General features: G+C 46.4%; 1 protein-coding gene across 4 annotated transcripts; it reads left to right on the plus strand.

Annotated features, from left to right (window-relative positions):
- The first annotated feature begins 8,926 nt into the window (after nucleotides 1–8,926).
- ADCK1 (aarF domain containing kinase 1) lies at nucleotides 8,927–92,628 on the plus strand. 4 transcript variants are annotated; one of them, XM_061997865.1, is made up of 11 exons: nucleotides 8,927–8,967; nucleotides 11,881–12,018; nucleotides 16,346–16,429; nucleotides 41,861–42,064; nucleotides 66,530–66,688; nucleotides 70,434–70,592; nucleotides 73,686–73,802; nucleotides 86,037–86,186; nucleotides 86,406–86,603; nucleotides 90,022–90,215; nucleotides 91,629–92,628. In XM_061997865.1, the coding sequence occupies exons 2-11, from the start codon at nucleotides 11,893–11,895 to the stop codon at nucleotides 91,798–91,800; spliced, it is 1,563 nt and encodes a 520-aa protein (XP_061853849.1). In that variant the 5' UTR covers nucleotides 8,927–8,967; nucleotides 11,881–11,892; the 3' UTR covers nucleotides 91,801–92,628. The 4 variants fall into 4 exon arrangements, with proteins under 4 accessions (XP_061853849.1, XP_061853851.1, XP_061853848.1 ...); XM_061997867.1 differs by lacking the exon at nucleotides 66,530–66,688; XM_061997864.1 differs by lacking the exons at nucleotides 8,927–8,967; nucleotides 11,881–12,018 and adding an exon at nucleotides 31,983–32,209 and having other exon boundaries at nucleotides 16,363–16,429.
- The last annotated feature ends 50,751 nt before the right edge of the window (nucleotides 92,629–143,379 follow it).

Genomic DNA, 143,379 nt, shown 5'->3' on the forward strand with positions numbered 1-143,379 from the left:
TCTCCTTCCTTGGAGGTCTTCAAGACCCGCCTGGACATGTTCCTATGCGACCTGGTTTAAGTGGACTTCTGCAGTGGGGTTGGACTAGATGATCTCTAAATGTCTCTTCCAACCCTACTATTCTATGATTTTATGAGTCTATGATTCTAAAATAAAACCTTCTGTATTAAATGAGACTTGTACTGTATGTTGAATGGACATTCATCTCATAGAATCATAGAATCATTTTGGTTGGAAAAGACCTTGAAGATCAAGACAAACCACTAACCTCACACTGCCAAGCCCATCACTGAACTAAACTAAACCATATCCCTCAGCACCTCATCTATGCATCTTTTCAATATCTTCAGGGATGGTGACTCCACCACCTCAAGGCAAGAGATGTGCTCTTTAGAGTACAGTTGACATGTGGAATCAGGAAAAATGCTTCTGAAGGAGTTATAATAGATGGGAACTGGGTGGAGGTTTACATGAGTAGGCTGCTATTGGTGTTAAGTGTAAGTATATGGTAACATATTTAAATATTAATTAGTAACTGCTATCGTTATGTTAACATCTGGTGAATCAAAGGGAGAATGTGCTAGGTAAGGTTCATCTAGAAGAGAAACAGAAGCTGGCCAGGGAAGAACAGGGTGGAATGATTAAGAAATTTTTTAAAAATCATACTGTAAGAGGCAGGAAGACCATGGCAGATGAAATATGTTGTCTGTCTTGCACTCTTCTAATCATTCTGTCTGTCTTTTAATCTGCAGGGCAGACTATACCTGAAGACTAAATTCATCTGCCACAATTTCTAGGGGCAAAGAGATTTGGAGGAAGGTAAGGACAATCTTCTTTCAGTCTTCTGAAGCTCTTGCCATCTCCAGTGACTTGGCTTTGCGCTGTGGTGACAGCAGCTTTGTCATCACCTCTGTGAATGACAAATACTTCTCCTTGTCTCTGAGACAGCTGGCCTCTTATGAGCACTTCAGACAAAGCTAAAGATACAAGACTTTGACATATATCATTTATCAATAATTTTTCTGAGCAATACTCATCTGTCATCTCTTCTACCTATTTCTGTCAGTCATTTAGCAACAGAATTGCTGTTGTCACATTTGTCACTATTGCCTCCTGGTTCATGAGCCTTCTCTCACCGTTGGAAGTTACCAAGGTCTCTGTCTCCAGCTGCTACACTTGTCTCAGCTGAAAAATTATCTTTTCTCCCTCCTCATTTTGACATTTCTACTTCTTCCTTTGCTGCTATGCAGTATTTAATGCTATATGGTAAATACAAACTTTGTGGGCTATTTCACAACACAGTTTGTGTGACAGTCACAATACCAAATTGTAGCTTAGAAGGTAAAATTGTCGGTGAGCTATCTGCTATAGGTCCTGCACTAGGGAGATGCCCCTTTGTTTTAATCTGTCCCATGGCTTGTTCTGGGAACTGTGCAGTCACGTGCTGTTTGCAGACAGTGAGCTGTTTGTGCTTGTAGGTGTTTATACCTGTCAGGCTATAAGCAACAGCAGTTCTTTTTAATACTTTATTTTCTTCCCTTTGAACCTCTTTCTGGGGTTTAACTTTGATGTCTGAGTTGGCTAATTTTGAGTTTGTGAATATGTAAGGCTCCTAGCACTGGACAGAGTGGACCATATGTTAGGAAGAGACTGTACAAGCTTATTCAATACCATATGGCTCTGTAAATATATCACAGTCTTTCTTTTATGCATATGCTGCTAATCCAGCTGTGAATAACTTCTTGTCCCTGCTCTGTGTTACCTATCACAAATTAAACCTAGAAAATGCTTATGTATGTGGTTTAACTGGTAAAAAATGTCTACTGGGATTTTTAAAAAAATGGTTTTTGAGAATAAATAAATGCAGTTATGAAACAAGTCAATTTTGTTAAATAGTCAGACGAATGTCACCCAGTATATTGTGAATATACAACCAATGGAGATTAAAGCTGAACACCATCTATGACTTCAGACTGAGAAAAGTATCTCTGGGGACAGCTTTCAGCTGAATTTGACCTGTGGGAGAGCATAGCCACCAGTAAATTGACAAATGCCACTCTCAGCTCATGTAAACAGACATGCATAACAGCTGAGACATGTTATTACTCTAAGCTACAGCTCAGTCAGGTTTTGTGACTGAGGGCATCACAAACTCTTATCCATCCCAAGCTGTCCTGAGGCATCCCACACCACAGTGGTCACTTAAAAACTCAGTTTTCAACTCAAAATCTGAGTGAAGTTTGAAAAGTTTTATTCTTTTTAAACATTTACAAAATGAACTATTCAAGCTTTGGTGTAAAGCAATTTTTGTTGGCCTAGTCTGAATGTGAATACGTTTTTGAAAGTGGGAAAATTCTTAAAGCCAGATTGTGTTTAATTTCTGATTTTTTTTTTTTTTTTGCCACAGAGAACAGTGTTTTGGTTTGGGTTGTTTTTTTTTTTTTAACCCCAATCTTCTAGAGAAAACAATTTATTTTTTATGTTAGGTTTGCCACCAGACCAAAGAAATAAATTATTCACATAGTTATTCTTGAATCTGATCTGATACACCTCCCATTGCTTCTGTTTACTGCTTCTCATGGTGTTTTGATGAAAGAATTAGCACTGTGTATCACCTGAAGATGTATGCTACCTGGGTAGAGAACTGGCTGTCATTTCAAAAAGCAAAGGAATTGTCAGCAGTGGATCAACATTGTGTAGGGGTATTTCTGAGGAAGTTACAGAGGAACGGACACTTGGACTTTTACTGGTCAGCATTTTCATCACTTTGCAATCAATACAAAATTGCTATTCATAAAATGTGTAGGTTGTAAAATGAACAGCACAATATTCAGTAATACTGAGAAGAGAGTTATATAGGGTAAGTTACAATACTTGGTAAGTAGAATCCATTTAAACGAGATGTGTTTTAATATCACGTTGTGCAAACTACTGTATCTGCAAGAAATGAGGGGTTAAGTACAGACTGTCCTGTGAAACAGTGATGCTGGAAAGGATCCATGAGGGTTATGAGAGAGAAGCAGCTTAGTGTGAATTTCTTGTGCTGTGAAGTAACAAATAGCCTTGTGTAGCCCATGGATGTAGAGGTAGGGACAGGGTGAACTCTAGAGAGACTCTGTGTTGCTCTGGTGCTCAAGTTTCTGGAGCAATGCTGGAAGATAGAAGAAGGTTAGAAGACTACAAAGATAACACAAGACTAGTATTAAATGGAAGTGTAGGGGAAAGTAACAAACTTGTTTTGTTGTTGTTTTAAGGGATAAATATTATATTGCTAGATTAGAATGAGGTGAACTCATATGTCCTTATTGTCAATCACATTGCAAGGAGAAATTATCTGAGTGAGGAAATTGAAACATTTAGTATGTTTTGCCCATTACAAAAAGATTGAGAAGAGATTTGACCATCCTGTACAAGTTAGGAATTCAAGATCTGAAGGTACTCTTTAATCTCATAGAGGAAGGCTAAACAAGAGCCAATCACTGAAAGTGGAAATTAGGAAAGTTCAAATGAGAAATTAGGCAGAAATATTTTAACAATGAGAGTGATTAGCTTTTGGAATACTGTGAGAGGTGCTCATTTTTCAACCCCTTGTTATCTTCAAAACAATAGTGAAGTCTCTTGGCAAGAGACGATTTCATTATTAGAAGATCTCCTTCAAGCAAGCCTGAGCAACCAGAGCCCATACAAGGATAGCCAGGTGAAATTTTATGTCCCACAAGATACACAGCATCAGACAAGAAAAGTTCATATTCTCTTCTGAAATGATCATCTCTGTACATCTTCATGTATCTCATAGTTCTAGACTTTTTCTGAACTGGACCTTGTGGTGGTTCAAACACGCCACCTCTGACAGAGCTTTGATGAACAGGAACATTACACAAGGAATGATTCTGAGATGCTTAAACACTATTTCCCCAATACATCTCTGTCTCTAAGAAAGAAGGAATAATTCATTTGTGTTTTTACCATGAAATTTTTGCCTAACATTTCTGGAGAGTAATGCCATCAGGTTTCCACATGCACCTCTCTTCACTAAATCATTATGCCAGAATGACCCTCTGTACGGTAAGGAGTTGAGGCTCTGCAGAGGACTTGATCCTTGGCATGGCTGCCAGCAGGGACATTTTTAAAATAAATAAATACAACTGGTTTTGAGAAGTATTTGTGATGCCTTCCAAGGAGTCTTTCAGAGTGGATTTAGGCTGTTAAATCCTCTGCACCTTTTTCATCTACTTCAGCACTTTTTACATTTGCAAATGGAGAATTAAATGGTTCATGAAATACCTTGTGACAAATGAAGATGACAATACAAAGTAATGGAATAAGCTCTTGTTAATATCAGTTATCTATATGCCTAACAGTTGCTGCACATTGTGGTGTAAAAATTATCAAAACAAACGACACTTCTTAACTCCAGGGATAAATTATGCTGCAGGTAAGATGCTAAACAGTGAAAAATAAGAGACTCACCTAAATGAAAAGGTTCAGCCATATCATCAACCTCTGCACTCCACATTCCATTAGGGGTTACAGGCAGCATTCAGAAGGAATAATTATAGCTGGGGGGAAAAGATTGGAAGATCTATTAGTGGTTTGTAAAAATCTTTACATTCTTCAAGCCATTCCCATATTCTCTGCAATGAGAAGGAAGACTGGTTTAATTTCTATTATTTGTTGTACTTTGTAGAAAAGTAAACTTCCTCAGATGGGCAAAATTGATCTCACATACTTCTGTGACACCTTCCAGACTCCACAGTGTTTTGCAGACATTTTGGAAACATTCCATTCCCAGCTGATAAACATCTTATTTTCCCACAGGACATGGTGGGCCACTGACACTTCCCAAGGACCTGCAAGAAGTGCAGTATCCTTTAGACACCAACAGCTTTAGCAAACAAAGTAAAAGGGAATTTAATTTTTTGTTCCCAAAAGAAATTGTAAGACAGAGGTGTGGAGGTGGCATGCAACTGTCTAAGCCGATATTGGTCAATGAGGTTGAGAAAAGGCCTTGAAGGAATAGCTCAGCTAAAGCACAGTTCTCCAAGTATAGCACATCACTTTCTGTTTTAGTGTTCAGATTTTGGTCACCACTGACTTTGAAGAACTGAATAGCCTGGGGCAATGGGTATGTTTCTTTTGAGAGGTTTCTTATCCGAATATTCTCTCTGTACAGTATGATTGGTAAGAAGATGCTATTCTAAAATTGGATGCCTCCCAGAGTCTGATCTGAGCTTTCCATTGCTGGTATCAAGGCAAAACCTGCCAATCCACATTTAAAGTTGGACCAAGAACATGAATGGGATTGACCTATCAGGATAAGTGGGGATGTATGTTAAGCTATCTTCTGGAATTAGCTCTAGGTAGGTTGTTTTGCTTCATCTTCCATGATGATTTGCACACCTGTCAACCCTTATACAGAGGTATTTATAGTGTTTATTCTGGGGAGCAGGGCAAACACAGAAAATATTTCAGAAGTATAGATCTGCAGCAGAGATCTCATCAGCCAGATCTTCAGATGGAATGAATTGACATTGCTACAGTGACTTTTAGAGCTGAACTTGTCTATAGCTGTAGATGATGGATCTGCCTCAATACTTCTGTTGCTGATCATCCAGAAAGTGTCAGGACGGATCAGAAGAGTGAAGAAGGACCTGATAGGTAAAGCTGTTCTTCCCACTGCACTGGTAGCAATTTCTTCCTATACCTCTTCATGTCTCCTTTTAAAGCTAATTCTCAGAAATCACAGGATTTCTGGGACTGTTCTGATCTCTTTTCCTGTGCCTTTTCCCACACATGAGGAATGTCTGGTGTAAGTGAGGCTTTCCAGATATCTTGCCATGTTTTTCATCAAAGCAAATCTATCAGCAAATGGCTGATCCTGACCTTCTGTCCTCTGTTCAGGCAGTCTGGCTGCTCTTCCCTTTCTAGTACTTGGGACAGAGTCTTTGGGTTTGTTTCTGCATTTCATGAGATTCACACCTGGGATGCAAATGTATTCAAGAAGAATGAAAAGGAAACAGTTTTTAGTTTTCGTTTTTCACAGCAATTTGGGGTAATCTGAGATTTAATTTATTCACCAGCTGAAAGGGAAATCAAGCTAGTCTTTCTTTTGAGCCAAGCTCTTTCTTGCATACCCCTTTGCAGGCACACACAAAAGAGCTCTGATCACTCTAACTAGGTGCTTGTTCTAATTATAGAAAGATTTAGCCGTGGTTACATAATTGCCCATTGCACACTGGCACACAGCATTGTTGTACTACAAAAGCCTCTTTTTGTTCCCCCTTCTCTGCAGCAGGCCCCACATCAGCTTGTTTAACTGGGAGCTGCAAGGAACAGAATTAATCTGAAGCAACCTCCCATAGCTTTTCCTGGAGAGGCCAGCAAAAATCAGATACTGACCTGCTCCCTTTGCTGGGAGCTTTGCCAACACGTGTGATGTAGCAGTTACAACAGGGGATTGATAGCCTGGGCTGCAGTCTTAAGCATCCTGGGTAGAAGCAGTGAGCTGTGATCAGGAATCAGTGACTGTGTTAAGGTTACAGTCTCTATTTTGAATATTTATATGCAGTAGCACAGTAGCTTTAAGTGGATACCCTGCTATTATGCACAATACCAGCCTGAGCCATGGACCCCATGAATTTGCAAACACAAAATTCTATAGCCAAATTTCCACAGGTTTTAGAAGATGAAGGAGTAGTAGATCTTCCCATATTTCTAAGCTGATTTTATTCTGTGATTCAGAGTGGTTACTTCATGTTCAGCCTGCACTCATTCTCTCTCATTTTCTCAATAGTACATCATGTGCACAGAGATTCACAGAATCATTATGGTTGGAAAAGACCTTTAAGGTCATTTAGTCCAACCATGAATCAACATCAACATTTCCCTGTCTTTTATTTTCTTTCTCTTTTACTATTACCCTGCAAATGATAAAGCTTCCTTCCAACAAATAGTCTTTCCTACAAAATTTGTAATGTCTCAGTGCCTCACATCAGTTCAAAAGCTCATGTCAGAATTTGCAGAGATAATATTTATCAAGCAGTCCACATTGGGCAGGCATTCACATTGATGTCTGCAGCAGGGGACAAGAAGGGAAAACAAAGTGAAGCCAGATGGAAGCAAAAGAGGTATTCAACAAATATTCCCAGTATTATATTGCTCTTTTAGGAAAATCTTTAATATACCATTGTCCTACAGCTGGGGAGAAGGTCGACAGTTTACAGCACTTTCCACGGGGGCTTGGATGATAAACCTGTTCATCCTGGGAGAGAGGCTGGTCAGCAGGACTTTTACCCGAGCACAACGTCCTGGCTTATTACTTCTGGAAGCTGAATCCTTTTGCTTCAGGGTTTTCTAGATCGTATTTTCCCCCCTTTCTCTACCTTTTTCGGTGAAACTGTGTCCCTGCAAATATTAATGGAAATGCAGCGTGGTGACGTTTTCCTGGATTTGTTTTAGCGTTTGCAGAATCCTGTGGGAAACTAACTCTCAGAGAATTATTAAGATCCTTTTGCCCTCATTCTGGTTTCTGGTCTCTGGCATGCTTTCAAAGTACTAAGGATTAATTGTTACAGTTCTGTCCTTCACTCGTCCCAAATACGTCAAAATTTCCATCGTGGGTTCCCAGGTATTAACGAATTACAGGTTCTCTCTGTTAGAAAGATATTGGCTTGAAACAACCTTGAGTTTCCTTCTTTTCACAATGGGAGAAAAGTTCAGTCAAAAGTGCTAACTTTTGAGTGGGTGACTATCAAGCTAGGTATTTGCTCCAGGGAATATGAGTCCCTCTATGATGATTCAGCAACATTTTTTCATTCTCTGCTTTTCTTGCTCTCTTTTATTGTAATCTTTATTGCAAGAAGAATTTGGTGAGAGATTGGTTTTCCATTGAACCTTGAATACAATGCAATTTATTACAATTTTCATTTCTTATAGTAAGAAGCTAATGGTTAGCTGCAGAGAAAGCTTTTTTTAAAAAAATCTGCAATTATTTTCCATGTTGCCAGCAGCTCTTTCAGTCTTGATGAACACGGTTGTTTTACTGGGTCATTCTCTTGGATGGTGAGCAGCAGTTTCTGAGATATTTATGATACACACCTCTTTGTCCTTTGGAATTATATCCCTTAAATATAAGCTGGTATTAAGCAGCCATGTGTGCACTTCACCCGATGATAAAAACTATGTATAGCTGCATAGTTTATGCTATCAATTTACACTGCTTGAGGATCTGACCACATGATGGACAATACTGTTTTGTGTTCAGCAGGAGCAGGACAACTGTTAGAGGCTCTCTGATGAGAGCACTCCCTCAGCACTGGGAGCAGAGATGACCTTGCCAGTGCTACACCTGAGTAGGTGACAGTGCTCACACCTAGCCACACCCACGAAATAAAACGTCCATAGTGTCCTCAAACCCACACCCTCACTAAAGAGCAGTTGTGATTTCCAGTCGATAGAAAGCATCAATGCCCCTCCAGCACCTCTCATCGATGTGGAAAAGGAGTACTCTGGTTTACCTATGTTGGGTATTTGTACTGCCTCATGTAATTTCTGATAGATGCATATATGCATACCAGCCTTCTTCCTGTTGCAGGGCTTTCAGTGGGAAAACATTGAAAAACAGTTGAAATAGAAAAGTCTGAGGGTTTTTTTAACAGCACAAGAAGACGGCTTTTCTGGGCAGCAAAGGCAGGTCGGGAGCCCCACTACTGAGGCCGATTGTGCTACCCCGCCGTGCACTGAACGGGAGGGTGCTGCGCGCGCCTCTCGCGCTTGGGGAGCTGTAGCGGCCCGGGAACCGCTGGTGCCCCCGCAGCTGTGCCCTCGCCCTTGCAGTCCCGCCGCGCCAAGCGGCCGCCGCCGGAGACTACGGTTCCCAGCATGCCGCGCGGGGCAGGGCCGTACCATGTGCGAAGGGGCGGGGGGAGCAGGTGGCGGGAGCTGAAGCGCCGCCGTGCCCGCGAGGCGGTAAGTGCCGGCTCCGTGCGCCGGCAGAGGGGTCGGTGCGGTGCCGGTTGCTGCGGAGGGTCCGGCGGCGAAAGACGCCGACCTTTGGTGCCCCCTCACCGCGGCCTCGGGCGCCTCGACCCGTTCGTCTCCTCCGCGCCCCGGCTGGTGCCGGCGGGCAGGGGTCCGGGCCCAGGCGGCCGTTGCCCGCGGCGGGCGCAGGCCCCGGCGGAGCCGGGGTTGTTTTTGAAGGCGGGAGCGGCAGAGGTCGCGGGCGCTGCTCCGGGAGTCACGGCACGGCACCCATGAAGGAGAAGCAAAGGCAGCCGGAGCCGGCACCTTGCGCCCTTCACGGGCAGACGTCGGGCCTCGCTGCCGTAGCGGCCGGCGGTGGTTCGGGAGCCGGATCCGCCTCGTCGGGGCTTTGCGACGGCCTTGGGAGCGCGGTCCCCGGGCGGGTGGCGGTGGCGAGCCTCGGGGATGGCAGCCCCGGGACGCCAGCACAAATCGGTACCTCCCGCCTGTCCCGGCTTCCCCGAGGGCGATCAGGAGAGGCGTGGTGCCCGCCCGCAAGGAGCGGGACCTTTCGCGTGTGAAGTCGCGTGAAAGTCAAAGAAGCCGTCTCGCCTCGGCAGAGGAGGAGCTGCAGGCGATTCATCATTGCAGACCTTAATAACGAGAGGCGCTGACATCTAGACACGTAATTCACAGCTGACAGGGTCTTTAAGGTACCCCGAGGGGTGTCGCAGTGGCTCATTTACATGGAAAAGGCTCCTCGACACCTTATGAAAACTGTGAAACGCAATTGATTTCTGACATTTGCATTTCTGTAACATATTGGAGGGGGTTTAATTCTTCCCTTTTTATAGGTGCAACACATTAAGCATGAAAGCAGGAACTTTGTGTGCAAGAGCTCAGCTGCTCTGTCTGTTTATTTGCTGCCTACAGTTCCCATCTTCTTTTTTTGTGAGGTACAGCTGGCAGGTATGGCAATAGATGTGATGTCACAAACTGTTGATTATAGCTTCAGGTAGGAATACGATAAGAGAACAGATGGACTTGCATCTTGCTTTCAAGCAAATGTACTTTTAGTAATAAAGCGAAGGAAAAAATGAGGGAGAAGCATATTTTCTATGTTTAAAAAATGTCATTGTTGGCACCTTTCACTTTTCAATAAATGAAATTTTACAAAAACGTTCAAGGAGCAGAAATAGTTTAATTAAAACACCTTGCAGAAAATACCTTTTGAAGGTGACAGTGGATACAGGAGATTTCTATCCAAAAGGGATCAGTTCTTTGGGGAAAAGCCCCCAAATTTCTAGAATTTCAGGGAGGCAAGAGGAGGAGTGTAACTGTTTAGTTTGTTTTTTTTTTAATTTTAAATATGTGTTCATTTGGCCGAAGTCAAGAGGTCAGATTTGTTTTCTCTGGAGTTTGATAGTAGTTTCAGAGAAGTCCTGGTCAGCCAACTGCTCCTTTTGACAGGAGAAGGAGCAGGAGTGCTGCAGGCAGCTCTGACAGTCACTGACAGAATATGTTTCAGCCTTTCTGCCTCAAAGGCTTGTAAGGAAATGAAATAATAAAGTTTAGCTGACATTCATGTACAGACATCCCTTGTGTTGTATTAGCCTGTTTCGCTGATTGTGTTCTTGAGGGCTGTTTTTGAAAGGCTTGACCTGTGTCACCGTGTATGTTTTTTGGTTACAAGGCTTCCGAGAGAAAAGGCATGACTCAGACTGACCCTGTTAAAAGTTCACAGTGAGAAGTAGGAAAGTTTCCCAATGAAGTCTAAAAGTGGGAGGATTAGTAGACTAACTTAGTGGGGTAGAAGCCTCCATGTTGTCAAGAGTACTCTTGAGAGCTTGCAGAGTCGGTGAACCATAGCTCTTGATATGTGGTGTAAGAAGAACGGTCAGTCATATTTTCTATCCAATACCAGCCAAAGGGAAAGAAAAGAAAAATATACCTCATTCATATTTTTTTTTCACAGATCTGAATGCTCTAAAGTGACATAAAGAATTGTAATATGTATATTTCATGTAATTAATGACATGTTTAACTCTGTAAGCAATGAGTGCAGCACTCCAAAGTGCTTAGTGTGGGAAGTGCGTTGGTTCCCCACCCTTGTCTCTCAGACAAAAAGTGAGTGAGAAGTTTCTCACCCCAGGCCTGTGCTGGGCTTGTGACAGAGCCAGGATTAGGCTGTTGATTCCTGCAGATAACTGTTCTGCCAGTGCAGTCCCTGCCTGGCACTTGGACAGACTGGTCATGATGAGAAAACAAATCTCACGTTGTCACTCTGACGAGGTCCCCCATGGCCTGTGTTGTATGCGACTGTCTGCCACTGGCTGCTGGAGTCACATGCAACCTCCAGGCACGCATTGCCTCTTCCCCACCACTCAACAGCAGGGAGGCACTTTCACAACTAGTCTGACAGTTCCCAACAAGTTTTGGGCAGTTGCAAGAGCTCATTTTAAACTCTGCTTTTTTATATCTTCTACCATCCCTTTGCAGTCTGCCTGTGCTGTGATAGCTTAAAAACATGCAAAGAGGCAGCCTATTGCTCTGATGAGAATTGACCTTTTGGTGAGCTCTGCGCCCTCCCTTCTCTCTACCCACCTGTTGGGTTTCCTTGTAAAGCCTTTGGGACCGTGAACAAACGTTTTGTTGCGGGCTCGCAAGATCTAGTCATGAATTACTTTTGCCTTTGTGGCTTGTAGACACTGTTGAGTTAGAACTAACAGTGGAGCCAGAGCAGACCAGCTTACTTTTGTTCCTTGCTTGATTACTTGAGCTCTTGTCTGGGGACAGTGCTAGCAATGCATCATTAGCAAAAGAGCAATTAAAACTTGGATTGTCAGATCCCTTGGGCTGTAAGCGTCAGGTCACTGCATCCTTTTCGGATGTTACAGCTGCTGTTTTGTGTCTTGGCAGAGTTCATCAATCATGGCACGAAGGGCCTTGAAACTTGCCTCATTGGCAGCAGCCGCTTCTGGTGTCTATCTGTATGGAAACAAATTCCTGGATCCCAATGACTTTGGAGTTGTTCGTGTGGGCCGAGCCATTGCCACAGTAAGTTTCACCCTAGCAATGTGCAGGAAGATTTCTAGGTGGGCAAGGGAACTGGAATTCACAAGAACTTGGGATTTCCTGCATTTCCTCTCTGCATTTCCAGTTAGCAGCTGGCTGCAGGAGCCAGAACATCAATAGGGAGCTCTTCAAGTTGTTCACACTGTGAGCAGAAAAGAGGTGAAAGCATATAAGGAATAGAGGTATTGTTTGCAGTTCTTGGAAAGAAAGAAATAGAGAAACTGGGCTGAAGAGAACTGACTCTGCTTCTGTGGGGACCTTCAAGGCAAGGGCTTACTTTGGGCCTTTATCAGCCACTCTTCAAGGTCAATCACCCAGGTATGGTGTCCTGCTGCCTTTAATACTGACCTAGTGCAAACCATTTTTTCTTCATAACCATTTTTTCGCATTGGAACATTTTTTGTTTTAAGAATTATGGGTTTTGTATTGATCTGCTACAGTAGCCATTGCCCTGGTAGCCTTTAGGGAGAGGAAGGCAGATGTTTTGAGGATCATTCTCAAAACAAGGGTAAAAGTGATGATGAGAGATGGTGTACTTCTGAGATTGGACTGGTTTCCATATTTGTAAAGGAAATGCTATATCAGCCTGTTGATGCTGCTATTTCACCCTTGTGTTAATCACTGCTCCTGAAAACCTGAGAAGGGAGACTGCCAGTCAAACAGGCTGCTGCCTTATCCTTGGGGATATTCGCTGATGAATCCATGAGCAGCCAGGAACAAGGAGAGCAGAGACTCTGGAGGGGGTATTAGTCTCCCCATACCTCACTTGCATTATACATCTGCCACTTCAGGCCACAATCTCCATCATTTACAGACCCCCAGTGGTAAGCAGCTGTCTGTCTGCATATTCTATGACTTTTAAGCACTTCATTAATGAGTTTTACAAGGAGTCAGCTCCTGAGGGCAGATGCAATATGAAACAAGCTCTGTGGGTTGCCTCAGGTGCCGTGCCGTTTATATGAGCAAGCTGCACCATGAACTGTTGTGAAAAATGAATGTTTGTTTTGAAAGGGTGAGGGCAGAAATACAAACTAATCTTTCCTTCTTACTTAATAAGTATGAGACTTCATGCTTGGTCCGTGACAATAAGGCAGTGCTTCCTGGTGGTAAGGAGCAGCTCTCTCCCTTTTACTGCACAGCAGAGTGAGGCACAGGGAAGGAACACAGCTGATTGTGGCTGGAGGTAAAAATGCTATTTAGGCTATTTGGACTCCACAGTCTGCCCTTGAGTTCTGCCTGCTTGACCAATATTTCTCAGTCTTTCTTGAAGCCAATGTTTTTGTGGCTATCTTCCGTATAAGACAGAAGTCAGTGGGAAGTGTGCAGTGATGATGCTGTGCAGCTCACTTGTGCTTGGAGGGACAGTGAGAGGTGACTTTTCTGATGAACAGGAAGTAGGGTAAAGGAGATTTTCTTTGCTTTAGATGCTGGTGAACCTGAAGATGTGCTTGACTTTCACATCCTCTGCCTTTAGGGAAATCCTAAGTCATGGGCTGTAAAGCACCTTACCCTGCTTCAGAGGATTCTGCACCCATATAACTGCAGGCAGTGACCCCTAAAACCAAGCTTCCAATGCTCAGTGTTCTGTAGGTGATGGCAGCATGTGTTTATATCATTGTGTCTGTATACCTTTCAAACAGTCATTTTCTATCTCTTTGAATTCTGTGTTCCCTTTGACATATAGGAATGTGTATGGTTAGGTTGCTTCCAAGAGATTCTTTATCTCTTGGAAGAGAATCCAGGAGATTGCTGCATTAATGACCTCTTCATTCCAACCTTGGGGTCTGCTCCTTGTTGGAAAGTCAGAGGTCAGTTCTGCCGTCTGAGCACTGGCAGCCCAAACTGCCGTCATTCCTTAGCTACAGACTGGGTGAAGACAAAAGAGCAATTAAACATTTTAATTTCTAAGAAGCTTACCTGCTTGGGCTTGCTCTTTTTGTAAATGAGAGCTGAAATTCTGTAGAGAGCAAGCAACTTTGGATATTAGTGGTATCTACTTGGACCTAAAGCATCTGTCCTTCAATTTAGCTTTGTCCAGGCTTCTTACCTGGACACCTGATTCAATCATTGAACCAAAGCCAGGCAAAACCAGCTTGTTATTAAGAGGCTGGAATTCTTAAGACCAGTCAATTCTTAAGAGCAGATACAAAAGCTTCAGACAAGTTATGGTGTGGCAAACAAAACAAAAGCCTGGAGAAAAAAACAAATGGAGGTCAAGAAACCTGACCTAGAACTACAGGACTCAAGACAGATTTCATTTGAGTTGCATTAGAAAGATTTGAGTTTGCTTGTATTTCAAGCATCCTGGTTCAGTAGTCCTTTGCAGACTTTGCTAAGAAACTTGATGAAGTGCACTAGCAGAAAAGTCTTCTTGAGCATCAGTTTAGGGAACTGGCTCTTGCTTTTGTGTGGGTAGATGACTATTCAGAGGGAACATTGTGCTGTGACTTGGTAAGATCTGAGGATAGTTTTAGGAGAGGTGGAAGAGTGTAAGGTGTTGGGAATTCGTTGATTACAAAGTGGAAGCCCATGTCTCAACATTTAACACTGGACTGGATACAAGATCAGTTAAAGAAGTATTCTGGCATTTGCAAGAAGAGCAACAGGTTAATCTTGTAGGTCTTTTTATGTCTCTGAGATTCAGTCTTATACTATAACTGAAATGACAGCACTAGTCTTGGACGAGAGTGAAGTCAGTGTTGTGGACAGCATCATGTTTCAGACAATTTCTGTGTTCTGGTAAAATTAGAAACCTGGCAGAGCAGTTGTGCATTTGCCATATTTCTTTGAGGATATCCCAGTTGTTTTGGGTATGTAGAAGGAACATTTTGTGCAGTAGCTGGAATACATCTCAGGCACTAGCAGGGATCTGGCAATGTCAGAGTTGCCTATCAGGATCATCATAATACTAATTTAGTGTTTAAGATTACGATATAATTAGCAACCGCTTAATTAATTCCCTCTTCCTCTGTAATACAGGCCAATCTGTTAGCTGCTTCTTTTCAAGTTGGAGGTGATAATTACCCTCGTGGACCAGAGATAAAATAAGAACCAACTCAAGCCTTCATGCAAGGCTGATTTGAACCTCCCTCCCCTTCAAAGTTGTTCTTTGGGGTTGAGAAAATGCTTTGAAACTTTTATTCTGAATGGATGTCTGTGTAGCTGTGCAACTCCTGAGTTCACCAGGGGTGAGAGAGCCTGAAAAGCCAGAAAAAACCCCCATTGTGCGCAGTTTCCAATTCAGAAAATGGGAAATGTGTGAAACCTAACCTGCATGAGGAAGGAGAGTGTCTGTTTGTAACTGATTCCCAGTTTGGTCCCCTCTTGGATACATCTCTGAGCTTTTGACTATTTCCCTATTGTCAGTTTCAGCAGCTTTGTCTGCAACCACTTTGATTCCCTTGCCTCTCTGGCTTTCACAATGTTTGCAGTGAAAGGTGGGGCTAGGATCTGCCCCTTCAGTAGGGATCTGAGTTATGCAACTGGTTCTTTGTGGCAAAGATCTTGAAGTTCAAATGACAGATTAGTGGATAGCCTCATCTAGAAGTACATTCCCTTCTCTCCTTCCAAGTAAACTTAATAAACGTGACCTATATGTTTCTGTTCCATTTGGTGGTGGACTGTGGAAAGTGAGGCATAGGATAAAATTGTGAAATACCCAGGTCTTGTTTTCAGATATCATTAAGGCACTTAGGAATCTAATTCCATTGTCTGTGGCTATATCTGACTAACAAGCCTTAGCTGGATCCTCATATTGATGTTTTGTAAATGTATAACCCTTTATGCAGTTGAGTATCCTCAAAAGTACTGCTGCTTGTGCTCATCAGTGAGCTTACCTTCAGTCCCTCTGCTGTCTGCTGAGCCATCTACCCAGATGGTGCTTAGTGTGCACTAGAGTGGTTAAAGAGGTTGGAAGTGTGGGATAGGGCACAAACAGGGTCTGCATGACCTCTGTTCCTAGCAGCAGATATTATTGTGGAAGCCCCAGATGGCTGGCTGAGAATGGAAGTCCACTGTGCAAGGTGCTGCACAGATATTGTGAAAATTCTTTGAGCTTCTCAAATAGAAGATAGTACATGAGTGCCAAATGTCACTAATTTTTAATGGCTACATGAGAGTGATTTCCTTGCACTGCTTTCTACAAATGTTCATTGAAATTGAAATAATTTAATTGCTTACAAGTTTGTTATCATAAACTCCACTGTAGAGGCTAAACTTTAGAGCCTAAGCTGCATACATTGACCTAAAGAAAAGTTCCTTTCTTTTGATAACTGCAGAGCTTGCTGAACATTTTGGGTTTCATTTGCAGACGGCAGTTATCACCTATGACTACCTCACTTCTCTGCGGAGCGTCCCATATGGATCAGAAGAGTATGACCTCCTCAAGTCACAGGTAGGTGATAGCACTGGACTGTGTTCCTTGGAAGCTGCAAGGCACAGTTGCGTTGCCAAAGCCATTGCTGTAAAGCAAACCATCAAGCTGTCAGCTTCATAATTCAGTATGCTTTCTATCAAATTATTAACAGCAAACTGTGCTGCATAGTAGATAAGATTCTTGCAGGACCTGCATTGCCGAATGGGGAAGGTCCTCTGTCAAGAGTATAGAATCATAGAATTGTTTCAGCTGGAAGAGACTTTTAAGATCAAGTCCAGCCTTTGTCCCAGCACTATCAACCACTAGACCATTTCCCTAAGTGCAACATCCACCTGTCTCTTAAACACCTCCAGGGAGAGTGACTCCAGCACCTCCCTGGGCAGCCCGTTCCAATGCCTGACAACATTTTCCATAAAGATATTCCTCCTCCTATCTTCCTAGCGTCTCCTGGTGCAACTTGGGGCCATTTCCTCTTGTTCTATTGCTTGTCACTAGGGCACAGACCAACCCACACCTGCCTTGCTACAACTTTCTTTCAGGTACTTGTAGAGAGTGATAAAGTCTCCCCTGAGCCTTCTTTTCTCCAGGCTGAACAGCTCCTGATCCCTCAGCCACCCCTCATATGAGATGTGCTCCAAATCCTTTACTAGCTTGGTAGCCCATCTCTGGATCCTCTCCAGCACCTCAATGTCCTTCTTGTAGAGAGGGGCCCAAAACTAGACACAGTATTGGAGGTGCAGCCTCACCAAAGTCAAGTACAGGGGAATGATCACCTCCCTGCTCCCGCTGACAACATTGTTCCTGATACAGGCCAGGAAGCCATTGGCCTTGGCATAGAGTAGCCACAAGCAACCAGTGCTTGCTCATGTCCATTGGAGATCCAGGTGGTTGGTGTGTGGGATGAGATGCATTTGGGCTCTGTGACTGATTCTCTGCTGCCCAGACCGGTTGTGTGGAGGTCAGCTGCTGAGAGGAGCCTGGCAGTGATTCCTTACCCTGCTTGTTGGTTGGTAATGGCCATAACATGAAAGCTGAGGAATTTAAGTAAAAGGAGTGTGTTGAAGGGGTAATAATAGAGATGAATCAGGATTGCAGATCTCTGAAGAAATAAGAATTGTGCAAAGAAATGTACATCTCATTGCAAAACACATTGTTTTGTTTTGATAAGAGTAATTAACATGAATAAAAATCCATTTCTAGTGATAAGGAAGATAAATGCCCCTATTTTGCTCCTCTCAGTCTTGTGCTGGACCTTTCATTCCAGCCTAGAGTCCTACAATACATTGAGCTATGAGTGACGCTGAGTTTCAGTTGAATGCATGTGGTGTATGTACCTAGAGTCTCTTTGCTATCCAGCTCAAAGCTTCTTGTGCCCAGTTAGGCCAGTCTACACATTATGTTTGAAGTATGGTCTTCAACCTCCTTCTTCTTCTTAGTGCATGCAGGATTTAGGCTACTGGTGTGATTGTAATGCATGGGGTGGTGCTCTCCAGGGATTCCCGAACTGGAGGGACTCTAAAGCTGGAAAGAGTGGTGCTCCAGGTAGAAATCAGTGGCATTGGACTCCAGCATGCTTTAGTATTCCTTTGGCAGAAAATCCACATCATCAATATGGTCTTGGAGTATTCAGGATAGTTTGCAGAGTGAATTCCTTGGGCTTGTTCTCATCCTCTCCTGTCTAAAGAAGCTAAGGTGTTCTGCTGTAGCTCCCCATCCCAGGTGAGTGGCTCTAATGTCCTGTCATAAACTGGAGATATATTGGAGTCTGGAGTTTAACTTTCCATCTGCCCATGTCTCTGCCATGTGCCTTTGAAACCTGGTTTGCAGAAGGGGTGCTTATAGCTTTCTTGAATGACACTCAAGTTACGGAGTTATCAGTGCTGTGGACAGACTGTCATTTGGCAGCAGTTTGCAGCAGCCCTTGCAAATTCCTGACCTTTTGCCATGTCTCTCCATGGCTTCATTAACCTCTGTCATGCAGGTTTTGATGGTTTGTCAATTCATACCCCGAAAGGGCCCCATTTGCTGGCACTGCACAGAGCTTGTGCTCTCCCTGCTTGGCAGCCAAGCCTGTCTGAGTCAGCCTCTGCGTGTGGCAGAGCCAGTGGCAAGCACAGTATGGCAGTGTGACACGAGGACTCTGGCATGGCCAGCACTAGCCTTTGGGTACATGAAGGGGAATGAGCTTGGAGACAGGAGGTATAGCATTAGTTAGTAAAACAAGGAGGCCTGTCCCGCTGTTGGCAAGTGTTACTGAGGGCCACCGCTGAGCCTGACAGTGAGTCTACTTGTGGATTCCTCAGCAACATCCCTGTAGAACTTGTGCTGGTAGAGGATCCGTGTGGTGTGGAAGAATTTTTTGGGCCGGGGTAATTGCATGCCAAACCCTTTATCTCAGTGCAACTCTAAGTGGATGGCAAACAAGCCTCTACCATCTTGCAGCTCTTTTAACACTTTGTTAGAGCTGTTTTTATTGGTTTGGAATGTTTTTATTGGCTCAGAATGACTTGTAAGAAGTTGCCTAGTTGGAATTGGTACTAATGATTAGTCACTGGATAGGACCAAGAGGATGCAAATGTCCCTCCCAATTATATGTTGTGGGTGAAGGATACTTAACTTCTGCTAGCCTCTGTCGTGGATAGATCCCTGGTTCTCAGCCAGTTGTGCTCTGTTTGCTTTCTGTCCTTTTAGTGATGCCAGCTTAACCTCCCCTTTGTATGCTGAGAATTTGGAGATTTTTTTTGAAGCATGTGTATGAATTGTTTACCAATTTCCAGCCTCACTTTTGATTCTGTGCCTAGAAGAGAGATTCTATGAGGCAGGGATTTGGTCACGCTGGGATTGCAGGTAGTACCAGCAGGTCTGGGTGCAGCTGCTATGACCCTGTCTCTGGTGAGGGGGTGCAGCTGCATGTGTGTCTGGGACAGGCTTGCAGCTGGGAGTGCAAAACCACTTTCTCTGCATCTCCTCATGGTGCTCAGCACACTGGTGGGTGCTACTGCAGTGCAAATAACGCTTAACTTGCTCTCCATGGATTCCCAGTTAGCCATTAAACCAGAGTCTCTAAATTACCTATGGCCTCAGAAGAGAGATGGAAAGCCTCAGTAGCAGCACCAGTCCCTGAGCCTGTTTGGGCCAAACACGGACATAGTCATTAGTAAACAATTAAATGCAAAGCAGATTAAGAAGGAAGTGGGTTCACCTGGGGCTTTTAGCCAGGTTCCTACTTAGCTCCAAAGAATTCTCTTCCATCTTGCTCTGTTTTTCTGTCTCTTGTGGACCACTTCTGATGACAGACCCTCAGTCCTCAGCACCTTTTTATGGCCAGCAGATTGGGGGTGTTTTACTTTCTATGAGGAAGGAAGCAGTAGCTGAGAATTCACTGTGTGTCCCTGGGGTTGGTTTGTTTCTCTCTGGTTCTCTTGTCATCCAGGAGATGTGAGAATCCACTTTCCTGATGGCACTCACAGCCCTTCACCAGCAGCCAAGAGAAAAAAAGTCTTATATTTTCCATTGCTGCCCCTGCCTATAGCAGGGATAAACCTGCTTAAGTGGTCAGGCTTCGTGTCTGTCCTGGTGGTTCCTTCATCTCACCACTGGTAACTTGATCTTCTTCCTGAGTTGAAGATTCTCTCTTGGGTTGTCTGCCCTCTTCCTGCATATGATGCCAATGTACTGATGTCAAGGCCTGTGGTAGCCATGGTTAGCTCCAAGACATGGGATGTCTGTAGGCCTAGTGTCAGGAGCATTAAGGGAGATGTAAGCTTTCTTCACTTTTATTTAATTTTATGAAATGATTCTGGGTCATCATTGCACTTATGAGCTTTGGCATTTCTTCCTGTTTCTGCCACTGCTTGAGAGCAGAGAGCAGCCTCCTTGGTACCGTTTCCTTACCTATTGCTTTCTCAACAAACCATTTTATTCTCTAGAGGGCTGCATTTCTCTGACATTTTTCTACCACACTGAGTGTTTTCCTCCTTAAGTGTTTGTCTCCTCAGTTTCAAGTCAACCTGCCCTGTGACATTTCCAGTGTGCCTTTCATTGTAGCACCTGGATGTCTTGGTTGACACTTATTGCTGGCATCAATTTCTGTTGATCCTGCTATCAGTTATGAGGTATCTCACAATGTGCAGTTTGTTTAAAGGCTGGCATCAGTGGGATTCAGTGTTGTTGTTAGTGTAGTAAGAGGATTGTAATGGATCACTCATCTTGCAGATTTTGGCTCAAGTAGCCACAGGTGAAAATCTTGAGCAGAGCATTTTTCTGTTGTTTCCCTCTGTAAGAGGAAAAGTTTACTGCTCTAAATGTGGATACAGATATATATATATATATATATTATATTTAATGGAAAGAAAATAGCAAGGAAAGAAAATATCTGTGGTCAAGGTGTCTTTAGAGACAGTAGGAATCCATTCTTGAGTTAACTTTGGCTACAGAATTGCTTTGTCAGGGAAAAGCCATTTGGGGAGGTTAATTAACTTTCCTCCTTTAGAAAGCAGAATGAGGATGTTCTCCTCACTCAAACTCTGTTCTGTATGAAACTCCTGGTTACTGGTCTGTCCGTATTTGGGGAAATATTTGAAAGGTGTAACCTGTGCCATCATTATTCAGAATACAACTTCTTGTTCCCTGGAGGCTATTCCTGGCATTTGTTGTGTTTGCTTCTCATGGTGTGGTGGGTGTTTTCAAAGTGAGCTGTGTCTCACAGTGAAGTTGCCCAACTGAAGGATCCTGGAAGGGAAATGGGTGGGTGTACGTGTGCCTGTGTTTTTCAAAAATAACCTCCAGTTTCTAGATAGTTGAGACCAATGAAATAGCCTGTGTCTTTGGACTTCCCTCATGATTCAGCAACACTATGTGCCTTAAATAATAGGAAGTGATGTCCTGAAATAGTTTCTTCATGATGGAGGTGGACTGTATATGCAGAGAGAAATCCACAGGAGCTCTCCATGGCATTCCTTCAAAAAGGCAACTATAAATGGGGCCTGTAGGCTGTTCAACACTACAGCCAGTGCATGCTGTGGTGCCTCACTTTCTGTGTGCTTCAGCCGGCTGTGAAGGGGTGAGATGAAGCAAATGAACTTCCCTACGAGCCATGGAATAGCCATTAGATGGCAGTGACTTTCTGTCACCAAGCTAAATAGGAACCCAGTAATAGAGAGGTGAGGAGCTTCATAGCCTATCCAGAGTCCCTAAGCTGATCATGTTTGGCTGCCCTATTATGTGCTCCCCGGGATATCTTTTAATCTAAAAGACATAGTTGATGCTAATGCAGTCTAAAAAAGCTACTAGCAGGGCCAGCTGGTGGCTTGATGACTCTACATTTGAACACTGCTGTCTAGCAAACTCCCTGCCAATGCATAAAGCATGAGAGCTTTGCACTGAAAACACATAACAAGCTGTAAAATAAATCTTATAATTATAAGACACTTCCTCTTTCTGCTTTCTAGAGTGGCATCAGTTGAACATTATGGCCACAGCATCTCTAGGTTTTAATTTTGTAGCATTAAGAAGATCCATTCTTGAGGGGATGAAACAAGATGTTCTTCATCTCTCTGCAGTGATTTGTTCAGAGAAATCGGCCATCTTACTGTGACTTTTTTTGGAGGAGGAAGGAGGAGAGAAGTGAAGGGTAAGAGGCAGTACCTCCTTTATTGCACTCTTGTTCCTGGCTGTGCACCCTTGTCCCTGAAGTACTTCACTCCAGGAGCATGAGTGTGAGGTGTCAAGCACACCACTTACCTACATGGTCTCTTGGACTTCCCCAGGAGGAGTGGGACTGTGTGCCTTGGGAGCATTTAGCCTTCTGTCCTCCAGGTGGGGCTCTGCCTTTTCATTTGAATCCCTGAAGACCTCATTACTTTAGTTCCTTTGAGCAGCTGAAGAGGTATATAATAACCAGAGGAATATCTGAGGAACATCTCAACCGGTGCAGTGAGGAAACCATTAGGAAGTCCTTGAAGGATGTAGGCTGCAAGGAACCTGAACCATGAGCACTATAAAATGAACAAATGGAAAGCAAGGAAATAATCTTACTTTATTTAGTGTTTGGACTATGTCTTGAGTCCCAATGAATACTCATTAGTGCAAAGTCAAGAGAAATGGCAAAAGATGGTATCTGCTCAGTAGAGCTCGTGGTTGAGGTTTATTTGCCTAGATTTTCACTCAAAGTGTGAGCAGCACAAATAGATATGAACACAGAATTTCTCAGAGGGTTGAAGGTCAGTGTAAAGAGAGAGGGAAACAAAGAGTGGAAATTGCTTAGGGATGGCACTCTAAGTAATTTAAGGCTAGTCCCAGTGACTTTGGATTGGGCCCTACCTAGGGATTCTTTCTTACTGAAAGACTGTGTAGCCTCAAACTACTGGCTGGTTTATTTGGCTTGGTTGTTGGAGGCCATCTGTGAAATCAGTAGAGCTGACAGGCAGCCACTGCTTTATTTATTTTAAGAATAGTAAGACAGTTGACTTGAGAATTGAAATAGTCTTATCTGAGATTAGGTAAAATAGATATCTAAAAGATGTGTTTGGAGATGGATACACATCAGTACTTGCTTCTCAAATGTTTTGTTTGTCTTTTGAATTCTTAACAAGACCTATAGTTTGGATTCTGTTGCCTTTTCTAAGGTTACTGCAGTCAGTTTGATGGACTCCAAATTAGGAGTATAAAGATATAAGAGTGAAAAGATTAGCATGGTGTATAGAGGATATTTCATGTCTCAGGCCAGGTTGGAATTTCAGAGCAGGCTTGAATACTGTAGATTTGCTCTGCTAAACCACCAGCCTTATCACATTCACCCCAAAGTGTATCTGATAAAAGAATGTGCTGGAGGGTCGCATGCAGTTATCTTACCTGTTGAGCTAGTGTCTTCATTTAGTCTGTTAAGTTAGCGTTGAGGGAATTGCTGTGGCGGATGATGTCTTGGCAGACACTTCTTTGGACTTCCTGGCAATGCTGAAAGCATCCAGAGGGTTCCAGGAAAGGCCTTTACCTAAGTAGGGGCCATCATGTTTGTATACTTGAGGGAAAGGTGTCTGTGAAAGGAACTCTGCTGTGTTCTTCCATCTGGTGCCCCAGGACCAGGCAGGACTCTGCCAGGCTGAGAAAGCTCTGGGGACTAGGAAATAAGGAAGCTATATTTCTCTGGAGTTGGAACAGTTTCTGGTTTAGTGTAGGAACAGAAATGTACAGTTAAAATGTAAATGTAAAATGCCAACTTGTGAAGTTAAATGCGAGGTTTGGAAGCTACCCTTTATTTTATTTACCAGGGTCTTCAGGTGCTGTGCCTAGAAATCTGCTGATGTAAGCATGTGCCTGCATTTGTGTACATCTGGCCAGACACATCTGTCAGCTTGTAGATGTAGGTCTGTGTGTTCAGGTGTGAGTGCTTTTGTTGAAGTAGCCACTTCAAAGACAGAGTCAAAGGTTCAAAGATGGCCTTGGAAGAGTCAATCCAAGTGGTCATCATGTTTACTGCTAGCCAAGTTAAGCCTGCTTTTGGTTCCATAGAACTAGTTTGGGGGTTTTTTTGGTTTTTTTTTTTCCTCTTTTCTTCTTTTTCCTTGTCTCCTTTTTGACTTCAGAGGCCTGACTCTGTGTCTGCAAATTCTGCTGATGGTGCACCATTTAGAGCAGCTTGCTGCTCCTTCCTCTGCAGCAGCATCATCTTGGCAGGTCTGACACCAGTAACAACTTGTTTTTGTCAGTGTACTGAGCTGATGTGACTTGGAAGGAGCCCACAGGGAGCAGATAAACATAGTGACAAAGGTCATCTTTATACAGCCTCTACTCTGTTCTTAGCTCCACTTGAAAATTGCATCTATATGTGAGCCTGCACATGTACACACATGCACAGTGCTTTTTGAAGTGACTCCAGCAAAATCTGGACTCGTTTGCTGTCTTGCTAGTTTTGCTGAATTTGGAGGTAAATGCCCTGAAAATGTCACTAGCAGAATAGCTTTTAAAAAAACCCAAAACCCCAGCTCCTAAAATGTTTTTCTGGCCCTGCCATGTGGGTTTGAGAATGTGCTCTTGGAGTTGCCTGAGATCTCTGTAACTGGGTGGCTTGTTTGTTATTGTAGGGTTGCTCTGCACAGGAGTTGATTTTTACAGGATTGCTGAAGGACAGCAGGCTTTCCACTCCTGTTTGTTTATCATAGGACTGTTTTGTGAAGTAGGGAAGATACACTTTCTTCCCTCGGGCCCTCTCCTTTGTGTTCACAGTCAGGCAGCACAGCTGGGTATTTCTAGAGCCCAGCAGGAGCTATTTCATCTCTGCAGTGCTGTGGTATCGCCTGTTCTATCTCTTCTCTTACTTTCCAGGACAATTTCCCTCCTTCTTATTATAAGCTGAAGCTTTGCTGTGGCAGTCTGAATTGGGAGTTATTTGCTGCCAGTGTTATACAGTGTGGTGATCCCTGACTAGGGGTTGAAATTATGGCTCCTGAGCAACAGGGAGTAAGAAACAGTGAGGCTGTTAGGTGAAACCATGCTTTCCTTGCTCTGAGTTGGTGGGCTGTATGCTTGAAGACAAAAGGTGTCTGCAACCTGATGCATGTGAGAGGCTCCCAAGAGCTATACAACCTCCTGCCTCTCTGACTGTCAGGGTTAGAGCCACTGCAACTTTCCTCGGCCTCCACTAACCTCAAAGGCCACAGGCTAGGGACTGAGTCTGTAGCAAGAGTGAGAGTGATGTTTGATTCTTTTAAACCTGTATTTTAATTTGAGAGTAGCAAGTGCTTGGTAATGTGATTGAGGTCTGAGCAAAGTGCAGACAGAAGCAGCTTCATGCATGCACCTCTCTTGGTATATCTCCATCTGAGTGTATGCAGCTTCCCACACCAGCCCTGTGCCACTGACTGCTCTGTTCACTTGTACTGCCATCCTGAACTAGGCCTGACTTAGCTTCCTGCTTCCCCCTGATTCTCCTGCAGCCTGCCCCAGCTCTGCCCTTACCTCTTCTCCCTGATGCCTAGGCCCTGGCTGCCACCACCCTGGCTCTCACTATCCTGCCAGCAGATTGAATACAGGTTTGGCCCACCTGCCTTTGCAATCACTAGTAACTGATGTGGCAAATCTTTGCCACAATCTCGATTTTATGAGAGAATTGAGATCCAGATGCTGGGTGGATTCATTGCCACCCTCTGGCAGGACAGCTCTCCCAGGCTGTGGCATTGCACATTGTCCTGGTTTAGGCCCATCAGGGAACAAAAGACCTGAGGATTAGCCTCAAGTACCAAAGAGCTGAGGATTGCCCAAGGGCAGGGAGAGCTTAATTCAGGACAAAACAGACCAGGCTACTCGGCTTGGGGAAGAAAACAGAAAACAATTTAATACAACACCAACTAAAGCATAACCATAAAACCCCAAAACATAACCAAAATGAAACAACACAGTGGTACAACCATGAAGAGTCTGAACAGCCCTTTAAGAACACCTTCTCCCCGTTCCTTCCCTCTTCCTGGGCTCAGAGCCCTGATCCCGCTGTTCTTATTTCCTCCCCCCTTGAACGGCCCAGGGCGGCAGGGAGTGGGGGTTTCAGTCAGTCTTTTGCTGATGGCTTCTGCCATTTGCCTCTCCTCAGGACAGTTGGGCTCCGCACCAGTCCTCCCTGCAAGTCCGTGGGGTAACTCACACACACGGCAGCCCTGCACGGGCTGCTCCGACGCGCACTTATCTCAACAGCTTCAGCTCCTCTGTGCCTCTCGTGCGGGGCTGCTCTGCGGCACACAGGCTCTCCAACACGGCCTGGGCCATGGCCGTCTCCCCACACAGTCCCTCGCCCATCCAGGCTCACTCACACGGAGCTGCTGGTGGCTCTCAGTCCTGCCATGGCCCTCCATGGGTTGCAGGGGTACAGCCTGCGTTCTCACCATGGGTTGCAGAGGGGTCTCTGGTCTAGTGCTCCTCCTTCCTTCCTCCTTCTCTCACTGTGAGGTCTACATGGTTGCCTCCATTTTGTATCACTCTTACACCTCCTGCCAGCACTTCAAATTCCCATGATGGCAGAGGTGCCAGATTGGCCCAGCCGGGCTGGAGGTGGGTCCACAAACTCTTTACCAGGTCTTCACTGCAACCCCCTCCCCCTGTTACCAAGTGAGAACAGCTCCTTGCTAAAACATGACACACATGAGTGTCACTGGCAGCTGAGCCAGCAAGTTCACTTCTCAGTCCTCTTCTGGAGTAGGATTTCCAGCTCTGACAGAGCTTGGTCATCACCTGGAGAGATGAACTCCACGCTGTGCGTGTCTTGTCTTCATTCCTGGAAATGTCATTCCTGGAAATCTCACTCCAGAAGCAGTCAGATGTCAGGTTCCATAACATGCTGAAATCCAGTAAGCCCACAGTGCAAGGAACTCTACCACTTACAAACGGCCTAGAAACCCATGATACTTTATCACTAGTGTGGAGAGACTGATGCAGGCCTGAGATTTTTATTTGGAGGATACTGAATTTAAGTTAAGCAACAACAAAGAAGTCAAGCTCTGTCCTTTGCACAGTCATTGAAATGGTGGGAAGTGTGTGCAGCTAATGAAGGAAAGTTCCTTTAAACAGTGTTCACTGGTTATAATTATTGGACTTATGTGTAGTAAATTAAAGAAGCAGCAATGTATAGGTAAGATGTGACAGATGCACATCCTTCCACCTGCATTGCTCAACAAATTTCATCCCTAGAGGGGAAATGAATTCTCAGTTGCAGCATGCCTAGTAATTAACTGCACTGTAATTCTGATGTGCAGTGCTGTCACCCACCATTGGGTGGGAGTGGAAAAGGCACTGCATTTTGTTGATGATTGAACATTTGTTTTCCTCATCATTTTGACACCAGAGGTAATTGTCATTACTGAAATACTCTCTTGCTACCATTACAAAGCAACTGTTAGGGATGAATTAATTATCAGGAATCGCATTATGACAGATTAATAGGCCAACAAAGGAGATTTCTTTTTCTTCTTCTTTCAGGCAACTGAATAGTAAAATCTAACAGCTCCTGGATAACTGCTAGAAACACATGCTTCTCTGTAAGCCAACACATATTTTGTTGGAGATGGGGCATTTGCAAAGCTAGGGTTGCAATACAGAGCAATTTTCCAAGCTTGCTTTTATTGGACTTTGGGTTTCCCAATATCATATGCCAAGATGAGCTTGAATCTGGGCATTGCCATATGGAGGGGAGGTCTTCATAGTTGGTATTGGACCAATGTCTTCTGTCTGGGTCATGGTTGAGCAGCATCATGAAGGTTTGGAATTGAGGAATGCTGGACTTGTGGATTTGATGAAATTTAGAACAAGACATAAAATCATTATCTGGGCTGCTTTATTGCCATTAAGGGTTCTCTGTGTCCAGGAGGTCAAATACGATGTGCTGCTTGAGTTCCAAGTGGCCAATGATGCTTTGTCTGCCTGTGTCCTTGTGGCACTTGCAGACTACTTGCCCCAAATTACTCTTATAGGGTCTTCTGGGGACGGTTGTGATGTGTCCCATAGATGGTTGCCTTCCTGTAGTGAAGGTGATTGAGGCACCCTGCCTTTCTGCAACTGAAGTGTCCTTTCAGAGTCCAAGGAAGGAGGAGTTCAGAATATCTGGACTGCTCATGGCTATGTTTGGAAGCTCACCCAATTTATATGTAGTCAGGACAGCAATTCATGTAGACAATTAGTACTTTCAAAGAGGCAGTTAAATACATATCTCATAGTTGACTGGCACTATGGGATGCTAGTGAATCCCAGGTGCTGATGAACACATGAATAAAAAGGACCCTATTTTAGAATTTAGGATAGGCAGAATGTACATTTAAATCTCCTGGAGGAGGCCTGTTCGTGTCCTCAGCTTTGCCTTCTTTAATGTCTCATTCAAGTCATCAGGCAATAGTGACTGAGCAAAGGATCTTTCTAGTATGGAGTACCCACTTACAGCCTCGAGTCAAGTGTTTGTACATTCAGCTCTCTGGCCCTGCCCAGGAAAGGAAAAAGTCTTCAGTGGTAATCAACACACAGCATCTCTTTGTGCCTTGATTTCCTTAATGAGGGAACAGTCTCTGGTAAGATCACGACCATGTTTATCCTATTTTCAGTCTTCTCTTGCCTATTGATGTCAGCACTCAGTTTCACTGTGACTTCATTCCTCTTCATCGAATTTCTGTGTCTCTCCATGGAGCATGTAAATGCTCTATTATTAAATATTTGAGGCTAGAAGTCATGAAGAACATACTTTTGGATTACTGGTTTCATTGCTTTGCTTCATGTCTGTCTTGTGTAGTGCTAATTGTCTATTTTTTCTGGTACACAAATTTTATCTTTGTGACTGTTCACAGTGGTTGTATTTTGCCAGCAAGGTCTGATTCTTTGGAGAATCTTTGTCAGTGCTATTTTTCTGTCAGGTTTTGCAGTGATTGTCTTTGTGATAGGCTTTTTGCCTTGAGTTTACTGTTACCTCCTAGCCAAGGTTAGAAATTAACTGTCTTTGACTAGCCTGTTGATGGAGATTTCCATTTGCCTATTATCTCCACTGCAGAGCCATCTTTGTTTCTTCTTGTGCAATGTTAGTATCTTATACCACATTCTTCCCCTTTTGACAAAGGAGCCTTGACTTTTGCTTTTGCTTTTGTAAGACTGAGACTGAAACCTAGATGGTGTGTGGTTTCTTTTTTTTTTAAAGTGACAAGTGCTGCCCAATTTGCTGTTTTCTCTACTGGGTAGTGATGGACCAGGCTTCCCTTACCCTGCCCCTTTTGATAATTGCACAGGTGATCTGTGGTAATCAGTATCTTTTAAATCTAGAAAAAATCCAGCCTAGATTTCCACTTGATAAAACTCATTTCTTGCTGTTTTTAGTTGCTTCTCTGGAAGTATGAGGATGGGGAATAAGGAGATAATCTTTCTCAGGCAATTGTGTAGAAATCTATTTTATAATGTCCTAGGCTGGCCCACTCTTAAATATTAACCAGTCACTTTGATCCTGGATGGGATAGGTAACCTTGAGGTGGAGGCTTTCCTCTCCTTCTCTTCTTGGCTTTGTGCCCAGCTCCCCATACACTGGTAATGTTTCTTGTTACACCCAGTTCCTCGTAAATAAAATAATGGCTGACAGTGATTCTGCAGGTGAAGGGACACTCTGTTTTCTTGAAATTAGAATGAGACAAGACATCCAACAGCTTTACTGACTGTTTTACTCTAGGTTCTTATAATGTGTTTGACATTTACAAATGCAGCATCCCTGCCTTGTGGATGCTCATTCATCTCTTAGATGAGAGGGAAAACTCAACAACTGGCAGTGGAAAGGGCAAAATGTTGAGTATGTAATTGTAAATAAAGATGATCTCAGTTTTATTCCCTTCACAACCTTGGTGAGCCACAGTCAAGTGCTGGGGAGACATGTACAATATTGTTCAGTGTGATACCAGCTGCAATAAAGACAATTGCCTCTGATTCTGTTGGGGGTAATTCCTTCTACTTATCATGGGAGCCAAAGTAATCTACTCTGGATAATGAATAACCTGCATGCTGCCTCACCTGGGCTCTCCTTTTCATCTCAGTTTTGTGCCATGTCAAATACTCATATGTTCTACTTTATTAAACTGCTATCTCATGCTATTTTAAAGTGGCACTCTCAAAGCCAATATAGGTTCTGACTGTTGCTTGTATTCTAGCGGCTGTAAGGATTCAGCAGACCAAATGCTACCTTCACTGACACCTACATAAGCCCATTTTTTCCAAATTCTTCCACTGGCATCTGCACAAACCTATTGTTTTGAGAGAGAAAGCACAGGAGTGGCTATAAGAAGGGATCTGAGCTTCTAATTGCAGTTTAACATGTCTATTGATTGTGTATGAATCAGAAGAGACACAAGTTTAGGCTCCCATAGTGGTGACATTGCTGGGAATCTAATAGACACTGGTTGCCTTTCTTCATGTGAAGCTGAGTAGTGTTAACTGGATGAAAAATTTGGAGTCATTATATATATATTTCACTGAAGTCAGCACAGACACTTTTAAAAGTAGAACTACACTTTGCCATTGCTAATGACTTACCAGCAACGCAGCCCCTCTCTCTGTTGGATGTGGTGCTGTGACAGTCACTGCAGGTTTGGGGAATTGACAGCCTAATCCCATGGTTGTTATCTTTTCCAACTTCCTCAGCAATCCCATTTAATCAATTCTAGGTATTTAATGTGTTACTGTCTCCTCTTCTGGCATCCTTTTCCTATGTGAAGGAGTGTGTAGTTTAAAGGTCAGAATTTCTCAGATTAAAGGAGAGAGGAATCTACCTCTGTCAGTTTGGTAAGGGGCTTTATTCAGATCTCTAGAGAGACTGCAATAGAAAATCTTCTTTCTGGGTTCTGAGACCAAGCTGAATGCTGGTGCCTATCTGCATGGCTGTAAGAGGGGGTGCCTACTTGCTCTGCTCCCCTGGCTATTGCAGTGACCTGCCAGGAGAGAAGTTGTATATGCGCAAGCAGGAGAAGCTGCTGTTGTATGGTTTAATCGCCTGACTTTGACTCAGATAGGTCCTGACTGGAGGTCAGCTGTGACGTGCAGCTGGTAGGGTGGGATTCGACTGTTGGGAAGAGAAAAATATCAGCCCAGATTCTTCAGTGTTGACAAAGTGGATGTGATGATTTTTCCCCTCCAGCTGCAATGGCTGTCTCTGCGCTTTCTTCTTCCCTGCACACCCACACTAGGAGAGCAGACTGTGCTAAGCTACCCTGTCTTGACCCTCAGCTGCTGAACTACGGGAGACTTGGTGGAGCTTTCTCCATCTTTCCTTTGGTGCTCGGGGCACTCATCCTGATAAACCTCACCTTTCAATGTGTCTTCTGTCTGTTGGTGCTTCCTGTGGAGTCTGTGGCTTTTCCAGGTCCATTTTATTGCAGAATGGTGTGTAGGGACTAAGGGACAAGGCTGTCAGATGTCCATCCTCATTCCTGGTGCTAGGATCCTTCACTTTGCTTTGAATGCCAGGAATATTCAACATTGAACAGATACTCTCTTGATACTCATTTAATCTCATCTTTCACCTCTTCACTAACCCTTGTGACACGCTGTGTATTTCCCTCCTTGTTTACAGCATCTGACCTCTTGAGCAGTTGTAAAATGTTACAAGGTCAGCCTTTCTGGCACCATCTGATTTTACTATTGAGGACAAATCATTAAACTCTTTTTTTACCATACTGGTTCATCTGTCTTGCAGTGGCTTCTGATGTACTTCTCCATGTTGGTTTTGCTCTGTCTGGGACTCCAGACCTTTTATTTAAGTGAAGAGATATCTCTACACTACTCTCCCCAATGTGAAACTTCTCTGTGCATAGCCATAACACACATCTTGATCAATCTTGTTCCTTATAGCAACTTGAAAACAGCAAATAAAACAAGGCATAATAGGACTGATGGCTTGGAGGCCCCCCACTACAGGTTAAACACAGGGCCATAGATGATGTTGTCTTTACAGCCCTTAGCTAGTTTTCACTGCCATCCCACCTGGTCTGATTCAAGCTGTAGTGAATTAATTTTGATAGCAAGATTTTGAGATGCTGTGTCAAGTTTATTATCCTTTCACCTGCCTATGCAACAGGAACTGTAGGCACCATGATCAATGGATCAAGACACATGCCTGATTCTACTGCAGCTTCTGTAAATGTCTCTATGCCACCTGCAGCTGTGCTGTTGAATTACTTCCTATCCTCCATGAGTGCTCTGCAACAAAGCACAGGACAGATCTCTTCGTATACCAAGCCTATAAGGACAACAAGTCACCGAAGGCACTTTTGGGAACCTGCTGACTTTGCAAGTATTACACATGTATGTATACACAGGCCTGGTCCTTCCTTCTCATGCAAATCTGATCTTTTCTTATCCTCATCTGCAAGTACCGTTCATATAAGTGTACGTGCCCCAAAATAGAGCTTGTGTGTAGGGCTTGTTGTACAGTCACAGGTTAAAACAGCTTCAAGAGCAGAACCTTGTTCACTGGAGGTGATGTGTGTAGGTGTAAAGGACTCAGCTGACCCTAAGATTCCTGTATTCAAGTTTGATCAGGAACTGTTAGTGGGAGAGAATAGACAGGTAATGCTACAGCCATAGAAATGCTTCATCCCACTAATTTTAGCATGTTATTTTCCTGTCTCTGACCATCCCTTCCCTGTGCTCCTGGTTCTTCCTGTTCAGGAGACTTAGAGAGAATAGTGCATTATATCACAGAGGTGTCTAGAGGGGAAACAGCTGCTCCCTTCTGATTTTTCTCCTGAACTGCCCCACAGATAACTAATTGCAGCTCAGTTGCTTCTATTAGCTATTTACCTAAAATTGAGCTGGCTAATGAAAATGTTTCTAATTAATATGAGGCAGATTAAAACTCATTACAGCAAGGTCGTCAGTAATGAGAGATAATCAGAGCACAAATGACCGAGCTTGGAGCAAAATGAAGATGGAACAGGAGCAGGCGATCGGTGCTGGCTGTGCACCCAGCAGCCAGCAAGAGCAGGGTTCAGCAAGGTGACTGCTGGTGCTCTGAGCTGCAGCCCAGCTACACCATGTCCTCCTTTCTGGAGCAGCTTGGGAAGGGACTATCTGAAGAGATGTACCTCAGCCCAATGTAAATGTTTCCTGAACGAAGTAGCATCTCAAACTAGCTAGGCCACTCCTTGGTCACCTGTACAAATTGTTAGGAAGCATGCTGTGAATCAGAGTATTAGTGGGATGAGTGTGTGTGTATCTATAGTGTATCTATAGTGTAGGCTACTGTCTGTGTGTGCTTGTATGTGGAAGTTCAGGGTCTCAGCAGCTCTTAGAGCGGGGACTTGCCTGTTTGTTCAGTATGAAATGGGCTGACCTAGGTTTGGAAAAGCACCTGGTGAAGTCCAGTGCAGTTTAGCACAAATCCTGAAACATACTTGCTTTAGTTTCACCTCCCTTCAACATTAGTGATACAAGGCCCCAGCACCAACACCAGATTTCAGCTGTCTGATGCATGCTTGCTGTGTATTTCCTCACATTTATAGAGAGTCCACTGGCCATCCGGTTGTTGTGTGACTCCTTGTTCCCATGTTTGTGACACTGAGAAGCTATAAAATTGCCACTTTAGTCTAGGGGATCGGCTCATCCTTTATCCTTTACAAGCTACAAAACTCTCATTTTACTTCCCAGCTGTTCCACTGGCAACCAACTCTTGTGCCAGAATTTCTGAAGGATCTTGATCTGTGCTTGGACAATTTTGGCTATGAAACTCAAAACTGGGAATTGAGGGGATTCCTTTTTAGCCAGGGTTTGTGCTGAGGGGAACTAACTAAAAAGTATAGGTTTGAAAAAGTAACAATGCACCTGCTTAAATGGGAACATATGGAGTCCTGTACTCTCGTATGGGCAGGCAGAGACCCACAGGTAAATCTTCAGGAGCGCTATACATAACTTACACAAATAATAAATTATGAAGAGAGTGGGGTACATTGCACCAGAAGTTAATGCAATTCCAGATATGTGGATTTGTCTGTGATCAGCAGTGTGTATGATCAGTTGCTATTGGTATATGGAAGCATTTGAATGGGAATTATCTGGTGTACCTAGGAAGGAGCTTTTACAAAAGGTAGACAGGAAAGATAGTACAACAAGAAGGCAGTAACAATTCCATTTACAGTTGTGTGTCTCACTGCAGCATCCCAGCTGTCAGTCAGTTTGATTACCAGGCTGACAGTGTTAGTGAAGGCTATAGTAGTTTATATTAACTGTGTGCTTACTCAGATTTATTGAAAGAGGAGGTAACAGCCTCTTAGACCCAACTACACTGTCATGGCATTGGGTTCTAGGTTTTCTACTGCTGTTTTTAAAGTACACAAGTACCCTTCTTCACCTCACCAGTAGCTGTATTCTCCCTAAAGATCTTCAGAGACCTTTTGGCATGGCACTTGATTTCAGTCTCCCGCTGTGTTAAATTGAGGTAGACATCATTTCGTTGCTCTCCAGTTTGTGCTGTCCTGGGTCATCTAAAACTGTTCTGTAGCTTTACCAGTAATATTGACATAGCCCTGTCATTGTCAGGGATGGAAGAGAAAAGGACTTTCTTATCTTCTCTGACGTGTCTTTTCTCCATCCCCATCTTACTGTGTTTTGGGGATACCCACTACAGAGGTGTGATGACATCCACTCTTCCCTCTGTATGGAGTCCAAGGTACAGCCTGACTCTTCCAGTCCAGTCTTCTGGTGCTGCAGGCACTCACGGAAGAGCTATCTCATGCAGGGTGGTTGACAGCATATATGTCTGGGATGCTCCCACACAGTGTGCCACAAGATATTTCCCAGCATCAAATAGGCTTAATATGAAAGACCATAAGCAGCAGTTCTGCTGTGCCAAGGGAAGAAAGCAAGATTCCATTACCAATGTCCCAAGTCCTTGCAATGTCAGGCAATTTAGTAAATACAGAAGGTTCTTGGAAGCAGGCAGAACATCAGCAGAAGGGGCGACGGATTTAACCAGAATGTGGGAGCTGGATACACTGAGTATTCTTTAAAGATTTTAATGCTGGGATCATCAGTGCACCCTGTTTGCATTCTGTCTCTCACTGTGGCCAATCAATACGGTAATTTTTTGTCTTAGCAACTTGAGGAAGAGTATTTAAAGGCCTTTAGACATTTTATTACACGTAATGTTCTTATGAGTCTATAAAATGGGGGCTAGTGATCCTGAGTTTTGTAAAGGGCTTTGTAAAAATATATTTAGAGATGAAAAGCTCCATATAAAATCAGATATGGTTGTTTTATCATAAATGTCTGAAGCCTTTCTGAATTCCATTAAGCTCTTGGCTTCTCTATCCTCTGACAGTGAGTGCCACTGGTTAATGCTGTACTGTGCAAAATGGGATGTAAAAAAAATCTTTAAAAAGGTTATTCCTTTGTGGAATGCCCTATTATTTGCTGTTTTGTGAGAGCTGGAAATAGGAATGAGAGACTTTAATTTTATTGTTTCATATACCTCTTATTCATCAACTCTCTCTAATCTAAACTGTCCCTTAACATTTCAGATCTCGTTTTTTATAGACTCTTTTCAAGTCCATGATAATTTTCCCTGATCCTTATTCTGTCCTCTTCTTTTTTTTTTGTACTTCTTTTTGTGATGGGATGTCCGGAACATGAGGTGAGCTTATGCTTTCAATTTATACAGTGGCATTCTGGTATTTTAAATGTTTTTCTCTTTTCCTTTCTTAACACGATCAAAACAGCTTGTTTGGGTTTTCCTGGCCCACACTGTGCATTGAAGGGTTGCCTTCACTGAGCCATCCACAACAATATGATACAAGTGTTGGATGGTTACAGTTGATTTAGAGCCCATCACCATGTGTGGACAGGATAAATTACACCTTCCAATATATGTAACCTTGCAGCCATCTGTGCTGAGGGTGATCTGCCAGTCTATTGATTGTTCACCTGTCTTTGGTAGGGACTTGACAAGGCTTATTTTTCCACAGTGGTGAGTAATTTCTGTTGCATCTCATGGTATTTTTGTCACTGCACCGTTCTTTCCTTTGCTAAATCACTAGCAGGGAAACAAAACCTTAGTATAAGAATGAGTGTAGTGGGACACACTGTTGTCTGGTTTTGACAGTGATGTGGGTCAACCCATTTATCTTAGAGAGCTCCTTCAGCCTTGTGGTTGCTACCTGGACCTGATTCCCTTTTTATCACATTTCTTAGTTTTTCTTATAGAATCATAGAATTGTTTTAGGTGGAAGAGACCTTTAAGATCATTGAGTCCAGCCTGTGTCTCAGCCCTATCAACTACTAGACCATTTCCCTAAGTGCAACATCCAACTGTCTCTTAAACACCTCCAGGGATGGTGACTCCAGCACCTCCCTGGGCAGCCCATTCTAGTCCCTGACAACCCTTGCAGTAAAGAAATTCCTCCTCATATCCAGTGTGAACCTGCCCCGGTGCAACTTGAGGTTGTTTCTTCTTGTTCTATTGCTTAATACTACAACTTCCTTTCAGGTACTTGTAGAGTGATAGGGTCTCCCCTGAGCCTTTTTTTCTCCAGGCTAAACAGCCCCAGATGACTCAGCTGTTCCTCATATGAGGCATGTTCCAAATCCTTTCCTAGCTTGGTAGCCCATCTCTGGATCCTCTCCAGCACCTCAATGTCCTTCTTGCAGAGAGGAGCCCAAATCAAGACACAGTATTCGAGGTGCAGCCCCACCAGCACCAAGCACAGGGGAATGATCACCTCCCTGCTCCGGCTGACAACACTGTTCTGATACAGGCCAGGATGCCATTGGCCTTCTTGGCCACCTGGGCACACTGCTGGCTCCTGTTCAGCTGCTGTCAACCAACACTCCCAGGTCCCTCTCTGCTTGGCAGCTTTCCATCCTCTCCTCCCCAAGCCTGTAGCACTGCTGGGGGTTCTTGTGGCCCAAGTGCAGGATCCGGCATTTGCCCTTATTGAAACTCATGGAACTGACTGTGGCCCAGCCATCCAGCCTGTCTAGATCTCTCTGTAAAGCTTCCCTACCCTCAAGCAGATGAACACTCCTACGCAACTTGATGTTGTGTGCATTCCTCTGCTAGTTCAGCCTCAGTGGAAGCTGCAACATTTTCAGGGTTTCTGCAGTATCACCTTGTCTAAAAGAGCTCAGAGCAGGTTGAAATGAATCTGTGGTTAAAAACATCACTAATTGTTGTAGCCTTGTCCTAACTAGAGAGTCCCTCACTGCTGCTGTTTGTAGTGCTGGGATTGGTGTTGCAGAGAGTAAGTTATGAGCTTTTAGTTATGGGATAAAATGAGCAGGTGATGTTCTTGTATCTTCTCCAATAATTACTCATTTTTCACTCTTTGTGAGGGAATTTATTGAAAGCCACTTAAGAGTCCCAATAAATATCTTTCTTTTTCTCTTCTATTGACCATTGCATTAACATGCTCCGAGTATTTTAGTGGAGTGGTGAAGAATGATTTTTTTTCCTCTCAAAGATCCCTGTTGGCTTTTTTCAGTCATATCACATTTAGCTACATGATTTTTAGTACTCTCTATAATTTATTGTCTCGACTAATTTAGTTGATACAGAATAAAAGCTTGCAGGACTATAATTTGCTTTTCTTGAAAGCAGGACAACATTTGTTTCTTTCTAGTCCTCTGGAAGCTGATGGTTTTAGTGTGTGTGATCCTCTTTTGATTATGATTAGTAGCATCTAAGCTGGTTTTTGAATCAATCTGTAATTTGTATATGATTGACATTTTCAAGGTATTTTCTAGAGACATCTTTCTTGAAATACTGTCCTGGAGAGTGTATCTCCATGGTAAGCAGTGATGGGCAGGCTTCTGGTCAGCACCTTGCCCCATGCTGCAAGGAACTATCTACAGCATGGAGAAGGCACCTCATTTCCCTTGCTCAGGTTGGGAGTACTGGGATGCAAGCGAGCAACATGTGGTGTGTAGCTGTTTCCTGCTCACTGCTACAAAAGTGTTCTGTGGTGTGGAGGTGAGAGGAGGAGCAGCCCTTCTAGCCCTGTCTTCTAAGCGAAATCCAGCCTGATGTGCTTTGTCTGTGAGTGCACTGTTTGTGGAGGGTGCAGTCATCGCCAGGAATTTCTGGCGACTTGTTTGTTATATCTTTGACTAATTGCATTTCAAATTTCTTCTCTGCATTCCTAATCCTCATTTCATGTTTTGCTAGCTATGAGTATGTCCTTTGAGTCTGGAATGACTTTTCTGGAGGATTTTTCATATGAGGAGTGGCTTCTTCCAATGCCTTGCTGTCTTTAGTGGCCTTTGTGAGCCCTTTTTTCACCAGGTCTGTCACCAGATACCAGATACTCAAGTTTTCATCAGTGTATTTTGACTTTCATATTTATTTTCTTCTAAATTAATTCTTTTATTCTTAAGACTAGATTATCATCTGCCAGTTTGTGACACCTGCACATCTGATGCTCTGAAGAGCAGTTCTTTGCCAAAGTCTCTATGAGTAAAGTGTCCTTCAAAAGCATCAAAATGCTGTGAGAAGCCTGGTCTGCTTGTATGTTAAGGCTAAAATAAGAAATGTGGCTTTGCAGCACTGCTTGTTGAGTGTGAGCTTCATCCCAGAGGTGCCTCTTCTCTATACCTGATAGTTGTTACTTTCAGTATGGTCCATATGGAACAATTTTAATAATCAATGTTAATCCCAGACCACAGGAGTCTGACAGCCATGCTGTGAGCCAATGGAGAATTTGTCCTCCTGAAACTCATGGAAGGGGTTTCAGATGGAAAATGATGCTGAGGTGGACTGAGGGAAGAACCATATACATGATCAGACAGCATTTATGATCTGAAGTGCTTCTCGAGGGAGGCTTATTCTTGGTAATCCTCAGTACATGAAATGTTTCCTTTCTCTGCAGTGTGCTCCCAGGCATGATGCATACAAGCAGGTCCATGTCTAACTAGCTGTTGTTCCCAGCTCTTTTTCCTGATAAAGAAGAGTCTTCAAAGTATTGCTTGTGCAACAAAGAGCAATATTTTGTGAGATTTCTCATAGAAAAGCTCTGAGCCATTCAGGGCGTTTCCATTTACGCTGCAGTTTCTTCAAGGTAGGACAGAAATGTGAGTCAACAGTATCAGACACAGTAGTGGGAATGTGGTACTCTTACTTTGCCTATGATTAGTAGAAGGCCATCTTACCAGAGAAACAAGTGTTGCATCTGGACAGTGACCTAGCTTGAGAAGATCTTGAGGGAATTAATAGATAGCATTTGGAACATTTTTCTGATTAAAAATCCTGACCTAATTGATAATTGATGTATTGGAAGCTGCATCCACAGTCCTGCTTCATTCTCTCTGTACTTCTGTCTCTAATGCAGACTGCAGTTTTGTAAAATGTAGGGGTACTGCTAGATTTCATTCTTCTGAGACAAGTTGTGTGGTCATTTTCTGCATTCCTTGGTGCAGCCAGCGCAGCCCTCTCTTAGGAGTTTTAGCCAAGTCAGTTGCAAGAATACAGTAGAGGATGCTGTGCACTGGGGTTTTGTTCCTGGAGCCCTCTGTAGTGATGCTGTTGTCTCTTGGCCAGGACTGCTGTGTCCATGAGGCCAACCAGATTCTCTACAGGGTGGATAAATTTGGGGAAGCCACAATCTCCTCTCTTCTGGTGCTAGAGGAGAGAGAGGCTATTTGTGCCTCTTTCTCAGCAGTGGCTGACACGAAGGTACACCCTGCATCTATGTGTGTCTACAACCAGTTTCATTTTCAGCTACGTAAGTTTTCCATCCTGTCTTTTCTGTCTCCCTTGGTGATTTGTGTGGGGTGGGTAGGTGCATTTGAGACAGCCCCTCTACCCTGAGCATTGGAGACAGCCCCTCTACCCTGAGCCCCTCTACCCTGGGGCTAGTACAGCCCCAGGGTTACTGCTACTCTGCCTGGTGTCATTTGATGGCCTCTGCTGTGCCTCTGGGAGGTCACAGGGCCCTAGGTTGGCCTGTGCTCGGTGCTGGGGCTTTTAGACCACATTTGCAAGGAGCCTTGCCACTGTTTTCCACCAGTGCCCTGGGCTGTGGCTGCTCAATGCCTGGGGGAGGGCAGCTGGCTACTGCTGGCCTTCCCCTCGGCTGCTGCCAGTTGGGTTCCACTACAGCTGCTGGGGCAGTGGCCAGACAGCCATCAGCAGAGCTGCATGAAAGCTGTTTCCCTGTAATGGGCTGCACTCCTGGTGCTGTGACAAACTACCCAGCTGCTCTGGCTCCCTCCCTCCCACTGACTTGCTCTTTCATCCCATTGCCCCCTCCCTGCTTTTCTTGCTCTCATTCTCTTTCACAGCTTCCTTTCCTTGTCCTCTTTTGGCCTGCTTTTGCCCTTGCTACACACAAGGGAGGAGAGCAAAGAAGCAGCCAGGGTAGAGGCTTGCTTGTTAGAGCAGGAGATTTAAAGCTGGTGTGTAAAATACAGCACAATAATGTGGGCTTCAGGAATGCTTGTGGATGTTATTTTCTGGCTATATATTTGCAAATACTTTTGAGCAGTCATGATGCTGGGGGAAGCTCACTCACCTACTGCGAGTTACGCTTGCCCAAACGCGCCTGCCTGCCTAGGAAAGTGGCTGTGGGCCTCTGTTTTTGCATGTGTGCTTCAAGCTGTCAGGTCTCACATGCTGAGTGTGAGACTTGCACATTAGACTTTCTCCTCACGCTCCCCTAGGCCTATGTTTCATGCACTTGCAGCTCAGCACCCAGTCTGTGCCCTGATGTGAGACATTCGCCCTGTCACATGATGTGACACAGCTCTGCTTTGCACAGAGGGCAAAGATAGCCACAAAATGAGGTGTGTGTGGTGTTCATGCATGTTTGTGTTAGTCTTTTCTGTCCTGTCCTTTGAAGCTTTTAGGGGAGTCCCTCACCATAAGATCCTGGGCAGATGAAGTCTGCAGACACAAGATTTGACCTTCAGTGACTTCTCACACAGAAGCCAGAGGAATTAGGAACCTCCACGCAGATAGATGTCAGGCACTAACAGGAGATGGGCACAGAGTTATTTTTTGTCATTGATTTGCTCAGCTTTATTAATGTATGAGGGTAAACTGATCTGAAGTTTATTAAAGAATATTGAGTATAGCTGTGTCCTTGGCAAGAGACTTTTCTATTGAGAGTAATAAAGGCAGAATAAATCATTGTCACTGAAGGATGTGGTGGCTGCTCAGTTGTTGAGAGGCAGAATGAACCTCTGGAGCAGAAATCCAGACCAGGCAAGTGACTGGTGGTGGATTTTGTAATTTGATATCTCTGTTTTGGCCAACGTGAGCAAAGCTGGCAAGTAGTTCATAGTTTCTAAAACTGCAGTCAGTGGAGACTTTGTTGATAAAGTAAGCAGTAAGACCAAGACCTGGCTGGACTGGAGGGATGTAATTTCCCCTTGTAATGCGTCAGAATGAGCTGAGGACGATAAAGAACTATCCACATACTGTCCTTCTCACTGCTAAATAGACATCCATAGTTTTGATTTTTAATAGATACTTGTTGTAAGTTCCTGGAAGTTGCTGGGAGGGTATCTGTGGTTCTCAGTTTAATTCATTGCACTCACGCTAAGAGTCAAACACACATGGTTGTGGTTCCTGACTTTTGTCTTTTGACAGGGGATTTCCAAACTGCGTGTCATAGCGGTGGATGACAGTGACAAAGCAATGCTGCACTATAGCCAGATATCTTATTCTGTGCAAGGATGTAGCCCTGGACAGAGACAAAAAGTAACATGCTGTCACTGATCATGGTGTCTGTGCAAACAAATGGCTAATTCCCTTGTACTTTGGAGCATCTTGCCCTGGTCTGCTTCAGTCCCTCTAAATTAAGCCAGAATCGTCATATTTAGCTGACACATTAGATGATGATGCTCAAAATTAAGAAAGAAAATTCCTAGTCTGTTTAAATACTGGACAAATAAAAGGTAGCTGTGTGGGTGTGTGCATGTAACAGAGAGCAAAAGGGTTGGGCTGATGTGTTGGTCTCTCCACAGGTGCACCTGCGCTCAGCCGAACGCCTGCGGGAGCTGTGCTGCGCCAACCGAGGCACCTTCATCAAGGTGGGACAGCACCTGGGAGCTCTCGACTACCTGCTGCCTGAGGAGTACACCCGCACCCTCAAAGTGCTGCACAGCCAGGCCCCACAGAGCACCAGGCAGGAGATCGAGCAAGTTATTCGTGAAGATCTGGGCAAAGAGGTAGGGGCAGCCATAGCCTGTGTTGGCTTCTCAGGCCTCAGCAAACCCTGGGAAGCCAAAGGAGCAAGGAGCAAGGAGGTCCTTCGTGATTCTCATCTGCAAGAGATAGCAAGGGGAGATACCTCCTCTTTTCCCCTAGGAGGGTGCCATGTGAATTTTCCCTGCCCGCTGATGGGCATAATTGGCAAGCTTAGGAAAGGAGAAGATAACAGAAGATTGAGGATCCGAAGGCTGCCAAGTGGAAATGGCAGGACTCAGCAAAGTAGCACACCCCAGATGCTGTGCCAAGACTGACAGGGTTGCTGGAGGTCAGGATGAAGGGCCATCATCCACACTGAGGGGGTGGGAGCTGCAGGTATTGATGTTCAGGACAAAGATATATTAGCAGAGCTCTGTGAGGGACGACTGCTCTTCCCTGGCTGCACTAGACCAATTCCAGCTAGTGCTGACAGCCCTTTACTTTCTCGAGCCCCTAATTAACCCTCAAAGAAAATAATAGCATAAATCACTCTTGGTGCTTGCAGTCAGGTAACGCAGTAGCCCAGGAGTCTCTGTCACCATTAACTCTCAGCAGCCCACATCACTGAGGTCAGAGGTAGGTGCCTGTGTTCATTAGATATAAGGGAAGTAACGGCAGTATTTAGACACGATGTTTTGCTGCTTTGGATCTTGTCCCTTAGAAGAAGAAATCCTTTCACACTCCAGCCCAGATTGGAAAGAGGCATTTCAGGGATCACAACTGACATGATGAAGGAGACACAACGTGCAAAGGCAGTGGTAAAGAAGGTGAATGTGAGGGGGGCGAAGGCAGGAGGTTGAAGAAGGGAAGCAGTGTTGTTGCTTGTTTATGGAGGTTTGTGGGGCAGTTTTTGGGTTGTTCTAGGCTGTCTGGCTGTGTGGTAGGGAGATATGAGGGGAATATGAGATGGTAAGTGAAGTATTTGCACCTAGTGTGTATATTATGGGTAAATTTGGATTGAGTGGGTCTGCTTCTGTGTAGTTTAAGGATCTAGGTAGCAACTGGGCAGGAATAGCAATTAATATTTCCCAGCAGTTTAATGTCAGGGTTATTGTCAGCCCCTGACTTACAGGATGCTCCCTCTCTCAGCACTGCATGCTTATAGTATGGCTGGTACCAGCTGTGTTTCATAGCTCAGTGGATAGATGGAGCAGGGCAGGCTGGCTGCTCCCTGCAGACCCCTGCTGCTCCATGGGCCTCTATCTGGCAGTCTCCCCTCCGGAGAAGCCATGGAAAGCCATCTCGAGGTTAGACCCTGTTAAATTACTACAGCAGCCACCTCTGCCTCAGCTTTTGTGGTGTCTCAGAGGCTGAGGCAGATGCTCGGAGGTGGGTCCTTTTCTTTTCTCTCAAGTGCACGTTCAGCTGCCACTGATACACCCTGGTTTTTTTCGGCTTTTTGGAAGCTAGATGAACTCTCCATGCCTCATTGATTCCCAGTGAGGCAGCTCGAATCCAGTCTCCACAGCAGCCTTCCCTCTTAGCATTCACTTCACCCACATGGGCAGTGCTGGGCAATATTTAATTTTAAAGAGACAGAGAGAGGAAGGCAAAAAAAAAGGTAGAAATGGGAAGAAAGGGATAGAGAGGAAATGCTAATGAGAGAAAAGGAGCAATAATAAAAGAGAGTAATTAAGAGCATGACATACATAAAAATAAAGGAGATGCGGAAACTGGGCAGTATTAAAAGACAAGGTAAATGCCCATGTCTGTTAGTTACAAGGTACCAAATCAGGATATTTAAAAGCGAAAAGGATTTGAGGAACCTAATACTTCAAAGTTGTCTTTGCTGGAGTCCAGAGGATTTAATAGGGTTAATTCAGGAGCAAATTTCATTCCAGTGTAGCCTACATCCTCGGAATGTTTTAAATACAATATAGAAATATAGATGGGAGAAGGTGGAGTGTCAAGGCAGAGGAGAGTGCAAAGAGGAATCCTAAAACCTCCCCCCTTGGGGCCAGCCTCACATCTGGGAACTTGCAGATTAATTCAAGTAGAAGAGAAAATGACAGTGAAGTAGCCTTCCCAGGGCCCCTAGGGCAAACCCTACAGCTCTCAAATTCAGTAGTAAGACTTACAGTTCCCCTGTCAGGTGAAAGAGCAGGCTCCTCAGATGAATCTCGAGTGTAGGCAAGAAGTAATTACATGCAGTTTGGATGAGTGCAGAACAAATGGGAGAAACAGAAACTGGAAATACAGAGATACCTAGGGAGGAGTGTGACAAGCTGACAATTAGGCAAGAGCTTGCAAAAGGGCATGAAGATTAAAAAAAAGGCATTTTTGTGTAGAGAAGCATTGTATCTAGTCAATTAGAAATAGTCCATCTTCTAATGTGACTTACTCCTAAGAGTCTTATCAGAGGCTTAGGTGTTTGACAAATTGAATGGTTTTGTGGGAATACTGGTGAAAATGTAGACCATGCCCAATGGGACTTATCTTTGAACAAAACAGATGGCTCATGATGTGGGATTACAGAAGTTCATCACAGCTCTTTTGTCACCATGTAGACTTGTATGAAATCCTATTGATGTGGGATCTCCCATTCTAGGCTAGCATCATGGCTGAAGACTGGGAGCTGCAGAACCCAGAGCATCTCTGAGTTTGAGCAAGCCAGATCCCCTGACAGCTCTTTGGTGTCTGTCAGAATGGCTTCCTGTAGGATTTTCTGTATGTGATTTCCATGGACAAGGTGTTCAGAGGAGCTAATTACTGATTACCAAGACTGAGCGGACTATTGTGAAACTCCCCTTTCAAAAGTACATCTGCTTCTCTCTGCTCTGATCAAGGCCATTCCAGAGCATCTCTCCTCATATGACTGAGTGGCTGCAAAATGACTCGGTAGCTTTTGCAACCCTGCTCTTCCAAATTTCCTTGATGCCTTTCTTGTGTCTGTCTCCAGTACTGTTCAGTGCAGTCCCTAATAGGGCTTTGTGGGTTTCACTTCTCTGCTGCTGTGCAATGATAATGGTCCCTGCTCCTGTATCTGCTCTGAGGTTTTATGGTTGGGAGTTAGGGCAAGGATAAAGTCAGCATCCCCAGGAGGCCAATGTGGTCCCAGGTAGAGTCTATCCCAGCTGGTGGGGTGCCTGTGCACTGATTATCCAAGTGTTTTGTGTTCAGGGCTGGCCTCGTCTGCCGTGGGAGTGTGGGTCTCTCTTTCCTTCTTGCCTCTTGACTTACCCTCACATCTCTGGCCTCTTGTTACCAGTTGTCAAAGCTGCCACAGAGATGAGTTGACATTGCTGAAGCTGGGCAATCTCAAATGCTTCTAAGTGAGGGATCTCAAGAAATCCTGACCCCAGGTATCCAAATCTGTGTATGTGCTTACACTGCTAGTGGTGAGTTTGCTGTGCTCCAGAAGGGCTGAGAGGCAAAACAGGCTCCATAGGCAGAATACACTGGTGACTGAATGTGTTTGTTCAAAGCTGAGGGAAAGGGGCTGGGGAGAGCCCAGAGGTCAAGGCTTGTCTCTGCTGAAGCCAAATCATATAAAGGGCTTAAATAGACAGTCATTTGGATGTCAGTCTGGCTCTGCTTTGTGGGAGTGCAGGTAATGGGAAGTAGTTTCTAATTGCTTGATTAGCCAGCACCTCCAAGGAGACCATCCTTTTCATCCACAGTTAATTGCGGCTTTTACCTGTTGTTCAAGGACTGTTTTGCCATTTGCAAGAAGCCTCCTGCAGCCATGCAGTAATGGAGCTTGCTGATTGAGCAGGGCAGGGTATGTCAACGATTTGTGATTTGTAAGCAAAGCACGTGTGGTGGAGGAACCTCTTGTGCTGCGGTTTGTGAAGCAGGACACATTTTCACAGTGGTGTTGGGAGGACCCAGCCTTAGCTTAAAGGGCTTTGCTCTATTCGGATTCCTGCTGTTGTACATGGCATGGCACCAGTGCTGTATGGTAAGAAGCAGGTACTTCTTGCCTGAGAAGTCACTGTCCCTGCAGCAAAACTGTGGCTGAGAAGGACACTGCCCTTTGTCACTCTACTTGAAATTGCTCCCAAGGTTCCCAAAGTGTTTTCTAGCTTGGGTACATGAGTTACTCATCCAGTGTTGAAATGGACCTATATACAACTGGGAATGTGATCACTGCAGTGGTGTGCAGCAATGCCCTGTGTCCATTTGACAAGGAAGGACAAAAATTGTATGCCTGTATGTACCTCTCATCGGAAAGATTTAGGATGAGACCATGGCAAGGTGCTAATCCCTACATGTCCTGGTTTAGGCCCATCAGGGAACAAAGGCCGCGATTAGCCTCGAGTACCGAAGAGGCTGAGGATTGCTCGAGGGCAGGGAGAGCTTAATTGCCGCTTAAGGTTCAGGACAAAACAGACCAGGCCACTCGGTTTGGGGAAGAAAACAGAAAATAATTTAATGCAACACCAACTAAAACATACCCCCAAAAACCCAAAACATAACCAAAATGAAACAACACAGAGTAATACAACAATGAAGAGTCCAACCAGCCTTTTTAAGAACACCTTCTTGCCACACCTCCCCTCTTCCCGGGCTCAGAGCCCTGATCCCGGGGTTTTTACCTTGCCCCCCCTGAACGGTTCGGGGGGGCAGGCAGTGGGGGTTTCAGTCTGTTCCCGATAGTTTCTGCCGTTTGTCCCTCCTCAGGACGGGTGAACTCCACGCCAGTCCTCCCTGCAAGTCCGTGGGGTAACTCACACTCATGGCAGCCCTGCACGGGCTGCTCCGATGCGCACTTATCCCAAAGGCTGCAGCTCCTCTCTGCCTCTCGTGTGGGGCTGCTCTGCGGCGTGCAGGCTCCAGCACGGCCTGCGCCATGGCCGTCTCCCCACACAGTCCCTCGCCCGTCCGGGCTCACTCACATGGAGCTGCTGGTAACTCTCAGTCCTGACATGGATCTCCATAGGTTGCAGGGGCACAGCTTGTATTCTCACCACGGCTTGCAGAGGAGTCTCTGGTCTATTGCTTCTCCTTCCTTCCTCCTTTGGCTGAAGGGTCCACATGGCCGCCTCCATCTTGTATCACTCTTACACCTCCTGCCTCGCATTCCAAATTCCCGTCCCCTAAATAGTGATGGCAGAGGCGCCAGATTGGCCCAGCCGGGCCGGAGGTGGATGTGAACCCAGGAGCCGGGGGAGAGTCCGCAAACTCTTTACCGGGTCTTCACTGCAACCCGCTCCCCGTTACTAAGCCAAAAGCTGCTCCTTGCTAAACCAGAACACTACAGCAAGAGACTTCTCTACCCTTGAACTGTTGGAGTATGAGAAAGGACAGTGGGAATAGAAGAGACTGCTCTTTTTACTCCTGTTTCTATACACATTCTTGGTACGGCATGACAGACTTTTCTGTGCCACGGACAGGGACAAGAACAAGCAGAGTCTCTTCTTGAGCCGTTGATTAGCATTTTAAACTCTGGTGAGACATACGCTTACTTCTGCCTACTTTGCAGAACTATCAAAGCAGTGCTTAGCCCTGTGGGAGAGAAGCTAGGCCTTCAATAGGCTGTTGAGTATTACCTTGCATGTCCTACAGCATCCAAGTTGTTCCTAGGGGAATATGAGACAGTTTCTGTAGCTGCCTCCATATGTTGCCCTAGAGAACATTCATTTACCTTGCTGGATCACAAGGTCTTCAGGTCACGATGCCGTAGATGCTGTTATGGCCTCAGAAACCCTCTTCTCAGGTTGGTAGTATTGTCTAACCCATCCAGAGTGCCAGGACATGTGCCTGCTTCCTCTGGTGTTGCAGTCTCATGGTTGAGTGTTCTGCCCAAAAGTACTGATGTGTGGCCCAGTCACTGCGTGGTTGCTCTTGTGGTTGCTTGAGGCTATGGGACTGACACTGAATGGCTCTGCTGAACACCCGTATCTCCTGTAGCTTGTGACCCTGGTTTGTCCTTAAGTACCCCACTCCAGCAATGTTGTGCTGCTCTGTGAAGTTTGCCCTTGTGTACATCACTAACAGACACAGAGAAACTAGATTTAGGTCAGCGAGAGCCTCTTCTGCTTGCTGTGGGTGTATGTCCATCTCAGGAAATTTCTTCATCCTGCATGACTCTACTGTTGTGGTTTAGGCCCAGTAGGAATCAAAAAACCATGGGCAGCCGCTCACTCACTCCTCTTCCTCCCGTCCCAACAGGGAAGACAAAAGTAACTGAGAGCCTCATGGAACCCCCTAAGGACAGGAAGGGCAAAGCAGACAAGATACTGGACTTGGGGAAGAAAACAAAAAAAACCCAATTTAATCCACCACCAACCAAAAGCATGATTAACAGAAAATGCCACTGAACGGGATGATGATGAAAACTATGACCAACCCTTTTAGACCAACTTCTCCCCACCCCTCCCCTCTTCCCAGGCTCAGAGCCCTGACCCCTGTGTCTTTATCTCCTCCCCATCAAACGGCTCAGGGGACAGGGAATGGAGGTTTCAGTGAGTCCTTTCCTGATGGTTCCTGCTGCGTGTCTCTCCTCAGGGCAGAGGGCTTCTCGCTGGCCCTCCCTGCTCCAGCACAGGGTCCCTCACAGACATGGCAGCCCTGCACAGGCCGCTCTGACGTGCATTCATCCCGAGGGCTGCAGCTTCTCTCCCTTCCTGTGTGTGTCTCTGTGGCCCGCAGGCTCCAGCATGGCCTGCACCATGGCTGCCTCCTCACATAGCCTCCTGCACATTCATCTCCTTGGAACAGGGTCCTCAGCAATCATGTCCCTGGCATAGGATCCTGGCACCCTGGTCACCCCCTGGCACGAGGTCCTTCCAGAGCTGCTGGTGACTGTCAGTCCTACCGTTGCTGTCCATGGGTCACTGGGGGACAGCTGCTCACTTGCTGCAGGCTGCAGGGGGGTGTCGAGTCTGGTCCTCCTCCTCCCTTCTTTGCTGACTGTTGGGTCTGTGTGGTTGCCTCCATCTTCTCCCACCCTTCCATCTCCTCCTACACACCACAGATTTTCCTTCTTTCTGTAATGATGGCAGAGGTGCCAGATTGACCTGGCTGGGCTGGATGTGGAGTCAGAGCCAGGGGAAGTTTTGAGAACTGCTTACTGGGACCAGCACTGCAGCCCCCTCTTTCTTCCTGTTACCAAGCAAAAAACAGCTCTAAACAAACCCATCAACACATCTATGCACCCTCCATTACCCAGCAGAGTGGAGGTTGGGCTGTGGTGGCTGTTACTCTGACAGTGTGAGGGGCTGAGAAGTGGGTTGGGAGCATTTGCCCTTCTTCCACCCCTCTGAGCCTCTCTCAGTAGGCCCGTCAGGGCTTCCAAGCAGCTGTCAATAAAAAACACATTTATATTAAAACTGTAATGAGGAATAAAAAAACTTCACATTTTTTTCAATAACTTGAGATATAAAAAGGAGATTTTTATCAATTATGAAAAGGATTTGGGCCATAAAAAGGTAATTTAAAGAGTCTGAGATGGATGGTGAATAACATTAATGTCACCCAGAACAAATGGGCCTGCATTACTCAACTGAAAGGCAGGAGCTGCAGCCTCTGCTGTGCTTCCCCCACCCTATCTCTGGTAAGAGGCTTCAGTTTCTGGCAGATCTCCATGGGGCTGCCTCCGCATCAAGCCCTCCTGCGGGCGGTAGCTGCCCAGAACCATTGCTCTACTGCCAAGGGCACGTAGGGAAGGCGGAGAGCTTTGTGTGGCTCAGGTGATCCACCTGGCTTTGCTCCTTGTGTCCCTGATTGCACCATTTGCAAGGTCCAGTGTTACTGACCCTTAGTGTCATGCCAAGGACAACCTGGTGTCCTTATTGCCAGGTGAGCTTTGCGTACTCTCCCTTTCCATGGAATTTCTCTCTGCTTGTAGCTCCTGGGAGAGAATCTGAATGAGTCCTGCTCATGGCAGCCTCTTCCTGTTAGCTCTAAGCCCCATTGCCTAAGAGAGGGAAGGTTTTGTGGGTAGATTAGAGGATAATCTCATTTGGCTGCCTTCAAGATAATAAGATTTAAAATACAGGAGGTCAGAGAGTGGATTTTCAGAAGGATGTCTTGTAGGGCCTTCTGTAAGGAAATGAAAGATTTTAGATCAGAAAATGCAATGGGGAATGGCGTGGTAAGGAGTAGCTCTGATCTGTATGCATAGTTATGTTTTTTTCCTTTAGTTTACAAATTCTTTAGGTGTCTGGGGGTTAGTGTATGACATAACTGCACAGAATCTGTTTGCTCACAGTGCCTTGTGTGCAGATGGTAAGGTCACAGAATCATAAAATGGTAGGGTTGGAAGGGACCTTTAGAGATTATCTAGTCCAACCTCCCTGCAGAAACAGGTTCACCTAGATCAGGTCACACAGGAATATGTCCAGGCAGGTCTTGAAAACCTCCAAGGAAGGGGACTCCACACCCTCCCTGGGCAGCCTGTGCCAGGGCTCCCTCAGCTGAACAGTGAAAGATCTCCTCGGTACGATTTTCTCAGAGTTTTGATGACACCTGAAGTGTTGCTCTGATGTAAATAAATCTTGTCTGGCAACGCACACCACAGCTGTGTCGGGCTGTGTTCACTGTCCACATTGTGCAGAGGTGGTAGATGTGCTGCACAGCAATGCTCCAGCCTTTGGCACAAACACCTGTCAACACAATGGTAACCTTTGCAGTTCCAATCACTGTAAATTTCTATCTGTAACTGGGATTAATAGTCCTTCTTGTATATGAACACTTTCTTTTTTCAAATGGGGTGTGTGTCTCATTTGCTCAGCAATCTCTGTGCGTTTATGGCACAGCAGGATCTAGGCAGGGAGGGACTGGCTTCGGTTTCAAAGCCTGCTGCTGAAATATTGTTACTTGGTGCAGACTGGCTTTAGTATGCCTGGTTTTTCTCTGAGGGAGCAAGGAATTCTGTCATCTGCCTGCCTACTGATCATATAATATCCTACCTGATTCTGCATCTGCTGTTTCCTCTCAGAATTGTATGTCTGCCCAATTACTTAGCTCTCGACCCATCCGGAACATGGGAACATGGTGCAGTGAGTCTGGCAGTTTTTGCCAATAGGTTTTTTTTAGATGAGATAAATGAAATAAGAAGTTATAGGGCCCAACCTTCGCATATCTGCATTTTTCCCAACACACAGAATAGACACGTGGCATTTTAATGAGTTTTTAAGATGTACAGTAATCTCTGCCTTATGGCACTTCTGGGATCTGAGAGTCAGCTCCTGATTCCACGGAAGGATGCTGAGCGATAGAAAGCACTTGAGTCCTGCTTGCAGGTTTTCCTTCCTGTGAAAAAGCTGCTATGTATGAGAACATTGGAAATCCTCCTTGTTGAAAGCCTTGTAGTCAACATGCTTTTGTGTTTTCAGAACTGAAGCAAAAATTGGGATCTAAGGGAGCTTAAAGGTCATTCCACCATTAGCAAGCAAAGCGTGTCAGCCCCTAGTAGCCAGGCCAGCCTGTGGGAAAGCTTTCTCATGTTAACTTTGGAAATGAATTTATGTTTATGAACATTAAACACATTTTGCACTTATTTTTTGCAAGCTCTGCAGTGCTTTGGTTTTACAGGATGCATCTTTCAGAGCCAAACCCGTGAAGCTCTCTGTAGCAACTGATGCAATAACTCACATGACCTAATGCTTGTGCCAGGAGAGCTCAGCTGAAGCAGACCCACGAGTTTCTCCCTTACAAAGCTCACATAACCACTCCATCTCAAATTGGCAAGTTCTTGAAAGAGGCTGTTCAGCACCAACCCTTCCAAATTTCAAATGATTAGTAGAAAATATACATTAATTGGCTCATTTCAGATAATGAATGCATCTGAGATGGTATCAGTTGTGAGTGGAGAACAAAGCTAATTTTGCCAAACACCTTATTGGATGTAACTGATTGGTTCAGGTCTATTAACTGTTATTCCCATTTATCAAGAAAGTCTGGAAGGAGGATAGAGCAATTAAAATTACCAGGGCTTGTTAAGATGGGTTTTACTAAATAAGTCTCTCTGTGCAACTTCTGCTGCCTTGTCCTTTGTGAAATGGTAGGTTCTTTGACCTGGCTGCCAAGAAAATCTCGAAGCCCACACCTCCTGCCCCAGGCTATCTTTTGTCCTTTGGATCATAACCTAACCTCTTCCTTTTATTTTTCTCTTTTTGTTTGAAAGAGCTGTGGGACCCGTTCTTAATGGGACATCCTGTCAAAGGTCTTTGCCAATGCCTTGAAGTCATCTGTACTAGCTCAGAAATTACAGGTTGGCTGTTCCAAGCTAAACATTTGAGACAATGGGCATTTCTCAGTGAGCAGGACAGAAGAGAAGGGTATGGACTGTACTGGTTCTGTGGGCCTTGTCTCTCTGTTAACTACACAACCATAGCACACTGATGACAGCGTGTTGGGTTGAACATCTCCAGTGACTTAATATCCTGTGCCTGATGAAGGACGAGGTGCAGCCTGACCACAGGCAGGCTCTGGAGTACTCTCTCCTGTCTTTGATCTCCACAGGGCATGTCTGGAGTGCATCATAATCCTTGGCCATTGTTTGGTAGGGTGGCTCCCTGGGTTATGATGAGGGTAGAATGAGATGGATAGAATCCACCAAGCTGCTTTATGTCGTCCACAGGAGCCCAATGATTTTGAATTATAGGGAAATGATTTAGATATCTGTGTTTAGAGGCTCCTTGTCCCATTTCAGAGGCTGCCTCTGTTGCTCCATCTATTTTTGAGCTGCATTAGCCCTAGGAAGGGAAGTAAGGCAATTGAACTCTGCCTCCAAGATTGCTGGATTGCTTAGAAATGCATATGAATTAACCAAAATTACCCCACTACCTTTGTTTCCTTAGCTCACTTTTCTCCTTGTAACAGCCTCTAGCAGCACACCCTGGGGGTGCCAGGGGAGAGTTTATGTCCAAGGTGGAAGACAAACAAGCTGTTTCTCCCTGCTCCTCGGCCTGGCAGCCCTTGCCTTCGCAACGCTTGTCACCCTGCAGTGGCAGCAGCAGTGCTGGGCCTGTAAGTGTAGTTGATTTATGTTAACTGTTGAAACGATAATGTTTAATCTGTAAAGTGCTAATCTATTTTTTATGTTGATTATGAATAGGCCAGCTGTGCCTACTTTCCTATTCATAGAGTTTAGTGAACAAGCCCATTTCACAGGCTGGGTTTGGAGGGTGATTTACATGAGAGCAGATACTGCTTTAAGAAGAGTAAATTAGCTAAGTTCCAGCTCTGAACCAGGGACCTGGCAGCCCAACAAGCAGATCTGGGAGAACTGGAAAAAGCATGGGAGGAAGAGAAAGAAGAGACAGATAATAAGTAAACTGTAGAAGGAGCAGATGGATTAGAGTAGACACATGTCAAGTAGGGGAAATACGGTCAGGAGAAGAGCGGAGAGGTTGATATTCAGAGGAGAGGTTGATAAGAAGGAAGCAGGAGATGATGTGGTTGGTTTCACATAGGACTTTCCTCTCTGGATCAGTGCAGAGAGCTCTGGGTTTGACTGCTCATTAGAGGATGCACAGAATCCCTTCCCCAGCATGGTGCCAGTGATGCTGTTGGCATCATTGCCAACATGGTTGTGGATTTGCTGTGCAGTTATCTCTCTCAAATGACTTTTCTGTACATTTTTTCTGAGAGCAGGCTGCAGAAGATTCAAACTCCAGGGTCCCGTCCAGATCTTTTTGTAAGTTATTCTACCTCAACTTCTCTTCCATCCCTGCATCTTGTTCTTTCTTCTAATGTATTGATCTCTTTATATCATTTTCGTGATATGAATTCAATGCAGGCAGAGTTGACAGGCTACATGTACTTCCATGTCCACCTCAGATCCTGTCTTCTACTTCCCTGTCCTATTATTCTAGGGCAATGCTGTGCTTCAATAAAACTTTATCACACTTACATCACTGTAATTAGGACCAAAGCCTGAGGAAGGAATGTGGCTGGGCAGAGTCTGTCTGGGTCTGGGCTTTGATCTCTGCATGTTTTCACTGCACTGTGCCTCTGTCCACCCTGGTGACAGGCTGATGGATTGTAGAGTGCTACTTTTGACATATATGCTCTTTGTCTCAGGCCTAGAAGCACTTTTCCTTGATCCCTTTCTGCGGAGACACATAATGCACTGCAAGTAATTCTCATGGGAGTATGCCTCTGTTTTAGGAGCTGGAGTAGAAGGGTCTGTCAGTGGAGCATATAGTCACATGTATGCAGTGTTGTTCTGCCAGATGTGTACCCTGCAACACAGTCCTCCACACCCTGCACACCCTGCCTCTGCACTTACACAAAGACACCTCTCCTGACCCTGTTCTTTACTTGACTCTCTGGATGGAGGATTTTGCCTTCTGTTCACCACACAAGCTGTGTGCACAAATGCACTGCCCCATGCCGCCTTCTTAACTCTCTGCACAAGCCCTGACACAGCTTTGCTTGCTAATCAGTTACTTGGAGCCCACCTCTTCCAAACATATACCCCCAGAAATCTCCTCACAACTCTGTATAGTCACAGAAACATGCCCATAGACATTCCTTCCCCTGCCACCCCTTCTCATTTACTTCTTAAAGCCCCCAGGCATTCAAAGCTGAATCAGAGGCATTTGAGATGAGGCACGGGTGATGTGTGTTCCCGACAGTCCCTATATATCCACAGGCTCTGGCAGCTGGTATTTCTCACAGGACTGCTGCTGTTGTGCAGGCTCACTGCTGACAGGGCCCTTGGGACATCTTTGCAAGTCCTTGGCAGAGCCTCCCTTTGCCTGACTTTGACTAAATGGAGCCTGTTTGTTGTGGGTCTGTTGACCCTTTCCTACTTAGGTTTCAGCAAATGCATGGCAGAAATGTGTTTATGCTTGGAGCCAAAATGGTCTTGGAAATTAATTTCCTTCTAGGTACTTCCTTAAATCTTACCTTCTTACTTAATGTGTCAAATGTCCCTGTCTCTGTGGTATTTCTTCTTCTCCCTCACATTTCAGGAGAGGTTTCATCTTGATATAAGAAACAATTTTTTTACATTGAGTACTATCAATCACAGAAACAATCTCCCCATGGATGTGGTAGAGCCCCCATTGCTGGAGATTTTCAAGATATGACAATGTCTTCTAGGCTCTCTTTCCCATGACAAGTTAGACCAGATTATCTTTTAAAGTTCATTCCAACCTGGGCTTTTTTCTGTGATGATTCTTTCCAAATGTGCTGTCTTTGCAGCAAGCTGCTGGCATCTGTAGAGGTGACAGGTCATTTGAGATTATCTCTACAAAAATTCAGTCAAGGGGTTCTGGATATATTGAGGACTCCCACATATGTGTGTATTTCAAGAGATATGATAACTTTTGGGGCAACATGGGAAGAACAGTTGGATTGTTGTCACCTGTCACTTGTGAGAATTAATACCTAATGTCTAGCACTAGATTCAGACATGGTCTGGAAATGAGACTTGAAGGGAGGTCAATGCTGGTGACAAGGCTGGGGCTGCAGATATGCTTGGCAAAAAGTTGGTGACATTGGCTATCCTACTGAGAAATGAGACAGGAGGGGTGGTTTGAGTGAGAAGATTAGGAATTAGGCTTTAGTGTTGCTGAATATGAACAGAAAGATGACTATCTGAAAGATGTCTGAGACACAGTCTGAAATTATAGTTTGGTTAGAAGAATGCTGACCTAGAGTACAGAGTAGGACTATGAGTCTCCGGAAAGGAGGTAGGAACTTTATGTGAGCTATTATTGAGATGCAGCAGGGCAGTAGGGCCTGAGCAGAGCTTTGTGGAACATTTGACGAACCTCACAGCCTTCTATGAGTGCATAACCCGCTGGCTAGATGAGAGGAGAGCAGCAGATGTTATCTGCCTTGACTTCAGCAAGGCTTTTGACACTGTCTCCCATAACATCCTTGTCAGAAAGCTCGGGCAGTGTGGCTTGGATGAGTGGACAGTGAGGTGGATCAAAAACTGGCTGAATGACAGAGCCCAGAGGGTGGTGATCAATGGCATAGAGTCGAGTTGGAGGCCTGTGGCCAGTGGAGTTCCACAGGGATCGATTCTGGGGCCAGTCTTGTTCAACATCTTCATCAATGACCTGGATGAGGGGACAGTGTCTACTCTCAGCAAGTTCCCTGATGACACCAAACTGGGAGGACTGGCTGATTCCCCAGAGGCTGTGCTGCCATTCAGCGGGATCTCGACTGGCTTGAGAGTTGGGCAGAGAGGAACCTCATGAGGTTCAACAAGGACAAGTGCAGAGTCCTGCATATGGGAAGGAACAACCCCATGCACCAGGACAGGCTGGGAGTCGAACTACTGAAGAGCAGCTCTGCAGAGAGAGACCTGGGAGTCCTGATTGATAATAAGCTAAATATGAGCCAGCAATGTGCCCTTGTGGCCAGGAAGGCCAATGGCATCCTGGGATGCATCAAGAAGAGTGTGGCCAGCAGGTCAAGGGAGGTTCTTCTCCCCCTCTACTCTGCCCTGGTGAGGCCTCATCTGGAGTCCTGTGTCCAGTTCTGGACTCCTCAGCTCAAGAAGGATAGGGAAGTGCTGGAGAGAGTCCAGCACAGGGCCACCAAGATGATCAGGGGACTGTAACATCTTTCATATGAGGAAAGGCTGCAGGAACTGGGGCTGTTTAGTCTGGAGAAGAGGAGACTGAGGGGTGATCTTATTTATAATATCTAAAGGGTGGGTGTCAGGAGGTTGGGACATCCCTTTTTTTATAGTAGATAGTAACAGGACAAGGGGTAATGGGATGAAGCTGGAACACAAAAAGTTCCACTTAAACATTTAAGAAAAAACTATTTGACTGTTCAGGTGAGGGAGCCCTGGCCCAGGCTGCCCAGAGGGGAGTCTCCTTCCTTGGAGTCTTCAAGACCCACCTGGACATGTTCCTATGTGACCTGATCTAGGTGAACCTGCTTCTGCAGAGGAGTTGGACTAGATGATCTCTAAAGGTCCCTTCCAACCCCTGCCATTCTATGATTCTATGATCTCCAGCAAGCTGGAAGAGGAATAGGGAAACTGCTCAGATATACTAACAGAACAGTTACAAGAGCAGAAAGCTGAGGAAGCAGCTCCCTTTCCATAAGAACATCCAAAGATGTTCCTGCTGCATTAGCATTTTCAGCAATATTGCTTGGGAACTGATGAGCTACAGAGCACACAGTAAACCTCAAAGATCTCAGGAGAAAGGAGCCTCTACTGCTTCTCCTGAACCACAGAATAAGACTCTGTTTGGGCAGATGGGATGCAGAGGGAAGTTTTCTGGCAGTAGAATTGTCTTCTGCCCTACTCTCCCTGCACACTGGTATAGCAAGTGAGAACCTCCTTTATTAACAGAGAGAAGATAAAGAAAGAGAGTACATTCAATTAAGACAAAAAATGGTGGGAACTGGAGCATCTGGGTGCTCGTAAAGGACATGATTCCAGTCTGTCTGAATGATTGACAAGCATGACTCCATCCTCACAGGCAGGACAGATGCAAGTAAAAGTAACATTTTCCAAAAAGACAGAGAAAAGAGTGGATTTAATGGGCATTGTTCACGTGGGAGACAGCTCAAGATGAAAGAGCAAATTAAGTTAAAGGAAAGCACTTGTACATGTGAGATCCTCTTACGTGGGGAACGTGGGGAACGTTGGAACATCTGTTCCATAGCCTGCACTGTTGGATGGAATAAGCAGCTCATTAAGTCAGTACTTTCATCGTGATGGAATGGAAGGAATGCTTCACCTTTACTTTGCTTTGGACTGTGCATTTTGCATAGATGCTTATATCATGCAAAACGGAGTGCACAGTGACACTATTTAGCATGCACATTGAGAGATTATAGTTTTCCACTTTTCCTCTCCACATAAGCTCATGGACTCTGGCTTGACCCTCTGGATTAGGAAATACTTGCTGCTGGATCAGGAAATACTGCTGTTGGAGGCCAGTCACAGACAGCCTGGGTTGTGGAAGTGCTTTAGAAGCTGGAAAGCAACTAGCTGCACAAGATGTTTATTCTGAGGTGGAAAGAATTGGAATGATGAAGAAGCCAGGTCATTATGTGATTAACTGAATCTATAAACAAGAAATGAGCATTTTCCCAATGCCCACATCAGAGTTAGAGGGACTGGTGCTTTGTTGTCACTCAGGAGAATCCTGAGGAAATAATTTATTTCAGTGGTGCTAGGTTCTTCCACCTTCCAGCTTCTCTACAGGGAAGTGAAACTGTGCTTGCAGCTTAAAATTATGATGCAGCTTCTAACAAAAAAATCTTTCCAAAACATTTTGGAAAGAAAGAGCTTCTTGGAGTTTAATTCTGAACGTGGGATTACAGGCATGCAGGAAAGCTGTCTGCATTGTCTGAAATGGAATACTTTAACCAGGAGTAAATGTTCACACTGGTGCATGGTTAGAGCATCCTGTATCTCTGAAAGGTAGTAGGACACCCAATAGCTTAATTGACGAATAACATTTATCTCCTTGTGCCAGTCAGGAGGATGTTCCTGAGCCAGCTTGGTTCCAGTCTGGCCAAGACAATCATTGCTTTTATTGGACTGAATGATGGGGTTTTTCTTTTGGGAGCCATGGGTAAATGTCTCACCTTTCAGGGAGATGGGAGATGAGATCCACCTCACAAGTAGGGTCTCAGGAGAAGTACATCAACTGTGTCTGCTCCTTATTCTAACTGCCTATTGCAGCTGTCACCACTGAGATTGGTTTCGATCCAGGATGAGTAATGTTTTCAGACACTTCTGCCTTGTCTGAAGGATCTGACTTAAGAAAATAAATGAAGCTACCATTTGTGTGTCTGAGCATAGACTATTAAGTAGGAGTCATCAGGGATGGCACTTTTCCTCAAAATATGACTCTGTAACGATTAAAAATGCTGTAACAAGTAGACTGATACTACTGCAGCACAGTTCAGTGGATGAATGAGATGAAAGAAAGGGTGGCTTAATGTAGGCTTTCCCACCGCTTTTCTAGCCAGAAAAGACTACAGAAAGAGGATGGTAGCAGAGAAGAATGAGGAATAGCCAGGATCCTAGGTATCAAGCAGTGAATGAGTGAGCCAACTTTGGTCTCTTGATGATAGAATCAGGGACTCTTTCTTTAGCAGAGCTCATTTGCTCTAACATTTGTTGCTTTGTGACTGGGAAATAATGTTGGTAGGACCCCAAAAAAAGATCCTCAGTGGTATAGTTGGTAGAGTACCAAAGTGTTACCAGGTACAAATAAAAGATAAACTTCATACACCAGCTGGCTCACAGCCCTTTCTCAAAAGAATGGCTGATGGTTGATGGACAGCCCTGGTTTTGTGCTATTGCGGCACAGTGTTAGCAGTGGTTAACCAAGTTTGCAGTGACTGCTACGCTGGGAGCAAATGTGTGCCATTGACAGGTAAAATTCCATCTCTGTGGCTGTAATAACTGCTGTATATGTATTATACAGATAGATTTTAAAAATATATTGAAGTTACAAATTTGGTACTGAGAAATTAGATTAGGGCAGATTCGTAGCTGACTGGACAGCCCTAATTCTACTCATCTGTGCATGAGCTCTGTGACATGGTGTGGCCCAGCATCACATGAGCTATCAGGGAGAGCCAGTATTAGAGCTCAGCTCTTCCGAATTCTGACAGGCACCTCAACATATATCTCCTCCTGAAACGGACTACTTTACCATCCTGTGCACTGAAAGATGTGGGGATCTTGTGGAATAAGCCATATGTAATTGTTTTGGTGCATCAGAATACACATGCACCTTTCACCTGTGGTCATTTGCATGCTGTGTATACCTCTCTATGAAATGCACACTTCCATGTAATGTGAACACCAGGCAATCCATTCAGAGGAATATCACTATTTTGTATATATCTAGAATATTATTAAAAACATTGAGTTAATAAATACATGTTCTTGACAGATCCATCATTTAGTCTTGGCATTCATTAGGTGGGGAGAAGTCCAGTTGGACTTCACTGACTCAACAAAGCCACCTATAAATTGTGGGCTGTTTGCCCTGACGTTTGATGAATTATTCTTCATAATCCACTGTCTGCTGCGATAAATCTAATCTTTCAGTTTTTGCTGTCTTAATAATTTTCAGAGCAACACTGCGACATTTTATTTTTGTAGAGGGTATAGAAAGGCTGGGACAATGGAAAAAAACCCTCATTTGCTATCTGTGAAGTAGGTTGCTGTACTCCAAGGTAACATTTTCTCATGCCTAGAGCTCTTGCAGACTTGCAGGGACCAGTGAGTTCTTGGTGCCACAGACAGTTAACGTTATTTTCTTGAAAAAGTGACCAGCCTAGAATGAAGTTCACATCTCTTAAACCTAGTCCATGAAAAGTATTCAGACTTTTGAGAGCAGTAGGATCCTAGTGTCAGTAAAGTGAATTCCAAAAGTTCTGGGAGCCACAAACCTTAGAAATGCTGTATCAGACATAGAACTGAGTAACTCTTCAGTTCTTCTGCCACAGGAAATAGAGAGGACATTGCACAAGGCAGTTGCAGCCACTAAAACTTCCCTGGGAAAACTGCTCTCTTCCCAGAGTGGTATGGAGTGGTATTGCTTGGTCTGTTTTTCAGCAAGCTCACGAATTCCATTATCACAGTGCCCCACGGTGTCTGGCTGGGAGGCTGCAGACAGCATGATCCCTGTGTAAATCTCAGAAAGCTCCTGCAGATTGAGCTCACTTTAGCAAATTGCCATCCACGGAACCATGATTAAGAGGGGCTTGCTCAGTGCTATTTCTGTCAGGAGTGGAAAAACCAGATGAATCAAGTCACCTCATCAAGGGAGTTCCAGCTTGGAGATTCACAGCACAAGAAACTGCAAAATTTACCTACCTTAGGCACTTCCTTGCTCTCAGCTTCTGCTATGGACCTGTCTCCCAACCATATGATTCCTTTTTTCATGAACAGACTTATACCAGCTTACCCATGAGCACCTTGCCGTGCTGCTGCAGGACACCAAAATGCGAGGAGACTGTGAGCTGCTCCTGGCCATGACAAAACAATGCTGTTGTTATTGGACCTTTGTTGTATCATGGCTTGTAATGGATATCCTGGAGGCAAGAAGCTCAAGTTAATCCTGTGTTGCCTAGTCAGCCCCTTCTGAAATAGCAGGACATCACATAGATTGCTGTCTCCAAATACAAAGTGCAGGTCTTGGGAGGAATTACAATTTACTGTGATCAGAAGAGGAGATCTGCTGTGTTGTGCTTGAAGTTTTGATTGTTTCAGTTTGCATTGCTTTTCGGTGATCAGTGAATAGCATCATGTCTGGTGGGCCCTTCTTTGTGAATCATTTTGAGTGGCTGTGATGGGTGAAGCTGTGGAGCACAGTAAAGTGTCTAGAGATGGTCTCAGCTCCTGCTGCATGTTCCCCAGGTGTGCCAGACTCTGTCAGAGTCCCCTGACATGGGCATGTTTACACTCAGTTCTGGCATGTTTACCATACTTTTGTTTAGAGAGGCAACTTTATTGTTTTAAAGTTACATGATAGACATTTCAGGAAGATGCAGTGTCACCAGAGCTCAGGGTTTACCCTGGAACCTGGGCCACTTCCAGCTGTTGTTTCCCCATACACTTTGCATTGTCAGAAAATTTCAGGGTTTATCAGTAACCTTCCAAGCTGTCAGCAACTGAGTCTCAGGCTAGCAGCAGGTGAAACAGTTCCTCCATCATCCATCCTGCTGTCGTTGAGACTGCTCAGTCTGGTGAGAGGAGCTTCTGAAGAACATAAGGATGACTGTACAGATCAGACCAAAAGCTGAAGCCCACCACTCTGCCTCCAGCTGTAGCCAGGGGTGAGAGAAGTGTGGCAGACATACACTTAAACTTTACCTGGTATGATCTTCTAGCTTCCAGTAAGCTGAAGGTTAGAGATTTCCTGGGCCATAGATTGTTATATCTTGGTATTTAACTTGTGATGGATGTTCCCACCTGTGAATTTGGTATTCATAACACCCTGTGGGAGTGAGTTCAACGGTTTAATTGATGTGGGGAAAAAATACTTATTTTTGCTTCTTTTAATTCTGCCATCTGGTAATCTTGTGCACTAATCGATAATTTGCTGTTCCTGATTTCTTCCGTGGAGAAAATGAGCATTCCCAATCCTATTCTCTGTGCCAGAAGTGATTTAATAGAGCTCTGTGACATTCCCTTCCCGTTGCCGCCTTTCTGGGCTGAAGAGTCCTTTGAAGTCCTGGGAAATACTTGAAGGCAGTTTTGAAATGCTTTGGTGTAGGACTGACTTCCCCTGGGAAATGCTGAGCATTTGAAAGCCTCTTCACTGGCACCACCCATACTGGAGTGGTTCAGCTCTGGCAGACATCAGGGAAGGTTCTTTGTAAGTGGTTGTGGAAAAACAGAATTTTCAAAACTGTGCTGGACTCTGCTGGAGACGTCCCAGATAGGACTTGTAATGCAAAATATTCTTTCTTACACTCTATAGTGGCCTCATTCTGGCTGTACCACATACTGAGGTCGAGAGCACCATGCTGGAAGGGGCCGAGCTTGCTAGCTAAATAAGGCTGGGCTATTGAGACACCTTTGAGTACTGGGCCAGAAAGAAGCTCTGTGATTTAGGCTCCTGCTCCTGGGTACCTTTTTAGCAGCCCTTCTGGAGAGGGAAGGGAACATACCTCTCTCTGGAGTGGGCAGGTTGAAACCAGGTGGTAATATTTGTTCGTTTGCTGCAGCACATGGATATAAAAAGGTTGGGATTAGGAGGTAGTATTTTTCAAAAGAAATTAACTAGACATGCACATTTAACGTTTATAGTTTGGAGATTAAGACATCAAACTGGAATTTGGGATATCTGGGTTAAATCCCATCTCTCATGTTCTCAGAACATGCTGGGCAGGTCATGTAAGGTAATACTTTCAGAAAAGACTCAGGATTTGGGAGCTTAAATCCAATTGACTTCTGGCAACTTCCTAAGTGTTTAAGGACTGGATTCACAAAAAATCCTGAGGCACTCTGATACTCAGCATTGCAGCATCAGCTGGTGTGTGCCACAGACTTTGCTCAGAGCTGTGTGTGCTTTGGGAAGGCACTTCAGCACATGAGGAGGGCTGTAGGTGACAACTGGGGACTCCTGGAAAGTGTGAGTTTGTGCAGGGCCTGTGGTGGCTGTGCATCTCATGCAGTGGCACTCTGGGCTTAATGATGGTCTCTACGTGCAACCTCAGCACAAATACATACTAATAAATGTCTAGGTAGAGAGATCCTATTAGGGCTTTTATATTGGCTCCCTGAGGTGTGAATACTGCTACCAACAATCATGAGAAGATTTTGTGTATTTAAAATTAGGCAAGCGTCCTTCTTTAGAACAAAACAGTGAGAACTGTGTTTCTAGCCAGTGAAGTACAGTGACACACTCATTTGGTTGAGCACATGCCCAGTGAGGAGTTGGCTGTGCAGAGGCTCGTGAGGGAAACGTCGGTATGCAGGGACACCCATCACCTGTACAGCTGTAAACACACAGCTGGCTGGCCTGCACCTTTGAAAGAGCAGCCCTAAAGTACCTTTTAAACCTTTATTAAACCTGTCTGGAAACGATGCTTGTTTCATCTCCTGCCAGGATTACAGATGGAAACAGCTAGTTTGATAAGGCCCTTTGAGACCATCTGTGGCCTGAAAGAAGATTGGCAAGTCCTTAAGTACCATGTCAGGTGGGCTCCGAGACTGTCCCAGACCTTTGCTGGCTAATTCTCCATTCTGGAAATTATGGTTAGAGTTTTTGTTAGGATGCTTACTAGCTGGGTGCTTGTGAGCAGTAGGAGTCTGCAGCCTGCTCCCTGCCTTCTGCTGGAAATGGCCTTGCTCTCCTGCAGGCAGTGTGGAGCCTGGCTCACCACTTCCCCTCTTCCATGGTACACAGCCGGTTGCTCACTTTTGCCTGTCTGGGACACAGCCTGCATCAGAGCTGCCTCCAGCGAGCTGCAAAAGGACAATTTCATAATGAATGAGGGTGATTTGCTAAGTGGGGGGTCCTGGAGCCCAGCCATAATTGTGCTGCTGCTTTATCTCAGCCTCACACCTGCTCATATAATGGCCAGGCTGTGATCTGCTCCCTCCCCCATGTGTCTGCTCTACCCTCTGCTCTTGGAGGAGCCATCAATTCTCTGGCTTTCTTGCATCCCCTCACCTTGCTGCCCTTGTCTGCAGCCTGTGGGTGCACTCATTCCCCCTTGAATTGCTCCAGGGCCACTGGGCTGGCTCTAGTGGATATGACTGCTAACCTGGCTTTCATGTCCTAAATAAAAAACATTAAAATGAAATCCTTCTGCCCAAAAGAACTCCCAGAGACAGCTTTCTTCAAATGATGTTTCCCTAGAAAACGTAGTCACAGAGAATATTGTATATATTATTCCTGCCAGAGGGAATATCTGCAGCTCCGCCACCCCCGTATGCATTCAGTGCTGGTGAAAATGGTTGGATTGACTGTGTAGGCAATTAAAAGCTTTTGAAATCCAGAGCAGGTGAAATTTTATCCAGGTTATATGTGCTCTTACTGTAAATGTACCTTCCAGTGGATTCCCAGTTCTGTGCTTTAACCTTTGGAGGATGTTAGCACTCTGATGACAGTTAGACTAGTAATGTTGGCTATTTTCTAAAGGGTACATCTGTTTAATATGAGGATGTAGGGTAGTAATAGACTTGAAGAAAGCCCCAGCTTGACCTCATGTAGCAAGTTCTCTGCTTGCATTTTTCCTTCCTTATGGGATCTTATAACGCAAGATGCTCCTAGTCACCTCCAGTCTCTCCCCCTTAACAGGTCCTCTCTTCAGCATATAGACAAACTTACATAAAAGTCCCTGTATCTTGAACACATGTCCCCTTACCTATCTGTCTTCTTGATACTATTCTGAAACAAGGATCTCAAAATCCAGAAGTGCGAAAGAAAACAAAGGGCCGGGGGCAAAGACAGAAAACCCCTTTTTTCTCTTGAGACACGGATGTCCATAGATTTGAATTATGGACCTACTGTAATTAAAAAAACACGTAACTAGTTGTTTTTAAATGCAGTTGTTTTACTTAATTGATTTTGCTACCAGGACCAAAGGGAATTAAATAAATATATAAAATGCACCTCCCTGGCGAATTACGGGCGGCAGCTGAGTCTCTGTTGGAATTTAATTGCTGCAAATGCTCCAGTTTGTTGCTAGCAGTATTTTTCTGTGGAAGAGGCTGGGAGAGAAAGGGTAGGGTGATGTGGGAGGGGGCTCATTCCCTGGCAGCTGCAGGAGGGAACAGACTGCTCCTTGTATAGTATTTTTCTTCCTTGTCAGCAAAAAGAATGTTCGTTTAACGCTTTGCATGAAGACTTTGCTTAGAAGGTCTTGATTCATATTTAATTACTAGCTTGGTGAGGCTCTCATCTTTAATTACCTTTTAAAAAGCAGGTTATAAAAATGCACTGACATTCTTTCTTTTTTCTTACTGCATAAATTACAGGCTTCTCAACTACTCACCCAAAATCAGTTTAGCCCATGGGAAGGGGGGACAGGTTCCCTTTGCTGACTTCTGGCTACCTCAGAGCTAGTCTGCACCTTGCTCTGGGGAGCATGACAGAAGTGCTCCAGTAGCATTACCTGGACTAGCTCTGCGCCACATAACCATGTTGGGCCTCCCTCTGGGCTATTTCACTGTGCAGAGGGGCCTGGCTAGTCAGCCAGGCTGATAGTGCACTGCCATGGTAACAGTGTTCCCAGGGCCCGAGCTGCCCAGTGCTGCATTGAGGATGCTGTGTTGTGTGGGGCAGATGGGCCTCTGCCCATCTCCCATTGTCTCACCCATATCTGTCTAGAGTTTTGCTTCCTTGACATCTCCCTGGGAAATCTACTTCTTCATCTGCAACTTTCCTTATAGTCCTGAATTTTATGGTCAGAGCTGCTAATTATTTCATCTCCTGCCCACAAAGTGCTTTGCTGTCCCCACCTGGTGTTTTGTCTGAGTTGAATGCACTGGTTACTTTTCTTGGAGTTGTGAGAAAGTCCGTCAAATAAACCACGTTTTCAGGCAATGAGGTGTAAACTGCATTTTTGTCTCCCTGCCCTGAATCCAGCTCTTACCACTGCTCCCACTCATGTGCTAGCTTTCACCAAGTAAGCTATCTGATGCTGCTGTAATACGTGGGAATACACAGTCAGGTTTCAGGGGGTAGTAGTGGGTGATATTAAACATCTGCCAAAGAAATACATGCAAAGGGACAGCTGCTGGACCCAATAACAACCAGTGATGCTGACCGTAATAGTTCTAACCCATTTTCAGGACAGCTTGGAGGGGTCCCTCCCATACTACCTGGTCACTCCATGTCCTAGATGACATGTGCTGTGGGGACTCTGCCACAGGTTTCCATAAGCAGAGTATCTCCAGGGCACTTCCATGCTTGGCACACTTCACTGGGAGGCTAACCAGTGACAAGGCTCAGTCAGGGAACTGAGGAAGGATGAAAGGGCTGAGCCTACCCAACTTTGGCACATGCTGTCTCTGGCTTGTGAGTAGGGCTTTCTTTAGGATAGTCTCTGGTACCTCAAGCTGATGCCTCTCTCTCTTCTTCTGGCAGATAAAAGAACTGTTCATGAGTTTTGAGGACACTCCCTTGGGAGCAGCATCACTAGCCCAGGTGCACAAGGCAGTGCTACAGGATGGAAGAACGGTGGCAGTGAAAATCCAGCACCCAAAAGTCCAAGCTCAGAGCTCCAAGGATATTTTACTCATGGAGGTAAAACTACCTGTTGACTTTGACTTACAGAGTAATTGCCACTGAAACGTACGGTGGCCACGTTCACCCATGGTGTATGCATGTATGACAACACTGTCCTGTAGCTTTGCAACCTGCATGGAGATAAATGATGTCTTATGGGAATAATACAGAAGATCTGTGGCAATTGCAGTGTGGGTGATTGTGTGGACAGAGGATAAAAAGGAGGGCAGACGGAGAAGACAAGTAAACACGAATGACATCAGAATAAATCCATATGAAATCTAAAAACTAAAGAGTGAGTCCCAAAGTCTCTCTTCAGCCCATGTCCCCATTAACTGGTTAATTAAGGTAGGCTAAGTTCCCTACAGGGCTGTGTGGCCAAGCAAAAAATCATTCTCTGTGATTAGTACGGTTTTTTTTTCAGTTAAATTCTAGTGTGGATTCACCAGTGGCTGAGGTTGCTGTGATTCAGTTTTGTTTCTTGATCAGCACCTTAATGCTGAGCTGATTCATCCTTGAAACAAAAACACTGAAATATGGAGAGGGTCACCTAACAGGGACAGATGCACAAATGAGAGATTCAACTAGGAAAAGCTTTCAGGGCCTGTCTCCTGTTCCTCTGTTGGTGGATACCACTCATGTTCCTTGTGCAATGCTATCCATAGCTTCCTCCAAAGTTCCAGGTCTGTCCTGTTGAAGGGAGGAACTGGCAAAAAGCTGTGGCACTGCGCTGCGTTGCAGTAGTCAAAAGACGTCATGGAACAGGAAATGGAGAAGGGGCTGAAGTGGAGGAGAGGGAAAGGATTAGGTCTACAAAAGGTAACACTAAAGATTTTAGCTCTCCTAATAACTGTATATTTGGATGTATAGTACAGTAATGCGCACGTTCATTGACAGACAGACATGTCCATGGGACTAAAGAGGGAAGGATTAAGCTGATGTGATCTAAGTGTTTAGAGGGTACTGCTGATGCAGTGACACACATGAGATCAGGAATCGAAGATCCTGCCAGCACCCTCTCAGAGGAGCAGGTCTTCTTTAGACAGATGAAACACCCTCCTTTGAGCAATCCTGGCTAGTCTGCAAAGAAGCACAGCTTGTTCCAGCTGGAACACATCAGTTTGCAGCTGAAGATTTATTTTGAACTTGTAGTGAAAGAAATTTTGGGGTTCAATAAAGATATCCCAGTAAGATGGGGAATGTCTGTTTCAGTGCTGGTTTGAGAACAGAGCGTTGTTTGAGCTGCCTTGGGGTCCAGCTGTAGGTTTGGATTTGATTCAGGTCCTCTCCAGGACTGATTGCAGTGGTCTTCTTGATGCATTTGCTTTTGTGAGTCATCACATGCACAGCAGTTCTGAGGGGATTTACGGCATCCTTCATTCCTACCCAGGACAGAATGGGAGAAACTAAGAAGTCAAGGAAGAAGGATGAGCAGGTAATGAAAGACTATGAGACCAGGGCAGTAAGAGAATTGCTTATGAATGGGCCAAGACCTAGATCTGTATTGGGACATTTGCCTTTTAAACAGTGGGCACCATAGGAAAAATCCCCTCTCACACTAAGTTGCTGGGGTTGCTGGAGTTGCTGGTATGAGACTTTTAAACAAATAATTTTAGAATGATTCCCGTCTTTCCTGTTTTTAGATTAATTCTCCTGAGAAACTTGAAACCAAAAGAGTGTTATCTCCTGTTAGCAACTTAGTGCTATCCTTCCTCTCCAGACAGTTTGTCATCCTTGAGATCTGTGGTGTACACACAGCTATGGGAGAGTCGCTCACAACATGACACGTGCCGTCTCATTTATAAAAGGTCTGTCGTGGAGTGTTGGCTTTTGTGCATCATCATATCCTTGTGTGGGACTATTCTCAAGGTCCCCTCCAACCTCTAAGATTCTGTGATTTTGTGACTATTTTCTTGTGGGCTACACTGAAAGCCAGATTATGTGCATTAAGTTTCTGGTCCTTTAAGAATCAGGCAGACACTGCAGCTAGGTGGGAGATTGATTTAAATACTGGTGAAAATGGTCTTATTTAGAGACCAATGGGAAGGAATCTGAATGGGAAAAGCTAGATGGAAAATTCCTAAATTCACTTGAGGTTTCATGGCATCAGTGATGACTCTTTAAAAATCAGTACAGCATCGGATAAATCCAGAGAGAGTTACCTCATTGCTCTTCTTATGTCAATACTTATTTCAAGACAATGCATTAGACAGATGTCAGAAAAGTGATAGGCCAAATAGCTGTTAAGTATGTCCCTGCTGATGGTCAAGTCAGCAAATGGATTCAAAGGAGCATTTAAAGAAAGCAAAAAACAATGCATGAATTTTCTCACATCAGGCACCAATGAAGTAATCCTGCAGCCCCTGTGAAGTTTATGTACATGTTCATGAAGATCACTGGTTACATTTCATTTGGGTGACATAAATTTGAAAGGATTTATGTCTCTAGATATAACAGCAGAAAAATCATTCAATAGTGTCTGGAACCTGGTGATTACATTTTTAAAGGAACATTGAGTTTGGAACTGACATTTAGATAAGAGAAGTAGAGATGGGTGGAGAACAAACGTTTTCACACAGCTGAACAGGAGCAGTGACGGTTCATAAATTTATTTTTTGTCATACATTTCAATGATAGCAGCTTTCTGTGTGTGCTTGGAATGTTCCTCCTGCAGTGCAGGAGTTCCCACCTCAGTGATGGAGATCTGGAAAGGGAAAGGGAAACACACTGACAAGTCTGTTTTAATTTTCAGATGGATGTACAGAATAAGTAAGGTAAAGGCAGCGAAGTGGATTGTGTTTTTATGTTTTGTTCTTGTTTTACAAATCAAGAGTAAAAAAAGGCCGAACACTATTTTCCTTAAGATGTAGCTCAAATTGTCAGCTTGTGTAAATCTGTGACACTGGCCTCTCATTTGAACAGAAAGCATGGTTGGCTGATGTGCAGCTTTGATCATGTCATCCAATTGCATAATTTTGATTTTCTTTGGGAAGGGCTGCCCATCACTTACCCCTTAAATGTTGCTTTAAGCAAACATTTCCAGGAACATTTTGTCTTGGCTTTTCAAGGCCCCATGCAGCTAAATAGCTAATCCTACTCTTTAAGAAGAGGATGCCAGGTGGTAGATATATAATATTTAGAAAGAACCTCAGCATTGCTGAGGATGGCTGACTGACACTGAAGAGTAACTTGCCTTTTGACCCCCACCAGCAGTGTCTTTTAAAGATCTGTAGCTTATTTATTACCTGTATCCAAACTCCAGTCTTTTCTGAATTGCTTGGTGGGGTTTCTGTACTAGCAAAAGTCTTGCTCATCAGTGGAAGAAGTAACATAGAGGTGACAAGTCTTACTTTAGGTTTTCCTCTTCATTATCTGAAGGCTGCTTGAATGAAGCCAAACGGTGAGTCGTAGAATTATGGAACTCAGAAGAGAGTCGCTCCTGGGCCAAGCCTTGGGTGAGATCTATTCTCCAGGGCTTTGTTCTCTTACTTCTAGTCAGTGGGCAGCTGGGCTCCCTTTGGTGTCTGTGCCATCATTTAACTCCTAGATGTGTGGATGGGCAAGCCAAAATTTGTGTTGCACAACCAGGACATGACCTGACGTGTTGCATTATGATACTGTAGGAGCCCTACAAGCACTTGGGGTGCAGGTTGTTTTTTGTGTGGCTGTAAGTTACATGGAATAACCATATCAAAGCAGCCTGTGTGTAGCTGTGTGGCTTTGGAGCCAGGATGCAGCTGATTGTCTGTTTCCTTGTCCTCAGGTTCTTCTCTTGGTTGTGAAGCAGATCTTTCCAGATTTTGAGTTCATGTGGCTGGTGGAAGAAGCTAAGAAGAATCTGCCCTTGGAGCTGGATTTCCTCAATGAAGGCAGAAATGCTGAGAAGATTGCTCATATGCTCAAGAACTTTGACTTCTTGAAGGTGAGGAAACACATATTTCCATGTACGTATGTGCATTAATAGTCTCACTTTTTATGTCTCTTGCACCTCATTTGCCACCTGGAGGAACCATACACAGGGAGCATATAGTTCAAGTACCTCTGTGTTGTTCATCGTAGACTGCTCTGCTGATACAGACCAGAAACTGCTCTGAGACGTGCTTCCTCCGTGTGTTTTTTCTAATGTAGACACCATGTATTGGATGAAGAGTGATGGCTTGGGGCCAGCAGTCTCTGGAGCCTGCTGCTCATTTTCCCAAACACTGTTTCTGAACTTGTCCAGAGACCTGTGAATGTGCCATTCTTTGCTGAGCCATCTTATGGTACCTTTCCTGGGCTTTATCTCAACTGAGGGCAAGAAGTGGACATAAACCAGAAAAACTGGATTGAAGCTGATGATCTCAAGTAGGATTGAGGATGCTGTATATCTCAGCTCCCATGAATCCTTCCTTCTGCATAAAAGCTCATTCTTACTCTGGAATTGAGCGTACATCTTTCATACACATTTGTGGCTGATGCATTTGTGTTACCTTCATACACAAACTCAACTACACCCGTATTTTGCTCTTCTCCACTGACTCCCCACCTCCCCTGCTGCACTCTGACTGAGATCGCTGACAAATACAACCAGACATGTACACATCTCATTCTTGGAAAGACATAAGCTCACATCTTTGAACTCACACATGCACAAGTCTGTATGCATTCTGGAAACACATGCAGTGCTGCGGTATGGTTACTGCACTTGCACATAGACAAAAGCAGCAAAAACTGCACCCTCCTTTAGACTCTACTACATATACACATCAAAATGAGGTTTTCACCTCACGTTTGTGCAGAAATCGCAAGATAAAGGTGACAGATGTCTGAAATGAGGTGAATTTTTGTTAGACTTCACAGGTTCATGCATCCATTTTTCCTTGCTTCCTCCTTGTAAGGCCTATAATTCCTTGTCAGCTGACACCTGTTTGGGGCAGAGCTTTTGGAGCTCAGTTGCAGGAGCAGCCTACCCATTGACACAGATAGCTAAAAGCCAGCAGGGCGACAGAAGGCCAAAGGCCAGTGACTTTGCTGAGTGGGCACTTATCAGAAGTGATGCACCTTGGAGAGCTGTATCCCTTGCAGCTGTAACTAGGATACTGTGAAGTAAATCCCCATGGAGACGGCCAATCACCTCCTCAGTGGGTTAAGGAGCTATCATGATATCAATATGTGTAACAATAACAAATGGCTTGAGATGGCTAAATAATGGATGCTGCCGTCTGACCTGCCAATGCAGAGACGTGTTCATCACCCAAAGGCAATGGAAGAATTGGGCTCCTGTGTCATTAATTTTCCTAAACACGCTAGAAAGCTGAGAAGTGGATTTTGTGCTCTGAACCTGTTTGAGCTTTTAAAGCCAGAGATAAATTGTTTCCATGCACTAGCCTTACAGCCAAACATCTGTGAGTAATTAAAAAAACTGCTGAAGAATTTGGCTGAGTGAGAGAGGCATCTCTGAGAGCATGGGCAGTGCTGTACGAGCCCATGGACTTGTCCCTGTAAATCTTGAGACAGGAATGAATGTCATCTGAGCTAGGTGGATTGGGGAACTGCTAGTTTTAGTTTGCTTTCTCACAGATCTAGCTGCAAGGAATGGAAATCGAATGTGCCGGGAAGGCTCTGAGTAACTGAATCCCCCTTGCTCATAGTGCATGCTTGGCATCAAAGCCAAGACTCAGGAGTCTTGGATGGTGGGACTGAGGTACACTGGAATTGCTCAGCAAGGGAGTCTTTGATCTAAAGCAGCACACAAATGGTAAGGTAGAAGTGGATGAAAGGAACGGCAGGGGAAGCAGATAGTTTGTGAGGGTCTAAGAAGTAGTGATTACAGCAGAGTATGAAACAAATGCTGTTTGTTCAAGAGCTGTGATGAGCTACAGTGTCCTGGCTGCTTCTCCTGGCTTTGATTGCACTAGATGGACAACACCTCTTACCTCTTCCTGTCCTGCCTCATGGTGCTGGACCCTTGCAGTGTCAAGTCCCGAGTCCACAGCCGCGTCAGGCAGGTGAGGAGGGCTGCACAGCTGGCTCTCTCTTTACAGCATCCAAAATGTATGTCTCTCTAGTGGGATACAGTAATGGGAGTGGGTGAAGAAACACTATATCTGTGGTAAAATGTAGCTGTGTGGCTTCAGCCATCTGCAAAGGCAAATCTGGACAGCTTAGGAGATTGGTCAGCACAGTGATGTAAGGAATATCCAAACAAATTTCAGTAAAAGGGCTCTTGATAGTATGAACTTCAGCAGGGGAAGAGTTTGGCTGGAGAAGGATGCTGGAAAAGGGGGGGCGACCTGAGTGACACCTGCGTCACTGCCGCCTGGCTGATACCAGGCCTCTTACTGGTACTGCACTCAGCTTGATTTACTGCAGGCTGAATGAAAAGTGCTTTGACATTTTACACTTGTTACTGTGTCACGTTGGCAATAAGATAGTTAAGGGTCCCCCAGAGTTTCTGTGACAAGCCTGTTATTTGTGACACTTGATTTTTCTCCCACATCAATTGCAGATGGCCTAAGCATGCGGGGTTTGTCAGCTCAAAGGCGTTTGTGTTCCAAGGGACACTGTGCAGATACAATTTATGACGATACCTTGGCTATTTTAGAGCTGCCTAAGTGGGCTCTGTGTGTAGCAAAGGAGATGCAGTTCCTGTCTAAAGAAGCTGAGTGAATAATTCAGAAACTTGCAATAGGTCCTAGTTAAACATCCCAGCTAGAGCTGCTGCAGAGCAGATAAGAAAACTCTCAGACATCAGTGAGGGTGGGAGGTGGTCAAAATCTTACAGAGCGTGGCCAGAAATGTTTCACGAGGACAGATCCTGCTGCCATTGAATTGGTGTGTTATCCTTGCACACGTTGCTGCTGTCTTGGCCAAGAGGTAGATGTGTTGCTACATGCATTTACCTCCCTTGTGTTCAGAAAAAAAACAAGTCCTGCTGCAGCCTCTTCCATTTGTACTCTTTTCTGGGTTGTGTATGATATGCTCTCCTTGCTTTCCCAGCCTGTTATTTGACCTAATCCATCTGTTCCTGTTTTAGGTGCCCAGGATCTACTGGGAGCTCTCAACAAGGCGCGTCCTTCTCATGGAGTTTATGGAAGGGGGACAGGTGAATGACAAGGCCTACATGGAGAGGAATGGCATCAATGTCAATGAGGTAGATTCTTAGTCGTCTCTGAATCGGGCATTGTGGGCAGTGCAGAACGGATGTTGACATCAACTGATGATGCAAAATGGAGACTGACAGGGCAGGAAGGGGCAGAAAAGAGCACACACAGATCTCAACAGAGCAATCAATCTGAGAGATCTCAGTTCTTGTGCCTATGGGATAAGTACATAAACTCTTTTGGGTAACACGCTCTTGTAGACTGGACAATTAAGGATATCTTCAAGGAGACAAAATAGGAAAATATGACCGTTCTCTTGTATTACATACACCCGTAGTTTGTTCCAAGGTAGAAGTTCTTGTTATCCTGAAGGAACAACTTCAGCTTCTTTTTGTATCACTTCTTTCTCTTTCTTGCATTAACTTTCTCCTGGACAAATGCACAAGATGCAGCTTTTTATATGCAAGAGATATAAATAATAGATTTTACAAGATCAGAGTTATAAGAGTACTGGGGCCTCAGCTATGGTGCCTTGCCTACTGTTCTGACATTGGTTGGTTTCTTCTGCTTTCCAAAATCTCCCTTTTTCTTCCAGATGCAATAGTTTTCTTCTTTGCTTCCTGGTCCTACATTACTGTGTAGTTTTGCAATCCTTCATTAAACAGCTATCAGATTTCATTCCTACAGAGAGGCTCCATTTCCCTGACAAGTGAAATAGTTTGTATGTGTGGCATGAAGTTGGAAGAGCACCTTGAATTCTGTATGGCTGAAAGATTCTTGGGGAAAAGAAGGTATTACTTCCCAGAAGGACTGTGAAGATGATAGGGTAAGGGTTTTGAGCCATTGGACAGTGTGTCAAGCCACCCCTTCCCAGTCAGTGAGTGTTGACTGAGGCCATGCTGCTTGCCTTTTCTGCTTATGTCCTATCAATGAGCCTCAAAGCTGCACTTTGTTGACTGGCTATCAAAGAGCTATGGCATAAAATCAATTGTACTTAATCTGTCCCTCCACCTACCTCTGAAATTTAATGCTTCCTCTCTCTCTGCTCTTCCTCCTCTCTGCTCTCTTTCTATCCATGGAAAAGTTAACGTGGCATCAGTTAGAGACTTGCCAGAGACGTCTCAAGGGAGGGGAAAGGCGAATTTGGTATGCCCCACAAGGAGTGAACGTTAAGTGTATTTTCTCAGCTGCCTCCCTAAGCCGGCATGCAGCTCTTTCACTGCCTAAATTACTCAGCCAAATTACAAGTTGAGGACTAAGTGGCCTGCCTGTTTCTGTGCCTGTTTGTCTTTGCTTCTTCAGAAGTCAGGAAGTCAGGAAGGCAGGTACCTTTTCATGTGTCTCTCTGCTGAAATACAGGAAAGTCTAAGGTTAAAGTAGATTTTGAGACTGTCTTTCCATTGTAACTGTGACAAACAAGCCAAAGTCAACAGGTAATAGTGAATGATGCTCTCTTCCCTGCAAGGTGTCTGGTCCATTTTCATTCAAGGACCTTCTTAAATGAATACAGCCTCACCTGTAGATAATGCAGTCTCTCTCACATCTTCATCAGGAAGAATTTGGAGCATTTGAATCACTAGTTTTCCTCTTCTCTCTCATTGGGACATCACAGAGATCATTGTCAGCTGATCAGACATAGACACAATTCCTTCTCTGTGTCTGTTTTGGGCTGATGGTCTTTCGTTGCATTTACCAAGGTGAGTGCCTCAGTGATGCATCTGGTCTGCAAAGAGCACTATGGTGTGACTCTTGAGAATATGATAGCTCACAGACTTTGCTACCAAGAGAGGTTTTAAAAGCCACGTCCATGGCAGAACGTGCAGTCAACTCTATTCACCTGATCAAGTCAACTGGTCAAAACCGAAAGAGTCGTCTCTTAGAATGAGTTTATCTTAACCTTCTGCTATAAAGTCAGAGGTCAAATCTAGCCCACAGCTCTCAGATATAACAGTGAATATTCCTAAAGTTTTGAAAGAGTCAGAAAGGTTTGTTTTGATGTATTAGCAGGAGGACTCTGAGCAATGACAGCATTAAGATTCTGGGCTGGGCTTCTTCACAGTTCTTGGACAGCAGATCCATTCTGAAATAGAGGTAGCTAATGTTGTGTAGTTCCCTTGGACTCTGGTTGCTTCTTTGAATTTTCTTGAAGTGCTGGACATAGCAAGGTTGTCTGGAGAATCCCAGGGAAAAACATTCTTTGCAATCTTCCATAGCTTTCTTCAGCCAGTCAGGGTGGAAAATTCAATTACTTCAGCCTTTCAGTGGGATATTTTGCTGCCAGTATGTGCCAGAAGAAAGTAGAGAAGCAGCTCATTTCAGTTTTCCTGACTTGCAGAGGCTTTTGCTTGCAATAGGAGAGATTTGGGGTGAAAAATTACCTCGTTTTTTGTTCATCTGTGCTTTTCGGGAGATAGATTTGTGATGTCTTGGCACAATAGGTTCCATGCAGCAGTGAAACCACGTTTCGCTGGTTCAGAGCTGGTCTCCAAACGATGGCTAACATGTCATTTAAAAAAAGTTGTCGATGGTCTTCTACAGCAAAATGTAAGCCTTGGAGGTTTCTGGCAGTCTGTCAGGTATTGGATGTTACTCAACTAAGGACTGAGTTTTTGCAAACCCTCTCAGTGTCTGCATTGAGCTATTCTTTTCTTCCTTTCTCTCCCCACCCCCCAAAATGAATGATTAGCTTTTAATGATTGTCAATAAAGCAACAACAGAAAGGAGTGAGTACTGAGCCTGTCAGAATCATGTGATGGGGAAGGAGGACTGTTACTACGGCCACAGTAAGACAAGGTAGGAACAGTGCACACCCCAGACTTCTCTGGCAAGGCACAGCAGATGGGGACAAAAACTACTGATGTCCATTGTCAGCTGCTGCTGTTGATGTCCTGAAGTGAGCAAAAGGCAGGAGGTGCTGAAAGGAGCATGAGGATGGAGTGGCAACCAAGGATTCAAAATTATGTCTTATACAGCAGTTCTGTCTTTCAAGAGATGTGTTTGATCCCTAGAATCACCTCAGTCTATTTATCTATGAAGCCCTCTGTCATCTTACTCCATTTTGTTTTACTGGGCAGAGGAAGAGGAGTCTTCAGTAAGCAGGATTTCTCTTGTGTGTCAGTACAGTCCTGAAAAGCAAGCTGAGCCTTTCTTCTCTAAATGGAAAGGATCCCTGAGGTGAAAGCTCCCTTCAAACCAGGTTACTGACATTTACTTAATACCGTCTGTAGCAGGATTATCATTAAAGCTGCCCAAAAGCACATTAATCTCTCTGGATCCGTCCAAGTGCTGGATTGTAATGGCATTTAATCAGAGAAGGCTTTGATTTCTAAAGACAAGTGCAAACACTGAAATATCTGCCTGTGAAACAGTTACTTACTCATGCACAAGTGTAGCTGAGGCTGAGCATGCAGATAGGATATTGACAGTGGGAGGGAAGCTCGAAGAGGGGAGTTACCAAGAAATGAGTTGGTATTTTGAGGGAAAACCATACCATGGCAGGGCACCTGGATGGTCTGTTCCTGTTTCTAGACACAAGAGCATTTACAGTTTAGTTGGGAAGGTAAATTTGGAAGAGATGGGTAGAGCAGGAAAGGAAGGGAAAATAAACTGAAGGGCTGTCAAGGTATTTGTAGCATACTGTACGGAGGAAGGAAGGATAGCAAGGCTACTTAGTGCATGGACCTTTAAAGAAGATCAAATGGCACAAGTTCTCCTTTTGCATGCATTCTGATTTTACCAGGTTCATTTAGAGAGACTTTGTCTGCATAGAAATCTTAACATTATCTCTGGTCTGCTACAGAGGTCTTCCCTGTCCCTCCCTGTGGATGCTTTGCCTGTCTCCACAGAGACTGTTGGATCAGCAGGCTGTGGGAGCTGTGGAGCTTACAGATGCATTCATGGCGTATGCTGTATTGCCTCCAACTAATCAGCCAGCTCAGGCAGTGAAGTGGAGAGTCCCCCATGATCGTCCTGGCGTGGTCTTGAGTCAGAGAAAGGAAACCATGCTCACTGAGAGCCTGGTCATGAGCTGTGGATGATTCAGAAGTCAGGAAAGTGTTTTGTCCAGCTGAGAAGTGAAAGCAAGCAGCTGAGGTACTTAAGATGAGCTACTGTGCGCAATTATTGCCATCTGTCACCCCGTCCTACTGTGGCTTTTTGCTTCCTTCTGTTCCTAAATGGGATCTGCACTGGAACAGTATCTCTTTGCTCGATAAAGAGCCTAGCTACCTTCTCATGGTTGACAGCTTTGCAACTTGAAATATGCTTTCAGTGTGGGATTTACCCTTCTGCCAAAAGTCGGGAGCTGCTGTCTTGTAGCTGCTAAAATTTAAGTGGGATTTCCCAGCATAGGATCCCTTTGTCAGCACAAACGTCTCAAGTATTAGTGCTTATAACACTCAAGTGTTACATGAAATGGAGCATGGAGAGTAACATTGTTTCTAGGGAACATGGCTATTCTTACTGTTTGCACCTGCTGATTTAGTCTGAGGAGAAATTTCCCTGCAGATTCTCCTACATTTCCTCTTGTCTGAAGCTTAATGAATACTCACAAGGCACTGGTAAGCAAGGATAGTGACGTCCAGCATTTACAGCTTCTGCACTCTGCAAAGACACCAGGTAAAAGAGTTAAATTACACACAAGCCCATTTCTTACAGAAAGTCTCAATTGATTGCTTAAGTCTCGGCAAGATGCTTTACATTAAATCTAAGAAAATATGACTACATTTAAAGCCAAGGGAAAATGATCCCCATGGCCTTTTTGGGTTTGACGGAGATGCAAGAAACAAATAAACAACAATGGGTCTTCTCTACCTACGTCCTTTTGAGAATCTGTAGAAACTTGTTAAGTTAGTCCCCCAGTTTCCTGGGCAGATGAGTCAGAATATTTCTCCTCACTTAAATGCTGTGGAAGATGGGGCATTGAGCAAGAAAAGAATTTCTTCAGTCCTCAACAGAGTGTACGAGGCGTGCTAGGCATGCTTCAAGAGTCCTAAAATCTATTCCTGTATCTTAATGATATTGTATATGTTCAGATATCATGATGCTAGATCAGTGCCTAGTGTCTGCAGTGTCTTGATCCTCACAACTGGATCACAGGGAACAGAGTGTGAAATCAGATCTCTTGTATGTGACCGTCCTAATCTGCTATGCACAAGAGCCATTTCCGATCAGAGACAGAGCAGGCTCCCAATTGTTGCTGTTCTCCATCCACACCCCATGCTAATTTGACACGAGTTTAATTGGTCAGGATTGCCCTAGCAGGATTAAGCAAACTCTTAGATGATGGCTGTAATAACAACAATGAAAGAAAGCAAAAACCCCATACACTCTTCAATCCAATTAACCTTCGATTAAAGTTCCAAAATCAATGCTATTATTTTGGCCTGAGGAGGTAATATTGAGCCCTGAGAAATGAGCTGCACAACGACCTTTACTTTTAATGAGATCAATAGAAGTTAGTGTCGCCATCTCTTAAAATAATTGGCAAATATTACAGCCAAATTAAGGCCAGAGACTAGTATCTGCTCTTGATCTAAAGAGACAGTCACAGATGGAGGTGGGACAGTAAGGGATGATGCCCTATTGGGCAGTTTCATCTGGGACTTCTCAGGGTCAGACGGTGAGATCAGCTCTACCAGACTATGTCACAGGATTTTTTTCTTTGCCTTTCTTCGTGTCACTTGAAGGCATGGAGTCAGGATTACTCCAGCTTGCTCATAAAGGCAGGAAAGTACCAGTGACTTTCCCTGGATAACCCAGACTGGTTTGTTACATTGCAGCTACCTGTGAACATAATGTAGGTGCCATCTTTTACTGTAGGAGTATACACAGGCTCAAATTTGCATGTCTTTCCATTCTGAGAGGTTTCTTGCTAACTATTGTGTGTTGGTGTTTGTAAAGATACTCAGTTGTGGTGAACATTCCAGTGTTTTCTTATTCAGGTTGCTCTGTCAGCTGTGTGCTGATTTATTATGAGGAGAGTTGCAGACAGGAGTTGCAAACTCGTGGTGTGTGCCCAGGAGTTTGCTGCTGTGGGGCTGTATGTGCGGGAATGTAATATGGGTTCATCAAAAGTGCCTTCTAGTAGATCATGTGAGGGTAGCAAGTTGTCTAAGCTTTCAAAACTGATAACGTCAGCATTTTGCAGCTGTATATGAATGCAAGAAATGTATCACTGCTACTGCCTATACTACAGCTTGAGAGTCTCTGGATTAGATGACAGCAAGGTAGTAGGTGTATTTGATAAAATACTTAGTACACTGGATATGAGTTGGTTAACTGGAAAAGCTGGAGATTAGTAGGGAAATTGCAAAGCAGGTAAGAAACTGGTAGAGGCAATCAATGGTGGGGAGGAATTACTGTAGTGGAGTTCTGTGAGGTTTGCACTTCACACTGATTGTATTTAATAAATCCAGCGATGACCTTGACACAAAAAGAGCCGTGTGAAGGAGGCTGTTGATGACACTGAGTTGAGAGGTTCTGTCATTGTAGAGGAGGACTGGAGTAGCAATAGCACTTGGTGTCCTTGAAGACTGAAGTGATAGAGAAGGGTAAAAATGAGCAACACCAAGTGAAAAGCCGTGCACTTCAAAACTAATAAGAAGAATTTCTTCAATATGCTGGGAGTTTATCAGAAGGAGGTGTTAGACAATTGCAGAGTAGGTATGTGTTTCCAGTGCAGTGGTGGCTGTGTAAAAGGCAGGTTGACTCCTAGGACACGTCAGATAACAGAACATCCTGTAGAAATTAGGCACTATTTACACTGTATTTATGCTGATAATTGTCTTACTGGTGAACAGATTGGAGTTGTAAATACTGCAGAGGGAAAGAACTAGCTAAACTCTAGGGTTATGTTAGCTAAGGAAATGGTTAAACTGGACATAATTAAAATTAGGCTGAGATTTAGGGAAAAGGTTCTGGCCATCTGAACAGCAAATTTTTGGAACAACCTCCAAAGTCGTGCATTCTGTAGGTGATACTGCACAATAACAGTCCTTAATGCCTGCCCTGTATTCATATTTTCTTCTACATTGAGTGGTAACTCATGTAGGATAGATTGTGACACGTAGCATCCTTGCCATATTAGAATCATAGAATCATAGAATGGTAGGGGTTGGAAGACCCCTTTAGAGATCATTTAGTCCAACTCCCCTGCAGAAGCAGATTCACCTAGATCAGGTCGCATAGGAACGTGTCCAGGTGGGTCTTGAAGACCTCCAAGGAAGGAGACTCCACAACCCCCCTGGACAGCCTGTTCCGTCACTCTCACGGTGAAATAGTTTTGTCTTATGTTTAAATGGAACTTTTTGTGTTCCAGCTTCATCCCATTACCCCTTGTCCTGTTACTATTTACTATAGAAAAGAGGGATGTCCCAACCTCCTGACACCCATCCTTTAGATATTTATAAATGTTAATAAGATCTCCCCTCAATCTCCTCTTCTCCAGACTAAACAGCCCCACTTCCCGCAGCCTTTCCTCGTATGAAAGATGTTGTATACCCTTGATCATCTTGGTGGCCCTGCGCTGGACTCTCTCCAGAAATTCTCTGTCTCTCTTGAGCTGAGGAGCCCAGAACTGGACACGGGACTCCAGATGAGGCCTCACCAGGGCAGAGTAGAGGGGGAGCAGAACCTCCCTTGACCTGCTGGCCACACTCGATGCATCCCAGGATGCCATTGGCCTTCTTGGCCACAAGGGCACATTGCTGGCTCATATTTAGTTTATTATCAATCAGGACTCCCAGGTCTCTCTCTGCAGAGCTGCTCTGCAGCAGGTCAATCCCCAGCCTGTACTGGTGCATGGGGCTGTTCCTTCCCAGATGCAGGACTCTGCACTTGTCCTTGTTGAACTTCATGAGGTTCCTCTCTGCCCAACTCTCAAGCCAGTTGAGATCCCACTGAATGGCAGCACAGCCTTCTGGGGAATCAGCCAGTCCTCCCAGTTTGGTGTCATCAGGGAACTTGCTGAGGGTACACTCTGTCCCCTCATCCAGGTCATTGATGAAGATGTTGAACAAGACTGGCCCCAGAACCCATCCCTGTGGAACTCCACTGGCCACAGGCCTCCAACTTGATTCTGTGCCATTGATCACCACCCTCTGGGCTCTGTCATTCAGCCAGCTCTCGATACACCTCACTGTCCCCTCATCCAAGCCACACTGCCTGAGCTTTCTGATGAGGATGTTGTGGGAGACAGTGTCAAAAGCCTTGCTGAAGTCAAGGTAGATGACATCTGCTGCTCTCCCCTCATCTAGCCAGCCGGCTATGCACTCATAGAAGGATATCAGGTTGGTCAAACAGGATTTCCCCTTGGTGAAGCCATGTTGACTCCTCCTGATATTGAGAACATGAAATGAACTTCATGTGCTTAGTTTGGTGACGAGTTACTCCAAGCCTGTCTGTTATACGTATCTCTCTGTGTCTCTCTGTGTCTCATTGTTTTTGCCCAGGCTGCTGACTCCACTTGGCCATCTGCAATCTGCTTATTCTTAAACTGCCATTTTTTCAAAATGAGAACATTGAGCTGAAAATGTGTGGTTTGCCTGACACAGTGTCACGGTCATGTTGTGTAACATGGAAGTGGCAGGTTGCTATTTGCATTGACTGGTGAGGCCACAGGTTCACTTGATGACTGTAGTCATTATGTTCTGTTGCAGCATAGCAAAAACACACCTTCTGGCAATAGGCAAGGATGTGCTACTGGCCAGAGCCAGAGTCTGGTGTCATCTTGACATACCAAGCTCAACTCTGCTTGCTGACTAGCATACTATTTTAATGTGTTGCACCTTTATTATGCCACTCCTGATTACACTCCCCTTCTGCCTAGTTGTATTTCTTGTAGCATGTCCAATGCTACAAGTGCTTCTACTTCCTTGCTATTCAAACCTTCTAGCATCGGTAGATGGCCCCTCCTCTGCTGTTCCTTAGTCAACTTCAGAATCTTCAGCACTTTCAGCCTTTTTCCCAAGTAAATTCCTCCTGCATCCTGCTCATGTATTTGCTTTCTGTGAACTCGCTCAGTATAGCCTGCATCTCTCTGACAATGAGGTGTCTGGAAGTGCGTGCAGGACTCCAAGGGTGATTATTATTTTTTTACAATGTGCAGCAGAACAATGCTGGGACACCTTGGTGAAGATAGGGACCTTCTTGTGTTGGATGATAAAGAGGGAAAGGAATGGTGACCTCTCTGTGTCGTAACAAAATGCCTTTGTGTGTTTACATTGGTCTTTGCTTCTGTAAATCACTGCAACCTTTTGTCTAATTTTTGATGTACCCTCACCCCGAGGTCATAGCCTAAATGCATGCTGAATTCTTCTTTTTCTCTTGAATAGAGGTTTTCACACGTTCGTTTTCTCATTTCACCTAAATACATTTTTCCAAAGTGAATTCTATTTATGTGTTTTATCCAATGGCCTTCTCAGTAAGAGTGGAATGGAGGCCCGTGGTGAGAGGGCACAGTACTGGAGAGTTAATGTATTTAAAGGTTTCATCTTTTTTCCTCTAACTTTTTTCTCTAGAAATATGAACTTTTGTCTGAATTATAGTGATAGGTTGCTCTTCACATGTTATACCTTAAGCCCTAGAAATATAATCTTCTTTTCTGTTCAGAATTCAGCATTTCTATCTTAATTTAATTTTCATCCTATTTAAGAGGAATGTCAACAGTATATATGGAGATATTTTAGTGTGCAGCACAACTTCATCTCTTACACTGGGTATTTTTTTTCCTCAAAGTTAAGGCTGTTTATATGCTTATGTCATAAATCCCTGTAGCGTATCTTCTGTATGCTAACTAAATTACACAGAATGTGTTCCTCTTTCTTAAAGAAGCCGTAAAGTCAATGAATTAATAAGTACAGCTACTCAATGTTGCTTTTTGGGGAATAGGTAAATACAAATACATCAGGGTATGGGGATCTTGCAGTGAAGATTTTCTTGTACCCGTGACCCAGCCTGTGGGTCTTAACGGTGCTGCAGCCCCTCTGTTTTCATGGTAAGATGGGAAGGTCAATCCAGAGCTTCTTTTTTGTTGCATCATTGGCTGTAAAAGGCTGTGACCTCAGATCTTTTTAGTAACCTGTCTGCTGCTGGTGGCTCAGGAGGGGAGACCTTCCATGCATCTGGAGCCTACAGCCTTACCATAAGATGCTATTATGAGACTGGTATTGATAACGTGGTGAGATGTGTTTTTGTAAGATCCTGGGATGTTTGAGATTGGAAGGGACCTGCTAAGGCAGGGTCAACTAGATGTTCAGACCAGCTTACTCAGGGTCTTTCAAACCTCCAAGGATGGAGATGGTGTGGCCTCTCTGGGCAGTTTGTTCCACTGCTTGACTTTCTCAACATTACTGCAGCATAGAAAGAGAATTTGCTCGCTTTGAAGCAGCCCATAGTCCAGTGCCCCAAATAATAGCTTTCCAGGCTTTAGCCATGACCAACCAACAGGTTTGCAGAAGTGCCAGCCCTTTTCTGGACTTGTGTTTAATGGGTAGGAGGCATCATGTTGTGCCTAAGATTGACTCCAAGTCTTCATCTTCAATAATTCAATAATCTTCAAAGATTCTTGGAGGACAAACAGCCAAGGCAGAGGCAGAGAGGGCAAACAACCGAGGCAGAGAGGGCAAAATGCGTTTCCCTCAGTGTGCGCACAGGTGTCATGGTTGGCTCTATAATCAGTTATGATGTCCCAAACTCTTCTTACTGGTATGCAGGACCCTGGGAGGTGGTGTGAGTGAGTGACTCGCTTAAAACAGTCTATCTGGCACACTCTTGGACTGTCAGCAAGTGTTACTCAGTTCTTCTAGGAGGTCACAGCACCTGGTGCTTTTGGTCTTATCTGATTTTAGACCAGCTTGTTGATCTAGGAGATCTATAATCACAGAATCATAGGGTTGGAAGGGACCTTGAAAGATCATCTAGTCCAAACCCCAAGGGTCACTTCATTGCTCCAGAAATCTCTGCTGGTGATGCAGAAGGGGAACATCATTTCACCCAGATAGTCCTCATGCTACCAGCTGTGTGGCAGTAGGAGAGATGCACTAGAAGAAAGGGCAGGACTGTGACATGCCACTTCTGTGCATGGTTTGGCATGAGGACAGCATTTTCCATCATTCAGCAATGGCTCCAGGTCCCACTTGAGGGACAGAGAGTTGTCCCACCTGGTCCTACAGCTGTCCCTGTTGGTGTGCTGCAGGAAGGGTTTCCATTATTTCTCCTTGCTTGTAGTTGCTTGAGCACTGTTCATAATGAACACTTTTCTCTGAGGTGGGTGAAACAAACCTGTCTGGCTGGTTTTCTGCAGGATGAACTGTCATTAGCATCCCCATTACCTCTCCTACCACCTTTGCTTATGGGGACAGCTGCCTGTTTGTTTCTTACACTGTGTCTGAGGACATGCTTGGAATCATTTCTAATGATTACCTTTTAATTGCTCGTTCAGCACTCTGTTGTGGAGCACTGTGCTGCTCTCTGATGGCAGAGAGGGCCGGCAGTGGGATGGCAGGGCGAGTCAGCTGTGTTAGTGCATGGTGAGAGATTGATCCTGGGCCCTGGGGATATTTGCTTGCTCCTAGGAGATTTTTAACTTTAATAACATCTCTCAGTGATAAGGGGCAGTGCTATGGAGGGACACAGCAGTGACAGGATGATTTGAACAGTCTTTCTGTGCTGTTTCATCTTCATAGACATAACAAATCAGATTAGCATGGGTCTGAGGAAAGGAAGGGGGAAAGCATGATGGAGAGAGGGGAGAGGGAACTCATGTTCCCTCTGGTAAGCAGATGGATAGGCTTTCTCCTCCCACCTCTTCTCCGCTGGGTCCTGTTGCTATCCATTGATGGAAATACCTGAGTCTTTTTCTAAGCAGTCTCTTACCCACACCAGCATGTCTTTCCATGCCTTCCCTGTGGATGCCTGTCTGCCCCTATTTGCTGCTCACTTTCCCCCTTGTCACCAGAAACCCCATTCCTACGCACAGGTATTTTTTTTTCTTTTTTATGCCAGTTTATTTAAGAGTCCTTACATAACCCCTGACCCCACAAACACCTTCATTGTGCCCCCTGTATGGATCCTTCTCTGAATGCACTGGCTTACCCCTGGTAGGTGCCAGCAGCCAGCCACTTTGTGCATTTCTCAGGGTGAGGAGCTGCAGGAGCTTTGCACAGCGGCATTGGGACACGCCAGACCCTTGTTCTCCACAGTGTTGGCTTGCAGGGGCTGCCTCCCCTCCCCAGCAGCACCCTGCTGTGGGTGCCAGTGTGTGACCATCTCCTGTCTCCTCACAGATCTCTCGCAACCTGGGCAAGCTCTACAGTGAAATGATCTTTGTGAATGGCTTTGTGCACTGTGACCCTCACCCAGGCAATGTGCTAGTGAAGAAATGCCCAGCCTCTGGCAAGGCCCACATTATCCTCCTGGACCACGGGCTCTACCAGGTAGGTAGCTGTGGGGTATCCAGGGCCTTGTGAGGCTGAAAGAGCTGCAACCCTGTCCCCTGAGCCTGTAGGAGCCCTTTTTGCCTGTAACTCCCATAACCCGCCAAGGATATTTCCTGGCTCTGAAATGGAGGATAGGGGAGAGCCAAGGGACACAAGGCTTTCCTCCCCAGTCCCCTGTCCTCTGTGGACTTCTGAGGGCCATGCCTCCCTCCACAGGTGCTGAGCGAGTCCTTCCGCATGGACTACTGCCGCCTTTGGCAGGCCCTCATCAAGGCTGACATGAAGAGAGTGCAGAAGTACAGCCGGCGGCTCGGCGCGGGGGATCTGTACCCTCTGTTTGCCTGCATGCTGACCGCCAGGTCCTGGGACTCTGTCAACAGGGGCATCGACCGCTCGCCAGTCTCAGCCAGCGAGGTAGGTCCCGTCTGCCCTTCCTTCTCTTGTGCCCTTCCCTCTCCTCAGGTACCTTCCTTTGTTGTGACCACCTGCACCGCTGAGATCGCAGCGCTGCGGGGCAGGCCCTGGCAGCTCTGAACCAAATTCTGCATTGATAGTGAGCTAGAAAAAGCCAGGACTCCTTCTGCAATGTGTTTTGTAGTGGCTGAACCTGATTTCCCAGTTTCACTTGTCATGGGCTGCTTAAATTTTACATAATATTTTAATGGCTAAATGTTCACCAGTTCTGGCAGGGGAAACATTAGTACATCAGCCTTTTCTTTAAAAAGTGTTGAATGCAGCTGTGCAGGGAACCATCAAGGATAGGTTAAGGTAGAGGAGACATAAAGGCTTAGTGGGAAGACATGAGAAGGATAATGCGTTATCACTATTCATGTAAATGACTATCAGCACTGATACAAATTCCTAAAAACCCTTGGAAATTACCTCCCAATCAGAAACACTATTAACTTGGAGTCAAGGTTGCTTAACTGCAGATCCTGTCAACTCAATCACTACAAATCTGGGAAATTGCCACTTACATTCTCCACCGTTTCCTGTCCACACATGCTGGGATCCTTCTCACGCCTCCTCGCACTCCTGACACGCACACACAGCCTTAAGAATAGTAGCAGCTCCTGCCGACTGTGCTGTTTTTAGAGATGAGCCTTCAGTGTTATGATTTCAGTCTGTAGGTAGAAACACATATCCTATGGTTTGTTTTTATCTTTACACATTTATAGTAGAGAGGATGACATTCATTTAAGCAGTGTTTATAATATTGCCCTGTGAAGTTCTCTTCGGGAAATTCCTTTGGGTTGGTGTTTCATTTTGATGGATGTGGGAGAATTTGCTGCACTGGCTTGCCATTATCCATAGCAATGAGTAGGTCAGACACCTTGGGTAATGGACCCCCCACCCAGTAATTTGATTCCTTCTTACCTGAGATAATTTTCTGCATATCAGAAATAATATAGGGACTGTCTAGCAGATCTGTGCTTGATCTGGTGGGTTCTGGACCTGCTAGCCCTTGAAAAAAATATCAAAGGCATCAAACCAAATCAGCACAGACCTGGCTCCAACACTACAAGGCCAGTGTTGAATCTGAGGCAATAAGCAATGTTTATCCTAAACTGGCTTGTGAAGTTTATGCCAGAGGTGCAACTGCAGCTGCATGCCTTATGTGGGCTAATGAACTTTGACACTGAGTTGAATGGCATGTATGGAGCCAGCTCTGTTGCCTTTGCTTGCATGACACAACTAATGCTGAAGCTGGATAATTTTCTGGCAGATAATGGGGAGCTGAGCAGATTTGCTGTGGCATTAGGAAATGAGCTGCTGCTTGCCCTTAGTTTAGAGGTGAGTTTGAAAGATGTTATCAGCAGCAAGAGCCAAGCGCTGTGTAGGCAGGTGTGATCAGCACTGAGCTCCAGAGGGTGCTTGAGGATGTGTCTACATGAGAGTAGCCTGTGAGACACAGGAGCAACCTTCCTGAAACAAAATGTCATCCGTAGTGCTGTGTCCAGTCTATGCACTGTGCCTCCAGAAAAGTTGACACTAGGGCCAGTCCAGTAGGAAGCTACAAGGACAAGCAGATGCAACCCATGAGGCAAATGTGAGCAAGTTAGAGCAAAGGCAAGTCTAGATAAACGTGGGTTGATAAGAGTTGTAGTAATGGTTTGGGAATCCGTTAGACTGCTGCAAATGAGGCAAGAGGTAATGGGTTTAAACTCAGCTCAGAAGATTGGAGTTAAACATGAGAAAAGCCAATGGAATGGTAGTGCAGATGGTCTGGAAAGGCTTGGAGTCACATCACTGGAGAGTTTTAGGAGCAGGCAAGGTAAAAGTGTGAGGATTGCCACAGGTGTAGTTGTTCTGCTGTAAGCCAAGGCCAGGCAGCTGACCGCTCAGGGTGGCTGCTAGCCTCGTCTCCTCTGATTTGATGATTGTGTTTTGCTGCATTCTGCAGCAGCCTCAGCAACTGCAGCCAAGGGGCTTTTCTCAGGTCCTGTGGCATAGCTCGTTTTTCCCTCTGCGCAAAGGCTTTGCCTTTGACAGAAAATGACAGTTCTGATGGCAGATCATGTGCTTGTTTTGTGATGTGGACAAGCAGCTGGAGCTACAAATAAAAAGAAAAGAAATAGAAAAGAAAACCTACGTGTGGAAAGTAAAACAGGCTCTGCAGTGATGCTGGCTGGAGTAAGGGATAAGAGATAATCAAGGAAGAATTTTCTGCCAACAAATAAAGGAACAAAACATTTCACATTTACGTGACCTAAGCATCTTTTTGCTGAAGCTTTGTGTATTTGGTCAGTGACAGAGGCAGGAAGACACAAAGATTTATTTGTCAGCAGCAAAGCAACCATGGTGATGTGTGAGCTGTATACCTCTCTGACCATCATGACTTGTACACTTGATTTGTGCAGGGCTGTTAATTTATAATCTGAAGTTCCCAAAGAGGGAGTGTGAGATCCCATATGGTGAAATATAGGCCAGCCGTCATTCCTTCCAGAGGAAAGAAGGTTTTAGAGTTGTCCTTCTCCACAAAGGAGCCTCTCTCTTGAAGAAGTCATTTACTGCCTTCTGCACGTGTCCTGCTGGATTCTGGAGATTTCAGACGTTCCAAGGGCTTCTCTTTGGATTTGCTGAGGTGGCTTATGTTTGGAGGTGGCTCATGTTTGGAGGGGAGCCCATCACCCATCTTAAGTGGCTCAGGCTGCAGCCCTACAGTTATTGCTGTAATCTTGCCAAGGGCAGTATATTTTTTTGGAAGCTGAGAGACCCAGGAATGTAAAGAACCACCTGTGTCTGCCTTGTGTTAATGCTTTTTTTCCAAGCACCTGCTAGTGGCATCTGACAGATGACAGTTTTTGATCTTTAGGGTTAGCACAATGCTTAACTGCATGGAGCTTTCCCACTTCTGCTGTGTTGAAGGCAGAGGACTAAACTAGGCCTTGGAAACAGCTTCATCAGTATAGGATAAAGCCATCAGTTGCATGGGACAGCAAGACAAGGAGAAGGCTGGTTGTCCTTGCAGCTTGCCTCCACCTTCCTGAGCAGTCCTTGTGCTGCTTGCATCTCTGACAGCTTTGGGGCCAGCGAGGTGTGACTCAGTCAAAAGACTGCAGAGCGCCCTGTTCCCCTGAGAGGGTGTTAATGATGCCAGTGAGGGACAGGGCTTTGGCCCATGGAGGGGCAGAGGGGAAAGAGCAGCAGGGATCTGTGACTGTGCTGTGTGTGCTTGGGACAGCCAGGTATCTGCAGGAGAGCCGGGTGCTTCTGGCCTAGAGTCATGGCTGGGAAAGCACCATCTCCTCCTGCCAAATCTCATCTTCACCTGTGCCTGTGTTTCCCATGCACTCTAAGCTGCTTTCTCCTTTCTCCCCGCTGGCCACAGGACGTGGAGATCCGGTCCAACGCTGCTGCGTACCTACCCCAGATCACCCAGCTCCTCAACAACGTACCCCGACAGATGCTGCTGCTCCTCAAGACCAATGACTTGTTAAGGGGCATTGAGTCAGCCCTACAGACGCGGGCCAGTGCCAGCTCCTTCCTCAACATGTCTCGCTGCTGCATCAGAGCTGTTTCCACGTGAGTCTTGCAGGCACCAGGGGCCAGACATGGAGCAGCAGGGGCTGCCTGTCCCTGGGGACTAGGAGCCAGGGGAAGATCCCAGGGCCAGCAGGCCAGCAAGGGCCCAGGCCCACAGTGGATGAGCAAGATGAACAAGACAGACCCTGGGGTGGTGGTGCTCAGGGCCAGTGAAAAGTCCTTATCATAATGCAACATCATGGTGATGGGACAGGTCCAAGGTCAAACCAGAAAGTCAATCTGTAGATCAGATCCAGCAGTTGTCAGGCAGGTCTGTGGTGACAAGATGAGAGGCCAGTATGTGAGTTGAGGTCCAGGTCAAGGGGCTTCGCAGCAGGACATGAGCTAGGGACCATTACTCCTCTGATATTGCTCAGGCATGGACTGAAGGTGCGGGCCTGAGATTAACTGGAGCTCCTGGGCTTATGAGCAAAGGTTTGGAAGAGGTCTCAGGCTAGTCAGGGCCATTAAAGCTTATTAGACCCCCCCACTCAGGGCCTTGAGAAGGCCTAACTTTACCTCTTTACTTCCTACTGTCAGCTGTGGACCTCCCTGCTTTATTATCACATCTGCTGTGGTCCTGCCTCTGCTCAGTTACATGTCTCAGCCTCTGTGCTGTTCTCATGCCCATCAGCCTCTCCAGAGGACAGGTCTGTCACCCTGACACTGGGAACAGGAATGGAGTTGGAGATCTTAGGGTAAGGGTTTAGGGTTTCGTCCCTCCAGAGGAAGTGAAGGGGCTTCCTGCCCATTATATGCATCACCACTGAGAAGTATTTGTGGGTAAGAAAGACCTTGAGGTTCCCTACTAGCAGTTCTGTAGTCTGATTGAGGGTCGATGTTTAAAAGCCAGGAACGGGAGTCATGCAAGTGATTTCCATCAGGGAGTCTTATGAGTCAATGCACTTCAGATTCCTCCTCCTTGCAGAAGAAATAACAGTTATTTCTCTGGCTGCTGAGGGACCTACAAAGCCCAGTCAACCTCTACTTCTAAAGAAAGGTGAAAAATTACTTCCTGGAATCTGAGTGTCAGGATTGCTGGGCTCTTAGAAGTGTTCTACCAGGAAAGTTTATAGGGATGTGCTCCTGTCCCTGTTAGATGAAGTGAGGTTGGGCATAGAAGCAGAGGATGTTATGGCTCTGGGTCACCACATACAGTGGGGAGAGAAGTGGGTGCACAAGAGAGCAGGCTGTCTCTGATGAGATTCCTGTTGGGAAGGCCATCCCTAGCTCCTGAGGAACATTACTTGGAGAAAACCCCTATTCCCAGGGGTCCCTGCTGCTGATAATTCTCCAGATGTGGGGTGTTCCCTTCCCTTGGAAAGGGTCAGTTGTACTAAAGACATTGGAGATGCCTCCTTCCTGCCGGGCCACGTCTGGCTGGATCTAACGCAGCTGTTTCTCTCATTCTAGGTACCAGAGGAGCAAGAGTCACTCGCTTTACAGGAGGGCCCAGATCTCACTCACAGAAGCCCTGAGCCTGTGGCAGATCAACTTGTATGAACTCTTCCTGTGGCTGAAGGGGTCACAGCTGGGGAACTGGGTCATTGCTCTCCTGAGCTGGATGCACCATTCCACGTACTGACATGAACTGGTGGGAGAGGTCTGAGTGCTCCCTCCCAGCCTTCAGCTCTCCATGGCACATTTGCCTTTCTGACTGTTTCAATCTAGTCTGTGGCCTATTTCCGGGTCTGGTTCCACATTACATGCTGCACTGTCATTGCTTGTTACAGCATTAGCTTTCTCTGTGGCACTGGGAGATGGAGCCAGTACCAGAGCTCTGCTGTTTCATGGCTTAGGAAAAGGAGGTGTGGGACACTGCATGTCAGGAAGGGCAGGGTACTTTCCTTCACAACCTGAGCAGGGGAAATTCCACCCAGATTCCAGTGGAACTGCACTGGAAGCAAAAGCCTCTCCGTGGGTCTTTCTTAGACAATCTTACCCTGCTCAGAATGCCCCAGAACATTTCTCAGATCCTCAGAGAGAGGTGGTAAGTCCCTTTAAAATCCAGTAACATTTGTATTAGTTCTTGCAATCTCCTTAGTCTGGATTACTGTCTGGATGTGCAGAGAGTTTCTTAGAGGGCTGAGACCTTATGGAGAGCTGGCGCTAGGGCTTCCTCTCCCAGCATCAGGGAAAGAGGATCCTAGTGGTGAGAGTAGGGGGCTGGGAGCCTGACTTTCTAAGGTTTGTCTCTAGTCCTGTCAGCAAGTGCCTCTGTGTTTTTGGACTTGTCTTGACCTGTTTCCTTTCAGGTGAAATAGGAGAAGGGGGTGGTGGTCCTGCCTCTTTTGTGAAATTCAGGGAAGGCAGGAGGAATGACAACTCAGGGCTCTGAAACTGCTGGTAATGTATGTGTACTGTACAGTACTGCCACACAACAAAATAAATGTGTCATATCAAAGACCTTTGGGGAGGGGTGCCTGGCTGTGCACTCAGGGCACTTGGGCCACTAACCTCAGTCCTGTTTCCTTTTCTCCACTGAGTGAGCGATGCCAGGCCGTGCTGTTAAGTCCTTGCAAGCTGAATGAAATGGCCTCTTGGTCTTTCCTCTTCCCAAGAGGTGTGTTTCACACCTGTGTCATCTGGTGCTGCATCCAATGTGTGTTGGGACAGGATAGAGGAGTGGGCATCATTCTGCTGGGAGGATGCAGCAGTCCTTGCCACCCAGACCCACGCTGAGCCTGCCTCCTCCCTGCCTGTGTGACTGTGCCCCAGCACAGCTGGGAGACCTCCTCACCTTTGTGGTGACACTGGGCGTTTTGCCTCGTCCCTACCTGTGACATTTCACTGCTGCTGCCTCGGACAAAAGCGTGCCACTTGCTCGGTGCTGCAAGTGATGAGGCTGATGGCTTTGACTGCAGCTATGGGACAGCTACTGGGAAGTCTCACCCACAGATCATCTTTGTGTGAGATGCATTTGTCATCCTGGGAGATGTCCCTGCTGCTTGTGAGGGTTTGTGTAGCTGGGGAGGGTGAATAGATGTAATTGCTCAAATCATTCCAACTTTCTCATAAACTCTCTTGGTGAAAGGGGACGTGTAGGACAGGATGGGGATGTCCCTGTACTGCCAGTAAGCTTGCTAAGCTGAGGGTCGTTCCTCAGGCCCCAGGCTCTTCCTGAGAGCGAGCCACAAGAAGACCATGTACTCTCCCAGTTTGCCTGCAGTTTCTCAGCTTGCATGGGTGCCAGACCTCACCTTGCAGGGGCTCCGTTTTTGTGGGGAGGGAGGAGTGGCAGTGTGGGTGAGTGCATGTGTCAGTCCCTGAGGAACCGATTTGCTTGCTGGCTGTGTGGGGTAGGAAAGGGATGGAATCCAGAAGAGGTACCTGACTGCAGGCATGCTTGGGCATGATGAGTTAGTGACTGCAGACGTGTGGCTTATGACAGTGGCTGGGAACATGCACAAGAGTGTAGGTACAACTGGCTGGCCTAGAGCTGTCCAGAAATGGTGTGTGGTTGGCAGAGTTGGGGATGGGGATTGTGAGTTTTTGGTCTCCTAGGCAGTCAACCTCCTGACCCTGACGTTAGCTCTCTGAGCTGTTTCTACTGTGAGGGTAGCAGCAGGAGTGATGTGCTCTCCCATCTGTGCTAAGAGCAAGAAAAGAAAGAAACCCTGGTAGGACTAAATGTCCTTACAAAGCTTGTCCCCAACCTGTGCAATGACAGCTCAGAGATTCTCCCAGCTTCTGAGTTGTGTGATGGCATCAGGAAGTGGAGTGGTGGTAATTGCAATGACGAGACTCCTGAGTCGACGTGGAGTCATAGGGGCCCTGGAGTATTGGTCTTGCAGCCTGCATATGAGTAATCTTTGCTCGTGTGAGCAGTCTGGCTGAATCAGTGCCTTGCATAGGTACTTAACAACCTGTAGGCTGCCCACTGTGGGTGGGCCTGTCTTGTTCTCCTCACAAGTAGAACTCAGCTCAGAAAACTGGCCTAGTGCACCCAGTAAAGTCCAGAAGACCCTCTAGCAATGGTCAGCAACTGCACATCCTCATCTTGTAGCCGCCCCTGCAAATGCCTTTGCCTATCCATGTCTGGATATACTGACCAGAGCACTGTCTGGGTCTCATCAACATCTGTGTGCAAAAGCTCATCCTACAGTAAGACCCTGGCGGTATCCCTCATTTCCAGAGGATTCTGTATTGTAGAGGGGCTTCCTGCAGCTGGCATTTGTATTGACTGCTGAGCCCCCAGCCCACTCTCAGCTGTTCCTATTCTTTCAGCTCTCCAAAATTCTACCACATGACTGCTAGTCCCACTGCCTGAGAAAGGGTCTGCCCCTAAAAGTGGTAGGGAACCAACTTGTTTTTGGCAGCGTGCAGCAGGCAGGGAGTGGGGTATATTTGGAAGAGCTCTGTCTATTGTCATTAGTCTCTGCCAGGAGACTGCATGCTTCAGTGTTAGCAGTGGGACTCCTCCGTCAGTTGTGCTCAGCTCTCACCCTTCCCACAGTCAATCAATGAGGGTTTGCCTGAGGAAAGAACAGGCAAACACCCACAGATTGACCCTTTAACATTCCTGCCTTGTCTTTTCGCTGAAAGCTCTCAAAGGTGAGTGTGTTAAAAGGGTTTTGAAAAGACACTTTCTCATCCCAATTTGTGGTTGTCAAACATGGGTAACCCGATCAGCTCTGTGCACTTGGCCTCTCCTTCCAACCTGCATATGTTGGTGTTTTCAGCACCAACAAACAGCCTCTGCAGCTCTGCCTGCAGGCAGCACAGTGGCTTTGGCTGTGAGCCAACTCAGGTTTGGTGCAGGCACTGAACACTGGCCTTGCAGCCGACCCCATGAGCCCACCGACTCTTGTAGGGTCTGGCAAGTCGGGATTCAGACCTGGGGCCAGAGGCGCAAAACTGATGGACAACTTTCAGCTCCCGTGATGTGAAATGGTACACTGTAGCCTCACTGCATATCCTATCCTAAAGGCTCTCAGTGCTCTCAGAAGTGTTGGGGAGCCAGCAATTGTTTCATCTAGCATTTGAGTGGACCATCATTAGATTGGATGGAGGTGGGGGGCGGTAGGTAAATGGCATGCAGAACTGCAAGAACATAAGGTATGGAATGAAGATGCTTTTTCATATCAAACTGAAGAAAAAGCCAGAGAGAGCATTAGTCCAGGCTAACCGCCATAGCCTCTGCCTGGCACATCTAGTGAACTATAATGATGACACGTGGGTGGCATATGGACGTGCAGCTCAAGGCTGCATGGTGCCCTTTGCCATCTCGCATGGGCATACGAGCCTCCTTTGGTTGCAGTGTAGAAGCTTTCCAAATGAATGGCACTCCGTTTCTCATGGCAGGTGAGCTGGGCTTGGTGTGCAGCCTGGCAGGGCTAGAGCTCTGCCCTCACAAATGCCTCCCTGTGTCACTGGGGCTCCCCCCAGCCTGACAGGGCTCTTCCCCCCAGCACTGCATGCCTCTGGCCCTCCGGCACTGTTCTCCCCTGTACTCTGAGTGCCAAGAGGTGCAGGCAGGCTGCTGGTACACAGGGTGGGCTGTGCCAGGACACCCGGCACTCAAGTGGGAGCAGACAGCGGTATCTGGAGGGCCACAGCTCTTGGGACAGCCAGTCTCCCTTCATCCCCTGCCAATTGGATTGCTAGAATGGGGGGCAGACATTTCTTCCTACTTGACTCTTGTGACAAGAGGCTGGGGCTGGCTCTGACCCCAGTCTGGGCATCCCCGTCTCACCCAAGGGATGTGCTTGGCCTGGGCAATGGTGAGCAGTCTGTCTTGGGGCTTTCAAATGGCTCAAACAAACAGCACTGTGGGCTGGGGCCATGCCTTGTACTGGGGGCTTCTGCTCCTTCCCATTGCCAGTCCTTGTGTTGCTGGCCAGCAGGTGATTGCCCTCCTACCAGTGTTGTTTGCCAAAGGATGGGGCCTCAGTCGTGTCCCACAGTGAGGCAATGGCAGGTGGTTACCGGCAGCACTGGCGCTCCAGCCAGGCAGCAAACTGCTCTGTGGAGAACAGCAGGAGGATGTGTGTGATCCAGTGTGTGCACAGCAGTTAACTTTGCTAGTGAGGGCTAGGAGTTTGGGAGTGGGAAGGGAGGAGGGTTGAGGAAAGGGGACAGGAAAAGAGGGGAGAGGAGAGAAGAGAGGAAGGGGAAGGAGAAAGGGAAAGATACAGCATCACCCAGATGCTGTGACACATTGACATGTCTGACACAACAAAGAGTGCTCTCTTCCTCCTCCTGCCCCACACACCAGTGCGGTGTGGCGTGATTTGTGCCAAGGTGCAGTGGTCCCTGCAGGCACTTCAGAGCCTTTTTTTTTGGCTCTGTCTCTGTGGAGCTCTCCAGTGGCTGTTTCCCTGTCTGCCTCAGGCAAGACTCTGGGCTTTTCTGGGTCATGGTGCCTTCCTGAGGAAAGTTAGTGTGCACCTTCCCAGGGTCCTGCTGTGGCTACCTCGGGCTTTAAATGGGCTTTAAACCAGGAGTAAATTCTACTTAGATCCATTTGAGGTCTTCCTGAGCAGCCGGAGGGATGCTGTGACCTCGGTGTGATGGCAATCAGGCCACACAGGGATAATACTGAGCATTTTCCCACTGAGGGCGTTCAGCACAACAGGGTGGAGATCTTCCCCGTGCCAGCTCAGAAAGCTGGCACCACTTCCATCCAGGATGGTGAGCTGCTCTCTGGCCCTGCTGAGAGAGCCCTGGGCAGGGCTTGACTGAGCACTTACCTGTGCACTCCTGCTGACCATGTGCAGCTCGAGATGACCTTGTCAAAAGCTGATGACTTTTCTGGGTTGACTTGTGTGACCCTAAGAGCATCACCCTGCTTGCTGTCCTCTGTGGCACTCCAGATCAGCCACAGTGTCAGACCACTGGCTGCTCTGGAGTTGCTTACTGTAACCAAGGTACTTTGATTTCTGGTGGTCTGGTAAAAGCTGTGCACTCAGACTGCTACAGCAGTGTGGAGCAGGGAGGAGCTTTGGTATTTTACTGGTTTTTAAAAATAAATTTATTTGGCTTCATTTCACTTTATTTTCATTTGATTGCTTCTTTTCTGAATCTACTTTCCCCTCTTTGAGATATATGTAAGCATAAATAGCACTCATAAAATCTCTTCCGCTAACTGGAACACTGCAAAGAGGGAACAAGGCTTAGGTGTGATCCAGGAGGATGTGTCTGCATGTGGAATGCACGTTGACAGGCCTACAGATTTGCAGGCCTACAGCTCTGGGCTCAGCGTGGATAGAGATGGTGAGTCTCTCTGCAGCATGGCTGCCCCACCAGCCCCTGCTCTCCTCTCAGCCCGCAGCCTAACAGTGCCTCTAACTTTAATAAAGCAGAGATGGAGAGATTGCTAAATGGTAGCTAATAAACGAAGGGATGGGCATGGAGCCTGGTAATATCATATTGCTCTTAAAGAAAATACGAAAAGTAGTAATCATGGCCATTGTTATTACTATCTGGTACTTCAGCATGGCTAACTATCCATCATGCTGATAAGGCTGAAAGGAAAGCTCGGCAATATAAGACACATCTATCACAGGGCAGCTCGTCCCACAGCCGCCTGTGCTGCGCCCAGTTGGTGCTGCCGCTGTGCTCGCTTCTCTGCAGCATGGGACCATCAGATAAATCAGAACAAGGAGAGCCCATCAGCACAGCCACCACGAGGAGAAGCTCAGCACAGAAATGGCTCTTCTACAACAAGCCTGTCTGGAGACCTGAGCTATGAGGTGACGTGGGCTGGGGATTTACTTTGAGGTATCATTGCACCTAAAATGCATTGGTGTGGGCTGGACAGAGCCCAGGAGGAAGACACAGGGAAGAAAACGGTGGTGTGAGAAGTCAGTTAAAAGGTGGTACCACTGCTAATTCTGCACGGCAGGCTGGTGAGTCTCGCCCTGGAGAAATTACGCTTGTCTGCTCAGCTGTGTGCACAGAGAATGAGAGTTACTGAAGCCAGGGAGTGGGACGGCACTGCGCAGTCAGTCCAAGGTCACCCCCACAGCCCTTGCTGGCCAAGGGCCGTTCCTTGCTGCTTGTTCTTCAGTTCTCATCCTGCCTGGGTTATGTGGTTCATGCAGCTCCTTTATTTTTTGGAGACTGCTCTGTGGTCTTACTTTTGGAAGCTCCATCCCAGCTCTTCTCCCCATGGTTTCTTTCCTTGGGTAGTCGCATTTGCACTCTCTGCCAAGCAGTGGCTGGACAAGAGATAGACCCTGGCGGAGCCTTTGTGCTGGGATACAGGACTGCAGAGCTGCTAAGGTGCTCCTGTGCCATGTGCCTTGTCCCTGGCAGCACCTGAATTTTGCTATGGGAGTGGGTGCTCCTATGGCCCCTTTCCTGGACTCTTCTGCTGAGGCAGGGTGGGAGAGTCCCACCCTGGTGACACGAGTGACTCTGGATGTGCTGTATTAGCCCTCTCCACAGCCTGTCTTCAGCTGGGACTAAGGAAGAATTATTTATTTGCCATATTTTGCTACTGGGAGTAAAAAATTGTGACTATACGTGTAACAAGCAGGCAGCAGAGCACAGTGCTGGCTGGGGTTATTAGCAATTGCCCCCTCCACTTGCTTAAGGGCCTATGGATTTTGGAGCATGGCTGCTGAAAGGAAGTGTTGTGAAACCTGGGACAGAAATCAGTAGCAGGCCACAGAGTGCTGCACAAGGGCAGCCCTTGGGGTTTAGCTCAGGCTCATTACATCAGCACCATAGCAGGGCCAGGCTTCTGCTCAGGGACCCTGCTGGGCTGGGTCACACTCTGTGTACTGCTTGTTCACGTGCAAACCTCTCCTGCAGCGGCAGCAGCTGAGCAGAGCCTGCAAAATGGCTCTCTACTTCTTTCCCTTCACTGTCACTTTCCCTGTGGGCTGTGTTTCTGTGCTGCCCTGCCATAGGTGCAGCTGGCCCTGTCCCTAGCCGTTGGGGGAGCTGCAGGAGGAGGTGGGGCACCTCCTGAGAGAGAGGTGTTTTGGGACTGCAGTGGCACATGTTGATGAACACAAGGAAAATGTAAAGAAAGGCCTGGGGAATGGCCCAAAGCAAACTGCTGCGTTGCAGTGCTTCTCAGATGTTGGCACAATGGTGCTGCATGATGCCAGGTTCAGCCCCAGCTTACACCAGGACCTGCCAAGGCACAAGGGTCAGCTGGGAGCACAGTGCAACTGAACTGCTTTCCAACCTCTGAACGAGGGTGTGGGGAAGGGGTGGCAGGGGTGGGGGGAGAGAGGCTTGCCAGGATACTTAGCTCTGGAATTCAGCAGCACCACTATCTCCAGGGCTGCCGGTCACAAAAACTGTACCCGACAAATACCAAAGGTCGGGGCTGTCCCTGGACAGCTCAGGATGGGTTGTTTGCTCTGTACTCCCCAGCCCTCATACATCCCTCTGTCCCCCTTTCTTATTTTGCTCCCATTCTTACAAGCTAATGGCAGGCCAGCATAGCCCTGGCTGCAGCAGACATTGGGACCCCACTGTTGCCAGCACAGCCCCGGGCCCCTCACAGGTACGCACTGGGACAGGGAGCACCATGACCTGCCAGAGCCATCCCCATGGGGCATGGGTCCCTGTCAGCTGCCTCTGTCAGCTCAGGCCCTGCCGTTCACCCCCATACAGCAGGTTTTCAGCACTGGCTGCCCCCCAGAGACACCCAGCTGGGCCCCCTCAAGCAGCCACAAAGGAAATTACCTCGCTGCCAAGCTCCCCCGGACGGCTGCCGAGACACTTACCTGAAATGAGCTGCGGCTAGTGTGTCGCAGGGGTGAACGTGGTTGCGATTATGAATGCACTTCTTGTTTGTCTTTTCGGTGCCGAAATCCTGTCAGCGAGGAGAAGCGATAATAACATGCTATTAAGTTCTTTCTGGATAATGTAATTCAGGAGTCAGGAGGCAGTTTGGTCATTTATGCCTTTGAAAAGCTCAGAATAATTTTCAGTGTCATTATCTTCCATTTTAAAGAGCCTGTTTCAAACATCAATACCAAGAGCCCCTCTCCTCACCGCCTCCCTCTTGCTTGTGTGGTTTTCTCCCACCTTTTGTTCCTGTTTTGAGTTTTCTGGGATTTGGGGTTTGTTTCCAGTCATTCCTACGCCCTGAAACACACACTGCACCCAGCCCTTTCCTGCTCCCTTTCTCTTTTTACAGTGGGTATGAGAACTTGCTGCTATTTTATTCAGTATCTCTAAGTCGTGGTTGGTGAATCAGCCGCCGGTGAGGCTGGGAAGTGCTGCTAGAGCCTTGGCGGTGACAGGAGGAGGGTGGACACGGCGTGGATTTGGGTCTGTGGGAAAGGAGGAGGACGGTGTCCCCTGGGGCCAGTTGGTGGGTGAGGGGAGCTGCCGTGAAGCCCGCGTGCCCTCGGCAGTGGGGCTGGCACAGGCTGGTGGTTTGGGCCGCGTTGCCATGCCGCGGGGCAAGCTGTGCTGCCCAGGCCCTGGCACCGGCCCGCTGTCAGGGAGCCCCAGCGGCCACCCTGCTGCTGCTGTCTCTCCAGGCACGGCCGCAGCAGATGAGTTATCTGGAGCCTGATGCATCATTATGTTCTTGCTGATGCTTTTTTAAAGTGCGTGCTTCAGAGTAAGCGGCTAACAGATATTTTTGCCCTGAAATAGCCTCCAGGATAGGGAGCAGAGAGGCTCCTTAGCAGATGCAACTCAACACCAGCTTACACTGCGGGCATGAAAACAGACAGATGTCTCCAAGTGAATGCAGCAGAAATTATTACCCAGAACTGGGGCAGGAAAACAATCCAGCTCCTCTCCTGCATGCACAGAGCATGTCTGAAGAGGAGAATTTTATTCATTAAGTTAATTGCCAGCGATCCCTGAAATGCCAGCCCTGGACTCAAGTTTGTTTCTAGGCTTGAAAAGCATTCTAGCCCTTCTGTTTTAAAAATAGGAAGGTATGTGGCTCCTTCGATTTTCTGTGTGCTGGCACTGACAATGTTTCAATGCAAATAGGAGGGATAATGCCCTTCTATTTTCCGCCTTCTTCCTTCAGAGAGGGAAATGGGATCTCCCAAGCAGAATACAGAAAATCTGCAGGGAGCAGGCAAGAGTGTCCATCCATCATTAATCTTGGTTCGCATTGCTCAGCAGCTTCTGAAGGAAGCAGTGGGCACACGCGTGCCAGCAAAGTTACGGTGGAGTCAGGCTACGACCTGGCAGGAGCTCATTTGTGGACAGGGTGTGGGAAGACTCGCACCAAGAGCAGGCTCGTCGGCCTCACTCCCCCTGGGGGATGCAGGAGCATCAGTGACACAGCATGGCTTCATTACAGAGTTGGCCCAGCATCATTAGCAAGGAGGATACAGTATCCTTGGGACAGACTAAAGAGGGATGAGGGTGCTCCTTCTTTCATGGGAGACGGAGAAGCCTTTTAAACACTTTTGGCGGTCCCAGACATTGACGCACAGTTCAGTACTGGCCAGTGATGGCAGGAAGGGAACCCCCACGATGGCAGTCAGGGTGTAAGGGATGCGTTTGCTCCCAGGCAGCTGTGCCCCGTCTGTGTAGAGGCCGTGGGACCTGAGATGTGCCACTGACTGGGCGGTGCTGGGCTGCGCCTGCTGCCATTGCCTACCACCTCCCTGCTCCATGGTCAGCTGCAAGGCCCTTCTGAGCACAGAGCTGGGTTAAATGTGTTTCCTGTGTCCTGGGGGTTCTACATGAAGGTTTTCTGGTGCTTGATATTTTAGGTCACGCTGCAATCTCCTGCAGTGGGGAGGCTCGGAGAGTCCCCTGTCCTCTATCCACCTACCTATTTTCATTAGATCTAAAAGAATTCCATTATCTCTGTGATCTCTATGCCTCTCTCTTGGTTGAAACTGGAGAGGCATTTTAACAGAAGCCTGGCAGTAGGGAACTGCTAGAGAGTCAGACAGCCCAGTACCTCTGCTCAAGGCAGCTTGATGGGATAAGCTGTCTGCCTTTAAAAAAATATGTCTAACATAGGAAACACGAAGGAAAGAGGTGAAATAAAAGATAGTGAAAAGCAGAAGAAACTGAGCTTCTTAAATGGCTTGTTCTATCAGCCAGATGTCTGTTCACTCCTCCAGCAGCCTGGCCAGTTTAGCCCCACTTCCAAGCTGGAGCCTGCATCTCGCTGTTTGACCTTTCTTTTTGTGTATTTGTCCCACTTGTAACTGGTTTTCTCAGCCCAGTTTCTCCCCAGTTTGCTGCACAGTCAGCCCATGTGCCATCACCTTGCACAGGGCACACAGCTTGCCTTCAGTTTGCACCTTAGCCACGAGGCAGGCGCTGCCCATCTCAGACGCATGAAGCTGGTGGGGCCGTGCCCAGCTGCCCAGAGCAGACTGCGTGGTGCATCCACATGCTTCACCATTTCTCTTGCTTTTCTTGCCAGACTCTGCCTCCTTTGCCTGCTCCGCAGTGATGCCTCTCTTGCTCTTGGTTTGCTTCTCCAAGGTATCTTGGAGGGCTGGAGGAGGTCTGGCTGTGGTTTGGGCCATATTATAATCACACTGACGTTGCTTATCAATGGCCTTTGTTGTGGAGGGATGTTGAGTGCATTTTATATCACTCCAAAGATCAGTAGTTTGGTCTTTAATAGTGGTAACAGACCTCAGCTCAGCCTGGGCAGATGGCCGGGACAGGCTCAGCAGTTGGGCTGGAGGCATTTTGGCAGGGCTATGAAGAGAGCCAGGTCTGCAGTGGCATCACCAGGCCAGGAGGTGCCATCCCACACTTGGTGAGAGTGTGGCCTGGGCTCTGTGTGCAGAAGAGTTGTTAGCAGCGAAAAGGATGACAATGGGGAGTGCTCAGGCAGGTATTTTATGCCTTATGGGTTCAAATAACAGATTCTTCTCGAGACTATACTTAGAAGCAGGAGCATTTAGCTTTCAAAGGCAGCTCTGTGTTACTACAGTATTCACATAAAGATGTTTTTGAGCTGTACACTACGTTACTCCAGGGAAGCCATTCTGGGCTTCATACCAAACCAGCTGCATGTTGGGCAGAGGGTTTTGTAACTTTTCTGCACATCTTCAACTGGGTCAATGAGTATATTACCCGCTATTACCAAATCTTGATGGGTTGTCTCTAGGCTCCTACCAGCCTATGCAGTATCTGTCTTCACAGAGGGGCTGAGTATTAGTGCCTCAGTTAAATTATATATAACCAGCGTTAAGGGACAGGATATGTTTACATTGTTAAGGCATGTGTCAAGGGATGATCCCACTACATGTAGTCTTTCAAGTTGTTTTTCGTATGTTTGGCCATGGAAGGATGTGATGTGGCACAAGGGTTTGGCAAGGTTTGGGGCAGAGCACAGAGCTGTAAAGAGTGAGCCTTGTAAGCATCACTGTTCTACCTAGGTCTTTTATTATAAAGTCAGTTCAAGGGGAAGTCCTCACCCGTCCTGGACTGAGGTCCCCAACAAAGCCCTTGCAGGCTCTTTACCACCTCTGCTCCAGGCCTGCGTATAGAAAGAAAACGTATAGAATAATCTCAGGCATAAATCTTCTCCTTTGCTGGAAGGACAGACCACATGACCTGATCATCTGGCATTATATAGACTGAAGGGCAATGATGATGTCTGAATGGGGAAAAAAAGTAATTAAAATAGTAACACTAGTTACAATTAAAACCCACAATGCTCTGTCTAGTCCAGTCTGCAGCCTCCCAGAGCCATTCGTCCTGGCTGGCCCAGGTGGAAAAGCCACACAAATAGACAATGCCTAAAACCTGACAACTGGAAAAGTTTCTTCCTACTCCAGACTTCTGTTTATAGCAGGTCTAAACTTTTAACAAGGTTAAAACATCTCTTAACATTTATGAATATATATGTATTTGCATATAATGCAGCTGGGCCTGTTTACCACAATTACTGAATACCTCGAACCTTTTCTCTTTGTTACTAGTGCAAGGGCACAACTGGCTGTGTCAATCTGGGGCCATCCATTCCTTCTGACACAACAGTGGCAAAGACTGAGTCACAGTGGTCACCTGTCCTGTCCAAGCCTTCCACCTCATACAAATCACTTGACTCTGTCACATCACCAAACCGTTTGGACACTCGAGTTGTGTGGGCTGGAGCTGAATCACCATGACCACACGAGGCACCTCTGTTTTGAAGATCAGTTCATCTACTCCAGTAAACAGAAAGTAAACTCCAAAGATGGCCCTTAAAATACAGTTAAAGTATGCTTCATCTTTAAAATTTCATCAGAGCAATTAGTGTTTGGGTTTGTTTTCTTCCACTGATGCTCCCTGTGACCATCGTGTGGGTTGTGTAAAAAGCTAAGCAGGGCCTGGAGGACCTCTCCTGTCCCCTCCCACTCATTAGCCTGGCTTGAGGCTGTAGAGAGGACTGTTGGGAAGCCAGAGAAAAGACTTTGCTTGTGACTATGGAAGAAGGAATAGCTTGATGAGGGAAACTGCTGGCTGTCATGACTTTTGGAGGAGGAGTCAAGAATAAGGATCGGAAGGGTTTTGGCTGAAGAGTTTGTAGATTCAGAGAGCAGCCTTGCAGATACACTACAAGCCTGCTCTGCAGGGATTCCCCTTGGGATGACAGAACATTCCCTGGGGAAGAGTGATTATACCTCTTCCTGCTGGGCTGAGGGGAATACATCCATGGGGCATGCTAGAAGCTGTCGTGCCATTACAGATGGGACAAGATAGGAGGCCAGCCAGCTTCCACTCATAATAATCAGGAGCTTGTTAAGGATTCTAATCGGGCAGAAATATTTTCCCATCAGCTCATTACAAGCTGTAATGAGGCTGTAGCTCTGGGTTGTGGCTGCTTTTTCTCTTGCTGGAGGTAATAATTGCATCTGCTGAGGGCTTTGGTAGCTTGTTTAGTGTGAGATGTGGGTGATGGGGAGAAGGAAGGGGAGAAAGGGTCAGGGGGCAAAGCTAGGAGCAGTGAGGCTGTTCTAAGGAGCAAGGTGGTTTTGTCTGGTGACCTGGAGAAAGGTAAGTGTTTCCTTGCTTCTCTGTCTGGAAAAAGCTGAGAGAAGGGTGGCTGGGGGAAGTCTTGCTACTGGAGATGGTTGTGGCTTTTCAATGCATAGCAGAGTAACTCTCCTCGGACTTCTTTGCAAGCCTGACAACGAGTACATGAGAGAACCTTCATCCTGCCTTATGTGTGGATTGTGGGCCCGGGATAGTGTGTGATGGCAGCTGAGGGTAGCTGGGATAGTGTGTGAGAAAAGCAAAGTAGTGCTGCAGCTTTTGGAGCACGCTGTCTTCTGTGGAGGTCTCTACTGCCTGTTTTCCTCCTTACCCCATGTCACTGAAGGGAGTTTGGACTTTATGCTGCAATGCATTGCTCATACTGGCTCAAAGCTTTACTGCCCGTTGGCTCACTGGCACCTCTGTTTTGCTCCCTGGGCTTTGAAGGGATTTGGCCATGTGAAGGGAAGCTTGCAGCAGAAAGGTCTCTGTGAGATCCAAAACATAAACTATGTTTTATTAAGCAGGACTTGACACTTCTGCTGAGGCTAATACTAGGTCTTATTGACTGACCAAAGCTACCAAGCCTATTGACCCTGAGAGGCTGCTCTTAAATATGGAGATCTGTGGCAGGCTGTATTTATTTTGAGGATAACCCATGCTCTTGTTAATCCCCTCTGTGTCAGCTACTCAATAACCTCACAAATTCCTCCGGATCTGTGAAGCCATCTATCTGTTGAGACAAACATCCTCCTCTCCTACCATCAGTGCCAAAGGTCATCATCAAGGTGGAAGCAAAGAGCTTTCAGGAAATGACAGAAATTTGTGGCAATGCCGTCTGAGAGGGAGATGTGTTTCTGTAAATGCATCACTTGCTTTGCTGAGAAGCTAAATAACTTTTGCTTATGCAGACCCTTCAAAGCTGCCTTGACGTTTTCAGGTGCTGTAGAAAACCTGTGCTATGTCCTTCCTTCCCTAGGCTCCTCTGGGCCTGACGCTGTGTGGTCCCGGGGGCCAGAGGTGCTGCAACACATGGGGTGGATGTTTCTCTTAGCAGTGAGGGCCCTCTAAAACATGAGGAATGACCAACGACAGAGGGGCAGTATCCAAAGTGGAGGGAATGTAAGCAAGGCCAGGAAGCTGCTATCCAAGAAGATTTTGTAAATAGAAAGGAATTGTTGAAGATAAGTGGGAAAAGCACCCTTGGGCTCCATGGCTGGCTCTCCCTTCCTGCAGAGTCAGGGGATGAGCCTGAGAAGCATCTGTTGGATGCTGTTACTGTACAGTGGTGCAACTCTGTGGGCTGTATTATACTCCCAGTAGGCTTTGTTGAAGGCTGGATATCTGAAGTAGACAGACAAGAGCGAAGGCGCGTCCTCTACCTCTTGCCCTATTTTTCTGTCTTCCCAGTTCACAACATGTAAGACAAAAGCCACTTAGGAGTTAAAATAATGCTATTCTTGATACGGTTTCTGGTTACCAGCTAGCAGCAAAAGCTTTCAAGGAAAAAGACACTTAGAGTCTGTTTGTGTTGGGGCATTAAATTAGATTTACTTTAATTTGGACAGAAGAATGTTAAGTACAAAAATTAAAACACACAAGTAATTAGCATCTGAGGTTGCAGGAAGCAATTCATTTAGTAATTCCACACTGAGCTTGCTGGGTTCAGGGTTCTTGGGTGTGGTGTTTGTGGATTTTTGGGTTTTTTCTTCTGACAGTCTTCCAACTGCTACCTCTGTGCTACATTGCTGCATACCTGGATTGACCTGCCTTAGAATATGTCCAAGACATCCAGTCAAGGTGGTTTTTAATCAGAAAAGCTTCTATTAAAATGCTGGTGGGAAACCTGAGACTCTCTTTCTAATGCTAATAACAGTAGATTTGTATCCTGTGCCTTTGTGCTCCCACCTGAGCCCCTTCAGTCTCTGGGTGTGCTTGTCGTCCCTTGTGGGATCCAGCACCTTGTGGCAGTGGGAGGTGCTTGTGGGGTTCCCTGTGCTGGGCAGGGAGCCTGACGAGGAGCCGCAGGGCTGTGGGGTTCCCTGTGCTGGGCAGGGAGCCTGACGAGGAGCCGCAGGGCTGTGGGGTTCCCTGTGCTGGGCAGGGAGCCTGACGAGGAGCCGCAGGGCTGTGGGGTTCCCTGTGCTGGGCAGGGAGCCTGCCAGAGGAGCCGCAGGGCTGTGGGGTTCCCTGTGCTGGGCAGGGAGCCTGCCAGAGGAGCCTTAGGGCTGTGGGGTTCCCTGTGCTGGGCAGGGAGCCTGACGAGGAGCCGCAGGGCTGTGGGGTTCCCTGTGCTGGGCAGGGAGCCTGACGAGGAGCCGCAGGGCTGTGGGGTTCCCTGTGCTGGGCAGGGAGCCTGACGAGGAGCCGCAGGGCTGTGGGGTTCCCCGTGCTGGGCAGGGAGCCTGCCAGAGGAGCCGCAGGGCTGTGGGGTTCCCTGTGCTGGGCAGGGAGCCTGACGAGGAGCCGCAGGGCTGTGGGGTTCCCTGTGCTGGGCAGGGAGCCTGACGAGGAGCCGCAGGGCTGTGGGGTTCCCTGTGCTGGGCAGGGAGCCTGACGAGGAGCCGCAGGGCTGTGGGGTTCCCTGTGCTGGGCAGGGAGCCTGACGAGGAGCCGCAGGGCTGTGGGGTTCCCTGTGCTGGGCAGGGAGCCTGCCAGAGGAGCCGCAGGGCTGTGGGGTTCCCTGTGCTGGGCAGGGAGCCTGACGAGGAGTTGCAGGGCTGTGGGGCTCCCTGTGCTGGGCAGGGAGCCTGCCAGAGGAGCCGCAGGGCTGTGGGGTTCCCTGTGCTGGGCAGGGAGCCTGCCAGAGGAGCCGCAGGGCTGTGGGGTTCCCTGTGCTGGGCAGGGAGCCTGACGAGGAGCCGCAGGGCTGTGGGGTTCCCTGTGCTGGGCAGGGAGCCTGCCAGAGGAGCCTTAGGGCTGTGGGGTTCCCTGTGCTGGGCAGGGAGCCTGCCAGAGGAGCCGCAGGGCTGTGGGGTTCCCTGTGCTGGGCAGGGAGCCTGCCAGAGGAGCCGCAGGGCTGTGGGATTCCCTGTGCTGGGCAGGGAGCCTGCCAGAGGAGCCTTAGGGCTGTGGGGTTCCCTGTGCTGGGCAGGGAGCCTGCCAGAGGAGCCGCAGGGCTGTGGGGTTCCCTGTGCTGGGCAGGGAGCCTGACGAGGAGCCGCAGGGCTGTGGGGTTCCCTGTGCTGGGCAGGGAGCCTGCCAGAGGAGCCGCAGGGCTGTGGGGTTCCCTGTGCTGGGCAGGGAGCCTGCCAGAGGAGCCTTAGGGCTGTGGGGTTCCCTGTGCTGGGCAGGGAGCCTGCCAGAGGAGCCGCAGGGCTGTGGGGTTCCCTGTGCTGGGCAGGGAGCCTGACGAGGGGCCGCAGGGCTGTGGGATTCCCTGTGCTGGGCAGGGAGCCTGCCAGAGGAGCCGCAGGGCTGTGGGGTTCCCTGTGCTGGGCAGGGAGCCTGACGAGGAGCCGCAGGGCTGTGGGGTTCCCTGTGCTGGGCAGGGAGCCTGCCAGAGGAGCCGCAGGGCTGTGGGGTTCCCCGTGCTGGGCAGGGAGCCTGCCAGAGGAGCCTTAGGGCTGTGGGGTTCCCTGTGCTGGGCAGGGAGCCTGCCAGAGGAGCCGCAGGGCTGTGGGGTTCCCTGTGCTGGGCAGGGAGCCTGACGAGGGGCCGCAGGGCTGTGGGATTCCCTGTGCTGGGCAGGGAGCCTGCCAGAGGAGCCTTAGGGCTGTGGGGTTCCCTGTGCTGGGCAGGGAGCCTGCCAGAGGAGCCGCAGGGCTGTGGGGTTCCCTGTGCTGGGCAGGGAGCCTGCCAGAGGAGCCTTAGGGCTGTGGGGTTCCCTGTGCTGGGCAGGGAGCCTGCCGAGGAGCCGCAGGGCTGTGGGGTTCCCTGTGCTGGGCAGGGAGCCTGACGAGGAGCCGCAGGGCTGTGGGGTTCCCTGTGCTGGGCAGGGAGCCTGCCAGAGGAGCCGCAGGGCTGTGGGGTTCCCTGTGCTGGGCAGGGAGCCTGCCAGAGGAGCCGCAGGGCTGTGGGGTTCCCTGTGCTGGGCAGGGAGCCTGCCAGAGGAGCCTTAGGGCTGTGGGGTTCCCTGTGCTGGGCAGGGAGCCTGCCAGAGGAGCCGCAGGGCTGTGGGGTTCCCTGTGCTGGGCAGGGAGCCTGACGAGGAGCCGCAGGGCTGTGGGGTTCCCTGTGCTGGGCAGGGAGCCTGACGAGGAGCCGCAGGGCTGTGGGGTTCCCTGTGCTGGGCAGGGAGCCTGCCGAGGAGCCGCAGGGCTGTGGGGTTCCCTGTGCTGGGCAGGGAGCCTGACGAGGAGCCGCAGGGCTGTGGGGTTCCCTGTGCTGGGCAGGGAGCCTGACGAGGAGCCGCAGGGCTGTGGGGTTCCCTGTGCTGGGCAGGGAGCCTGCCAGAGGAGCCGCAGGGCTGTGGGGTTCCCTGTGCTGGGCAGGGAGCCTGCCAGAGGAGCCGCAGGGCTGTGGGGTTCCCTGTGCTGGGCAGGGAGCCTGCCAGAGGAGCCGCAGGGCTGTGGGGTTCCCTGTGCTGGGCAGGGAGCCTGACGAGGAGCCGCAGGGCTGTGGGGTTCCCTGTGCTGGGCAGGGAGCCTGCCAGAGGAGCCGCAGGGCTGTGGGGTTCCCTGTGCTGGGCAGGGAGCCTGCCAGAGGAGCCGCAGGGCTGTGGGGTTCCCTGTGCTGGGCAGGGAGCCTGCCAGAGGAGCCGCAGGGCTGTGGGGTTCCCTGTGCTGGGCAGGGAGCCTGACGAGGAGCCGCAGGGCTGTGGGGTTCCCTGTGCTGGGCAGGGAGCCTGCCAGAGGAGCCGCAGGGCTGTGGGGTTCCCTGTGCTGGGCAGGGAGCCTGCCAGAGGAGCCGCAGGGCTGTGGGGTTCCCTGTGCTGGGCAGGGAGCCTGCCAGAGGAGCCGCAGGGCTGTGGGGTTCCCTGTGCTGGGCAGGGAGCCTGCCAGAGGAGCCGCAGGGCTGTGGGGTTCCCTGTGCTGGGCAGGGAGCCTGAGGAGGGGCCGCAGGGCTGTGGGGTTCCCTGTGCTGGGCAGGGAGCCTGCCAGAGGAGCCGCAGGGCTGTGGGGTTCCCCGTGCTGGGCAGGGAGCCTGACGAGGAGCCGCAGGGCTGTGCCAGGCCGAAGTGGCTGCGCGGTACAGCACTTGCAGCAGGCAGCCTGCGCAGGCTGTGCGGGGAGCGGGAGGAGTGATTATCCGCTGTGTTACAACACAGCTACACAGGGAGGTCTAAATGACTCTTTCCAGCTATTGCCTGATTGCTGCTGTGTTAACAGGAGCAAGAATCTTCTCTTGGCATTCTAACTGCCTCCCTCCACGTGCACACCACGGCATTTGTAGTACAGACTTAAACTTTGAGCTAATTTTGCTGCTATTTTTGCAACCTTATACCTTCAGCGTCACTTCTGTCCTTCCTTCCTGGAACTGTCGTGACTGCTGCCATCCATCTATTGCAGCCCCTTGCCTCCTGCTCAGGCTGTTGGCGTTGAGACATTGAAAAGCAAGTGCATTGCTCGGCATGAACAGTTTTTGTAGTAGCAGATACAACAAGAGAAAGCTGTAGAAAAGGCACATTGGCTCAATTTTTGTTAATGCAGTTGGCTGTTGGAGGGATGAGACCTATATTGAAGCAAATGGCCTAAATTGGGCTACAGAGATGCTTCAAATGCATGGAGATCTTCAGGCTTTTAACTTTTGAACAGATGCTACTGAAGACTTTTTTTTTTAATCCTCCCAGTATGCTTTAGTATGGTCCCCAAAAGGAATGTGAAGGAAAACCTTGAGCCTTACTTTGGACTGTAACCATTTCCTGCCACTATACTCAGTATTTACTTTCACTTCTGTATCAGCTGGTGAAAGAGGGGAAAAAATGGAGTGAGTTGGTATGACAGCCTGAGTTGGTTTCTGCATCAAGATTCTCTGTTTCCTGAAGTGTTGCAGTAACCTTTGCCAGCGTAAAGTGACCGACTGTGGGTAGTACTTGTCCACTTGTGAGTGCCCATCTCAGTGTCCTCACCCACCAACTGAGCCACGCAGCCAGCCTCTGCTTCAGATGTATATATAACCTGTGGTGGCCGTGACTAACCTGGAATTGAGCTGCTTCTCTGGGACTAGGATCCAGCTCAGGAGGGAAAAACAGGATTACTGTTATAAAAAGTGAAAGAACAACCCCTAAAGGGGTAGCATAGAGCCTGTAGTTGGGTGCTGTGTTGGGAAGGTGGAGGCAGGGAAGAGCTGGTGTGGTTTTGGACACAGCAAATCCATCTTAACACCAGTGTAAGAAGGTGAAGTTGGGCTGGATTTTTTTCCTGAGGGCTGACTGAGAATGTGCAGCCTCGGAGAGGGCCAAGATCATGCAGTGTGGAAGTAAACACCTATTTTGTTACAAAAATGTGGAACAGTTCATCCCAGCCTTCTAGTCTCCTGGCAACAGTGAAGAACAGACCATACTGGGACCACTATTTTAATCAACCTAATTAAGATCCTTTCCTCCCCCAGTAATCAGCCTCCTGGGAGATGGAAAACCCTTTTGAGCATGTTATCTTGGAGACTTTCTGCAGTTACACATTGCTTAGCTCTCTGCAGTACTCTTCATTTCACATTTCTTGCCTGGAAACAAGATGTTACTTTTCGGGGGGGTTGCATTTATTTCCCCTCTTAGATGAAAATGAATTTGTTGCTTTTACTTCACTAAAAGATTTCCAGTTGGATATTGCCTCCAAATAGAACTGCTTTACAGTTTTGACCCGTTTCCCTGACTACCTCTCTGTCTGCCCATGATGTTCAGAAGGCCTCAATGGCTCAAGCTCCTTGTCCATTCTCTAGAAGTGCTTTCTTGCCTGTGCAAGTATGCAAAAAAAATTAGAAGTTTAGTGTACAACAATAAACATTTTATGTACAAAACGTATGATGCTAAGAAACACCTACTCTGGTCATGAGAAACAACACCTATTTTCAGCCGTCTTAAAATTCTGCTCTTTGAATACTTTATCAGAGGACTGGGTTTGATCCTTATCTCCTCAAACTTCTGGCCTTCTGCAGCCACCTGGGCTTCCTCTTTGGTGTGGGCAAAGAGAGAAATCAGCCCTGGTGCTGAGGGGCAAAACATGGCACAGTGGGAAAGTCTGGTGTCCAGGGTGATGATGTGAACAAGGTCAGAAATGTGCGGCTGCACTGATGAACTGGTGTAATGGCTGCTGGGAAAGTGCTTCAGTCCAGTATAATTAAACTGCTGCACTTAGTGCAAAGGAACCAGGCTGTCTCTTTGCCCCATGTTTTCTTTCGCTGCCTCTACCTATTGTCAGTAAAAGACAAAAATACCCGTTTTGTACTTTTCTACTTGAAACTGTACACACAGTACTGAGTGAACAAAGCCCGCTGCTCTACTTTGCTGCCCTGTGGCAGTGATGGAATGGTACTTCCAGTGGCAGCTGGCAGGGCATATCACAGGCTTCCTCTTCTTCAGAGCACCTGAAAACAGTTAGAAAGCCATTTCTGCCTTCTTTTTTCATGGTTACACTCTTTCCTCCTCTTTGTTGAAAGGGCTGACCTCAAATCTATCCTCATCTAGTGACCACAGCTGCATGCTCACAAATGCTAGCAATGCCTCTTCCAGGGTCACCGCTGGAAAGCCTCAGCTGCCAGGCATGAAAAGAGATTTGTTTCTTTTCAGGAGCACCCCTTGCCCCCACGAAACGTGCCTAAGAAATGGGTAGGACCCAGCACTGAGAAGAGCAGTGCCTGGAGGTTCACGGTGCCTGTGTGCGCATCTGCAGTGCTGGGAGCACTGTGTGCTCAGGCAGTTCTCCTGCCCCTCCGCCCCTGAGCTCTAAAGCACTAGGCAGTATCTTGATCTCTGCTGTGAACCTTGATGGAGGCAATTTGGCAGGCAGTGGGGGAGGCTGATGCAATTCTTTTTCCCCACTCTGCCCTAGTGCTGTACACAGCAAAGGCCTGTCTGTCGGAGCCAAGTGCAGCATGTGGCCCTTGCAGGGGCACTAAATAAAACACCTGGTGCTGCCCAATGACTCCTCAATTCTCACTGTATTGTTTCTACAGGAATATCTTTGCCTTCCCTACCCCTTTTCTTTTTAAAAACCCACTGAGCAATTAGATTTGCAAATGAAGGGGCAGGGAAGTGACAACAAAAGGGAGCTGGAGCTGAGGAGCGCAGGTATAATTACTGTAATTAACTCAAGCAGCAGGGGCACAGCCAGCATTGGGAGCATCGCTCAGAGATGCTGTGGGCGAGAGATGGGAGAGGACCTTGAAGTGAAAAGCCTGGTTGTGCTCTGGCCTTGCAGCAGAGCTGCTTGGACGGGATGGGTTGCAGGGACTCATGTCTCCCCAGACCAGATGCAGAGAGAGTTCCTTCTGTTTCACACCAGAATGCCTGCGTGCTCTTCTTGGGCTGCCCCTAAGGTGCTGCCTGAGCTCTCATTGCTCTTAAATCTCTGGGAGTGGGGCAGACCCAGTCTGAGTGCAGGGAGGAAAGCCCTGCAGCAGCAGAGGCCTTGCAGAGGGAGCTGGGATGACCTGGGACTAGCTGACAGCTTCTCTCAGAAGTTCTTTGACATCAAAAGACTCACCGAGGCATTTGTTTTTGTTAGGTACTGATCTGGGACTTTATGGTCCATCTGAGAAATGGCATTAATTATCCTCATCCCTGGCAGACTGAATAGATACATAGAATCATTACGGGTGGAAAGGACCTTAAGATCATTGAATCTCACCTCACACTGCCAAGCCCTTCACTAAACCATATCCCTCAGTATTTTATCTATGTGTCTTTTGAATATCTCCATGGATATCTCCACCACCTCCCTGGGCAGTTCCAGTGCTTAACAACCTGCTCGGTGAAAAAGTTTTTCCTAATGTCCGATCTAAACCTTCCCTGGTGCAACTTGAGCCCATTTCCTCATGCTCTATAATTTGTTGCTAGAGAGATCGACCCCTACCTCACTACAACTCCCCTTCAGGTACTTGTAGAGAGTGATTATATGTCCTCTTAGCCTCTTCTTCCCTAGGCTAAACATCCCCAGCTCTCACAGCCATACCTCATAAGGCCTGTTCTCTAGACCCTTCACCAGCTTCGTTGTCAATCTTTGGACATGCTACAGGACCTCCATGTCCCTCCTGAAGGGAGCATGATAATCTCAATTTGGAGAGAGTTGCTGTGGGTCCGTATGGACACACGTGTGGCATGGGAAGGGGTGTTTTGTGCACTCTTGATCATCTTAACACCAGAAAACTTTTACAATGGCTTAAGAAGGAAGAGATGTGTCTTTGACCTACTTCTGCAAGTTAGAGTCCTGTGGTCATTTTGTGTCCCCTTGGTAATACACACATCCATAGCCTGTGTCCTGTTCATCAGAAGCGCTGCAGGGCACGGTGTTCCCAGCATGAGCTCCCTTCCCATTTCCATGGGCATGCTCTGCTCTCACAGGACAATATGGTGGCAGCTTCTCATAATGAGATGGGGGTTGATTTCAAATGCAGGTGTTGCTGACATTAGTTGCGATTGGTCCTATGCTTGGAGTCTGAGACTCAATAGTACTTTAGGGTTTTATAGTCTTTTGGGTGAGTGCGTAAGAGTTAATGTATGAGAAGTTTCCACAGGAAAACATTAAAAAACCAAAACAAATGCCAAAACCTTTTTGTGACTGCATAGTGAGTCTGGGATGTAAGCACTTTTCCTAGCTGGAGCTGCTGGTGAGGAAGGCATGTGCAGGGAGCTGCAGGGCTCTGTGTGTCCCTAGTCACCCCTAGGAACAGTTACGCAGGCTTGTTAGAAGAGGACTGTGGTTTTGCTGCTGAAAGATTAATGTTCCAAGCTCTGTTCCACACAGGGCTGAGAGAACTTAAATGCGTGTCTGGCGTATTTAGAAAATAGATTTGCTGAAGCTGGGCAGGGACTGGCGTGTGTCTTTTGCTGTGCTGTAAAAACTTCAAAACTCTCCCTTTTCAGTGTGGAAAATATCTGATATGAGGGAGGGGGAATGGAGAATTCTGTTTAAATTTGCTACTACCGATCAAAAAAGCTATAGGAAATAGGATTGGAAGACAGAGAGGCTTTGAGAGATCATCTAGTCCATTTCCTTGCCCCGGGCATGTACAGTTGCACCTACTTTGCCCTTGACAATATTTTCAGTGAACTCTGGGCAATCTATCCCAATGCATCCCTATTCTTAACAGATTAACTCAAATCTTCCGTGCCAAAGTTGAATTCATTGCCTTTTATTCACCACGAGCATGGAAAACAGATTATTCTCTTCCTTGTGGCTGGTGTTATTTGAAAACTGTTCTGGTGTCCTCTACCAGTCATCCTTTCTTTATCTAGACAGCCTGTCTACTCTTGTTGGCCATAGATCCTAAACTTTGACTATTCAATTTCTTCTTTCTTGGGCTCTCTTCAGTTGGCCTCTGTCTCGGAGTAGGACACCTAGCAATGGACATGATCCTCCAGGGAGAAACCTACACCGCTGCTCTGCCCGACTAACCTTACTGTCCCAGTATAATGCTTGTCCTATGGTGGTGAGACATGGTTTTTGCTGCTTTTCAGCTTGTGATGTACAGTAACTGCCAGACTCCTTTTTATAAAATTGCCACCTCGATAGCCGTTCCTTTTTCTGTGTTTATGAAGTTGATTATTCCTGCTTAAGTCTAATTACATGAATACGTCCTGGTTGAATTTCGTCTTGTGTTCTCGGATCATTTGTCCAATTTGCTGTGATTGTCTTGTATTCTATTTCTGTTCTCCAGTGTATTCAGACCCTCCCAGCTTGATGTCATCTGCAGATTTAATAAGTATACTCTTTATTCCATTATCCAAGTCATTAATGGAAACACTGAGTAGTGCTGGACCCTCCAACGAACACCTGTAGAATCCACTCAATACATCTTTCATCTGGCGATGAAATAATGATAACTATTTTCAAGACGTTTTTCTAACCAGATGTTATTATCCCATGGTAGGTTCACCTAGAAAATCTTTTCTTGAATATTGTGAGTCACATGTCAAAACGTCAAAAGCTTCACTGGAGTCGAGACGTAGCATGTGCTGAGCCCTGTGTGGTATTTTAACCCCAGCCAGCAACTAAGCACCACACAGCTCCTCCCCACCACTGCTGGGATGGGGGGGTGAACTGAGGGGAAAAAAAACATCTGAAGAACTTGTGGGTTGAGATAAGTTTAATGGCTAAAACGAAACAAAATATAATAATAACAAAAATAAAAATAAAATACATAATAATACTACTAGTGATGAAAAGGAATATAATGAGAAGAGAGGGAGAAATAAAAGCAGAGAAAAGACAAGTGATGCCCAACGCAATTGCTCACTACGCACTGGCTGAGCAGGGATCTGCCTCTCCCTGCCAGCTCCCCCAGTTTCTGTACTGGAGATGATGTTCTCTGGTATGGAACAGCCCCTCGGCTGGCTGGGGACAGCTGTCCTGGCTGTGCTCCTTCCCAGTGCCTTGTGCTCCCCCAGCCCACTCGCTGGCAGGGCAGGGTGAGGAGCAGAAAAGCCTTGACTGCTCAGCAGTAACCAGATGATACCTGTGTTATCAACACTGTTTCCAGCACAAATCCAAAACACAGCCCTGTACCAGCTGCTAGGAAGAAAATTAACTCTATCCCAGCCAAAACTGGGACACCTTGTTAGTCTATTGGAAAAGGCAACTGGGTCACTGTGACTAGAGCTGTTTGCAAATCCATATTGGCTGTTATGCTTCTCTTTAAGAATAATTTCTGTCTTTGATCCAAGACCTCTTCTGTTGAAAGCATGTGGCTCAGTACTTTAAACCAACATCTCTCAGCAGCTTCATGTATAGTCGTAAAATCCACTGCATGCTTGGAGATGGTTACTGATAACATTATTTATACTGAAGGGAAGACTGAGTCGCAGGAAACTCTGTTGATCAGTCACACACAATGAAAGTTGAACCTAAAAAAGACCTGACCTGAGGAAACTTGGGCTGAGGTCTTGGTCCAAAAATGTAGCTCTGGTGAGACAGGATGCACTCCCTAGTGCATGTGGTCAGCATGATTCCTCAGCAGCTTTCTTCAGAGATGCAACCACCAAATGGGGCTGGCGTGACAGGGCTGAAGAGGTTCACAGCCAACTGTGCTGGGCGTTGGGCTACCTAACAGACACTACGTAGAGGCAGTGCTTGAAAGAAACAAGAGTAAGCACAGTCCCACATTTCCTAAAGAAATGCATCCTCATCCAGGAATGACAATCAGGTTGTGCATCCCAATTGCTCAGAGGTGTCACAATCTCAAAGGTTAGAAGGGACCTCAAAAGATCATCCATTCCATCCCCCCTGCCAGAGCAGGACCTCCTAGAGTAGGTCACACAGGAACTCATCCAGGTGGGTTTTGAATGTCCCCAGAGAAGGAGACTCCACAACCCATCTGGGCAGCCTGTGCCAGTGCTCCCTCAGAGTGAAGAAATTCTTCCTTGTGTTTCTTTGGAACATCTTATGTTCCAGCTTATACCCACTGCCCCTTGTCCTGTCACCCTCCATCCTCCTGACACCCACCCTTTGAGCTGAGTCTGGGCAGGCACCATGCTCCAGGCAGGTTCCCCTTCCTGTATGTGCCCTGCCACTGGCTTTGGTGGCCTGTGGCCCTGTTGACTCTGCCTTGCCTTAGAGGAATGTGGGCACCATCTCTCTGCCTTGGGTGAGGAGTGGCACTTAGCTCCAGAGCGCTGTCTGTCTGGGCCAAGCACGGGCACCCCTGGGTGTGGGTGTGCTGCTGTGTAACCCCACCAGCAGCCTGCTCGGCATGATCGGCTTCCTTGCTGCTTCCTGCAAACACTGACAGTTAAATGCTGTATGTTCACCAGACAACTGTCAGGGAAGCTCAAACTGCAATTGTCAACCTCTTGCTTCTGGGATAATTGGATGGTAAAAAGCAGAACTACAGATCCTCTCACCCCATCGATAAGTGCATTTAGGTATTTTTAGCAAGCAAATGTGCCAAAATGTGCAGAAGCTACTAAATACAGAAAGTCTCAGCCTTTTTGATTTTGTTTTTATTATTATTTTTTTCTTAAAATCTTCTTGATGGGAACTCTGCCTCGTGTACTTAGGAAAGAAATGAAGCAATCAACAACAATATATAATTTCTTCCTGTTTGTGGAAAAATTTTTTGTTCTGACCCATTAATTCCCAGCTGTATGCTAACATCACACAGGGCAGTGTTAGCGTGGCTGAAGGGACTCTTTCTAAAGTTCTGAAGTGAAGGTTTTTAGTTTCTCTGCTCTGCCAAGGGTAGACTCACCTGTCACAGCACCATGTTGTGAGTGGGTGGGAGCTGAATGGAAAATTTGGGAGAAAGGAAAGATAAAAAAAAATCACAACAGTCAAAATGTAGAATGCTCTCTTGGGCATCCTGGGTTTGTCACCTTCCCACCTGTCTCTTGTCCATTTTCATATCTGAAGCCCTGCTGGTGAAGTCAACCCTCCATGTATACCTGTGAGATCAAGGGATTCAGACTGAAGCTTGTCGGGGCAATAATTCTCTCATTAAATGCTCAAAAAACTCATAGCACAGTTTTAGGTATAATTAGAAAAACAAGGGCTGATGCAAACTTGTGATAAAATGGTGTGACTCATCAAAATGTCATCAAATTACATTAAAATGGTATCCTGTTGCTTCTTAAAATGATGTTAAGCCCAGTAAATATCCTGTAATTCATGGGTGCTCCTGGAGCATGTAGTAGTGCCAGCAGAGTTGGGATGCGTGTTTGCTGCTACAGTAGATCAAAAGACCACAGCAGATCTAGTTTTCTTGTGGCTTATACTATTAGAAATTGAGAGTCCTTGTGAAACAGAAAACAGGTGTTCTGTTATAAAAGGAGAGCCTCTGGCCATGGATACCAAAGACTTGCTTCCTCGTGACTTACAGTTTTTTCTCAGATGTTTCCAATGTCGGCACGTTACTTTCTTTAGCCAGAGCCCTCGAGGCAAGGCTGGGGAATGATATTTGAGAAGAGCAACAGTTGCCCTTTTTGGAGGTACCTGAACATAGACGGCACAGTTAGAGATGCTTCAGCAGAAGAGGCTTTCCCAGCTTGCTAGGGAAGCAGGAGCTGGATGTGGGTGTGAGCAATCAAGCTTTATCTCTTCTCCGTTCTGAAAACCTCTTCCCAAATGGGCATAGCCTAGCAGCAGTAAACAGAAACGTTTCACTGGGAAATGTGGAAAGCAGTAGAACCCCATCCCTCTATCTCTGGTGTGCAGCACCCTGGTGACACACAACCTCTTGGGTCATAACTTTGTCAGAGCTGCAAGAGATCCTTGGTGCAATGCCAGACGATGCAGTGAAGGCCCTTCTGTGCGGGAAGCTCTGCACAGGTCTCTGTAGAGATCCTCTGTAGGACAGAGTCTGCCTGTTGTGTGCAGGGAGACTCAGTGGTTGCAGGGTCAAGAGAGCTTCTTCAAAGATGATGATTGCTGAGCAGTTGCTTATTCTCAGCAGGTTTAGCTTGCTGCCATCTCTGATGTACAGAGGTGACATCTCTAGGGAATGGGCTCAAACAAAATGAGGATAGCAGGTATTAGCATGGAGGAGAGCCTGGGGTTCAAGCTTACACAAATCATTGTGCTTTTGCACAATTGCCGTCTGAAAAACTGCTTTTTGGAGAGTTGGAGTTTGAATTTTGGAGTGACTCTTATTCATTGAAGCACTCTCCTGTTTGGGTTCTCTGCTGGGTGATAATATTGTTGAATTCATGTTTCACATGTTCCTTCATAGCAACTTGACTTCTCTCTGCTATTTGTTTGCCTATTTTCTCAAAACTTGTAATATCAGGTGGAGATGTGGCCATGTCAAAGATTTAGCTGAAATTTACCCATAATTTTAAAAGCTCTGGAGATCTGGAGGAGGCAGGAGGAATGGCAGGCTGTTGCACATACAAGCCGTATCTAGGTGAGCCAGGCCTTGCAAAGCCTTAGTGCATTTAGCAGAAAGCCACAAGCAGGCCTTTCCTTGCTCTTGCTGTTCATTCCCAGGGGGTGCTTACAGCTTGCCTGCTTGGGAGACCTTGGGGATGGTGTCTTCTCCCTTTCATACTACCAGCTCTTGCAAGGATTCCTGTCTTGTCATACCTCCATGGCCTCCACGCACCCTTTTTCTTAGTCACCATGTGATTTTCTCTCACCTGCATTGCTCTTTCTCCTTCCAACAGTCCCTTGTTGTTTCTTCCTCTACCTGCTCTTGCCACTCCTTCCCTCTTACAAAAAGTTGGCTTGGGGAGCAGCAGAGAGGGTTAAGCCTGCAAGGTCTCATGGCTGCAGAAGCGTTGGTGGCCTCATGCATGGCAAAGTGCCTTTTTGGCATGCAGAGCTGTGAGCATCCTCCCTCTCCCCCTTCTCCTCCTCAGGCTCTGTGCCAGCGGGCAAGCATTTGCAAAGCAAAATTACAGAGCTCTCCGGGTAATGATCTGCCCGTTCCCGTACAGCAGGTGCTTTGAGGCTGAATCCACACCACTCCCTCTCAGCTCTATTCCCATGCATGTCAGGAAGAGATGGCTATTCCTCCCTTACAGCTACTTCCAGATGAGAGACACCAGGGGACTCACCCTCCCAGTAGACGGATGCCATGTGGGTGAATCTCTCTATAAACAGCCGCAGTGGGCCAGATTGAAATGCCAGCCACGTGCATGGGCAGGGAGGAGATGGCGTCTTCACTCTGACTCGTACAACATGGCCATGCAAGAGGGCAGCATCACTTTCCACCCACCTATTCTTCTCTGGGTGTCAAGGGCAGAGAGGGGAATTGAGATGCACTGGGCAGGTCACTTCTAAAACCCCTGTCAGTTAGATCCTGGGAGTCAGGATAGCCTGTAGTGCTCACTTCTAATCATGATTGCTTAACCTGTTGAGTTTATCTGTATTTTCTCTGCTGTTTGCTTACCCAAAAAAGGCTCAGCAGGTGTGTATACAGCCCACAGGCTCACCAGCGACCAGACTAATCCTAGCTGTGCTCCATACATGCCATTTCCCACTCTCTCCTTCCCTCTGTACTGCTGTTGAAGGCTTCCTATACTGGTGACATCCTGTTTTATCTCCCACCCAGCCAAACTCTTTCATAGCAGCAGCAATGATAGAGCAGCCTATAGGATTCCCTGTCATGGTTTTGGGAAGCATGGTCATCTTACACCAGTAGCAGGGAAGGAGTATCAGGCCCCTGGCAAAGAAGAGCACAAGAACCCTAAGCACGTTGGATCCACTGCCTTTTGGCTGCTGGGGATAGATGCTGAGAATTAGGAAAATGAAACTGTTTTAGAAAGGATGGGTTCTGTGTGCTGTTCTGGATAAGAATCCAACCTGGGTCTCTATGCCCATTTTATCCTCTCAGACTCTTGACGCTCTCGTGTCCCAGAAGGAATCCTGACAGAAACCCCTTATCAACATTTATATAGCAAAATAAATATTTAATAAACAAAGCCAAATGCTGTTAAAGGGCATTCTGAGACATTAACTTATTCCCCTAAGCAATAGAACAAACAAAGCAACTTCATTAGCACTAATATATAATGTAGTGCCTGAGTGTCTCCCTTTGGGCAGAAGAGCTGAGCTTGCTTAGGTAAACCAGGGTCTCTGGGGGCTAGGAGGGACCAAATTCCACTAACAAGGACAGAGGCTCTCCTGAACGAGAAAGTGAAGCTCTCCATGAGGGGGACATCAGCCTGGTCCCTGCAGAAAACCTGTGTGACTCTAGAAGTGGGAGAGTCCCACCTCAGCCCTGCCACAGCTCCCGAGGGCAGTCAGTGTGGTGGGAGGAGGAGATGTGACGGCTGCCATCCTGGCGGGGCTGCCTCCGGGCCTTCACTGTACTCTTTATGCCTTTGGGCTTCTGCACGAAAACAAAACTTAGTGAGCAATAACTTCAGACCAGCAGATGGAGGAAAATGGAGTGAAAACAGAGGGATAACAAGCGTGGATTGTAGCAAAAGAAGAACAAATGGGGAAAAATGTGGAGGGAATGAGTCTAGGCGACAGAAATCTGAGAGTTATGCCCTCTACCTCATTTCCTTTCAGAAGTTTAATTCTTTTTAATGCAGTGTGGGTCCTGGAAGAAATAATGTCTGATGGAGATCATCTTTGCATAGACCGATGCAGGAGTTTAAAATTTGTTATGATCCGATAAATGTGTTAAAATACTTTGCCTGGCTCTTGTATCTTCTCCCTGGTGATCTTAAAGCATGTTGCAAGCTTTCCGTTCATTAAGTTTCTCAACATCTTTGAGGTCAGGCTTATCTCAGGTTTATAGATAACAAAATTTAAACAAGAGGTTCAAATGGCTGAGCCGAGAAAATGATCCAGCATCCTCTGTCCCAGCAATGTTGGTTAACTTGAAGCCTGTCCACCCAGGCAGCCACCTGTACAGTTGTACAGGAGGAGCAGTGAATTGTGCAGAGCCCAGGGAAGAGCTGAGGAAGAGGCCTGTGGTGCTCCCTGCTAGCCAACAGTGCCACCTTGTATTTGCGCCGGCACCTTGTGGGAGAGCTCCGTTTGCTGCTGAGGGCCTGGCTGCAGCAGAGATCCAGCCATGTCACCAGTCCTTAGAGGCCGTCGTGAAGCTTTTAGAACATGACCTCTTTGGACTTTGCGGTTTGTGGCTGTGTTCAGGGCAGGTCTCATCTCTGGGGCTGCCCAGACTGGCTCAGGCAGTAGGCACAGGCACCCCGCTCCCTGTCTGTGGCAGCAAGGCAAGGGGACCCTGCTTGGTGCTCATTTTGTTCGTGGCACTATCACCCTGGAGAAGAATTGCAGCACTAGTGTGGAGAGGTTGACCTCCAGCAAGTGAAAGTTGGGTACTTTCAACCCAGCAGAATGCAAAGCTGGGGATGGGTAATTCAGTCCCATTGGACCCCTCCCCTCCTGCCATTTCTGTTTTGGGAGCAGTGGGTTCTCTGCCTCTCTTTGCTGCTGGACAGCCCTGTCACAGCCTGTTAAGTCAGTGGCACCTCAGAGCATGGTCCTGGCACTCCCCCTGCTTCCTTGTGCTGGCGAATTGCCTACCATGTGCTGGAAAGAACTGATGGTACTTGGGCCAGACGCCTGTCCCAGGAGATTATTCCTGTGTAGCCTGGGCAGGCTGGGTCAACAGTGGTGGTTTGATGGTGACTGTTATGGGCAACAAGTGGGTTGTTTGCAGTCCTGTTCTCAGGTCACTTCATCTTAAAGATTGCTATTTAGACACCCCCCCCCCCCCCCCCACTCCTTGCCTGAACCGCTTCCCTTTTTCCTAGGCTACAAGTAGAGAGCAGCAATGTGGACCTGCTGCAAAATTTGCTGCTGTGGTCTGAGATCAGGCAGGCTGCCTACACTCAAGGAGCTCCTACTGCTGACTGAGGGCATTTCTGTGCCCAAAGAGAGAAGGAAGGATCAGATTTTGATCTCAGATATAGCTGCACTGAGCCAGAGCTATTGGTCTTTGGTAAACCTGAGCTGGTGCAGGTCCTTACGGCCATCAAAGCAATGCAATTTCACCAGTATAAAATTATTCTCAAAACTAAAGGTGTTGCTACCCCCTGGGAGGACACACTGCAAAGCCAAGTTAGTCTGTCTTGGAAATGTGTAGTCAGTCCAGATTCCAGTCTCTTTCTCCGACTGCTCTGTGACACCTGTCCTGAAAGTGATTCTTCCCAATCCCTGCACATGTGCCACTGAATAAGGAACTGAGTTGCTGCCAGAGTTCACACCGAGAGCCACAGGGATCTAGAATAAATACTGCCATGTAATAGATTTTTATCCACTGCTTTGCCATAATCCCCATCTGAATCCCTTCCAAATTGCAGTCAGGTGGCTGTTTGTACAAGTCAAACATTGATTCAGCTGCTCTTGAAAGGGGTTGGAGGAGTGCAGGCTGAAGAGAATACTAGCCAGGGAGCTGGAATAATGGGATTTATTTGTTATGTGCCAAAGGGTTAAACTCTTTTCACAGTGCCCAGCACCAGAGTATTCTACACACAAGGAGGAGGTGTTCACAGGAAGGATAATTGCATAAGCAGTGAGGCTGGCACCTCCAGGAGCTCTGTGTCCCTGCTCTTGAGGGCTGTGGAGGGCAGGACTACATCTGGCTCATAAGGGGTGGGACCTGGGAGACCTTGCAGTGCTGGGTAATCACCTGCTCCTCTGGTACAGGGGTACCTCTCTCATGTACAGGAGTATGTGTGTTCTGGTACAAGCCAGCTCTTCGCACCAGCCTCCCAGAATAGTGGAGAGCCACAGTGAACGTCCAGCAGCCGGGACCAGGACTGTTTTGCTCTGCCAGTGGTGACTTTTGCAGGGCTCAGCCTTTTGCCGACCCCACACCTGCTCAAGCACAAGGGAGGAAATCCAGCTGAGCTGGATTAAGAGCTCTCTTAAGAGCTCTGTGAAGGTGTTCTCCATGGTTCATAGATGATTTGTGAGCACGAGTTGCTTGGGGACCATGCTGTATTGTCATAGGCACTAGTCTTAGGCATGGCAGCCTGAGGTCAGCAGCCATTGCTGCTGCCTGGAGTACAGCAAAAAGAACAAGGTGGAAGGTGAGCAGAAGGGAAGGATGCAAATTCCCTGAATGGCTGCTGAATTCTGTTTTAGAGATGGAGGACAGATAACTGTCAATAATGGTCTGCTGGAGCAGAGGAAAGAAATTTCCCTGTTGATCACTGACAGACAAATCAGAGAGGTTCAGTTTAACCAAAGCCAGATTCGAGCACAATGTCAAGTTCATCTGATGAGTAATGTTGAGCTATCAGTGAAATGACTAAAGACTTTCTGTGTGGGGTATTTAGACTCATTCCCACACCTGCAGCAAAGAAGCAGGATTATGGTGCCAGCCAGAGTAGCTGCAGCTCAGGGACAGCCATGTGTAAGGGAGCAAGGGGTATGCTGGCAGCGTTTGGCTCATAGCTAGCTTGAACTTTGCAGATCAAACTGAAACTCATCGAAGGAGAGGGAACTAATCACCTGATTCACAAAAAATCCTGCTGCAACCACAGTGGCCACAGACTCAGGGTCATCTCAGGATGGGGAGGGAGAGAAATGGGGCTGTTCACTCTCCAGGAGAGTAAGAGCAAGAGGCTTAAGGCTCCTTGGTGCTAGAGAAAGTAACAGAGTGCCCTGGAGCTCACAGCCCTGCTTGAAAATGATGGAGGCTGACAGATCTGGGATTAATCTAAAGGTTTCAGCTCTCTGAGCAGCGAGTGGAAATTCGCCTGGAAACTACAGTGCAGGAGCTCAGCATGACGAAAGCACTAACTGGAAGGGGGGGAGGCGGAGGCACGCATGGGTCAGATAGCTTGCCCTGCCTGATTATGCACAAGGCTAGAGCCCTTGTCTCCTGCTCTCCCAGCCACGTGCCTGGGTAGGGAGGGAAGGCATTCAGTGCTAATAAGAGCATTAAAAAATAGGCCACTTTTTTTTGTGTGCATTAGGCAGACTCTGCTGTGGGTGCAACTTTGCATTGCTAATTAGATGTAAAGGCAAAACTACACTCACAATGCTCAGCGCTCCTGATTACACCTGGACATGCTCTTGGAGCAGCCAGGTGTTAGACTGGATCCGTCAGCCTGCACAAATCCTACAAGCTATGGATTCCCCATGCAGGTGTTTGTAGGTGCTAGACTACTTGTGTGGGATGGGAGCAGAGCATGACAGGCTGGCTAAGATCTGCAGCCAAGCTGTGCTCAGCTGTTGCAGACTTGCCCTTCTCTTGTTCAGCTTGTCTTGCTGTGTCTCCAGCTTTCCTGTGAGGCCGGGATGCTGGACTGTTACTCAGTCCTGAATGTGAATGATCAAGACACTCCATCTGATTTGGCCTCCACTGAAACTGCTGCTTTAGCCCATAGAGTTATGGGGACATACCAGCCTTCATACTACATCTTGCAGAATTGCAGTCTGCAAGGAACAATGTTACAAAGACATGCATATGCCTCCCCCTGCCCTCAGACACCAATAGACTTCAGTTGAGCCTGATGAAAGTCTTTTCTTGGCACAAGAAACCAGAAATTCTCTTGTACAACCTGCACTACATGAGCCTGCGAGTGTTGGCATAGTGTCACACTTAGCCACATCTGCTTGTTCATGCCTTCGTACCTCACTCCAATACAGCACCACCATGACCCCTATGGCTCGCATCAAATCACTGAATGCATCCCAGTGCACAGCCTTTCCGTTAGCTTGCTCTGCAAACCTGCAGCAAGTGGGCATGTGTAATATATACCCGTGTACGGTTCTGCTAAGCGCTGTGGATGCAAGTGCTGATCTGATTATTTTAAAGCCACTGGGCTACATCTTCTGCAGTAGATATAAACTGGTGCAGCACGGTGGTGTTGCCAGTTTATGCTGGATGAGGATCTGGCCTATCATGTTAATCTACAATAGAAACCTGTGTTTCTGAAAAGCGGAGATATTTTGAGCATGCAATCAAATTGGCATTCTTATCCATTCTTATCCAGGCTTCGACATGGTATAACTGCAATTTCAAGATTATAATTGTTATTAAATTATTAAATAATGTAGCAGTGGAAGGTTAGTTTAAGGTTGTGGTGTGATTTTTATCCCTTTGATGCAATATTGCTAAACTGAAATCAGCAGGGAGATATATCCTACCCAGTGCATAAACCGGGTGTGTAGCAGAGATGAATGAACATAGGCACAGTTTCAGACCAACCAGCCAAATCTGAACACGTGTCCTCCTCTAAGAAAGGAGTTTAGGAGAAATAATTTTCAGCTCCATGATCCACACACCCAGTCATTACCACAGACATTATGATGGTCTCTCCCTGCTTGTATTTTAGAAAAGCTCAAAGGCTGAATTGCAATACAGTCGTTGCTAATTCAGAGTAAGTGGGTGACACTGCAGCTGGTGTCTGTTTGCCCATCTGATATATGAATAGCAATCGATCTGGATTTTTTCTCTAAACATGATGTGATATTGAGTATGAGATGACTGCCAAATCTCCATGAAGGATTATGCTTGGTTTCACTAGAAGGCCGATGCAGCTTGGCCACCCTGTTAATGGGGGAAGCATACAGTCCCATCCAGCCTGGGCAGTTGTTTTGCTGTGGGAGTCAGCCTCTGTATTTAGCTTCAGAAACTATAACAACTTGAAGCAAATAAAGTAAGTGCTCCAGTTCTGATTCCTCTACTAGATGAAATTCCAATAAAGGTATGCTAATTTTCATCCTAGGCTTATTTTATGACCTTCTCTTTGTACTTCCCCACTTAGATTTACCCTCCCCTAACACCTTATTGCCAAGATTTGTAGATGATTGTCTTTTTATTCTGCTATCATATGGTTATTACAAGTCCTGTATGGTTAGTTAATGGTAATATTATTAATTGCTATCACAAACACCTTGTAGCACGGGTACACCAAGTGAGCTTTACAGCTATTTCAAGCTCATTGTATTTTAACTTATAACTCAGCTCCTTCGGTCCCATCATCTGTGATTTTTTTTTCTAAAGTCTGTTCTAAGATGTTAATCTCATTCTGGAACTGAGGTGTAGGGAGAAGCCCTTTTCACAATCAAGTTGACAGCAAGTCTACTGCCTCAAGATCTTAGGAAACAAAGCACTACATAAGCGCTACGTACTGTCGGGAACATCAGTGAAGTTGCTCTGTGAAACAGCACTTTGTGTTTTTTCTCCCTCATTGATGTCTGCATTAAAGCACTTGGTTTACAAGTGATGACAAAGTTCTCTGCTGCAAGCTGAGCCTGAAGAGAGGAGGCCAGTGTGTGATGGAAAAGATGGAGTTTCTCAGAGCGATACACTGCCTTTGCTTTCTCACAGCACATGGTTTTCAGGAGGAAATTCTTTGGCTTGATGTTTAAGTACTGGAGACAGTCAGTGATGCTGGGAAGAATTCAGAGGTGGAAGGGAGCTAAATGGGCTTGGATGAATCAATAACAAGCTTGAATCTTTGATCAAAACATGAAGTGACATGCCTGCAGCCTTCCTCTCCCTGCTACTGTCTGTGCCAGACTTGGATAAAGCTTGGGGAAGTTGGGGAGTAAACAAATCTTTTGCAGCAAGCGACTTTGCATCTCTACACTATCTCCACGATGGGGATACATTGTGCCAGTATCGAGGACTATGTGAGGTGACAAATGAAGACACAAAAGATCTTTAAACCTCATGCAAGAGACCATGCACAATTTTTGTCTTTCTTTTCCAGCATTTGTGGAGCTAGCTGTACTGCAGTCAGGCTCTCTGGGTCAGAAATGGCAGAGCTTGAGTCTGGACGAGTCCTCTTTTCTTCTGTCCTTGCTGTGAATTAGGTTGGAAAAAAGCTGGTCTGCCAAGAGGTGAGTTTTGGTGCTTTCCTTCAGCCTGCTGCTGTTGTTTCAGTGCTGGCTTTCCTTGCTTAGCTTCTCCTGCTTCCCCATTGTCGGTGGTTAGAGCCCAGTGCTGCTTCCCTGCGCCCTGCCAACCCTGATGCTTCATGGCAGGACTTCTGGTGCTTCCAGGTGGAGCTGGAGATACCACTCCCGTGTTGTCTCCTTCCCATCCGCTCCCTGTCAGGGAGACCAAGGCAGCACTTAGAGCAAATGCTGGCTCTTGCAATACATGAAGCTCTTAAAAGTTGGGATGGTACCCATGAGAGAAGCAGTAAGGTGCATCGGAAGCAAAAAAGGCTCTTGCCTCAGCCCCTTGTCTAGCTGGATGTCTCCTTGCTGGCATGAGGTCACTGTTGAATTTCGAAGACACATTTTTCCACACAGATTTGAGAGCTGCTATAATTCTCTAGCTGCAGAGTTTTGGTATTGTGCTACTAATCACATGATTTTGCATCATCAGCGTGGCAGAAATTAATTTGTGACACTGCATTGGAACTAAAAAGAGAGAAGAAAGTGGGTGCAACCTAGCTCAGAGTATCTGACTTTTGAAAGCAGGCTTTGATTCCTGCAAGGCTTCCAGAGGAAGCTCCCTGTGGCTTACACCTATCTCTGAGGCAAAGTCTGGAAAATATTCCAGTTAGGCACTGAAAATAGCAGCAGTTTATACAGATCTTGGGATTTCCAGCTGTGGAAATGCTCTGGTGTTTGCAATCACAAATCTGATGAATCTGTTGACAAAAACAGGCCATGTTTGGATCCCCAAATCTAACACTATACTCGGAAGAAGTTTGAATTTAGCTTTATTTTGGCCCCAGGAGGCCGAACACCTTTGAATCCACACTATGGCCCCCATAACTCTGCTGCAGGAGTACACTGAGTGAAGAGGTCATGTTCACAGTACTGCTTGTACCTTGGTGCCCTGTTCTGCCACCACCATTGCTCCTGTCTGGACGTCATTGGTGTGAGCCTGTAGCAGACTTTTGTTGATTGATTGGAGGTGAGAAAAAATACTCCAACCCTGGCTGTGTTAGTGCACGAGAGGACTGAGCTGTCACCCCGTGTTGACAATAAATCACCTACATTTACTCCCTGGATGAGTCTGTAAAGCTGGAAGTGTGACAGCAGGCCCTATCAGTGATAGTCACTCTCACACATGGATGCAATGGGAGCACCATGTCATAGTTTCTGATTGAGGTGTAGTAACATCCAAGCTGACGTGTGGAAAGGTGGTGAATGGGGAGGAGAAGCTATCAGTGTTGTGGCTGGCACGGCTGGTGTCTTCCATGTAGGGGATGTGCTGGAGTTGGCTGTACGTAATTTTCACAGAGTTTTACATGTTTGGCAGGTCTGAATTTGCATCTGTGTTTGGAAAGCTCGGTAGAGGTGGTGGTGGTACGGAGTATGGGATCCACTGCTTGCAAGCCTGCCTTCACGAGAGCCTTTGAAGCCAATGAGACAAGCATAATATGAAAAAAAAGATAACATCTAGGAGTTTTGATCTTCATAGCAGTTCAGAAATATTACTCAAATAAATCTCTCTCCATTGATGGAATCCATGCTTGCCTCTGCTGTCAAATGGATATTTTCCCTCTGAACATGCCTTAGTTTCCCTGTTTGTCTGGTGGTGTGAATAAGACACTGTCTATTAGTATGGAGAAGTTTAACAGCCTTATATTAAATGTTTAGCATGACTGTTACTTATTGAGTGAGAGTCTTCTGATGACAGGCAGGGATGAAAATTAAGAGGATAAATATGACAATAAATGAGAAAAATTAAAACCGAGCCAATGTTTTTACTTAACTAGCTCATGATATCTACCAAGCAAGGCAAAGTAGTCTTTTCCAAAGTCTTTTCCAAAGACTACTTGAGTAGAATTTCTGAAAAGTAATACAACCATAGCCAGGATAAAATGAGGTCCTTCCTTAGCTGGTGTCTCATTTCAGGCCTTTCTAGACAAATCTGCTGGCATACTTATTAATTTGGGTAGTAAAACCAGCAAGTACAAGCCTTTTGTGTTTACTAGAACTTATCCATTTTGAGTATCTCTATTGAACTGGTGAACATTGTTTCTTCTATTGTTGTGGTTTAAGCTCCCCTGGGAACAAAGCAGCATGTGTCCCTCTGCTCAGTCCTACCCCCCAGCAGGATGGGGAGGAGAATCTGAAGAAAAAAGATAAAACCTTGTGGGTTGGTTGAGATAAGGACAATTTATTAGAACAACACAAAAGGAGAAGAAACAATGATAAGAGATAAGAATAATGCTACGGAAGGAATTTACAAGGTGAGTGATGCATGATGTAATTGCTCACCACCTGGAACCCTGGGTCCTGACTGAAAACCACTGTTCCTGCTGTTTCCATTTCCTGGCCAGCTCCCCCAGCTATATCCCAGGCACGACTTCAGTATATACCCAATATCCCCTGGCTGTGCCCCCTCCCAGCTTCTTCTGAAAGTTAACCCGATGCCAGCCAAACCCAGGACACCTGTTTACTTGGGGGGGAAATTGAGGCTTGGAGTGAAGAAATCAGACCGGATTAACTGGATTTAACTGCATTCACCACCACACTTTGGGCTGGGCCATCCAATCATTTTACCCAGCAAAGAGTACATCCAACCAAGCCATGGGCAGCCAGTTTCTCCAGGAAAATGCTGTGGGAAGAGGTGTCAAAGGCCTAACTGAAGTCTAGGTAGGCAAACTCACAGCTCTTCCCTCATCCACTAATTGGATCACTTTGTCACAGAAGGAGATCAGGTTAGTCCAGCAAGACTTGCCTTTCATAAAGCTCTGCTGGCTGGCTTGATCACCTGGTTGTCCTGTATATGCCTCATGATGGCACTAAAGACGATCTGCTCCATAACCTTTCCTGGCACCAAGGTCAGGCTGACAGGCCTGTATTTCCCCAGATAAATCTTCTGGCTCTTCTTGTGGATGGGTGCCACATTTGCTAACCTCCAGTCAGCTGGGACCTCTTCAGTTAGCCAGGACTGGTGATAAATGACAGAAAGTGGCTTGGTGAGCACTTCTGCCAGCTCCCTCAGTACCCTCAGGTGGATCCCATCCAGCCTCATAGACTCGTGCACATCTCAGTGATGTAGCAGATCACTAACCATTTCCCCTTGGATTATGGAAGCTTCATTCTGCCCCTGTGCCTCTCTTCCAGCTCAGGGGGCAGGGTGCCTGGACAACAACTGGTCTTACTATTAAAGACTGAGGCAAAGACAGCATTAAGTGCCTCAGCTTTTTCCTCATGTCTTGCCACTGTGTTTGCTCCCACATCCAATAAAGGATGCAGATTCTGCTTAGCCCTCCTTTTGCTACTGATGCATTTCTAGAAATGTTTTTATTATCTTTCACAGCACTAGGTGGATTAAGTTCTAGTTGGACTTTGACTTGTCTCATTTTCTCCCTGTATATCCTCACAACATCCTTGTAGTCCTCTTGAGTTGCCTGACCCTTCCTCCATAGGACATAACCTCTGCTTTTTTCCCGGAGTTTCAGCCAAAGCTCCCTGTTCAGTCAGCCCAGCCTTCTTCCCTGCCTGATTGGCTTTCAGCACATGGCAACGGCCTGCTCCTCTGCCTTCCAGATTTCCTGCTTGAAGAATGTCCAGTCTTAATCCAGGGGGATAGAGTATATAACCCTTGAAGTGCCCCTTCCAAACCTGTTTTCTGTGATTGCAGTGTACCTACACCTCAGAGGAATAACTAAGCTGCAGCTCCGTGGCACTCTCTCCACCATCCCTTCCCTTGGCACCTTCTTTCTAGACACAAACCCCGCATCCATTCTCTTCCCTTGTCTGCAGCTCTCTACTTCTCCATAAGTGCAAAACCACTGCCACGGGAATAAATGCTGCCTGCTCACTTGCAGCTGTGTCCACTGTCCCATGGCAGGGCACCCCCCAGCCAGAAGGAAGATGCCCCATGGCAGGGCACCCCCCAGCCAGATGGAAGATGCTCCAGAAGCAGCATCAGCTTTTTTTGCCTCTGAGCTGTACTCCAGCCCCTCTTCCCTGGCTACTGCCAGTGAAGTAGCAATTATGCTGCCATCGATCCCTCCTCTCCAGGAATCGCCCTGTGCACATGGGCATACTGTCACAATCGATAGCCTGGCCCTCCTGCGCAGACGGTGAGGGGGCCAAAGAGGCAATTTGCTCACTGGACAGGTTACAATGAAATAATATTGTGTCAGGAGGTGAAGCGGCAGAGCAGCAGGCACTAAAGATATCCCTCTGTGGCCACAGGGAAAGCTGGGGCTGGCTGAGATTTAGAGGCAGGCTCCAGAGCTGCTGCTTAGATCCTGATGGAGATAAAAAGTGTAACTGGAAGAATGCAGGGAAACGACTGTTTAGGAAACAAAAAGTGATATGGGCCTTTAAATCCATCACTTTAAAATCGCTCTGACTGGGAAGGAAAGGAGGAGATAAAATACCTTTCTTCTTTGACCTCTAGCTGATAGATATTAAATACATACAGGGTTCATTGTGGACAAAACTCAGGGCTTCTAACAGCAAGCTCAATCTGTTAGCTTATTAGTAAAAGACAAATATTGCATTCAAAAAAATAGGCACGTGCCTTGACAGTCACTGCTGTCATCCTGCGTTAGAGGCATGTTACACAGTAGGAAATCAAAGGTAGCACTTAGATTTTCTGCCAATTTTTGACAGACAAGGCAAGGGGAGTTTCGAACCTTCTATGAAATGTTTTTATCTTGTTATGAGTAGCCTTTTGATGTTGTATCTCAAATGAAATGAGTAAATATCTTTATGCCTGTTACTCCCTGATGTAAAGCTCATGTTTGATATGTGATAGTCATCTCTCTCACGTATATTACAGTCTTCAGCTTTACTGAGCACAAGCCCAGGGCACTGTGGGTGCTGCTTCGCCCAAGGGCCTTGGCGCCCATACTACCCACTTGCACCTACTGCCCTCTTCACAACATCTATCAAATACTTATAAACACACACAATCACTTAGAAACATAATACTGATTTCTATCATAGAATTTATGTTAATATATTTCTATAGAATTAAAAAAGAGATTAGCACAAGCAGAGAAACCGCTGACAACGAGGTCTTCAGTCAAAAGTGGGTTCACAAGGGTTCACAAGAAAAGAAGCCTTAGCGGTTAGATCTGGGAAAATACCTGAAGACTGCTGCTGCTCCCAGCTATACCTTGCACACACTTTGCCACCCCAGGCACAGAATTTAGGCCAGATTTTTCAAAAGTGTCCAGTTATTTGGAGTGCCTCATTAATGATAATGGAGCACCCGTAGATGCCCCTTCATCAGTAGGACCTAACAAGGCTCTGCACATCTGTTCATCAAGTCAGCTGCAGTTAGGCATCTTGCAATTGCAACAGAGACTTTCTGCTTTCAGTGCCTCTGAGTTTCGACCTCTATGAAATGGAGGCAATGCTGCGGGAGATGAACAGCCTAGTGAGAAGCCTCCAGGCCAGAATAGCCTGTTAGTACTACCCAACAGCAGGGAAACCTTGGGTGACTTGATATTCCTAAGGAAACCTGGGTCTTAGGTGGCAACACAGACTGCTCACCCCACCTGTGGGGCTAAGGCCTTGCAGTTTCTGTAGCCTCCAGCCTCTCCAGGGTTTCTCTGGGGTGATGCTCTTGGGCCCAGCCCAACACAGGGATGGACCCCAGAACTGTTATCAAGAAGATCCCTGGGTACTGGAAACCAGTCTGTAGCCAGTCCAAATGCAGGCTGCCCACAGGGCCCCTGGGTACCTTTTGCTGGCTCTATGGCTTCCAGATTAATAATGCTCGACAGTTCCGTGCAAAAATAACACAGGACTGCTTGCCCTCTTATGAATAAATAGTGGGCAGCATGTTTGAGCTGAGCCTGTCAATGCAGGGAGCAAGCAAAGAACACCTGGCTTCCCTTGGCTCTGCAGAAGCAGAGGGCAAAGTGTGACCCAACGTCTCTGCGCTGTACAGCTCCCATCTCCACCAGTCTAATACTGCTTATTTGTCACCACAGAAGGAAATCGCAGCCATGTGCAAGCACAACATCTGCTTAATGGGCTGCCTCTGCTTGGCACTTGCCAGCATGCAGCACAACGCTGTCTCCTGACCCCACATACAACTTGCCCTGGGTGCTTGGCAGCAGCCCTGGCCACAGTGCAGTAAGGCTCAGTATAGCACGTGCCTACTGCCAGCGGGCTCAGAACTGCTGCATCTGAGCCTAAAGCAAAAATCCTGGGTGGCTGCATAGGGAAGTGAACCGGGACAGGCAGGCTGAGAGCATCAGGCTCTGCTAGGCACCTCTCCTCCCTGTCTACAGGGGTTAGGAGGAGTTAGGCAGAGTGGGCTGGTGGCTGATGGGCGTTTGTCTGCATTTCCAAGGGTGTGCTATAAGAGTTTGGATGATGCCTCTCTCTTTCAGTGGAATAGTTCCTACCTTGAAATGCATTTAACACGGCACTTGAAGATGGCTGAATTGTTATCCCTCTTCACAGTGCAAGTGGATCTGTCTCAAATTTCAAAATGCCAACATGTTTTGCGTTCTGATTTAGCTCCAGGTCTGACACTAATGTCTCCCCCTCTCCAAACTACCATGGTCACGTTAAACCAGCACTGCCTAGGGGCAAGGAGCAAAAGGAATGTGTTACTGTACAACGTGGGAGAGCTCTGCCCCAGCCATGGGGTAGCATCAGTCCTTCTGATGCATGGCATAGGTGGGGAGCAGGTCTCCCCTGCTTGAGTTGAAGATCCCATGCCTCTTATCTGTACTTGTGTAGTGATGAGGGCTTTCCACTAGAGAGAGACATGAGTACACAGAGAAAACCTGTTTGTTAATTGTATCACAGTCCACCTGGACAACATGGTGCAAAAAGGAATGGCTGGAGCTGATCATGAAACGACCTTTTTCCCATGCCAAAAGTTGTACTTATCTTTTCTGACTGATACTTGTCTTCAAGACTTTTGGGTTTTCACAAAGAAAATCCTCATTTTTTTCATTCTTGCTTTAAAAACCCCACATTTACTTCAGAGGAGGCCAAATATATATTAAAATATTGGACAATCCTAACAAAAAAATCAGGAAACTTACCAAAACCATTTTAATTACAAATATATTTCTAGAGAAAATTTTCAGGTGGTTGTATTTTATCCATCTGGGAAGTGGGTATTACCCGGGCAAAAAATGGTAATTTTCATGTACCTTTTTGCCTCTATAGATAAAAACCTAATTTTGAGCATTTCTGATCTGAAATACGAACATTTGTGGGAGGACCATGACAACTATTAAACATAACATGTTTTAAGAGCAGAGGAATAACTTTCTTAGCTGAAAATCCCAGCGAAATAGAAATGTGGCCACAGACAGTGGCATTAATATTTCTATACTTACATGTCATGCCTTAAGCTTTGCAGGCACTCAGGCCTGTGCTTTGCAACCCAGCAAGAGCTGACACTCTCAGCTGCTTCTCCACAGAAGACCCACATAGACAGCAGAACCAAACCTTCTTAATGTGATGTTGGAGCAGCACTCATTTGGAGGTAAGAGCACTGCTGAGTGTGAATCCTTTAGCACACAATGTATTGTTATATATATTTAGTGTTGGCTTTCCTGTGGGGTCACTTGCAGCTATGAGTGTGGAGGGTGTGTAGCACCTAACACTGCATTGCCTGGGATTTCTGGTGAGTGTACAATTCAGGGTGTGAGGGCTGTGAGTCACACAAATTCTTCTATTTTTAGGTCCTGTTTTTGAATGCTTTCCCCGCTGTATATGGGTGGTGGAAGGAAACACATGCACGCTTCACATTCTGCAAATAGAAAGTCTGCATTTAAAGGCCTCCTATTGCTTTCTTGCAGACCCAGCCAAGCTTCGATCTGATAGTCTTATTAAACACTTTCTCCTGGGCTGTTGCTCACTGGGAACAGATGGTCCCATGGGGGACAGATGGCTCCAGAGCTGGGAACTTCCAGGGACTTTTGATGGGAGATAGGATCCCATTTTTTACCTCAAAGGCCCATCCTAAGGGCACTGGAAGAGCATTCTCCTCTGGTACATTTCTAATCTCATGAAAATCTCACCTCATTGCCATCAGATGCAAGTGGGTAGGTCGCTGTCATAGTCCACGCTGAAGCATGGAGTTCTAACATAAAGCAGCCTTGTTACTGCTGGACACAAAAGAAATCTGAGGAATGAAGAAGAAAATGGGTAAAACACAAACTCAAAGACCATGAAATAAAGACCTTTTCCTTTGGTACCTCCCCAATGGCTTCTTGCCCCATATATGCCTCCTGAACTGTCCAGGGTAAGACTGTCGTAGCTCTCCATCCTGACTGGAGACTGGGGTATAAATCCATGGCTTTAAAGAGTTTGCTGTGAGTCAATGTGGATATGAATGAGTATCTTTTTAATATTTGCTCTGAAGTTATAGTACCGGCTCTGCTCTACCTTATAATTTTGGAGAACAGAGGTACAGGATCGATCTCTTCATCATCAGCAGCCATTCCTGGAAATGATCATTTCCCAGATGTTTTCCATAGAATGCCCGATATCTCAAAGAGGTCTCTTTTGTGTTTATCAGTCCTGGAACTTTTATGATCATAGTAGCTGCTGGATTCATAACACCAGGAGCAGAAAGTCTGGCTGCATCCTGCCCAAGGTACCATCTCTCTTCCTCTACGCTAGTTTCCTGTAGCGTTTTCTCAAGGTGTTTGGCATAGACCCAAACAAGATTGTTAAGCTCCCAGTTCCTATTTGTTCATAATTCTCCCTTTGAAAACTACAGCTTGGCTACTGCTGTTTTCTCAAAAACTGCAGTCCTTTATTATATGAAGTTTTTGTTTGCTCCAGCTTGAAGCCCATCCTTCCTGTGGGGAGACAATACCACACATAGGGCACCAACTGTTGAGAGGTAATATAGTTGGGAATTTTTACCAGAGTCATGTTTTACTGTAGATCACTTTCTCCCTTTGTAATACCCCTCTGAGTCTTCTAATAAACCCTTCTCTCCACTTGTTTATGGACTCCCATTCTGTTTCAAAAACCTGGTAAACACAGAAGCCTTTAGACTGAAAATGTAGACTAAAAGCTGCTCTAAACCAATGTTTCTTCCCTCTTCTTTGTAAGCCCAGAGCACATTAAATGAAACTTATGTGCTTCTTGAAGCTGCCTGTGTTATTATTGGAACTGATGCACATTCACTCCAACCAATCTATTTTTATTTGAGCCACTTACGCTGTATGAAACCAAGCATAATAACTACAGTCAATACAGATATATTTGTTTTTATTTAAACTCCTAAGTGTGCTAAAAGCAATAAATGCTTTTCCCCTTGAAAACCAATATATACGCATGATAGGCAGAAAAGGTATATATCAGTCAAAGCAGGAGCGAACGGTGACCCTGGGAGCTGCTCCTCAAATTCGGCGCACGCACCCGGCCCGGGGCTGCGGGGCCCGAGAAGGCGGCAGGGGAGCGCGCCTCCGGGGTCCGGCACCTCCCCGCGGGGGCGGCCTGGCGTGGGGCGGGGGCGGCCTGGCGTGGGGCGGGCCGGGCCCGGCGCTGAAGGCTCCGGCGCCGAGCGCTCCGCCGCCGGGCTCTCGCGGCGCCCCGCAGGCCCCTGCCGGCGCGCTCATGGCGGGCCGCACGGCGCCCCCTGTGGGTGGAGGCCGGCGCTGCTCCGTGCCGGTCCCGGACGGCCGCACGGGAGAGGTCGTGTCACCTCTGCGAAAGCAGCAAGTGGTTGAAAATCCCCACAAATCAGTGAACTGTTTTTATCCACAACACCAAAAGGCCTCTATCAGCAGACAGAAACGAACTGTTTAGAGGATGGGCTTTTTTACCCTCAGACATGGGAAACGGGCATCTTCCCTCTGCTCTTGACGCGATCTGCTCTTCTGCTTTTGTGTGTCAGGCAGCTTGCCACGTTTCATCATAAAGACATTAATACAAAGGAGAAAGAGAACCTCAAGAATGACTAAAATATCTGATCAAGGTTGGAGGGACTACTCAAGGTAAAATCCAAGATGGTCTATATCTATCCTGGTTGCTTTTGGAATGCAGGATCACATCTTCCAGCCTCATCACACACTTTATCAATTACTACTTGTACAAACTACAAGCAAATGTGTTTTATATACTCTTCGTCCACAACCACATTGTATGTCAAAGCTAGGAAATGCTGTTATCTGATTAGTGACCATGACTGGGTCTTCTGTGTTCTGCAGCTCCTTCTCCATCATCTATGTTTTCCTATGCTCATGTATGTCTTTTGTGTTAAAGCACTCCCCTCTTCTTGTAACATCTTTATCATGTCTATTCTACAAAGAAGATTAAAAATCTCCAGTTTAGTTGTTCCATTCCTGTGCCCCTGGGCAGCATTGGTGCTCATTACCAGGTCCTCATTAAACACATTGAATTGTGAATGTCATGTTACAATTGTGTGCCCTTTGTTAAGCTTTTAAATAGTTGTTGCAGCAAAAAAGCTTTTGGGGCATTTCAGTTGGCCAACAGCTGTGGTGTGTCTATATCCCGAATGCCACATGCTTTTGGTTTATTATGTGACTTCTGTGTTACCTGAAACTGCTTTCCTTTCCAGGCAGATGTGTATGGATGTTTCACACTAGTTGGTCTATGGCATCAAATGATGCACCAACAGTTTTCATTCAGTGCAGTTTCTATCTTTTTAGCATATACTAGTCTTTCAGTGGCAGATGTACATATTCAGATGCTGGAAGAATGCATGTTTAGTGTTGCTGGGTGAGCCTGCAGGAAGTATTCATGAGCTATATTACTATAAGCACTAAATTTACACTTTGCCGTCTTCACCTGTGCTTTAGAAAACAATACAGACTGTCACTACCAGCAGTTTGGGTTCCTGGAGTAGGTGGCTTTTGCCACATTCTGGCTTACAGAATGTTGTTTATTAGCTTTAAATAGTAAAATAGACTAATGTAGATGCAAGACAGGTTGGTGCATAGTGTTCAGTAGTAATCAAAGACCTGGAGAACATCATAGAATCATGGACTGGTAGAGTTGGAAGTCAAATATTTGTAAATATTAATAAGATCCCCCCTCAATCTCCTCTTTTCTAGACTAAACATCCCCAGTTCTGGAAGCCTTTCCTCGTATGAAAGGTGTTCCAGTCCCCTGATCATCTTGCTGGCCCTGTGCTGGACTCTCTCCAGAAGTTCTCTGGCCCTCTTGAGCTGAGGAGCCCAGAACTGGACACATCAACCTTAATGTAACTTTGGTTTGGAAGAGGCTTTGTTTAGATAGAAGGTTTTTGTAGACAGAAGTATCTATGTTGGCCCTGTACTTAATCTTTCACCTTTTTTATAGCTGTTAAGTAGTATAAGTGCCAGTATATTTCCTTGCAGTGGGCTGATTTATTTTCTGTTGTTAACCACCTCCTTTTTTTTTTGTAGTTTGAGGCAAAATTGTTTTCTGCTAGGGCCCTTAGTGTCATGCATGGGCAGTTGGAGTATGGGATAAGCTACCAGCCATAGTAGGCCGCTGGGTATCTGACTTGCCATCATGGCACTGAGCAAACCAATGACACTGTTCACTTTCCCTGAAAAGCTGAAGTTCTGGTCTGTCACTCACATTAACACAGTGGCTGTATGTTTAACCTAGTGGCTTTGGGGAGGGTTTCCATCCTTACTATGTCCCCACAAGAAACATGGGTGTCCTGTGCCAAAGCAAGCCTTGGCAGCTGTTGTTACAGGCTCCATCAGAAAGAATGACTGGTTCAGAAGTCAACAGATGGAATGATGTCTCATCCTGTTTCCAGTGTGTCAAAGCTCTGACAAACTCTTGTGCATTGTGTTAACTTCCTTGTCCATTTATTAGCAAAGATCAAGGGCTGAATAGACCTTGCTGCTTGTTCTGGTGGGTTTCCATCACGATGAAGAAAATTTAGATGGTCTTTCCCATACTACTCTTGGTCTACAGTGAAGGTTTCAAGTAGCAGAGGTCATCCCACAGCTCATCTTCAGGCCTGAAATCAGAATGCCTCTCCCGCCTTTGCTGTTTGCTGCCAGTCTGTGTGGGAGTCTTTGAAGGTGACCCTCTGCTGTCCTAGAGTTTGTATAGTGCCCAGAGCCACAAAAAAATGCTGCCAGCCTATGCTGCTTGGTCTGGGGCAGAGAAGAACTCTGTGGAGAACATGGCTGCAGTTCAGCAGCAGAGCACTGCAGCCCAGCTCATGAGCCTTCCCAACCAGCTGAACCTCTGCTCAGGGCCAATATGGGGACAGAGTTTTCTGGCTGTGCAGGATGCTGTGGTATGGAGGTGCATCAGTCTCTCTCTGCCTCAAGTGTCTCAGCTTTACAATGAACTAGATACTAAAGGAAATGGTATAATATAGATGGATAAAAAGACAATAACAACAACTGACAGGGAATGTTTGGAGGCTAAATTAATGTCTGGAAAACATGCTATAAGGACCCAAAGATGGAAGAGTGTTATCGCTATTATTGATATTGCAGTAACATTTCAGAGGTCTCATTTTGGGCTCTGAGTACCACTGTGCTAAGATCTTTGTATACATGTAAGAGAAAGACAGTCCCTGCCCCAAACACCTTTCAAAAGAACAATATGACAGTTCCCAGCATGTGGCTATTAACTAGAAAAATGGGGGAGAGGACAAGGAAAAGTGAGATGATAAAATTTGGCATAATAATCTGCAGTCGTGACACACCCACTCCCTTGCCATTGCCATGTGTTAAAATCCTGCAGTGGTTCATAATATTACTGAGTAACTAGCTCCCTCTTACAGACCAGATGTTCTTCTCCCCTTCTGCTTTTCCTGAAAGGAAACAGTCATACCCAGTGTGCCCCTGGACCAGTGCTGAACCCTCAGAAAGACTAGGACGGTCTCAGGCCATTAGTGTTGGTATGCATAGTTGACTGATCCAGGAGCATCTATTCAGGCAGGCTTCAGACCCCAGTACCTCCCAGTTAATCCATTTAGCATTGTGTTTGCATGTTTGCTGAGGCATTCTAAGGGGTTTTATGAAAAGGAAGATTTCTCCATAATGAATGGAAACAAACAAGATAAAAAGGCAGAGATAAGGAAACAGACAGGATTTCAATCCTAACCTGCATTTAAACTGAGTAGCTGTCAATACTAATAACATAAAAGCAGCAGTGAAGTGTGGGTGACACACACCAGGTAGAGAACGCTCAAAGACATCTGAAAATCTCATCAGAAATTGCAACAACAAATGTAATCAGCATTTCTGAATTGCCTTAATTCATTGGTTTTATATTGCCTTGAGAAGCTGGCAGGGATGCTCTGCACACAGCTTCTCCAAGCACAACTTTGTCCCTTTCCAGTACTCTTACCTCTTCTTGGTGCTCCACAAATGGAGGTAGGGGATGATGCTAATGCAAGGTGTTCCTGCCTATGGCTGTAATTTTGAAGGCACATTCTCAGTGCATTCAGGATTCAGAACTTGTTGAAATCACAGACTCTACTTGTCAGTCCTTCATGCTAGAAGAATTCAATCTTGATCTGGGTAGATGGAATGTGATGCAGATCAGGGGACAGAAGCGTTATCAGAGCAGTGTGGAGGGCTGTGACTGGGCTGGCTGGTGGCACTGTGAACTGGGAGAGCAGCACTGTATGTGTGGGGAGACACAGCAGAGGCAAGTGATGCTGTTAGTCAAAACTGAGGGTGGTTGAAGTTAGCAGTTAGCAGTACCTTTGCAGGACTATGCCCAAATGTAGATACAGCACAGTGAGGCGTGGAAAACCAACAGGTAGGGTGGCAGATCTGAGAAATTGGTTACAAAGGAAATGCAAGAAACCAAACTACAGTTTATTATATCCACAAGTGCACATTTAGCAGGCAGTAGTTGATGACAACATAAGGATTTGGGGCCTTCACAGTAAATTTCCAAAGCCATTTGCACAGTAGATTAGTGTGTGACCCAGGAAACCAATAGCCAAAAATTGTATTTTATGCTGAAGCTGGCAAACAGGTACAAAATGACAGTAAATGGACGCAGAATGACTGTACTCTCGTGTCTATATAAATACATTTGATGGAATTGTGGAAGGGCTACAGCACACTCAGTCACAGTTTTCTGATGACACTTTGGCAATGAAGGGGAAGCCTCTCCTGGAATATTTGGCAAGATTTGAAGTAGTGGTGGTGGGAGTACCTTGTGATCTGAGGTTGCAGAGCAGGCTTCTTCCAATGTCAATCAGGATTCTAGTCATATACGTGGAGGGTTGGCATCACAAAATATCAACTGTAAGAAGACATGATTTGGTCTAATGAACTCATCCACGGAACTACAGGGCCAATATGATTCCTAGACTACAAACACTACAGGGAAATCTGTTAACAGTGACTAAAATAAAAGCCAAGCTGGGAGTGAATCACAGACCCAGCTGTCACAGAGTGGTGTTCCTGGCTGCTAAGCCATGGTCACAGTACAGAGCATTCAAGTGAATGGGCATTGCTAACCTAGATCTAGACTCCTGCGTAGTCTGCTATTTCCACTTGGGTTTACTATCTCAGTGTCAGTGTTGGCACTGCTGACATCACCTCCAGAGCTGGTAAAGAGGAGACAGCACTGCAACACCAAGCCAGGTAGAGAAGCAAGGTAGGTGAATAGCACAAGCTGGAGGGGAAAGGAGAAAACAGCTGTGACAACAGCTGACGTAGAATAAAAAGGCTGAGGAGGTCAACTAACAGATACAGAACATTGCTTGACTTCTAAATGAGGCTCAGATGTACAAGTGCTGTTCCTGAGCAGAAAGTCTGCTGCTGGATTCACAGGCAAGGAGGACTGGTGAGAGTAGTGATCAAAACCAGATTGCTATGAAATACCTGAGTGGAGCTGAAGACAAGCCTTGGGTGAGCAAGGCCAGAAAGAAAGAGATCGAGATGATAAAAAGAGAAGAAAATGCAATGCTGTTGAGGGACTACAGACCATCTTACTGGCTAATTTTTAGG

Source organism: Colius striatus, chromosome 6, assembly GCF_028858725.1.
Source record: "Colius striatus isolate bColStr4 chromosome 6, bColStr4.1.hap1, whole genome shotgun sequence".
Classification (NCBI taxonomy): Eukaryota; Metazoa; Chordata; class Aves; order Coliiformes; family Coliidae; genus Colius; species Colius striatus.

Bases quoted from the DNA above. Each gene is read 5' to 3' on its own strand.
- ADCK1 (XM_061997864.1), top strand. From the start codon at position 31,997: ATGATCAATGGATCAAGACACATGCCTGATTCTACTGCAGCTTCTGTA. The intron at 32,210-41,860 runs GTATGTATACAC...GTCTCTCCACAG, and splicing joins ACTTTGCAAGTATTACACAT to GTGCACCTGCGCTCAGCCGA. The intron at 73,803-86,036 runs GTAGATTCTTAG...GTCTCCTCACAG, and splicing joins ATGGCATCAATGTCAATGAG to ATCTCTCGCAACCTGGGCAA.